This window comes from Alnus glutinosa, chromosome 5, assembly GCF_958979055.1.
Source record: "Alnus glutinosa chromosome 5, dhAlnGlut1.1, whole genome shotgun sequence".
Taxonomy (NCBI): domain Eukaryota; kingdom Viridiplantae; phylum Streptophyta; class Magnoliopsida; order Fagales; family Betulaceae; genus Alnus; species Alnus glutinosa.
In genome coordinates, this window is record NC_084890.1 from 32083522 (window position 1) to 32226093 (window position 142572).

The 142572-nt window shown below is 36.1% G+C and overlaps 12 protein-coding genes, 2 long non-coding RNA genes and 6 other non-coding genes across 30 annotated transcripts in view; 14 read left to right on the top strand and 6 right to left on the bottom strand.

Annotated features, from left to right (window-relative positions):
* Nucleotides 1-5585: 5585 nt before the first annotated feature.
* LOC133868690 (UDP-glycosyltransferase 43-like) lies at nt 5586-7212 on the bottom strand. Its single transcript, XM_062305665.1, has one exon. The coding sequence runs from the start codon at nt 7105-7107 to the stop codon at nt 5668-5670; it is 1440 nt and encodes a 479-aa protein (XP_062161649.1). The 5' UTR covers nt 7108-7212; the 3' UTR covers nt 5586-5667.
* Nucleotides 7213-12697: 5485 nt separating this feature from the next.
* Nucleotides 12698-13539, top strand: LOC133867835 (uncharacterized). The gene is made up of 2 exons (XR_009900206.1): nt 12698-12988; nt 13081-13539. It is a non-coding gene; the product is annotated as an uncharacterized LOC133867835 (long non-coding RNA).
* A 1616-nt stretch (nt 13540-15155) lies between these two features.
* LOC133869093 (protein UNUSUAL FLORAL ORGANS) lies at nt 15156-17313 on the top strand. The gene has a single exon (XM_062306063.1). It carries the CDS (start codon nt 15838-15840, stop codon nt 17164-17166), a length of 1329 nt encoding a protein of 442 aa, XP_062162047.1. The 5' UTR covers nt 15156-15837; the 3' UTR covers nt 17167-17313.
* A 5895-nt stretch (nt 17314-23208) lies between these two features.
* LOC133868520 (GTP-binding protein ERG) lies at nt 23209-32484 on the bottom strand. The gene is made up of 8 exons (XM_062305434.1): nt 31854-32484; nt 30334-30423; nt 28270-28415; nt 25442-25600; nt 25265-25331; nt 24360-24467; nt 24100-24239; nt 23209-23675 (listed from the first exon to the last, which is right to left on the bottom strand). The coding sequence occupies exons 1-8, from the start codon at nt 32355-32357 to the stop codon at nt 23591-23593; spliced, it is 1299 nt and encodes a 432-aa protein (XP_062161418.1). The 5' UTR covers nt 32358-32484; the 3' UTR covers nt 23209-23590.
* A 2280-nt stretch (nt 32485-34764) lies between these two features.
* On the bottom strand, nt 34765-43927 carry LOC133868448 (protein SUPPRESSOR OF FRI 4). The gene is made up of 7 exons (XM_062305348.1): nt 43573-43927; nt 42016-42116; nt 38188-38311; nt 37553-37977; nt 36026-36180; nt 35892-35945; nt 34765-35215 (listed from the first exon to the last, which is right to left on the bottom strand). The coding sequence occupies exons 1-7, from the start codon at nt 43764-43766 to the stop codon at nt 35144-35146; spliced, it is 1125 nt and encodes a 374-aa protein (XP_062161332.1). The 5' UTR covers nt 43767-43927; the 3' UTR covers nt 34765-35143.
* A 3745-nt stretch (nt 43928-47672) lies between these two features.
* Nucleotides 47673-53897, top strand: LOC133869729 (phosphatidylinositol N-acetylglucosaminyltransferase subunit C). 3 transcript variants are annotated; one of them, XM_062306806.1, is made up of 5 exons: nt 47673-47797; nt 47893-48012; nt 50548-50670; nt 51465-51585; nt 52758-53897. In XM_062306806.1, the coding sequence occupies exon 5, from the start codon at nt 52951-52953 to the stop codon at nt 53860-53862; it is 912 nt and encodes a 303-aa protein (XP_062162790.1). In that variant the 5' UTR covers nt 47673-47797; nt 47893-48012; nt 50548-50670; nt 51465-51585; nt 52758-52950; the 3' UTR covers nt 53863-53897. The 3 variants fall into 3 exon arrangements, with proteins under 3 accessions (XP_062162790.1, XP_062162791.1, XP_062162789.1); XM_062306807.1 differs by lacking the exon at nt 50548-50670; XM_062306805.1 differs by lacking the exons at nt 50548-50670; nt 51465-51585.
* Nucleotides 48271-48364, top strand: LOC133870003 (small nucleolar RNA snoR69Y). Its single transcript, XR_009900623.1, has one exon. It is a non-coding gene; the product is annotated as a small nucleolar RNA snoR69Y (small nucleolar RNA).
* On the top strand, nt 48953-49044 carry LOC133870000 (small nucleolar RNA snoR69Y). Its single transcript, XR_009900621.1, has one exon. It is a non-coding gene; the product is annotated as a small nucleolar RNA snoR69Y (small nucleolar RNA).
* On the top strand, nt 49611-49704 carry LOC133869999 (small nucleolar RNA snoR69Y). Its single transcript, XR_009900620.1, has one exon. It is a non-coding gene; the product is annotated as a small nucleolar RNA snoR69Y (small nucleolar RNA).
* On the top strand, nt 50266-50359 carry LOC133870002 (small nucleolar RNA snoR69Y). The gene has a single exon (XR_009900622.1). It is a non-coding gene; the product is annotated as a small nucleolar RNA snoR69Y (small nucleolar RNA).
* Nucleotides 51203-51294, top strand: LOC133870005 (small nucleolar RNA snoR69Y). Its single transcript, XR_009900625.1, has one exon. It is a non-coding gene; the product is annotated as a small nucleolar RNA snoR69Y (small nucleolar RNA).
* Nucleotides 51855-51948, top strand: LOC133870004 (small nucleolar RNA snoR69Y). The gene has a single exon (XR_009900624.1). It is a non-coding gene; the product is annotated as a small nucleolar RNA snoR69Y (small nucleolar RNA).
* A 5655-nt stretch (nt 53898-59552) lies between the features above and the next one.
* On the bottom strand, nt 59553-62516 carry LOC133869799 (uncharacterized). Its single transcript, XR_009900543.1, has 3 exons — nt 62337-62516; nt 61936-62029; nt 59553-59900 (listed from the first exon to the last, which is right to left on the bottom strand). It is a non-coding gene; the product is annotated as an uncharacterized LOC133869799 (long non-coding RNA).
* A 26602-nt stretch (nt 62517-89118) lies between these two features.
* LOC133869272 (uncharacterized) lies at nt 89119-90936 on the top strand. Its single transcript, XM_062306226.1, has 5 exons — nt 89119-89271; nt 89412-89498; nt 89655-89780; nt 89927-90085; nt 90526-90936. The coding sequence occupies exons 1-5, from the start codon at nt 89119-89121 to the stop codon at nt 90934-90936; spliced, it is 936 nt and encodes a 311-aa protein (XP_062162210.1).
* A 2980-nt stretch (nt 90937-93916) lies between these two features.
* Nucleotides 93917-97217, top strand: LOC133869631 (uncharacterized). Of its 2 annotated transcripts, none has more exons than XM_062306679.1 (3): nt 93917-94129; nt 94437-94546; nt 96744-97217. In XM_062306679.1, the coding sequence occupies exons 2-3, from the start codon at nt 94450-94452 to the stop codon at nt 96962-96964; spliced, it is 318 nt and encodes a 105-aa protein (XP_062162663.1). In that variant the 5' UTR covers nt 93917-94129; nt 94437-94449; the 3' UTR covers nt 96965-97217. The 2 variants fall into 2 exon arrangements, with proteins under 2 accessions (XP_062162663.1, XP_062162665.1); XM_062306681.1 differs by having other exon boundaries at nt 94444-94546.
* A 3772-nt stretch (nt 97218-100989) lies between these two features.
* Nucleotides 100990-106215, top strand: LOC133869431 (uncharacterized). Its single transcript, XM_062306422.1, has 10 exons — nt 100990-101227; nt 101328-101384; nt 101487-101549; nt 101632-101700; nt 101870-101962; nt 104110-104214; nt 104286-104363; nt 104758-104886; nt 105620-105725; nt 106002-106215. Exons 1-10 carry the CDS (start codon nt 101129-101131, stop codon nt 106190-106192), a joined length of 990 nt encoding a protein of 329 aa, XP_062162406.1. The 5' UTR covers nt 100990-101128; the 3' UTR covers nt 106193-106215.
* A 5544-nt stretch (nt 106216-111759) lies between these two features.
* On the top strand, nt 111760-113729 carry LOC133869354 (cationic amino acid transporter 5). The gene has a single exon (XM_062306332.1). It carries the CDS (start codon nt 111814-111816, stop codon nt 113659-113661), a length of 1848 nt encoding a protein of 615 aa, XP_062162316.1. The 5' UTR covers nt 111760-111813; the 3' UTR covers nt 113662-113729.
* A 152-nt stretch (nt 113730-113881) lies between these two features.
* Nucleotides 113882-120470, bottom strand: LOC133869353 (pentatricopeptide repeat-containing protein At4g20090). 8 transcript variants are annotated; one of them, XR_009900422.1, is made up of 5 exons: nt 120130-120470; nt 117636-117769; nt 116873-116913; nt 115488-115571; nt 113882-114390 (listed from the first exon to the last, which is right to left on the bottom strand). XR_009900422.1 is itself a non-coding variant. In XM_062306329.1 (3 exons), exon 1 carries the CDS (start codon nt 119929-119931, stop codon nt 117964-117966), a length of 1968 nt encoding a protein of 655 aa, XP_062162313.1. In that variant the 5' UTR covers nt 119932-120470; the 3' UTR covers nt 113882-114390; nt 116873-116913; nt 117956-117963. The 8 variants fall into 8 exon arrangements, 3 of the variants coding, with proteins under 3 accessions (XP_062162313.1, XP_062162315.1, XP_062162312.1); XR_009900419.1 differs by lacking the exon at nt 117636-117769 and adding an exon at nt 115300-115384 and having other exon boundaries at nt 117956-120470; XR_009900420.1 differs by having other exon boundaries at nt 117956-120470.
* Nucleotides 120471-130024: 9554 nt separating this feature from the next.
* Nucleotides 130025-135085, bottom strand: LOC133869803 (uncharacterized). Its single transcript, XM_062306872.1, has 8 exons — nt 134876-135085; nt 133431-133580; nt 132690-132866; nt 132065-132153; nt 131916-131980; nt 131641-131743; nt 130441-130551; nt 130025-130354 (listed from the first exon to the last, which is right to left on the bottom strand). Exons 1-8 carry the CDS (start codon nt 134961-134963, stop codon nt 130229-130231), a joined length of 909 nt encoding a protein of 302 aa, XP_062162856.1. The 5' UTR covers nt 134964-135085; the 3' UTR covers nt 130025-130228.
* A 5292-nt stretch (nt 135086-140377) lies between these two features.
* LOC133868731 (pentatricopeptide repeat-containing protein At3g57430, chloroplastic) overlaps nt 140378-142572 on the top strand; it is a 2858-nt gene continuing 663 nt past the window's right edge. The window contains exon 1 of the mRNA XM_062305713.1: nt 140378-142572. This exon is cut by the window's right edge and continues 663 nt beyond it. Coding sequence (XP_062161697.1) covers nt 140489-142572 — 2084 coding nt within the window. The 5' untranslated portion in view covers nt 140378-140488.

Below are 142572 nucleotides of genomic sequence, written 5' to 3' on the forward strand. Positions count from 1 at the left end.
AGATCTTACTCGCTGGCGCGTGTGCTTCACGAGCCAACGTGTAGATAGCCGTCCACCACTGTGCGAGCTCCACTTCCGCCGATGCTGCTACTGTTTCGTTTTATTTCTGTTGTTTTCCCACACTTTTGTGGGTGTTTTCTATAATTTTGTTTGTGTTTTGTTGGTTTTGTAATGTGGTTTGAGTTATAATCTCCAAGTTCCTTTGAAAGCTGGTCTGTTAGTGGAGATTATTGTAGCTGGGTTTCGTTCTTCACCAACGGTTCCTCTCCGGTATTTGGCAATGGTTCTTCAGCAACAACCATCTCCCGATGGTTGTTGTTTTTACTAGTTGGGGCTCTTTGAGTCCTTTTTCCATTTAAAACTGTCTAGTGCGGCCCCAGGAAAGGCCTTGCTCGTTTATGATTTTTCTGGAATTAATTATCAATGATTACCATTGCCTACTGTTACCTGTTTGTGTTTGTTTTTTGTTGCCTTTTCAGTTGTGGTTCGGTTGAATTGTAGTTTGATCCCCTTCCCCTTTCCCATGTTTGAATAAAAAAAAAAAAAAAAAAGCATGGAAGTAGAGATAGAACTAATAGTTTAATTCTAAAGGAGTGGACTGTAGTGAATTATAATTCATTTTTCAAAGGTATCATCATAATAAAGTTAAAAAATAAATAAAAAACCCTAAATATGCCAATTTTGTGGGCAAAGCCCGCATCATACGATGTCCATCCCTACTTCCTTAATTATTGACCTTCTAGAAAGGCCACTAATCAAAGGTCACTATTGTTTAGTGACCTTTCAGACATCCTTATGCCTTAGGCGGTAAGTGTAGGGAAAGCAGTAGCCTATACAAACTCGGCAGCCTTGCCCTGTGATTGAGCTTATTTAAAATTTTGTGAGATAAAGTTTTGCGTGAGCCTGTACAAACTCATTGGTGGAAAAGGATTAGAGAAGAAATTTTGCTCGGAAGCCTTCACTAGCAGCTAACAGTGTAAATCTGGTTCGTGATTGAGAATTATCAAATAAAATATTGAGATTTATGTATGTGTGTGTGTGTTCTCATGCATTTTAGATTATACTAGCTCGTGTGTAGTATTACATTGGCTTATTGTTTCATCATATGAAATGCAGTGAAGAGTTGCAGGAATGCTATTGTGGTATGAGAACATATTTAAAGACTTTATCGACAAAAAAAAAATCTCTTGGAAGACAATTCTTTGGATGCGTTCAATGCAAAAAAGGCCCACATTGCAAGTATTTTGAATGGTTTGAACCACGCATTTGTGAATGCGGCGGCAAACTTGTACACGAAATGAAGGTGAGGATTAAGACTATGGAAGAAGAACTTCGTAAACAAGCAAAAAAATAGAAGTGATCAAATGTCATTTTGTTTGTGTCATGTGGATTATTTGTTGTACTTTTGTTTGCTTTTATGTATTCGTTTTATATTACGTTTGTTTATGTTGTAGTAGCAGATAAAATTGGTCATAATTGTAGATGAGCGTGAATGCTTTTTGTTCTATGTAATCAACAGTAATTTTATTTCTTGGACCTTAAGGATGTAGAATGTAGCATCTTCAAAATTGTTTCTTGTTTTGTTGTCCACATGAAGAACGATTTGTAATTGTAATCTCATTATTTGGATGCTTAATTAATTGAGCGAATTGTTATGTGAGTTTGTAATTCGATTGCAATAGTAGTTATTTGATGCATCTATTTTGTTTTAGCAAGTCATCGCCAAACTTTTAGGTAATGTTTTGAAGTTAAAAGTTGAGAGCAACTTTTGGAGGCTACCAAAAAGATCATACTTCTTTGAATCTACAAAGGTATATGACGAAAATTAATAACTCAACAAATTATGCATTTATTAAGAATTGTTGCAAAACAAACAATATGGAAAATAATCCAAACAGATCAAATTTCCATTTCTGATAAGGATTCAATTACAGCATAACCTCGTGTTACCTGAGTGTTAGGAAAGGAAAAAAAGGTTAAGAGCTAAAACAAATGAATGATACTAAAAGCCTATAACCCCTCGTGGGTCCTAATTTTTTTGCCAAACTCATAACTCGGGAAACCTTTTGTCCAACCAAACATGTGCTTCCCTGCAATCTTACTTCTTATACTTCTTAGTTGTTATACAAAAATCTAATGTTATTTACAAATTCAAAGTGCTTACATTTTTTGAGAAAGATCAAACTAGAATTACTCTGCCCAACATATACCCACAAAATATACCACATAAACCGCATTCAACTCCACATTATCTCCCAATACATCTTCCTTCGAGGTGAAGTCATTTTTTATGTTAAACATCTTGCGGATCTCCTCCGGCATCTTCTCCTTGACCATCTCTACTAGAGTCTAGCATGTCAAATCCTGAATGCTCTTGATGTTCAAATAGTTTGTAGCCTGAAAAATGCAACAATATTAGAACCACGATTGAACAACTACTCATTTTCAATCACTGGCAACTTCAAAGATCAATATAAACAATCAAGTAAATATCCAAGATGCACAACTAAGGACTATAAACAAATCTGCCAAAAGAAATGCTGACAGATTGAAAAAAATTATAAAAACAAAATACTCTTCTCAATAGGGAAAGTAAAACTTACACAAAGCAAGTACTTTATCCTAAAATAAACAAACTAAAAAACATTAGCAAGTACAAATTAAAGGACATTAACAAAGCAATTGGCACATTACACTTGGGTATCAAAAACCATGGCAACAAATTCGGGAAAACAAGACTAACCCACCCGCCAACCCTTCCAAAGACCACAAGAACCAGATTCAGCACCAAATCCAATTCATATTCACCTAAACTCAATCTTCCCATGGAACAACAACACCCACTATTAAAAATAGTAAGAAACATCCAAGTCAAACCAGCAGACTTGTAAGCTTATATGAGAATCTACATCCATAACAAACTCAATATCACCCTTCTTTAAAATTCAAACACTTTTCAATGTCACCCTTGTTTAAAAAACCATTCATACAATTATACAGTATAAGTAACAAAAGAATATGTAAATTACTTAGCAAGCAGAGAGGCTTCTTATCAAATTTGCAAATTTGGAGCTTTGAACACAAGTTTCACCAATCCCTAGAATTCCAAGCTAGGTGATTAGCACTAATGCAATTATGTTCACAAACAACTTTTCCAACCTATGTAAAAAACTCCTGAGTTATTAGTTCAATTCTCCAACCAGTACTCCAACTTGTAGACAAAATTCCTGATAAAGAATTTATTGAGATAATTGACTTTAAATCATCTTTTAAACTTTGACTTATTAGTTCTTTCATATCCCACCGAGCATATTACATAATGTGGGAGAGGTGAAAATTCACATATCTTACAAAATTATTATATGAAACAATCTTGTATCACCTATAGTCTAAAGATGAATAAAATAAATCAAATAAATAGATCTTGGGCAGTACATGGGATGAAAGGAGCATTGGATCCTATAGATGCAATATGACAGGGTTTGTCCAGAGTTTTCTACAACCAGGACTACCAACCGGGAATTTTAGTGAATGGATAAAAAATATTGAGAAAAGTCCAAACGAGCTTTACCGATAATAGAATTCCTTATTTATTAGAAAATATTATTAGAAAATACACAAATAGATTTCTTTTTATGACTGCTACTCTTTGTTATGGATAAAAAAGATGGAAGAGCTAACAACTTTTGATTCCTCACATCCCAACCATCATCTGATCAAATACAAGTTCAATTCAAGAATTCACTATTTTTAATACTCAAAAGCAGACCAAAATTCCATACTTTCAGAAAGAAGAACGACCAAAACTCAAAGAAAATAGGTAAAAGTAAAAACACACCTTCAAGATCATAATAACCAAATGGGTTTTCATTTTAAGGCTATTGCTTTGACGTGGGCTTCCAGTTTTTGATTAAAACGTGGCACACAGTAATTGATTGTTGAATTCTGTGAATACTCAAGCTTTTCCTCCAGCAATGGGAATTGCCCAACCGCAAATCCATGCCACATTCACTTATCAAAGAACAAGAAAATCAATACAACAGAAGAAGCATGAAAATTTCGAAAGCTGAGAGCTTTCACCAGGTGGTGAAAAAGGTTCCAGCTTTCACCTCTTTGCCTTGGATTTTCTCTGGAACCTCGGTCGTGCGTGGATCCCTGCGTTGCTTTTGTTTTTCTTAAATATATTTATATTGAAAAAAAATAGAGGAAGAAAAAACCTAAAACCCCTTGAGCATACTGCACCACGAACATAGCAAACATGGGCTTTCTGTATTCTAATTCTCTTTCCAGTTCATGCCCACGATAGAAACACTCAGATGCATCAATATAAGACAATCGCATTCAAACAATCAGATATTCAACCAATCACAGAAACAATACCCACCAAACCCAAAGATAATAGATTAGCTTAACCAATTCAGTAGATTCACATAATCCCCATCTCATAAAACAAAATTAAAACAAAATGGTTGAGACGACTGGGAGAAAGTGTGAGGAAGAGAGGACTCAACTAAACCTCAAATATTCACTTTTCAAAAGACTAACACACCAAAATAGAAAATCAATCTCAGACACATACACACAGACCTTCAATGGCTTCTCTGGTCGGCGGCGGCGGTGGTTGGCTGGGACTGCTCTTGATGGTATGGTGGTTGGGTCGTCGGATTCGTCAAGCCGAACCGGAGATGGAGAAACCACGGTGATTTTTGGCAGGAGATTCGGAGATGGAGCTGAACGTACCGGTGGCGGGCTCGCGTGGATTATTTCACGGTGGGGTTGAGGGAGGAGATGGAGAGAGGGAGGGAAAGATTTGGGGAAGAAAATGGCTCGGTTCTTTGGATTTCAACGTTGTTTTTCAATTTTATTATTATTTTTTTTTTAATTTTAAATGAGGGCTGACGTGGCGTGGTGCCACATCAGCAGTGATGGACGCATGCTAGACGGATAGAATTACTCAGGAATGAGTAATGCTATATATGTATTTATATACAACTTTATTTTTCTTATATATATATATTTAAATATGACACAGCTTTTAAAATTATTATCATATCAAAATTTAATAACGACTCATTCTAAACCCAAGCCGTGATTTGAATTTGCCCAAATATTATTTACCTTTGATCATCTTTGAACTCTTAATATGAATGTGCATGATATGGGTATAAAATGATGTTCTCATTAGGGTTGGCAATTTCTTATACGACTCGCTAATTTAACCTGAACACAATACAAAGTTATATGGTTATGGTTTAGGCTAAATGGGTTAACCCGTTTAGTGACACGTATATAAATGAGTTAACCCGTTAACAACCCGATTAGCTAAACGGTTGACCCGTCAACCCGTTTAGCTAATTAGGTCGACGGATCTTCAGGTTGACCTAAATCCGACACAATAGTTTGTTTTGTCAACCCTACTTCTCGTGCTATTTTCATCCCTTTTTTATTTATGCTTTGTTTATGTTGTCATTTTTCTTTTTCAAATCTTGGCTGCTAATTAACTAGGGATTAAGGCAAATAGCAAATGCTCAACGTTATATTTTTAAAAGGTAAATAAATAAAATAAAATAAATAAAGTGTGGGAGGGAGCAAAATTGCAAATTGCAACCAAATATATTTCATGAAAAGACAAGATGGGTCCCAACTTAGATTTACAAATAATTGCCGCTAATTAACTACCAATTCCTCAATCAGTGCTCCTAATGACCTATATGATGACCCATTTTCCATCACAGCCATCTTACTTTTCTTGCTCATTTCCTTCACCTTTTCCCTCACCTCATTTTCACCATCCATTAAACGCTTTATTCCTCTCTCAACCTCCTCTGCCAGCACCAAATCACCTCCCTCCTTATAATCCAACGAAATCTCAACCGCCAATCCCAATTCCTTCACCATCTCAAAGGCATTCATTTGTTGCTCCGCGTAAAGCGGCCACGTGGCAATCGGTATGCTGTGCCACAAGCTTTCCAAGATTGAATTCCACCCACAATGCGACACGAACCCTCCGATTGCCTTGTGGGCCAGGATTGTCACTTGCGGGACCAACCCGCAGACCAATCCAATCCCAGCCGTACGTTCCAAGAACCCATCCGGTAAAACCTCCTCGAGATTTGCATACTCACTCGGAAGATGTAATTGGGCCTTTGGTTTATCGCGCAAGGCCCACAGGAACCGAAGTCTGGCCCGTTCAAGCCCAAATGCTATCTCTCTCACTTGGGACCCACTGAGACTTCCCATACTACCAAAGCACAAAAACACCACCGATGATGGAGGCTGGTCATCTAGCCACCTCATAATATGCTCATGGTGGGCCTGGTCTGGATGCCATTGGGCCGGCCCAGCAAGGTCCAGAATCGGTCCAACAGGGTAAACCTGTGGCAATTGGCTTGTGGAGACGGAGTTAAGCGCGTAAGGCTCAAGCTCTATGAATGTGTTTACAATTATACCCTTCGTTTCTGCGTACCTGCGTGCATTTTGCAGAAACGAAGCGTACCCATCTCGCTTCAGGGCCGACGGAGGCAAAACGCTTGGAGGAACGGGATTCACAAACGCCGGGATGACTAACTGGGTTTCCAACTTGGCCAGGTCGGCGGTGAGTTGGATGCCTAAAACGGGAAGATGAAGCATGAAGCTGAGAAAAGCCGCCGGAGAAGCAAAGAAAAGGTAGCAAGCGAGGTTGAGCTCCTTGGCTACATCAATCATGGAAGTACAAAACATGTCAACGAATAACCCGGCGACTCGTCGAACGGGCGAGTCGGAGTGTGACTCGGTTGCCATGAGGTCGGTGATCGCGTGCTTTACGTGCGATCTGTGTTTTTCTATGAGACAGCACATGAAGCCGATGGAAGAATCGAAATGATCGGGTGAGGGCAGATCCTCCACAGCAGGGAGGTGGAGGAATCGGATGGTGTTGGCGGCGGGTGAGGCGGCGCGTGATTGGACGTAGGTGCTGACGAGGGGTCTTTGGGGCATGGTGATGATGAGTACGGTTGCAGAAAACCGACGGTCGTGATCGATGAGGCGCTGCGCAAACTCAACAACTGGGACGAGGTTTCCGAACCCTGGGGTTGAAATGAACACCACCTCATATTTTCTCGCTGCCATGGCTAGCTTTCTTTGAGCTTTTTTCTTTCTCTGTTTTTTTGGCTTATATGTTTATCAAGAAAAGGCACATGTGATGGACATGATCAGGTGGTCCGTATTGACATTATTTATAGAAATGGGAATCCATAAACAAACCCATGATGAAGACCAGACCACCTCGAATTTACTAATATATAGTATGGCGCCGTATGGACTCATTGTTTTGGCCTATATATATATATATATATATATGAATTAATGGCTCGCTGCTTTATCTTTTTCTGAAACGTGTGGACTTGGTTTTCTATCACTTTATAGTAATGGAATTTGACTGAAAAATACACACTTGCTCTCACCAACCGGCAACACACACATATATATGTAACAATAAAAATTAGTACTTATTAAATTAATCACATTATCTCAATTATTGAACAGTCATATAATCATATATGAATAATAAGAAATGCTATACATCACCCTATAATATAAGCATATGAATTTTGTTTTTGTTTTTATTTTTTTTTAATTAGTTAATTTATTTTTATTTTATAGATGAGTTAAAAACTACCATAGCATAACAAAACAAAAGATCGATTGAAGAAAGTTAGAGGAACTACACCAAAAATTAACAAAATAACACTATTTATACAGTAATTCATTCTACAATTTTGGAGAAAATCTTTAAGATAGGAGGAGGATACGCTATACAAGCGGTGCATTGTAGCGGCGTAGAGTAGAAAATTGTGAATTCCATAAATACCCCCCAAAAAGTTATTAATTAACTTCAAACTATCTGCAGAATAATCTACAAATTAAGGCTAAAAGATATAGATGGGTGGGGTTTGGCCATTGCCATTTCTTTTTTATATTATTTAATCCTTTATTTTTATTTTTTTTAATTTCTTTTCTTTTCCCTCCACATCGATTCCACGACGGAGTGGAAATTGTATTAGGGTTGAGCATAGATGACTGTTCAAAAGTGCTCTTATGCAGAACCGCATTCCCTTTCCCTGTGTATAGCATAGAAAAACAAAAATCCAGATAACCTTCTCTCTCTCTCTCTCTCTCTCTCTCTCTCTCTCTCTCTCTCTCTCTATATATATATATATATATATATATATAGTACACTTTTGCGGATTTTTTATATTATAGTACCCTTTTGCGGATTTTTTATTTTATTTTTCCTCTATTTCAGTTTAATTTTTAAGTTTTTATTTTTTACAATTAGCTCTTTTATGTTTTCATTTAGTTTTAAACAAGTCTTTTTTAGTTAACTTACTGTCCAATTAATTAACAGCATTTCACGTTAGATTAATCGATTAATGACACAGTGCTTTAGAGTTTAGAAGCATGCACTTTGCACGTACACACGAGCCATGGGCTTATTTTTTAATAGTTATAAACTGCTCTTATAATTCTATAAATGATAGTATTCTTCAAAAAATCAATTAATACAGTTTTTTTGCTTTTTTCCTCTTCTTCATTGTTGTAACACAATTTATTATTCAAATTAGTGTTCAAAATTTGCTATTTGTATCCTATTGATAAATTGCTATATTCCATTGATTTGCAAAACTTATTGTATAAGTATGAGACAATATTTATCTAAAGAAGAATATTCATATTTGCCTTATTGTCTATGAGTCCAGACATTCCCATACAGATTTTTATTCTACTTTCTTTAATTATGTAGTTCCTAGACTTTTATTTTATAACAAATAATGTTATAAATAGGACGTACATCCATCTCAAATTTAATGATGAGTTTAAAAGCCACATCACTTTTGAGAGATAAAAGAAAGACATGAGTCTTACTAGGGATATACATACAGGTAGATATTAACCACATGCATCCGCTATCCACATCTATTTGCTATCCGCACATGCGGATATGGATAACAAAAATTACTATCTGCGAGTGCAATTGCGGATAACGAGTTTGGCCCTTTATATATATATATTACACTAATGAATGTGTAATATTTATACAACTTATGTTTTTTATGTTATGAATTTATAATATTATTTTATTTATGTTGAATTTGTAATTTATGTTTTTTTTTATGTTTGCTGGCTTGATTGTTATGCTCATTGAATCATGGATAAAAAAAAATAAGGGTGTTTCTTGTTAGCATTGATTACCATGGATATTTTGAGGTCATATCCATCAGACCATCATTCCTATTTTTTTTTTTTAGGTTCTACATATTTTTTGTGTTGCATTATATTTTTAAAACAAGTCTAAAAAACTAAAACTCAGTCAAAATTATTTTTAAAAGAGTTTAAAATTGGCTCATTACCTATTTGCAGATAGCCGATAATTACTGCACTTGATAACTGCAATAATCGTGTTGATGCAGATAGTAAAAAAAAGTATGTGAATGTAGATACAAATATTTAAAAATAGTATCCGCATTTTGTGAATGTTGTAAATAATCGCGCGAATATCCACGTATACACCCTTAAGTCTTGTTTATAGCAATTACTCCATGCCTGTTACAATATTAATAGCATCTCTTTTCTTTCATTCTAAGTCTTGCTTGGCAATTTTGATTTTAATTTGTTCAAATAACATTCACGATTCAACATCTTTTAGAAATTAGTTAATTAATATATATATGAATGATCGTCAAGATGTATAAAATGATTTTCTCATGCTACTTTCATAGATTTATACTTAGTTCTTTGTTTAATCTATCATTTTAAAAAACACATGCGGTCGATCGTCATGCTTTACGTACATGCAAGCGTACTAATAGTTTAATGTAGTGCATTATTATTTATTTTTCAAAGGTGTCATCATTTAAAAAAAAAAAAAAACCTAAAGATGCCAATTTTGTGGGAAGAGCCTGCATCATATGATGTCCATCCCTACTTCCTTGATTATTGACCTTCTAAAATGGCCAATAATCAAAGGGACATCCTAAAAAACCACTAAAACTCAATCACAATAGTCATGTATTTTTGTAGTGTTATCCGAAAGATAATTGGAGTCCAATAATAAAAGCTAAAGTTTTTGATGGCATTCGAAATTACATCTTGTATGGCATGTTCTAAGAGCCATCCACGTGAGTATAATGTCATTGTTGCACTCCAACAATATTTTCTCAACGTAACTTTACCGCTACTCAAATCCATAACCCTGACTCTGATACCATTTGTAATGTTGGATCGAGCATTTGACCATTTCATTTAGAAAATCAATTGGTGTTTAATGAAGAAAGCACAAGCCTTTTATAGCATTCAAAATTAAACCCCACAAGGCATGTTCTAACTTCTAAGAATCATTCACGTGAGTAGAACGACACCGGTGCAACCCAACATATGATATTATATTAAAACAGGACTTTCAAATGCAGCTGAACTTGCAAATTGATACTATTCGGCGTATTCGCTCTCTTATTTTAGTGTCTATTTAGCTTTGATCGGTGTGTAATTAATAAGAATATACTTACAAATCAAAGAATGAGAAAACTTACGTACTCTTTTATATATCTATTATATTGTCTTATTATTATTAATTATAAAAGCCAACATGTTAGAGTGAGCCAATCGTATTAGTGAAAAGGCAAGCCATCTATATATGGCTCTATGAAAAACCTGAAGGTTACTTGACATTCCCCACCCACCCCCCAAATATTGAAATTATTCCAATGGCATACTATCCCCCACCCCTCCCTAAAAAAAAAAGTTTGATTATATACATATTCGAATCGAATTATTCCAATGACATGATAAACCTATATATGCTCAACGGACAATAGAGAATGACTGATTCCAGCACGGACGTACACATTTCTTGGAAATTAAAGAACTTTTTAAGACCACTTACACCAAAGTTGTTCTTGGAATTAATGCTTGAAGCCTTCCTTACACCAAGTTTTTTTGTGACCTTTTTCCCCTATTCTGTTGATTCATCTTCGACTTTTTTCTTTTATTCAGTGAAGAATTAACTCGAACCAACAAATAAGCGCAACATTCATGAAATTTAGCGAAAGCCAAATGATCGATCTATCCAAATAAATGGAGAATATTAGAGAAGGAGTGATAGGACAGTAAAAAAAAAATAAACAAATTAAAAGGAGACCCACGTTAAAATAGATAGAAAAAACAAAAACAAAATATCACATCGCTCTGAAAGTGAGAGTGAGAGAGAGAGAGAGAGAGGTTGCTTGTAGGAAACACTTCCCTAATATGATCGATTAAGCTTTTTCCGAATGTGGAGGTTTCTTGAAGGAAGACAAGGATTTCCCAATGTAAAGAGCACACTTTTTCCATTTTTGAAGGGTTAACTCTGAGACAAGTGATAAAGACTAAAAGCATTGACAAATACAAGACATGGCGATTGTTTCTGACTCAGATTTGCTTCCCTTAACAAAACTAAACTAAAGCCAATGGGCATGCAAAAAGAGAAAGAGAAAGGAGGAGTGAGTAGTCAGACATAGAAGTGCTAAGACAGGTTCTTTACAGGCAGTACTGAATTATAAAAGAATTGAATCTGAGAGTTCTGAATCTTCAAAAGCTTTTTGTAGTTCACGCCAAGCTGTGAAAAAAACCCATCAATGAGATTTCGGATTGGACGTGTGATCTGACAAACTGTGTGTGTCATATATATATACACACTGCTTTAGGAAATGATGCTTCAACTCTCAGCTCCCAACTCTCAACTCTCAACTCTCAGCTCCTAACTCTCAACTCCAATAATTATATCCCATAAAAAAAATATGAAATAATAATAAGAAGTTTAAGAACAATAACATTTATTGTTTAGAGTTTAGAAGGTTTGATATTCTATCATAGGAGGGTTAATTAAGTAACATTTGTTTAGAGTTTAATTAGATTGATCACAAAGTAAGCTTCTTTTGTAGTATATTATAACTTGTTAAGTGTTTTTATGTATATACTATATATATAGTATGTTAAGTTTGGTGAATTGTATTGCTTAGGAAAAAAATAATAATTCCATTCAAAGTCAATTATTGCACCGCTAATTTTACTAAATTGTGAGTTTCATAGTTTGGTTCTTTTGTCTTTTTCTTTTTTTTGAAAAATACACATACATTACCCGTATTGAACTATCACGCAATTTGTAATGTTCTCTCCAAATTATCGAAAAATTGTAATGTGCCCCGTTTGTCCTCACAAAAAGACAAAAATATCCTTATAAATTTGAGGAAAATTAAAATAACAATATTGAAAGTGCGAGTTGAGTATGGCCAACAAATAAAAATTCATTAGGATCAGTAACTCCATCAACATATTGCACACATTACAGATCTTATTGATCAAGACACTAGAGTTTGGAATTCGACTCTAGTACGAGAGTTGTTTGGAGAGGTCAATGCCAACATCACTTGCCAGATTCCTCTCGAATCGAATAATAGTTGTGGCAAGACAGATTTGGAGTGCCTCCATTAACGGGGAGTTAGTGCCAAGTGATTACCGCTTACAAATAGATAAGATAGCATTAGCAAAAGGGGAATGTTCAAGCAAGTGACAACATAGTTTGCTATAAAAGCATCTTTGGAAAATGCAAGTGCATCATGCTGTTAAGGTATTTATGTTGAGGGCTTGCATAAATGCATTATCGACCAAAGCAAATATGTTCAAAAGGAAAATCATGGAAGACCCTCTATGCCCATTATGTGGATTCGTGGTAGAGACTACATGACACATTTTGTGGGGTTGAGGAGCTGCCAAGGATGTATTGAGCATGTGTGGTAGGAAGATCCAAAAAAAAAAATGTATAGAGCATGAGGATTTTGTGATCATTGTAGAGACCCTCCAACAGGAATTGGAGCCTAACGACTTGGAGCTCATGGCAGTGATGGCACAGAACTTATGGCTACGTCGGAATGTTGTTGTCCATTGGGGACTTCTCAACCACGCTACCCTACTCGTAAGTAAAGCTTCAAACTCCCTCGCAGCTTTTCATAATGCTAATTCCCGACAGCAAACTAGGACAGAAAATGATCATAATATGAACCTCAGATGGCAAGGCCCTAGCTATGGGAGGGTTTGTGAAGGTCAATTGAGATGCAGTTGTGAATAAATGTAACCGGAAGATGGGTATTAATTGGGACCATAATTCGAGATTGTCAGGGTGAGGTATTTGCTTCTTTGTCTAGTTCCAATGATTATATTACTGACCCTGTTATTGGTAAAGCCACAGCTGCTTGGAGAGCCACTATATTTTGTAGTGAGTTGGGGCACCAACGAGTAGAGTAGGAAGGTGACGCTCTTCAAGTAGTGTAGACTTTGCGAAAAGAAGATAGTAATTGGAGCAAAAATAGCCATCCAACTGAGGAGGCTCGTGGGGTCTTAAGCTATCTCTAATAATGAAAAGTTACTCGTGTAAGAGAAATCATTAAGGGGCCGGCCCATCAATCTTGCAAATGAAGCGCTCTTTTTTAGCGATGAGCATATTTTCCTTGAAAAAGTTTTCTATTATATTGTTGATGAGCATTGTGCTTAATTTGTTTTCATTAATATATTATGCTCAACCACTTTTTTCTTTTTTTTTTTCAAAGAAAGAAAAAACGTATGTTTTTCCTTGGTAGCAAGTTATGAAAAAATCCTTAAAAAGTAATATATTACAAGTTGAAGAAAACAAGCGCCTAGAACAAGACATTCTCGTTGTGTAAAGAACATTATGTTTCTTAAAATAATAACCCTAAGGAATAAGGATACTCGGGAAACAAAATAGTGTTATTGAAATAGGTTATTTCTGTCGTTTTTTGTTTTTTGTTTATGATTATTTTTGTGTCCATCTATAAGATAGACTTTCTAGCTAGTCACAACGTTAACATTTATTTAAGTCAGGTTTAGAGGTTGACCAGTCACAATTCAATCAAGTCAACTTCATTGGTCATAAAAAGATACCGATCGAGTCCTGGCCTCAAGGCTCATAACTATTAACAGAGATCAGTTGAAATGAATGTTGCTTTCTATTCCTTTTTATTCTCTTCGATCTATAATTCCTACAGCTTCAGGCTTCTAACTTTTAGTCAACAATTTTTTATTTTCTTTATTTTTTTTTTGAAGTATTTTATTTGGACCAGCAGACTTTTTCTCATTTTTGGCTCGCCAAACTATTCACCAGACAACCACGAGATTTTTGATTTCATGCTAAACCTGTGATCTAATAATAATGGTTAAGTCATAAATTATTTTAAAATTTTAAGTCAGTAAAAAAAAATTATTTAATATACATTCTAATAATAATAGCTAACAGTGCACCACATACTTAATTATGAATTAGATATTTGTATGCTAGTATATTGATTAATTAAATAGGTGATAATTAATAGCATATATAAAATATTTAATTACATTCTATCACATGTTTACTTAATGACTAATATGGTTAGAAATCACATTTTTATTCTCGTCAACTATATAACCTTAGTTATAACATGGTTTTTACATTGACGCGTCTTCATTTCCTATATTACTACACGATTAATTGTTTCATTATCAATTGTACGTCTTGAATGCATCTTTCCAGTTAAAAAAATAAGGAATACATCTTTCTGAGATTGTTATCACCCAAGTTGTTATTCATAATATGATCTCCTATATATAAGACATTGGCTTGTTCACCAGGCACCACATTCGTTCTTCTTTTTTTTTTAAGCATCATTCACCACACCAGTGCATTCAATATCGATGAAAATGCATGCCATCTCAACCATTTCAGACAATCGAAAATATTATATACTTTAATATATATAGAGACACACACGGTTGGGCATATATTCTTGGGATCATATAGCATATAGCCACTTAGGAATCTTTTTCAAGGCATCAAAACAGACAAGCAGAACGCCCAAAGGGCTCCCATGATACGTTGTAAGGAATTAAGATATATATATATATATATATATATATATAATATGTCAATTGGGTAAGGAGAGTAAAAATATCTGCAGTGACAATTATTGGGAGGCGCAAAAAGATCCCAGGCATTGGCAGTATATGAACGCGTGCTGCCACTCCTTGAAGATAGACTTGAAGTTTTATATTTACACATCAATAATATTATATCTATACAGTTCATGGGGGGATTCTGAATTTGTTGTCCTTCCGCGCCTTAAGATGATCACCGCCTGACAGCAATGAAAAAATCTCCACTGTTTGCTTTTGTTCACGTTTGCATTAGATATTCTTCATGTTGCTTTGTTCCTTCAATTTGTGAGAGTTTGAGCTGGTGCATACAATTTGTGTCGTGTTAATGATCAGTGGAAGGACACTCGTATTGGCACTTTATCTCTCTCTGCTATCTGCTATCTGTCCTTCCTCGGCCTTGACATAACAACACTGAAATGATAGATGCATCAATCAGAATCACTGCCATTAATTTTATCATCACTGGAAGAAACATCACAAAAGAAACCAAAGAGAAATTAGAAAACTAGACCAACCCCTCTTATATAAACACTTGTCCGACCCCATCGAAGCAAAACCATCCAAGACCAACCAAACTTCATGTTCGATCTAGTTGTCTTTTATGACCATCTTCCTCTTCAACTTCTCTCTCCAACCCCACTAATGATGAGAAATCTTGTTTTTTTGTTTCTCAACGCGTTGCCTTCTTAAGACCCACCTGAGATTTCTATTTTTATGTTGCCTTCCCAAAGCCTTGAGCAAAACATTTCAGCCAGCCATGCGCGCGCCTTAATTTCTCTCTGGGTAAAACTCTACTTTTTTTTTTTTTTTTTTAATTGTTTCCACTGAAAAACAATACATATGGAAGCTTTTCACCCTTCTATGACCTTACCCTTTTCCTACACTTTCGCTACTACAATCACTGGAAGTGGAAGTAGTAGTACTAGTAACACTGCAAACACTATCACCACTCCATGGATGGACAGAAGGATATGGAGTAAACTCCCACAGAGGCTGCTCGATCGTGTGCTTGCTTTTCTTCCACCACCAGCCTTCTTCCGCGCACGTGCTGTATGCAAGAGATGGTATGCTCTCTTGTTTTCTGACACCTTTCTTGAAATATATCTCCAAATATCTCCTCGCCACAATTGGTTCCTATTCTTCAAGCACAAAACTCTCAAAAGCTACATATATAGGAACAGTAGTGGCGGTGGAGATCATGGTGACAATATTATTGCACCTTGTGAAGGATATCTCTTTGACCCTTATGATATCACATGGTACCGGCTTTCCTTTGCTTTGGTCCCCGCCGGTTTCTCTCCGGCTTCTTCCTCTGGTGGCTTGGTTTGCTGGGTTTCCGACGAGGCCGGTCCAAAAAGTATAATCCTATGCAACCCGGTTCTTGGCTCTCTAACTCAACTGCCTCCCACTCTAAGACCTCGGCTCTTTCCTTCTATTGGCTTGACTGTTAGCCCTTCGTCAATAGACGTCATTATCGCCGGCGATGACATGATTTCTCCTTACGCCGTCAAGAATCTGACGGCGGAGAACTTTCATATTGATGGGGGTGGGTTTTACTCAATATGGGGAACGACTTCTTCTCTCCCGAGGCTTTGTAGCCTTGAGTCAGGCAGAATGGTTTACGTGGGAGAAAAATTCTACTGCATGAACTACAGCCCGTTTAGCGTTTTAGCTCATGATGTCACAACAAATGCATGGTGCAAGATTCAAGCTCCCATGCGCAGATTTCTACGATCGCCAAGCTTGGTTGAGAGCAAGGGAAATCTTCTGTTAGTCGCGGCGGTCGAGAAAAGCAAGCTGAATGTTCCGAAGAGCTTCAGGCTTTGGAGCTTGCAAGCTTGCGGAACTACGTGGGTGGAAGTTGAAAGAATGCCGCAGCAACTGTATCTTCAGTTTGAGGAGCTGGAAGGTGGAAATGGGTTTGATTGTGTCGGGCATGGGGAGTTTGTTGTGATTATGATTCGAGGGTCGTCCGACAAGGCTTTGCTGTTGGATGTTTTTCGGAAAATTTGGCAGTGGATTCCTCCATGTCCGTACTCTCAAGGTGGCAGCGGCGATGGACGAGGTGGCGAGTTGCATGGTTTTGCTTATGAGCCTAGACTCGCTACGCCGGTCACCGGACTCCTGGACCAGCTGACCACCATCCCGTTTCAGCCTTTCAGTGGTTAATTAATTAGTAGTAGCTAGGCAAAGCAATGGTTGCTTGCATGCACTGTTTGTTGTAGGTGTAGTAAATGTATGAGGGAGTTCATTAATCTGCTTTTTGGATGTTTTAAGTGAATTAATCTACATGTTTAGTCTACTGTTATGTATTAATGCCCTCACTCTATTTATGTCTCTATCCATGCATGCTTGAATTTCAAGCTTGGTTGATAGTTTAACAAGAACTGGATCGGACTCACTGGAAGATTAATTTGCCAGTTCGTAAGTGAAAACGAGCCAAAATTATAAAGAAATAAGCTCTACGTAATCTTGATACGCATTTCTTTGTAAAAGATTTAATACTTCTAACATTTCTTAATAAGTAATACAAATGCATCTTTTATACATTTTTATACAATTAAATTTTAAATTTACTATTAAAATTTATGGGATGCAGTGTGAGTCGATCTCATAAATTAAATTGTGAATTTGAACATGATATGTACTTACATATGAGAGATATGTTAAAGATGTGTTAATTTATATAATTTTCATTTCTCCTTCTCAAGTATGCGTGCTTTTGCAATCATATTAATTTAAAAAATTTACAATGTATTCCAACAATTTTTTTTCTTTCAATTTCACACCTCTATTAAGATTTTACCTATTAAATTCTATTGGAGGAGAACTGAAAAAAAAAAAAAATAATAGAACATTGACACAGCCGTAGAACATTTAGTTTGGTTTTTGTTTTACATTTTTTTTTAAAACAAAATTAATTAAGAATAAATTTGTAATTTTATAAATTTACATAGTTATAAGAATCATGTTGATCGAATATAAAGGGCGTCTACATGGCACGCCCCTAATTAGTATTCAAGCCAAACACTTCAGTTATATTAAATGGGTTGAGATAAGGAATTGGGAAAATTAAAGTACAACACTTTTAATTTTGAGAAATACTAGAGGTACCAAATCTTTTACCAAGAGATGGGTACCAAGATGATGTGGAGCTTATTCGTTGGTATCTGTAGCATTTATTTTTATTAATTGTTTTGATTATCTCTAATGAATAAGCTCAACATCATCTTGGTACCCATTTCTTGGTAAAAAATTTGGTACCTCTAGCAGTTCTCTTTAATTTTTCCTGTCCTTTTAGACTGTGAATTTTGTAAATATTACTTCAATACTTTTTGGTAGCGTATTCCACCGCCAAGAAGAAGAGACTTCTTAAAGAATTACGTGAAACATTAATATTTGATCGCAGTGCAGATAAGGCACTGCTCTATTTCGCTATGCATGGCAATTTTATTTCTTACATGCAAAACATTTTATCTATTTACGGTTTGATTTAACCTTTTAAGATATATTTTTATAAATTTTACATATATACAAGGAACATTTTATCTATTTACGATTTGATTTAACCATAAATCTTAAAAATAATATTAAATTAAAAGAAAAAAAAAATGTTGAAATATCGAACATTTTTTCTAAAAACTTTTGTTAATTAGTTTCTGGACACTGGACAGTGTATAAATACTGTTCTTAGTTACAGTCAGACCAAACATCTCGCCCAACGTTAACTAAATCCAGTTTGGCAAAAATCCCAATTGTTCCGATATTCCTTTTGGGCTTTTCTTTTTGTGTTCGATCTGGGGAAGTGGGTTTGATCACATGCGTGTCAGAGCTAAATTTAGGGATCCCAACAGAGGCTTTAATTTACGGAGAAAAGTTGAAAACGATGAAGAATGGCTGCCGTAATATTGTACGGATCCCAACACACAGGCTAGACGTTCCAGCTTCAGGCCGCCTGTTGAGTTTGGCTCTTAGGCCCCTCAGGCCTCATGAATCATGATAACAACGCGTTATGGTATTAAAATTTGTTCCGATTGATTCCGCATAAAATGTTTTTGGCAAAATATTTTTGGTATTTTTTTTTTTTTTTTAATTTATGATTCGTGAGAACTAAAATAATAATTAACGAAAATCATTTTCAGTTTGATCGTAAACGTAAAAGCCTCTTTAATTATTGAAAACTGTTTTAAATAATTTTTTGAAATTAAACTCTTCATTTTTGCGGGCACGTTTATGGTAATCCGCTACTGTCGGTTATTGGAGTTTGTTAGTAGCCCGAATCTACCATTGAAGGTCCCCGAATTTTGATATCCGATCGCCGGATTCTGAAATCCAACCAGTTTTGCAGGAATCCAATAAAAATGACAGGATTTCGGCGAAAGTCGCTGGACTCCGGCCAAGCCAGATTCTTACGAAACTGGCCGGAATCCGGTGAAAGTGGCATGAATACTGCCGGCCAGTTATGGAATCTCGTCAACGATTATTTTTTGCAGTTGGTATTTTTTTGTACGAACCAAACGGCGGAAAATACTTTTCAGGAAAATCATTTTTTTTTTCTTCTGCAAAATGAGTTCGTTGAAATTATTTTACTACGAAAACATTTTACGTCCAAACAAACGGAGCATATATAAGAAAAAATATCTCATGAAAAGTTATTTTGGCTCTAGCTTATTTTAGGGTGTGAGTGATTTAATTAAATAAGGATAGTTGTAGTTATCTAACTAAGTCAATCTTTTAATTATTTACAGCATTATAGTGCATTAGTCATTTAGTATAAGGTTTCTATTATTAATTGTAGGAGTTTATTCCTTTCAAAAAAAAAATTGTAGGAGTTTATCTTAAAGTCTTTTAGTTTGATTCAGTTTGAATTATGTAATCATGTAGTCCCATATTCAAAGGGTGGTCAATTAATAAAGAGATAGGAAAAATTAATCTCAAGCATGGTGTTTGAAAATGTCTAGATTTTCTTAGAATCTAAAATGTCTAAGTTTCCTCAGAATCTAAGGTCTAGGTTCCCTCAGAATGGATTAGGATCCTCCATAATTTTAAAATTATGTGAATTTAGACTATTTTTACATCGAACGACGTGCAAAATGCTACATATTAAATATATGACATGTTACTGAGGCAACAAAAAAAATAATATTTCTAAAATGGTTTTTAAAGATACGTTTTTTCTTTACTAAACTAAAAGACAATTTTTTTAATAATTAAAAAAAAAAAAACTAAAAGACAGATTTTTGCTCAAAACTTATCTACAATATAAAGTGTAGGAACTTGATAAAAATATACTCAATTCTCATTATTAACATATCACATTTTTAATCGATAGCATTTTTCATGCCGTTTGATGTATGAAACAACCTATATTAACATAATTTGAGAATCTACAATTTTAAAGATAAGAACATCTTCACCACCGGATGTTTTAAAAACAAGATATGTTATTTACACGTCACCTTGGTGTAAATCAAGTAAACATCAAGACACATTAAGTGTAGGACCCATGTATGTGAGTCACACATATATGAAACACACATGCATGGGTCTCACACCCCATATGTCTAGGTGTATAGGCTTCGTTTGGTTCGTGGAATATCCATTATATTAGGAAAATGAATAGCTATTCCTAGGAATAGAAAATGGTGGAATGAAATGGTTATTCCTATTATTTTGTTTTGTAATAACTCACACATTTTAATTGGAATTCAAAAAAAAAAATTACTAAAAAAATCATACATTATAATATTATTTTTTTTTACAAAAAATCAAACTAAAACAAAAAAAACAAAATTGAAATAAACTGGTGGGTGACCGGCCACCCACCGTTGAATCGGAGGTTGCCGCAACCACACCTGAGTGGCCTTCGAGGGTGGCCGTGGCCACCCTCGATGGACTAGGGGGGTGGCCGACCACCCCTGATGAGAATCGAGGGTGGCCTGTGCCACCCCCAGTTGCTCCAGGGGTGGTCGCACCACCCCTGGCCCTCCATAGTGGCTGGCCGACCACACATTGGGGTGGTCAGCCAACCACTTTAAGGTTTAGTTTTTTTTTTTTCCTCTTTTATTTTTTAATTTTTATTAAAAAAAAAGATTTGAAATAAAATAAAAAATAAGTTTTTTTATTATTATTATTATTGGAAAATGTAGTATTTACCCCAATAGCTATTCAATAGGTATTCCTCTTCGTAAGGAAATATCTATTCTATGGAATAGACCCCCTACCAAATTAAAGAATAGTTATTCCTAAGAAATAATCATTCCATTTTAAGGGCCTATTCCACGAATTAAACTGGGCCTTAATGTACACCGATATGATATAAAAGAATCATTAGCCTTTTAAAACTTCTGCTGTATTTATTTAGTTCATACCGAGTAAAAAATTACATTTAATATCTTCTAGTTGTTGATCTTCTTGGTATCTATAACATTTTTTTTTTTTTATAAGTTACTTTTAGGAAAACACTTTTAACTTATGTATTATTTTTTAAGGAAAAGTACACATATCTCTCTCAAACTACCACTCAATTGTCAATGCACCATCCAAACTACTAATTGTGTCAATGTTCCTTCTCAAATTACAAAAAAAAATGTCAATATCCCTCCAAAGACTAACAAAAAGATAAAAATGACCATAAATTTTTTTTAAATAAGACAAAAATATCCTTATAAATTCGAAAAAATAAAAATAAAACTAAAAAACAAATAAAAATAAAAACTAAAAACATTATTTTTAAAAAACAAATTAAATAAAAAAAGGAAAAAAAATTAACGATTTTTTTTTTTTGAAAAAAAAAAACAAACGAAAAAATAACAGAAAATTATAAAAACAATTTTTTTAAAAAAAAAAAGAAAAAGAAAAAGAAAAACCAGTTTTTTTATTAAATTAAAAAAATATTTTTTTTAAAAAAAAACGAAAAAAATAACTGAATTAAAAAAAACATTTAAAAAAAAACAAAAGAAAAAAAAACTGAAAAAAAACCAGTTTTTAATTTTATCATTATTATTTTTTGTATAAATTTTTGTTATTTTATATTTTTTAATAATTTTTTTAGTTTTTTATTTTATTTTTAATAATTTTATGAGGGGTATTTTTGTCATTAAGGGGGACATCGACATTTTTTAGTAATTTAGGGAGGGACATTGACACAATTGGTAATTTGAGGAGGACATTAACAATATGATGGTAATTTGAGAAGGTTATGTGTACTTTTCCTTATTTTTTAAATTTTTTTCTCTTATTTATTTTATATTTTTGTCATAGTCATTTCTTTCTTGTGGTTTAAAAAGAAATAGAAAAATACTGGAAAATATTATTTATAGAAAATAGAAAATGAAAAAAAATAAAAAAAAAATCTGTTTTAAGTTTGCAATGAAAAAGTACTCGAGTAAAATAGAAAATTGTACTCTTTTATTAGCTAAAATGTATAACATTGCTGAAAATGCTCTGATGACTTCCCCAAATCAGATTGGCCTTTCTAAATTTGGATAAACCTCCTAAAATCTCACTCCAATGGCTTTCCTAAAGATTTCCTAAACTACCATTCAGCTACAGTACCACCCTATACTTCAATATTTCAAGTGGCACTCTAACTTACCCTATCACTTCTTTATTCACAAAAAAAAAAAAAAAAAAAAAAAAAAAAAAAAAAAATCACAGAAGGTTTTCTTTCTCTATCACAGCATTCCCAAAAATATATCCGCCACCGGCCTCTCACCACCTCTAAATGCACCCTTGGCTGCCCGCCACTCTCGACTGTTGCCTCGGCAGCGGCAGCCCTGCTACTCCTTAACCGATCTCATGCCTCCATAGCATATGTGGCCTGAAGTGCTCTTATGTAGTACAACAAAGACATAACTACCCATCACATGTCTTCTCCTGCTTAAGATTTCCAGCCAACAAGGAGCCTATAATATTTCTGTCTAATATTTGCATGGAATAGAATGAGAGACAAATTAAAGAAACCGATTTTGGCTTCGAAAGTAAGATCGGTTAAACTCTTTATATATACTTTTGTATTGTGTTCAAAACCATCATCGAAAAAGTTAAAAGACAAGCAAGTCTTCTTGATTCCAACGCTGACTCCATTCGAAAATACTTCAAAGTTGAAATGTTAAGCTTTCAGGATGTAGGAGATGTGTGGGATAACGAGTAGAAAAAACGACTTGGAACCCAAGATGTGGTTTCGACAACATAGAGCAGAGCAGAACATCAGAAGACATTATAATGGTGTATAAATTATAAATGAATGGACCTCATTAAGATTTCATATATTGGTACATTGATACAAAATGAAAGAGAACTATCAAAAGAGTGGACAATATATATTCTCAAAATTTTCCAAGATTAACAAACTAGAAGCAGAATGATCGATGGGAATAATTCTGGCGACGACGGTGTCTCCCGAGCCCACCTAAGCCCCAAACCCAGATCTCTTAAGAATCACTTTTTTGCCACTTTGAAGCTCAGCTCCGCGTCGCCTTTGAAAGGTTAATTATCGTACAAGTGCACCTAACAGGCCTTTTTATATACACTTCCAGATGGTACGCAGAGAAGGTGCATTCTTGACATTTGATACTACTTGTTAAACACATCATTTCAGTCTAACCTGGAGGATAAGATGTACTTCCCTCTTGAAGATGGACCTTAGCTCTTCATTAGCTTCAGTGCCTATTCTCCTGTGCAAGTAACAAGCTTGTGTTTCTAATTAGGATCGTGTAAAATAAAGATCTAAAACAGATGTTTATTGGTCAGCGCAGGAAGAGGAATAGAACTCTAAAGCAAAAGGGCTGAAGTGCCAAAACAAACAGGGTCTTCTTATAAGAACCTAAGACTAAGAGGATATATCTGGGGACCAATACGAGTAGGGCTGTAAATGAATCAAGCTGTTCATGAACAGCTTGAGCTCGGTTTGTTTAATGAATGAGTCGAGCTCGAACAAAAATTATTGCTCAAATATTAAACGAGTCATACTCAGATAAACTCGGATCGGTTTAAGTTCTTAAACTCAACTCGAATCATTAAGCTTGTTTAAAGCCCGTGTGTGTGTGTCTATATATAGATACACATACATATCTTGAAAACAGGAGTTTGGCAGATTACCCTATTTTGGAGCCATTCTTTCCCACGAGAATCTTGCGTTGGCTTTGCTTGTGGGTGATAAAGTGCTGCTCAATCCTTAGAGAACCATCTCGTAATTCCTTCCAGCCCATTAAACGATGGTCAATATTATATGGGATTTCCTGAAACGAGAAAAGAACAGTCTCATTATTTATGATAATTTCTGAAATAAGCAATATGGTCGTATTGGCATGAATACCATGGCCTTCAAGTAGATAAATGAATAAAATCCCAAGCTCTACCTGATGAACATGGTCCAATAGCCTTTCTCGGACAACTTCTAATGATATGTTCTTCATAACTTCTTCAGTCATAGTGAAAGGATCTTCATCCCATGGTCTTTTAACTGCCTAAGCATAAAAAGCCGTTGAAGAGTCAGAGGTAGGAGTGCAACTTGATTGAGTAAAGGGGAAAATTAAGCAGAAAGAGTAATGCTCTTTTCATCAGGTTTCTTTCGGAATCCATCCACAATGTATCACATCCACATTTCTTGTCACATAAAAATTTTGATTTTCAAAATCAAGGGTCAAGAGGATATATTGTGAATGGATTTTTAAAGAAGCCTCGTGACAAAACATTATTGATAGAAAATAAAAAATAAAAAAATGAAAGCATATTCATGCAAAGGAAATGGAACATGTTTTTTTTTTTTTTTTTTTAAAGTAATGCTATACACCACCCCCTCATCCCCCTAAAGCCTATGTGGTGTGGTCCCCCAAATTGATGCATGGAGATTGGTTTTTTGGTTTGGGGGACCACACCACATAGGTTTTAAGAGCATGGGATGTGGGGGTGATGTATAGCATTATTCTTTTTTCTTTTCTTTTTTCCAGCTTCAATAGAATATTGGGAAATTTTTCCAACCATAAATAAAAATAAATGCAATGATTTGGAATAGACTCCTAGAAAAATGGTGGACAATAAGAAAAGTTGTGAGATTTGATTTTTTGAGAGAGAAAAAAAAACCTCGAAATTGACGAATAAGTAGTAATTTATGACATGTAAAACAGGTTAGATAGTAGGATTGATCTGATTCAGATAACATTCTAAAAGACATCCAGCAATAAAATGAAGTCCAGAAATCTCTTACTACAGAAACGGTAAATTCAATTGGGAAAAATATTAAAATGGGGATAAAACTACATACCTGCTCCATCAAATATTTAGTAAGATCTTTCACGCCATAGCCCTTCAGTCCTGAAATCATGAAATGCCTACAAAATAAAATTAAAAAATATGCAATCAGAAGCTGTTCTAAGCACCACAGACAATTTTCAGAAAGGCCACAACCTAATCTTCCTTTTTTCACAAAAGAAACACTCACCTTTCATATCCGGGAAGGTCTTTGAATTGTTCAGCAACCTTTAATAGATCTTTCTTTTTCTCAACCAAATCAACCTTATTTATACATAAGATGCGTTTTTGTTTTGGGTGTGGTTGCGCTCCCATACGTTTAATCAATCTTGTCACCCTATTATCAGGCCTATATGTATGGAAGAATGAAAAGGTTCAAGTAGTGAAAGACTGAACTAGGATTATAAATAACCATGCATTCACGAGCATTTATTCACCAAAAGGAGCATAAAGAAATAAATAAAAAAATAAAAAAACAGCACCATACAGGGGATTATGAGTCATTTTGTGTTTGTAAAGTTTACACACAACTCAATCTCTTTAATAAATCAGATAACAAGGCGAGCCACCATTTTCTTCAATTACATGGAGTACTACAGATGATTTTCATAGTTAAGTTTAGTTGAAGAAAAAAAAAAGGCAGAAACATTCGTCGTTGGCTTCATTTTTTATAGGATTTTCTTGGTGACTTCCAATGCTCTCATCTCTTGGATGAGTGGGGGCATTAGCATACAAGAGACAGCTCATCAGCACTGCAACTTAAATGACACGCAGATTTTTTTTTTAATTATTTTTAATTATTTTTAATTATACTTTCATACTTTGCGAGCCTACAACTGGCTGTACATCCTACCATAGATACAATATATTAATAAGAAGACAACCAAGAAAACTCTTGAACTGACAAATGTTGATATTCGCTTACCAAACAGCTGATGCTCGTCTTATCCCTTACTGACAAATGTTTATAACAAATCATCTCTTTGTCGGCTCCTTACCCTGCTTAAGATTTTAAACTTGACATATACATACCCCTTGCTACAATTTCTAAGTACAAATTGTGTGTATACATCCTTTATACTTGGGCTTCTCCCCTTTATGTGTTTAAATATTATCTCATAAATCAAATGATTATTATTTACAAACAGTGTCCATGCAAAATCAGCAATAAAGCCAAAAGTTGCGATGCAATAGGATCTTAATTTTCAAGGGCTGATATAGAAAGCAATTAAAGTTTATCACTTTTGGTAAAGACTGTGATACTGGTACGAAGAATAAGCACAAAACACCCAAGACACTATAAAAGGCCTTGAGAGAGGCTTATTAAATCATTTTATTCTGGAAAACGCATGACTAAGGGTTTCAAAAGGTATATTTCTGTCATTCTTTTATTCTTCCATTTGGTGAATTTCTGAACTAAAACCATCGAGTCTCTTTTGCTCCTTATAGCAGATAATTGAGGAGAAAAAGAAAAAGCCTCGAGGAAGATTGAAAATCTAAGGTAACAAAGTCTAACAAGAAAATCAGTATACAGAAGTGGGAATTTTTTTGCCAAAATGAATGCTTAGCAGATGGAAGTTGGTGGAAATGTTACTGTCAAGTTAAATTGACCACAACTTAATGTTGAGTAATAATTTTATTAGATAGAGGATATGCCTCTGCATACAGGATGCATAAAAGAAGTTCAACTACAGAATCTAAAATTTAGAAAATCTTAAAATCTACGGAAGTTGGAGTAAATAGGGCAAAAAGGAGACCAAAAAGATGATGTCCGTGGAAGATATAACAAAAGATATAGTCTTCAGAGAGTAAATGGCAATATGGCCCTATATAAGGCTGAGAGGCATATAAATATCCATGTAACCAGCCCCAATTAATAAGGATTAAGGCAATTCAACTTCCAATATGATCAGCCCTTCACCCCTCGGAAATTCAAATACAGAAAATAAGGAGAGAATCAACCAAATCCAACTCTCAATCATGAAAAGCATGGATAAACATTAGATTCCAAGAACGTGTTCCCCAATCCTTACAGAGTATAAATAGGAATGCACCAAGTCTTCTTTATCTTCATCAATCACAAATAGATCAGGAAATATTTCCTTTAAAGTAGTTTCGTCACACCGATCATCATGCTAAAATTGTAGGCTTCTACCATCTCCCAACTCAAACTTGATATATCCTGAAAAGCATTTGCACCCCGCCCTAAAACACCTCCAAGCATCTTTGTCTTAAATTAAGAAATATCTTTTTTAGGGCAATGCACTCACACCACACATCATGCCACAAGTGCACACTTCTACCACCCCCTACCACAAAAATGATGGGTCTTGAAAAGCCTCCAATTCTTTTTTGGACTTTTTTGCTCTAAAATTTTAAATACTAACGTCTTGTGAGGATATAATTTACACCACTGTACTCATTCTTTTTTCTTTTCTTTTTTGATAAAAAATAAAGGTTCAGATAGAAACTTCTCTAAACAGTGACAAGATGAAATCGGTTGTGCACCAAGCAATGCCAACTTACCAGATTAAAAAGATTGTAATTATGTAATAAGAAGAGCAGACTATCTTTATAGCAGATTAGTATGAAGAGTAAACATTTAACACACACCACACATATATTCATGTAAACACATACATTAAATGTATGCAGATACACACATGCACACACACTAAAATGAAAACTAAGCTCCCTACAATGACGATGTTCTGGAATAATACAAAAAAAAAAGAAAAAAAAGAAAAAGAAAAAAAAAGGAGGTCTTTAATGGGAATCTATGCTGTATGAAAGTTTTTGCTTAATGGAAAATAGATGGCATATGCATCAAGGTGTCAAACTTCTGTTCAATTTTCTATGTATCGTAAGCCGTACATATTCAGTATGAACTAAATGAGAAAACACACCCATAAAGTAACTTTAAGATAATTTTCTTGGGGAAATAAAAAAGAGATTTAACATAAATAGCAAACAAAAAAGAAGGATAAGTCTACTTATGATCAAATGCTATACACTGACCTGGTAAGATGCCTATGGACATCAAAAATAACAATGAGCATATCGTAGAGACTAACAGAACTCCAAACACTTTCCACACGAACCTTCATATCCTTGTGAGGAAATCCACTTTTATTCAACATAATTCCTGGCGTATCAAAAAAACACTGCATAGGATGCAACAGAAATCAGTAAAATTATATTAGGGAAAAGTACACATATCCCCCTCAAACTATCATTCAATTGTCAATGTACCCCCCAAACTACCAATTGTGTCAATTGCCCCCCTCAAGCTACCAAAAAATGTCAATGTCCCCCAAATACCAACAAAAAGACAAAAATAACCCTAAAATTTTTTGAATAAGACAAAAATGTCCTTATAAATTCGAAAAAAAAACTAAAACTAAAATATTATTTTTTAAAAAACAAATTAAATAAAAAACGAAAAATAAAAAATGAAAAAACGAAAAAGAAAGTTTTTTTATTTTTTTTAAAAAAAAACAAACGAAAAAATAACTGAAAAATATAAAAACAATTTTTTTAAAAAAAAAACAAACGAAAAAGAAAAAGGAAAAACCAGTTTTTTTATTAAATTTAAAAAAAAGAATGATTTTTTTTTAAAAAAAAAAAAAAACCAAACGAAAAAATAACTGAAACTTAAAAAAATAATTTGTTTTAACAAAAAAAAAAACTGTTCTAATTTTTAATTTTTTTTTTGTATAAATTTTTGTTATTTTATATTTTTTAAAATATTTTTTTAGTTTTTATTTTATTTTAATAATTTTATGAAGGGTATTTTTGTCATTAGGGGGACATTGACAGTTTTTGGTAGTTTAGGGGGGGATATTGATACAATTGGTAGTTTGGGAGGGACATTGACAATGAAGTGGTAGTTTGAGGGGGTTATGTGTATTTTTCCCATTATATTATCAAACCGCACAGAAAAACAATTAGAATAATGACTGTGTGTGCAATTACAATAATGAATGTGTATTCCCAAAAGTTCTTTCTCACTAGAAAACTCAAAGACACTGTGAAAATATCATTCAAGCCATGTTGTAAACTTTGATTTTATGTGCTTTTGAATAGGAAGAAAAAAAGAAAGAAAGAAAATCAAAAGAAAAAAGATAGAAAACATTTCAAACAATAGAATGCCTCTGTCTTTGCTATAGAAAAAACATAATTTAAACCAGGAAATTTGTAATATTCCATTTTAACTGCAATGTATCCATTGTTATTTGCTTTGATATATTCAATACTCCCAAATAAAAAGGGGAATTGGTCTATGGTCTATTCATTCCAAAGAATATAATTAGGTATATTATTAAAATCACAGAAAAATGGAAGAAGAATATCTTTTCTCCATGCATAAAATTACAAGCATAAATCTGCCACAATTTTATGAGAAGAAATTCCCAAAGCTTTGGGCTAGGGCATCAATTTAACTGGAAAAGTATTTAAGCATAAATAAGAGATACAACATACGAAAGGAATATGATTTTCTTTTAATTAGATGAAATTTTTTGGCTTTAGATTTATTAACTAAATATTTTCTTATTTTACTTATAAAGTAAGGAGGTATAATTATCCATGTGTTCATGGGGCAAGACATGTATTCCTAGTATATTACCTTTTTTCTTTTTAAATATTTATGATAGTGTTTTACAAGATTTAAAGCTTTGGAATTGTGACATCAGTATATTTATCCCTTAAGATGGAATTTAACCTAAGTTCTAACAGAAAAGGTCTGAACAGATTTAAGTTTCACCAATTTAATCAGTCACACTAGAAGCAAATGCAAGAGGAATTATTCCTTGCACACAAATAATTTATCCTAAACTTTACAAACAAAAAGAAAATACAACCCATCATTATATTTTTTTATGCATCTGAAGCCCAATATTGGATGGAAAAAAATTTCAGGTAGAAAACTTAGAATATTTATTCAATAGTCAAGTAGGATGTAGATATTATCTGCATGTCATGGTAAAATGGACTATAAGTATTTAGTTTGCACATGGTACAATATAATTCATGTCTTGACACACAAAGAGAATAGGAAATATATCAAAACAAGAAACGTACAATTTGGGTGGTTTCTTTTGTCATCACTCCTAACACTTCGTGAGTAGTAGTGTTTGTCTTGCGGGAAACAGCAGCAACCTTTGTCCCAACCTATAAAATGTACTAAAGATATAATAGATCTGTATGTGGTCATCAGATAAACTGCTAGCAATGAAAGAAGCTGGCAAAAATCATAAATAATGCCAAACAGAATAAGATAATTGGAAAAACTGAAAAGGCAATAAAGAACATCATCCAGCCACCAAGGGAAGGCAATAAAATACATCATCCAGGTACCAAAACTTTGATAAACTAGGCACAACTGTCCTTGTAATTCATTAACGACACTCCATGTATCATACATAGTACTCTCAGACAAGATGAAAAAGAAAAGACAATACCAAGGTACTAAAAAGGTTGATGTTTTTCACAAGTTTTTAGCACTGACATACACTATAATATCCATACATTCATTATCTTATAAGTTTTTGAAAGCAGACATGAAAATAACATGACAGACACCAAATAGACAGCTCAAAATTTTGGAAATGAGCTAAATATCAAGAGAAGACTTGTTTAGACTCCTTTGAATGGCCAAACTATAATTCATCGGGTACAAGTTGAATTCACTGTCAAAACACTTCCGAAAGTTCAACTAATATAAGAAATGGCGTCTCAGAACATGTCTATATCACAACCATACTGATTCTAGAATACAAAAGAACAATTTTGACATACCCAAAATAATGTATAGACATCATTGAACACCAGCAAATACTGAATGACATTCCTTGCCAAAATTTCCATGTAACATCGTAAATAGAGGACACAAATAGTCCATTTGACAAATAAGACTTATTATCCACCTTGAGGTAAATTCAACATCCACGAATACCCATTTTGCAGAATATGAATGGATGGTACCCATCTCCTTCTCAAAATATTCAATAAAGTCAAATATTAAGGAACACCTACATTTCACAATCAACAATAAGACACCTCACTGAGTTGAAAAGCGTGACTTAACTTCCAGAGCTTGATTCTCGAGGCTACAAATATCTTACAAAACTCATTTTCCATTTGACCAATAGGGCTTATTTCCACTACGAGGTAAATTAAACATCCATGAATACCGATTTGCAGAATATGAATGAATGGTACCCATCTCCTTCTCAAAATATTCAATAAAGTCATTCATCACAAAAAAATATTCATATCAAAGAACACCTGCATCTCACAATCAACGACACCTCACTGAGTTCCAACCTCAATATCTTACCAAAAACTCATTTTCCCTTTAAATCATTTGGACATATCGAAAACTACTCTATACCAGATTACCGGCAATATAAGTAAATTACCATAGTCCCTATTTCACATCACCAATTCCATCCTACAAAAAGGCATAACAAATCATAATCCAACACATTCAAAAACTAAGCTATCACACAAATCTCAAAAAAAAAAAAAAAAAAAAAAAAAAAAACACAACAACAACAACAACCACATTCAAAAATTGAATCAATTGCCAGAAAACCAACCATAGAGTTAGTCAGCGCAGACTTCCCAGCATTTGGGACACCGATTATCCCGACTGACAATGACTTCTGGTCCTCCTCCTTTACCACCATATCCTCCTCCTCATCCTCATCATCATCCGCCGCCTCCAACGCCGCCTCGAGCAGCGCCTTAGCGAGCACTCTCCTCCTCCTCTCATCCTCTTCCTCCAAAATCTTCAATTTCCTTTTCTGGGTGTCTTCCCCAAAGATTAACTCATCAGCTTTTTGCCTGTATTTCTTATCCCAAGTGGGCTGCTGAGGGACTTGAGTGCTGGGTTCCGAACCAATGCTTGGTATTGTGTAATGGGTACTGTCAAACACCGAGTCCGAGGCATCTTCAGAGTCTGATAAGGTGGGGTTGTTTGTGGGTTCGTCTTCTTGAGGCTGCGCTGAGTAAAATCGATAAAGAAAGGGTGGGTAAAGTGGGGTTTTGTAGGGCTTTGGAGAGAGGATTGTGAGGGTTCTTAGAGCTCTCAAAGCTTTCATCTCTCAGCTTCTATTGACTCAACATAGAGAAGAGAGAAATGGGTTTCTTGGAACTGTTGAAGTGTATCCTCTGCGTTTTGCGGAGGCGTGTTGCAGAGCGCTGGGTTCTGGGTTCTGGGGTTTTAGGGGTTTTAAGGCCTTGTTTGTTCGTGTTTATTTTGAACATAAAAAGCTTCTTTTTCTTTTTCGTTTTTTTTTTTCCTTTCCTTTTTTCTTCCATCTAAAAAATAAATAAAAAAAATAAAAAAATAAAAAAAGAAAAAAAGAAGAAGAAGAAGAAGAAATCTTTTTTATGTAATTTATCCTATCTCTTTCTTTTCTTCTTTTCTTTTTTTAATTTTATCAACAACATTAGAAGTATTTGAGGGGGAGTTTGAGAAGAAAAATATAATAACAGCAAAGTTTATGGCATCAATTGGACCTTCCATACCATCAAGGCGGTAGTTGAGTTGGTAAAGTAATAGAGGATAGGGTTCAACTCCCCACCTCCTTTCTCCTAGTGGTTACGGGTTCGAACCCGTTTGCGGTAGTAATTCGCGAACCAGATGCTACTAAGAAGAGGCTTTACGAACTTATATTTTGGTGGGACAGTGGTGACAAATTCACCTTCCAATACAGTAGGTATAGCTCAAATCGAACATTCCATAGCGGATGGGAACTCCGATGATCACGCTCAATGGGAATAATTACACTAGTCGCCCCTTCCCGCCTTTTAATTAAGAAAAAAAAAAATAAAAAATTGGACCTTCCATGATTCTTTTTGTTCTTTTTGGTCTGGTTGAGACTACTATAATATATTGCACCATTATTTATGCTGACAATGAAATTACAAACCATCACATAATCATAACAAAATAAAATTGCAGAAAATGTTACCAAGCAATGCACAGAAAAGCATCACATGATGATGAAAATGAAATCACAAATCTTCAGTGAAATTGTATACAGAGCATAGCAAAAGCTTGGATAACAAGTAGGAAAAAATTGAACCATTGATCTCTGTGATATAAAAAATAATTGTAAAGTTTTTGTTGTAGGCGAAAATTACAAATTACCCTATAAAGTTGTTTTTCAACCACAAACTTAACAAAAACCATTAGGTTGCGACGTCAGTCCAATAAAAACACGACACGTGTCACTTTTAATAAAAAATATTAAAAATTAAAAAGTTCAAATTTTATTTTTTATTTTAAAAAAAAAAATTGAAAAAAATAAAGATTTTGGGGGTGGCTGTTGGTAGCCTGCGAGCCAACCCCAAAGGTGGTTGGCGCCACCTCCCCCATGGGCCACGAACCACCCCCAGATGTGGCGCCGGCCACCTCTGGGGTGGCTAGCGCACCACCCTTAGCCTCTGGGATGGCTGCGCAGCCACCCCTAGCCTACTCTAGGGTGGCGGCAAGTCACCCCAAATGGGATTGGAGGTGATGCACGGCTACCCTCGACCCATGGGAGAGGTGACGAGCCACTCCAAAAGTGGTGCTGGCTACCGAGCCACCAAACCCCCCCCCCCTCTTCTACAATTTTATTTTTTTAAACAAAAAATAATAATAATAAAATTTGAAGTTTTGAAGTTTTAGGTTTTTAATATATTAATTTTTTTTTTTGGGTTAAGAATGACACATGTCCCGTTTTTATTGAACTGGCGTGGCAACATGATGATTTTTGTTAAGTTTGTGGACAGAAAACGACTTCAATAAGTAATTTGTAGTTTTCGCCTACCACAATAACATTACAATTATTTTTTATACCACATGAAGTGATTTGTAATTTAGGTCAACCACATGGACCAATGGTGCAATTTTTCCTAATAAATATGGCCAAAAAAATGAAATCATCTTCATCAACAATCCTTTTTTCCAAAGTCAAATATGGGGAACATTTTTTATTTTTATTTAAATAAAAAAAAATTGTTGTTTTGAGGACATTCAAAATTAAATTTTAGCAAACATTAAAAGAAAAATATGAAAACTTTTGTTAGCATAACATATCAAACTTGACTATATATATAGGCCTATTTCAATAGCAGCCTATATATCAGCTTGGGATGAATTTCACAGAAGAAGATTTGCTTTAAGTTGCTTGAATGTTAAACTTGGAATGGAGTTTTAGGTTTCATTGAGGTTTGTATTTGTTGTCCAAAATTTGAAATGGAACACTAAAACAAATTCTTTTCATTTAATGTTAGGAAATTGTATTAAGAAATTACATCTTTTTTAAATCCATTTTAACTCATTCCTCACCGTCATGTGAGACACAGTAGAAAATTAACGAAGATCAAAGTAGAAAGAGGATGGAAACCCTACTCCAACCAAAAAACAATGCTAAGACCACACAGAAGATTGAATTTCTTCAACACAATAGATCCGACCATATTGAAGCTAGCTAGCAGAGAGAGAGAGAGAGAGAGTGAGTGAGAAGCCTATCTCTTCGTTGATACCAAAAGAAAAGGAAGCAGTAATTGTTTACAAAGATTCAATGATACAAATGTACCCGGAGGGAGCTTAATTAGATTCGATGTCAAGAGGGTTCAAGACTGTATCCTATTTGAAGAAAATTGAAGAGAGAAAAATAGAAGAAAAGAATGTTATTGTACTTCTCTGGAGACCCCTCATTTCATAATTAACAAAATTTACTGCTCCAACCTCTCTTGCAAATATATGTTGAGCAGCCAATTACAGGATACCCCGATAAACCAGTGAGAATGAAGACGACCAGGGCTGCGTCTTGTAGTTCAATGCATTGACAGAAATGTTCCAACAATTCACCGTGGGTGGCCTCCATTTGATCTAAAAGGCCATTCGACCAGCAAGCCTGCTTTCCGATATTCTTCTGTCTATGGCTGCATCAATTGAGCTCATCTGTAGCATAAAATCACAACAGGGATGATCAGAAAAGAACCCTCACTGTCAACCACTTGGACAAACCAGATGCATCATAAAGCTTGGTCCTAAGCAAGAGATACCAAACTTTGCAAAAGAAGCTGACCTGGCCAAGTCTGAATTCACTGTTCGATCATAAAATAAATTGTTCCACCCAAAACCCCACACTTCGGAATCAAGCATTGGGAGAATGAATAACAACAGGTAAATTCAAATTTTGAAAGAGAAAAAAAATACATACACATTGTTCTTAACTGACTATAAATGCTAGTTGAAGAATCCTGGAGTTGATTCCAGCAAGCTTGACAAAAGTGTAATTACTAATTAACAGCAAAAATAATGTAAGTACCTACTTGCATTTTTCGATGCCCACAAGGGTGGTGGCATTGCGTGCAAACCGAAGATGGCAGTTTACATGCGCATCAACCGAATGGGTGGGGAAGAAGAAAAATGGAACAATTAAACGGCTTAACATATTCTTGACCAAGTGTGTTGTTCTTTTGAAGAGGAAAAAATTGAAGATTCATACAGAAAATACCTCTCTAAATAGGAAAGAATGCGTAAAGAATTGAATCTGAAAACACGAAAAATAAAGCCTACCCATCGGGTTAGATGCGAAACCAACTCCATATATAAAAGAGGTAGTATAACTTACCTGGCTAGTTTCATCATGCACCTGATACTTTGTTAGGGACATTCTTCTTTCCTCCTGCAATAACCAGGTGTACTAATTTAGCAATGATAATAGTCAAAAGCATTCTTAATGGGCTTTTGAAGAAAACAACTAACCATCGACATCGCCTCATCATCCCAAACTAGATAGACCTCATTAGTGGCTGGCTGGGTGGCAGGAGCTTTGTTTGCAATTACTGGGGGTGGTCCAATTGAAGGACCACCAGTATTTGGACCAGATGCATAAGAATGCGAATTGATTAACGGCCCACCTAAAGTAAGTTCGAAAAAGACATAAAATTACAAACATTCACAAAATCGACATAATTATAAACTATAAGACACCAACTAGGAGTGAGATGTATTTTGGGCAAGTCCACACCAAAGCAGCCAAACACCTAATTATTATTATTATCAAAGTTTTAACTTCTTAAAATGGAATCCAATGAAATTACCCAGCCATCTTATAACCAAAACAAAACAAATTGAAGTAGCATTGATAACAATAAGCATGCCCAACTAATGCACAACAGCAGCAAAGCTACTCATATCGTAATAGTTGGTTGATTTCACATTTTAATAGGTGACGATTTTGTAGGGGCGCGCGTGCTTGCGCACGCACACACATACACACGCATATATATATATATATATATATATATAGAGAGAGAGAGAGAGTCAAGTTCATAATGAGAAAAAGGGATAACAGTATTTAGATAGATTTCTTGTAGATATAATTAAATAAGGGGGTACATTACACTAATAACAAAGGAGACGCCAATTTTTGACTCCTATGTATAGAGTTAAGCGTCCAAACTAAGAGATGCAAGAGCAATGCCAATTAGCCTACTGATATGAAGTAAAGATTGAAAAACTTAGGCTAGAAATGGTCAAGATTAAAAAAAAAAAAAATTCCTTGTGCATTGTTTGAACATGTGGATGAAACTCATCTGGTGTATTGCTTGTAAGGAGTTTGCTTCTAAATTTGCTAATACCTATTGACATGATAAAATGCATAGTAGATTCTCAAGGAGTACACAAGGGAAAATAAAAGAAAAGAAAAAGGAAAGTAGAGAAGCAAGGAATCCACTTATTTAACAAATCGGTTGAACATCAGACCAAAAGTGGAGCACTCCTATTTTCCAAAGTCCTAACGAAGCTATTGTAGTTCAATTCTATGTAAAAAACACATGGACCTCACACTGCCAATAGGTAAGCACACAATACATTATACATGCATACAATCCAGAGATTATTTATGTATGAAATCCTATAATCTGATAGCTTTAATGTTTCCAAAGTGAAAGAGAGAGTAGAGGATCTATTGAAAACTACTCACAAGAGATACAAGGTAACTGCTCAATTAAACATTATTGAGTACACACGTTTGTTTCCACCAATGAAAATTAACATCTAGCCATACCAATACAACTCAAACAACATGACTATATTATGACATAATTTCATGATTAATTGTTTATTTACATTTTATCTTAATCACAACTAACAATTTATTACAGTATTCTGAAATTTTTATAAAACACAATTCGAGACCTATTTCCAAAATCAACCACGATGAGAATCAATAGAAAACCAGAATTGAAAAAACAATTTAACAGAAATCAATTGTAACACATATCCAACCTGGAATGTTAGGTGCTTGGTAGTTACTTGTCACGGAAGCATTAGCACCTGAATGTGCATCAATTGAGCCTTTAAGTTCTGCAGGAGAGCTTGACATAATATTTGTTGAAAGCATAGGAGCAGAAAAGGGTGAACTTTGAGTAGGTATATTATTGTTCCCAACAACAGGGAACAATGGTTGTGATACAGGGGCAGAAGGGGTGGACACAGGCAATCCTGGAGGAGTTATCTGTGAAGGCTGTAGTGCAGATGATGTGGTTGACTGCAAAGGAGGCCTCACATTCTGCACAGGAAACAATGGTTGTTGGGCATAACCCAATGGGGGAGGAGGAGGAACTGAAACTGCTGGATGATGCGGGTACCAGGGCTGGGGACGAGGTGGAACTGACCAAGCAGCAGGAGGCACTGGCATTGCAGAACTGTAACTGTACCAAAGCCCCCCAAGAAAAAAAAAATTCAAAACGTGAGCTAATTATGTATGTGTTTATCACATATCTTGCAGCACAGAACAATATTTTTTGCTTTTTTCCTACAAACCAATATGAAAAATGAATATTTTGAGAATGCGGATCTACTTTCACTAGAGACCAAACGCAGCATAAATGTGTAGCAGAAAAATCTAATAGAAAACATACATTGGCTGAATTACTCCCAAAGTAGATTGAGGATATCCAATGCCCAATGATCCTGGCACAACACCACCAACAAGTGGGTTGGATGGGATATCCAATTTCGCTGCTTTTGATGCAGCCTCTTCTTCTGCAAAAAAAAATTAAGTATGAATGTCAGAAGGTAATCATAGTATATTACTGGATTTAACTTCCTAAATACATCTTCAAACTCACCACTAATGTGTAAAAAGAACCTCACTATTTGGAACATTTTACTACCAGATGTAATTTGACTAAAAGGGAAGATATACATGACATCCCATATTTTTTTTTTTAAAAAAAAATTGCATGTAAACGCAAGGGACAGGAGAAAGCCACACATATTAGGACACCCTAAGCCAATGCTGTTAGTAGCGTGTGTGCATACATCTTGTTGCTGGTGCTTTAGGCTTGTGTTGCTTGAGATTAACATCAACCCAAATACTAACTATCCAAAGCTGACTCCCACCTAAAGAACTTAGACCTGAACCATGTATCAACAAACCTGAAATTTTAATAACCAATCAAATGCACAAAGGAACCATTTCCTCTGAAACCACAACTTTTTTCTTGATAAATAATTAAAATATCATTAAAAGTGTAAGGCGCCTCAAGTACACAAGAAGTATACAAAAGGACCACCTAACTAGGAGGGGCAAAAGAACAAGAAAATCATAATAACTAATAACCAAAAGAGAAACAAAAGCAGCTGTCCAAAGATACAATGTGTTGAAAAATAGAAACTTAATCTGTTTTGTGGTATTCTCTCTTCAACCGCTTCGGGATGTCTTGGGTTATGCCTAGACGGATTATCGATTTGCTTGTGAGTTGGTAGTCCTCTGGAAGACCAAGGAGCCTGCGGTTTGGAAAATGGCACCTATTTGCCTCTTTTGGTGCATATGGAGGGAAAGAAACAATAGGAGTTTTGAGGACTTGGAAAGTACCTTGGAAGAGATCCTTTCCTCGTTCTATCTTTCTTTGTATTTTTGGACTTCAGCCTTTGTACGCCCTTTGTCTTTTTCTCTTCCCAACTTTCTGACTTGTTTTTCTCTTTCTACATAGGTGTTTTCCCTGTATACTCCTAGTGTACTAAGGTGCGCCTTACGCCTTGTTAATAAAATTATTCTCTTACTTATCAAAAAAAAAAACAAACTTAATCTCCTCCAAATTCCTCTCACGATCCTCAAAATTTCTATCATTCATTTCCCTCCAAAGATACCACAAAAGCACGAAGTCACCATTTTCCACACAGTAACACTTCCAAGTGTTGTCAACAGTCCACTAACAAGCATACAAATTCACTACTTGTCTAGGCATGACCCAAGACAACCCAAATCAACTGAAGAAAACATTCCAAATGGCACAAGCAACCTCACAATGAAGCAAAAGATGGCCCATAGACTCCCCATTCCTTTTACATAACAACACCAATTAACCACAATGACGTGTTGCTTTGGAAATAGTCAATTGTAAGGATCTTTCCTAGGGTCGCCAACCAACCAAAAGAGACCACCCTCAATGGAACCTAGTTCGCCAAACACTTCTCCAAGGGAAACGAACACAATCATGACAACCCAAGACATTGTAGAAGGATTTAACACCAAAAAAATCCTTTTTGAAAGGGATCCACCACAACTTGTCCTCCCCATCCCGTCTCACTCTCGCTAAATACAACACCATGGAGAACGAAGCAAATGCTTTCACCTCCCAATCATGAGCCGCTCTAGTAAAGCTCGCGTTTCACTAAGTGGCACCTCCAGAAAATTCCACGAGTCGCAACAGAAGCATCCCTTATGTAAGCAATACCAAATAAGATTGAAAAGGCTTCCTTAAGGGTCGTACCCCCACACCAAAGATCATGCTAAAATCTAACCTTGGATCCATCTCTCACCTCAAATCTAGTCTGAAACCACAACTGCAAACTATAGGGTCCCTTGGCTAGGGAGCAAATGAACTGATTCATAGTTTGTGAGTTGCAATTTCTTATTATTTTCCTGTCTTTTTATTGCGCATGTAGGTGTATACTGGGATAGGCTGCTACTAAAATAGAGAAGAAGGGAAGGAGATGAGGCTCCCATCAACCTTGTGTGCCACACCAATAGTTTAGCAAGTGCTTCTCTACCCCCATCCTCTTAAAAATTTCTGCACACCCACATGAATGGGTTCATGACTTGATAGTTGGAGTTCCCTTTGTCCCTTTCAAAACCCAACCTCCTTTCAAGCTGAGTGGTTGACCAAGACATTCTTTCTAATCTTTCAGCCCAATAAACTGATAGGTCATTCCAATTTAAATGTTATATATGACCTGGAACACCAAACTACGGGATGCCCCTTCTACATATATGGGGATGAGTTCTTCAGCTGGTAAACATACCACCTTTTACCCAAAAATACATTACTCAATCATTTATATTTGCATAACCTAGGACCAGACCGGACCTTTCAATACCCACACAAAACCACACATCTCAAGTAGGGTCAGCTCAGTTATTGAATTGCCCTAGACTAGATTTTAAGCTAAATGTAAACCACGTGTTATGCTCAGAAGCGATCCCTTCCTGCCTAATTTCAAACAAAATAAAGCGTCCCACAACCAAACCACAACAATAACAATTATCAAAGAAGTATTTTGAGAATATAAAAGAAAACTCAAACACACACACAGAACATTATGCTTCAGATGGAAAACCAAGCACCGTGAAAAATTGAGTGGACAGCAATAACGTTTACAAGTATGTCAAGCTAACAAGAGCTTTCTGCGAAAGAATTATTTGCAAATGGGCTACAGAGAACCAAGAAAAGATTTTGCAGCGCAGCAATCCCATGTAAATGCAAAACGAAGAATCAAAACTCATGCGATAAATATCAATGTCAACCATCATACAGAAGTTCCAAGATACAGAAACATCACAGGAGATATCAATTTAATCAACAAATACTGGAATTTACGTAAATAAATAATTACAGAAATTGTGAATAAAACAAGGAAATTCTAGAATTAACTTTTTCAGCTCTTAAATTACATTATAACGAATGCTTTAGCATCATAATCCTAAAAATTGTTGTATCTATGATAATTCACAATGTGTATAGTACATGCAAAAAGAAAAGAAAAAAAAAATGTTGATTATATATTGATAACATAATTCAATAACATTTCATTAATACATTCAATCATTCATGATTGGATATCATATTTAGATGTAAACCATTACTAATAGAAGTCAGTGATCTTATTAGATGAAGGCACTACCATATAGGCAATCCTAATTAAGAATAACCAAAATCAGAGCTATAGCCACCAAGTGCTATTCGCAACTATTTGAATGGGCTTTATTAAGGTATGAGATTATTTCCACTGGCTCTAACCTACCAAGGCGAACTTATCACACAAGCAAAGCCTGTTGCAAAACTATGCTAAAAGCAAGCAGCTAACAAAATGGGAAAGCTCCCCTACTATTATGCAGAGATAGGAGATTTAAGTACTAAACCCAATCCATTCAATTGGAGACATGAGCAATTCCTATTTTTGATAAGTGACTTGAGCAATCCTTATTACATATCAAATGATTGCCCTTGATTTTTCAATCCATGAATCAAGTTTGAAAACCCAAGTATTCCAAAGAAAAAGCTTAACATTTCATAGGCTTAATCAGCCAACAGCTAAGTTCCAAGTTTAAGAGTTGATGGTACAACATAAGAGGAAAAGATGGGAGAAAGAATAGGTTTCCCAATCACTATAATTATGATACAAAAATGTAGAAAGTAACAAGATAATAACATATTTTTCCACGTTTTTTGAAGAATCCTCACCTTCCTCTCCATAGTGAGCAGCCAAGACATCAGGTGGGATTCCTTGCATTCCATATATTTCAATATCTGTGGACTCTCTACCAGGTTTTGCATTGGGAACTCTGCAAAAACAACATTATCATCAGAAAAAGGATCAGTAGAATGCCAACATAATTGACCAGAGACAGCATAACAGTTTCAAAAGATAACTAAAATACCAATGTAATGTATCTTCATAGAAATACTCCAAACTTTACCGACAATAACATATAGTTGCCATCTCATGTTCTACTCCTCAATTCCGAGAAACACCCATTCACAACTCCCATAAGAGTTAATTTCTGAAGCAACCCATTGTCTTGGTTGTTTCATATTGACTTAATGTCACTTCCTTCCTCCTCTCCAATGTATGCCCCATATACATATTTGCACAAACAATTACGAAGCAGCCAATACCAGTGAACGTACAACCAACAATTAGCCATACAAAATATTCCTACTTTCCCAGATAATTAAATAACTTCCGACTGTACCCTTTTTTAATAAGTAATTGAAATATCATTAAAAGTGAATAGCACAACTCAGGTACACGGACAAACACCTAGGTAGAAGGAGAAAAAAAAAAAAAAAAACAAGAAATTTTTTTTTGATAAGTAATTTCAAAGTCATCAATAAAGCGCAGAGGAGCGCAATCCTAATACACATAAAGTATACAAGAGCGCCCCTAAACAAGGAGCTACAATTGCAACTGCCCAAACGTTTTTATTTTTATTTTTTTGATAAGTAGAGATTTATTTTATTAATAAGGCGTAAGGCGCCCCTTAGTATACTAGGAGTATACAGGGAAAACGCCGACCGTGATAAATAATAGAAAAGAAAAGACAAGAAAAATGACTCAAGCACCGCCAACATTCTCTCGCCGTCCTCAAAACTACTGTCACTTCTTTTTTTCTTTTTCTTTTTTTGATAAGTGACACTACTGTCGTTTCTTTCCCTCCAAAGACACCGTCTTCCACACAGCAGCACTCCTAGTGCTACCCTAGTCCTCCAACAAGCAAATAAGTAAGCTAGTCTACTAGGCATCACCCAAGACAGTTTAGTACCTAAACTCCACCATATCCCTAAAGCCAAAGTTCATTATACTGCACCCAAATCGAGTTACTTAATCATCTCACTAATCGAGTTATTAGCTGCAATTTTGACAAACGCAGCTTGAACGATTAGAGCCCTAATAACTCGCACAACCATTCTTTGAACGATGGCTTTTGTGTCCCCTTGTCGCTTAGTTTTGGCAATTTTCTTATTCGTTTTTTGCTTTCTGGTTAGGTGCTTTCTTACGCTTTTAATAAGACCAGTTTATTACTTATAAAAAAACTCGCACAACCAAAGAAAAAAAAAAAATCACAAAAATCAACTAATAAGGCAGTCCAACACCGATTCTGAGAGACCCAGAATCAATTAGAGCCCTAATTTTCTCGTTCAAGGCACTATTTGGCCATTCGGTTAAAACCCTTTCGAGAGCAGATCGTGTGTGAGTGTGTGTGTAATTAGGGTTTGGTAGGAAAGAAGGGAATTTACTTGGTGACGGACTCCTTGTGGACCTGGAGGACGTGGATGGCCATGCCGCCGGCGGTGGAGAGTTTCTTGTGACACACATGGCACTTGAAGTGCTTGGCCTTCTGGTGCTGCACCAGAATCTTCTCGTCCTCGAACTCCCTGTCGCAGTAGTAGCACCACACCTTCGACGACGCTCTCTTCTTCTTCTTTCCCATTTTGTTCCTTCCCTTCTCTTCTCTACTCTTCTCCTTCTCCGAATTCAATGATCGACGCGCCCTATTAGGGATTTAGGGTAGGTCTCTGAGTCCCTCTCTCTGCTATTGCCTCTTCGGCATGGACGAACAAAAACTAGTTGTATCTACAAAAAAGCAAGGGATTTATGGAGGGGATTTTATTTTATATGTTCTTTGTTTACTTTTTACGATTCCATCTCTGACCCGGAGAAGGATTTCTCGCTGGGTTTAATGGGTCCCAGTTTAGAGTACATGTATTAACATGATGCTGCCACGTTAGCATGTTCAGCCTTATTACATATAGATTTATTTATTTTTTTCCTTGATTAAATAATTTTTTTATTATTTTACTGTAGAGATACGATCTTCTGTACAATTCTTATACAATTTTAATAATTTTTTTTAAAAAAAAAAAAAATCATTTATGAAATATGTAGGACCTACATCGCTACATGTTAAAAAATAAATCCAATTATTAGTTTGAAAAAATATTATATAAAAGTTGTAAACATATCATATCTCTTCACTATATGTCTAAAAATATGTTGCATCGAGTTAGGACTATAATCGAATTGAGTCAAGCCAAGCTTTAAAATTTTAAGATTGGCTCGTTTATGAGTTGAACTCGAACTCAAGTCGAGCTATGAAATGTGTGTTCAAGTTTGGCTCGTTGAAAATTTCGACAAGCTAAACTCATTGAGAATGTCATTCGAGCCGAACCGTATACTCGGCAAGCTCAGCTCTATTAGAGCTCGAGTTAAGCTACTATATTTTTTAATGTGTGATCAAAGTTAAGTTTAAACCCAAGTTTGTGAACAACCTCTATACATTAATTTATAGCATAAATTTATAATATGTAACTTTATAAGACATATTATAAAATGTAGTACATAAGTATAGTCTATAAATAACAAATTAACAATAAGTTATTATATATAACTAGAGAGTATAAACTATGGTATATGCATAATGTGAGTAAGTAGTTTACGTCTAATATATTCTATATAACTAAATAACTATAATACAAGTATAATATATAACTATTGTTAACCATGTGTGATGTGATATATGTATATTTATATATAGAATAACATATAATTAATTATATTTACTTTGTATATGTTAATTAACTATATAAGTGTTAGTTTATGAACTAATTAGTTATTATGTTAACTAATACACACACATATAACATATATAACATATATTACTTAATTACTAATATACATGCTTAAATTTATATAACTAATTTTTAATAATAAATTAATATATATTTGTATATACATATTCAAGAGATATAAATGAGCTAACGAATCAGACTAACAAGTCGAGTGAGCGATCCAGTCGAGCTTTAAACGAGCTGAGCTCCCGAGCCCATATCGAGTTTTGTCAAGTGAGTCGAGTATGTATCACTTACTAATCAAGCGAATTTCTACAATAAAAAATGGGTTTCTACAGTATTGACCTCGAGTTTAAATCGGGTTAAACGAAGCGGATATCGAGTGAGCTATCGAACAGACTAGTTTATTTACAACCACGTGATCCGATTGTTGACAATAGTTATTTTTTTGGGTAAAGTCCACATACCATCCTCAAACTACGACTCAATTGACAATGATCCTCCAGACTTTCAATTAGGACAATGTCCCCCAAAACTACAAAAAATTGTCAATATTTCTCAAATAACGAAAATACCCTTTCATCAAATATTTTAAAAAAATAATTAAAAATAAAACTAAAACTAAAAATATAAAAAAATGCATAAATACATAAAAACTAATAAGGGGGTCAAATTTAAAAATTAAAAGAAAAATTTTAAAGTTTTTAATTTTTTTTTTCAAATTAAATTTTTTGTTTTTTCAATAAATTAAAATATTTAGTATAAAAAAAAATAAAATTTTCGTTTATTTTTTAAATAAAAAATTTTGGAATTTTTTTAATAAATAAATAAATATATTTTTTAATTTTTAGGGGTATTTTTGTTTTATTAAAAAAAATTATTAGGTTATTTTTGTATTTTTACTACCATTGAGAAGTACATTAACAATGTTTTGGTAGTTTATAATGACGAAATCGGTAACCAGAAAACCGGTTTGAAACGTGGTTGGTAATAATTAGTAACCGGCTACACCGGAACCGGTTTTAGCATTTATATATACCTTATTATAACCGGCAACCGGGTATATATATATATAATAAAACATTAAAATTACTAAATTAACCTTTGCCCTAGGTTTTACATCTCATTCTTTTTCTCGGACTAATCCTTTTTGGTCGGCTTCAAAATCCTGAAATATCTTTTATTCAATGATTTGTGGTGATAAGGTTTGCCAAGTGTGAAGGCCCTGCCTGCATATGAAAGTTCAGATTTGTTTAGTTTGGTGAAGTGGGTTTGTTCTCATCTATGTATTTATTCTATGTATAAGCTGGGATATATAAGATTTTGCTCAGAAATTGGGTTTTCATTAGCTACAGGGGCCAGAGTGGGGAAGGATTAGGCGGCAAGTACACTGTTGATAAGTAGTAGATCCGCCCAGGGTTAGTGAAGATCGGCTCTTGGGGCAGCCATTTCTCTGTTTGCACTTTGCATTGCCGTCGTTGACTCACTGCATTATTTACTTTATTTTCCTTTCATCTCCGCGGCGTAAAATAATTTATAGAAAATAATTTCGACATTTTACAATGTTTGGTAATGGTGAAAATAATGGTTAATAAAAATCATTTTCAGTTTGACTTTAAAAGCTTTTTTAATTTTTAAAAAACGATTTACAATTTTTAAACCCGTAAATCGTTTTAAAAAATTAAACTCTTCGTCTTTGCACGCTCGTTTGATATTTGATTGTCGGAATTCGACAATAGTTAGTTCTCGGAATGCAACTGGCGCCGGAATCTGACAACATTCGGTGCCGAAATTTGGCAACATCTGGTCACCGTTGCCGACTATGGTCAGAAGCTGGCCGGATCTGGCCAAAATGGCCAACCAGCTGGATCGGGCCAAAATGGTCGATATCTACGCAGATCTAGACGAATCCAGAGGAGTTCGGCCAGATCTGACTGGATCCCGCCAAACTTGTTCGTTAGAATCCGACAATGGCGACTTGCCGGATTCCACTGCCAGTTGCCGGACTCTAATTTTTGCCTTTCGTAATTTTTTCATACGAGCTAAACGCCATAAAATATTTTTGAGAAAATCATTTTTTCTGAAAATATTTTATGACATAAATCATCATAGCATCAGTTGAATCTGTTATGCAAGACTGCATGTGTTCTTCATTATTCTCTTCATAGTAAACTCATGGGTTTTTTTTTTTTTTCTTTAAAAATTTTAGTATCCGGTCCGAATAAGGTGTAGCCGGTTAAGCGCTAATTATTACAAAACCGGTTAATTAGCAACTCAGATTCCGATTTTAGCCAATAAACAGGAATGAACTCTAATTTTTACTCATTTTGTCATAACTAAAAGTTTGGATGAGATATTATCAATTAAAGGAAAAATCTTGGTGCAAAACAGGTTGTCACAACTTGTGCACAACCACTCACATGAGTTAGACCCATCTGAGTAGGTGAACCCCACCCGTATGTGTAAGTTGTGCAAGTATCATCTCCCTTAAATGGTAGTTTGAAATATACGTAAACCTTTTTTTTAAAAGAAAAAACTAAAAGTTTTGGTGAGTGTTACAAATTTGTTGATAAAAAAAAGAAGAAAAGAAGGAATTATTCTTTTTAATTCGAATGACAATCCGTTCAATGGGCTGAGCCCAATAAGCAGCAGCCCGACTCCGTTTGTAATGGTTTGGGGCCTTGGGCATCGGCCAATTGGTCCCGGAAAGGCCGAATAAAAAATAAAATAAAATAAAAAAGTAATCATTCCCGCATCCTGCTTGTCCTACAAAACCCTAAACCCTAAAAGGCATTACTCACACCGTCACACTTCCCCCTTGTCATCTTCATTTGCAGCAAAGCGGCTCTGCTCTACCAGGCCTCAGCGACTCAAGCTCTCATCCAACATGAAGGTTTCTCTCTCAACGCCTCTCTCTCTCTCTCTCTCTCTCTCTCTCTCTCTCATGCGCAGGCATCACTAACTGTGGCGTTCTTTGTGGTTTTGCAGTTCAACATCGCAGACCCGACTACGGGAAGCTAGAGATGCGATTCTTTTGGTCTGGGAGGAACTGGAAGTCAAATGAACCGAAAAGAAAAGACATAGAGAAGAGCTTTTCTGTAGCTGACGGTAGTTATGTTTGAGTTTGATTTATTATAATCTACTTTCTCAAAATATATAAACGTGGATGTATGTATATGATATCAAACAATGAAAGTTCTCTAACTGTATGTTTGTACCCATAATAAAAACTCCTTAAGTGTTTTATTATTTTTGATGTAATAATTCAATTATTATTATTATTATGATTATTATTATAATCACTGCTATTGTAGTGTCGTGTTGCTTGGTTACAATTTGGAGACTTAATTGTAATTTATTTGTGGGTATTTCTGAGATGATGATAAATTTCTAATCCCAGCTCTATGAGACCTTTTCAAGGTCTGGGAATGGAACAATGAACATTTATCTGATCAACAAACTATTTTATAGTATTTCTCAGTTCCTATTTTTCTAGGTTTATATGCTTTAATTAACTAAGTATAAAGTATTACGTTAGAGTCTACCCCTTTGGCCCTTTGCTCGAATGCTTATGGCATGTTTATCCAGATGCTTTTGACAAGTTCATCTTTAATTCTCTATCTTTTTGATTCCTGTAAAATTTATTTTTCTTGCTTTTCCTTAGCTGAAGTTTTAAAAGGGTGTCATTTGCATGTGCTGAGATGTGATTCTCTTGGTCTGGGAAGAACTGGAAGTCAAATGAACCAAAAAAGAAAGACTTAGAGGAGCTTTTCTGTAGCTGATGGTAGTTATGTTTGTATTCGATTTTGATTTATTATAATCTACATTCTCAAAATATATAAACGTGGATGTATGTATATGATATCAAACAATGAAAGTTCTCTAATTTTATGTTTGTACCTGTAATAAAAACTCCTTTAGTGTTTTGTTGTTTTTGATATAATAATTCAATTGTTATTATTATGATTATTATTATTATAATCACTGCTATTGTAGTGTCGTATTGCTGGTTTCAATTTGGAGACTTAATTGAATTTATTTATGTGTATTTCTGAGATGATGATAAATGTCTAATCCCAGCTCTATGAGACCTTTTCAAGGTCAGGGAATGGAACAATGAACAATTATCTGATCCATAAACAATTTTTATCGTGTTTCTAAGTTTCTATTTTTCTAGGTTTATATGTTTTAATTATCTAAGTATTACAGTTTAGTCTACCCCTTTGCTTGAATGCATATGCCATGTTTATCCAGATGCTTTTGACAAGTTCATCTTTAATTCTCTATCTTTTTGATTCTTGTAAAATTTCTTTTCTTGCTTTTCCTTGGCTGAAGTTTTAAAAGGGTATCATTTACATGTGCTGAGATGCAATTCTTTTGGTCTGGAAAAACTGGAAGTCAAATGGACCAAAAAATAAAGGACTTAGAGAGGAGCTTTTTTGTAGCTGATGGTAGTTATATCTGTGTTTGATTTGATTTATTATAATATACATTCTCAAAATATATAAACGTGAGTGTATGTCTATGATATCAAACAATGAAAGTTCTCTAATTGTATGTTTGTCTGTAATAAAAACTCCTTAAGCGTTTTATTGTTTTTGATATAATAATTCAATTGTTATTATTATTATTATTATAATCGCTGCTATTGTGGTGTTGTATTGCTTGGTTTCAATTTGGAGACTTAATTGTAATTTATTTGTGTGTATTTCTGAGATGATGATAAATGTCTAATCCCAGCTCTATGAGACCTTTTCAAGGTCAGGGAATGGAACAATAAACATGTATCTGATCCAATTTTTATCGTATTTCTCAGTTTCTATTTTTCGAGGTTTATATGTTTTAAATAACTAAGTATTACAGTTGAGTCTACCCCTTTGCTTGAATGCTTATGGCATGTTTATCCAGATGCTTTTGACAAGTTCATCTTTAATTCTCTATCTTTTTGATTCTTGTAAAATTTATTTTTCTTGCTTTTCCTTGGCTGAAGTTTTAAAAGTGTGTCATTTGCATGTGCTGAGATGCAATTCTTTTGGTCTGAAAAAAATTGGAAGTCAAATGGACCAAAAAAAAAAGGACTTAGAGAGGAGGTTTTTTGTAGCTGATGGTAGTTATATCTGTGTTTGAGTTTGATTTATTATAATATACATTCTCAAAATATATAAACGTGAGTGTATGTCTATGATATCAAACAATGAAAGTTCTCTAATTTATGTTTGTACCTGTAATAAAAACTCCTTAAGCGTTTTATTGTTTTTGATATAATAATTCAATTGTTATTATTATTATTATAATCGCTGCTATTGTGGTGTCGTATTGCTTGGTTTCAATTTGGAGACTTAATTGTAATTTATTTGTGTGTATTTCTGAGATGATGATAAATGTCTAATCCCAGCTCTATGAGACCTTTCCAAGGTCAGGGAATGGAACAATAAACATGTATCTGATCCACAAACAATTTTTATTGCATTTCTAAGTTTCTATTTTTCAAGGTTTGATATGTTTTAATTAACTAAGTATTACAGTTGAGTCTACCCCTTTGCTTGAATGCTTATGGCATGTTTATCCAGATGCTTTTGACAAGTTCATTTTTAATTCTCTATTTTTTTTTATTCTTGTAATCTTTTTCTTGCTTTTCCTTAGCTGAAGTTTTAAAAGGGTGTCATTTGCATGTGCTGAGATGCAATTCTTTTGGTTTGGGAAGAAAGTTGGAAGTCAAATGAACAAAAAAAAAGGACTTAGAGAGGAGCTTTTCTGTAGCTGATGGTAGTTATATTTGTGTTGGATTTTGATTTATTATAATATACTTTGGATTTTGTATATTGGGGGTTACTTTGTATCTTGGGTGTTTGATGGGGGTTTCTATTGTATCTTAGGTGTTTGTTGGGGGCTTCTTTTGTAATTTGGGTTTCATGTGGGTTTTGGGTGTTGTGGGTATGTAGTTTCTTGTGGGTTTTCTTGGGTTTTTCATGTGGGTTACTTGAGTTGCTCCTGTGTATATTTCTTGTGTACTTAGGGGTGCCTTACACTTTTTTAATGAAATTTTCTTACTTATCAAAAAAAAAAAAAAAAAAAAAATTCTCAAAATATATAAACGTGGATGTATGTATATGATATAAAACAATGGAAGTTCTCTAATTTTATGTTTGTACATGTAATAAAAACTCCTTAACTGTTTTATTGTTTTTGATATAATAATTCAATTGTTATTATTATGATTATTATTATTATAATCACTGCTATTGTAGTGTCGTATTGCTTGGTTTCAATTTGGAGACTTAATTGTAATTTATGTGTATTTCTGAGATGATGATAGATGTCTAATCCCAGCTCTATGAGACCTTTTCAAGGTCAGGGAATGGAACAATGAACATGTATCTGATCCATAAACAATTTTTATCGTATTTTTAAGTTTCTATTTTTCTAGGTTTATATGTTTTAACTAAGTATTACAGTTGAGTCTACCCCTTTGCTTGAATGCTTATGGCATGTTTATCCAGATGCTTTTGTCAAGTTCATCTTTAGTTCTTGTTAAATTTCTTTTTCTTGCTTTTCCTTAGCTGAAGTTTTAAAGGGGTGTCATTTGCATGTGCTGAGATGCAATTCTTTTGGTCTGGGAAGAACTGGAAGTCAAATGAACCAAAAAAGACTTAGAGAGGAGCTTTTTTGTAGCTGCTGATGGTAGTTATATTTGTGTTGGATTTTGATTTATTATAATATACTTTCTCAAAATATATAAATGTGAGTGTATGTCTATGATATCAAACAATGAAAGTTCTCTAATTGTATGTTTGTACCTGTAATAAAAACCCCTTAAGCTTTTTTTTTTATTGTTTTTGGTATAATAATTCAATTGTTATTATTATGATTATTATTATTATAATCAATGCTATTGAAGTGTTGTATTGCTTGGTTTCAATTTGGAGACTTAATTGTAATTTATTTGTGGGTATTTCTGAAATGATGATAAATGTCTAATCCCAGCTCTATGAGACCATTTCAAGGTCAGGGAATGAAACAATAAACATGTATCTGATCCACAAACTATTTTTATCGTGATTCTCAGTTTCTATTTTTCTAGGTTTATATGTTTTAATTAACCAAGTATTACAGTTGAGTCTATCCCTTTGCATGAATGCTTATGGCATGTTTATCCAGATGCTTTTGACAAGTTCACCTTAATTCTCTATCTTGTTGATTCTTGTAAAAATTATTTTTCGTGCTTTCCCTTAGCTGAAGTTTTAAAAGGGTGTCATTTGCATGTACTTCAAAACTTCTTTAGACAATTTTTTTTTTTTTTGAAAACATGACTGGTGGTTTGAGATGAATTTTAAAAAAAATTTGACTGTCAAGAAGAAACAAATTTTTGAAAATATGACCGTCAGGAAAAGACATTTAAAAAAATATGATTAATGAAAAGAAAGAATATTTAAATATAGTGAAGTGGATAGCTAAAATAGTGTGAAATGTATGATGTTTTGGAAAAGTGGGTAAAAAATGGAAAAGTCGGATTTTTTTATTTTAGATTTTGCTAAACTTTGGTTAGCCTAATGTGAATACTCTTACGAATTAGCAGTCATTTTACTTTTGGTATGATTTAATCATTAAATTATTTTAGATTCACTGTCATTAGTATTAGAGCGTATGACCCTAAGTTTGAATATTTTTTCACTCTTAACTCTATCTATCATTAATAAGGAGAGTTTGCATGCACATATAAAAAGGAATATTAACATATATATTTTTCTTTTACTTATCTTTGTGCTTTAGTTTCCAAGTAATGGTTTCTTGTTGACCTTCAATTATTAATGTTGTTCATGGTTATGGACCTGATTGCTTTTGTGCTTGTGCAGGTTTTCTTTTCATTTCATAATGAGCCCGACAGCAGTGAAACATTCCTTTTTGGAGATGTCTTTTCCTCTGTATACCCGCAGATTGCAAGACCACCATCCGTGAGAGCAGGATATATGTGATATAGGATGAATTATTCATTGCAGAGAACTTTGAACTTAAGGAGTTAGGTCTGCAATTGAGCATTAGATTGTAATGGATAATGACATTACTGAAAATCCATCTCCAACTCGACCCAAATGGAGAAAAGTGGCATATGGAGGGATGCAACCTGGATTTGATGATAATCACACTGGCGAATCATTCCTTGAAGATATGGTCATGAATGCCAATGTCGTAAAACGGGACATGCTAAAAGTGATGCTAGACTCGGTTTCCATCTCCGAGTATCTATGCATTGTTGCCCTTGTGGTTTTGGTTTGGACCTATACCCTCAGATCAAATCTTAATGAAACTTCTCTCTTGTATCTTGATGTGAGCCTTCTTGGATCAGGTTTTCTAGTTCTGCTTTTAACTGAAGAAATGCTTTCCCTAAATCTTCTATTGCATTATTTCCTTAACATTTCATTTTTCACAACTGGGTTATATGTTTTGGCTCCAGTCTACCAGACTCTGACAAGATCCATTAGCTCGGACTCCATTTCGGCGGTAACCGTTTCGCTTCTCGTACTACATCTATTCCTTCATGACTACTCAGGATCAACTGTAAGAGCTCCTGGTGCTCTGAAGAATCCAACCTTGACCAGTTTTATTTCTTTAAATGCTTCTATAGTAGCCTCGGTTTTCATGGCTTCTCGCCTTCCTTCGAGACTACATGTTTTTGCTATCATGTTATTCTCCTTGCAAGTCTTCCTTTTTGCTCCACTGGTCACTTACTGTATCAAGAAATACTCCTTCCGTTTGCACCTTTGCTTTTCTTTCAGTTTGATGGCTGTGACCTTGGCTTTTGTTTACACTCTGCACGGTTTACTTTTTGTGCTGCTGTTGGGTCTATTGGTTTTTGTGACTGTAGTATGTCCTTATTGCCTTATACGACTTCAAGAATACAAGTTTGAGATTAATGGCCCTTGGGATGAGGCTAAGCTTTGTTTTGATATAACAGATTGAGATCATTAATGTATGATGGAACCTTTTTTTTTTTTTTTTTTTTTTTTTTTTTTATTATCACTAATTGGAAATTTGATTCGAATAGTGACTATACTGATTTCTTTTCTTTATTTTAAGCTGTAAGCACATACATTGTTTTTTTGAGCCTTGCACTGTTCTATAAATGAGTGCTTGTATTCCCTCCTAAATGAAAGATTTTGAACTTCAATGATTTTCATTGATGTATAGAAGGGTATAAATAGAGGACTAGGTTACATGTAATCCTATCTAAAGTTTGAATTACAAACCTATCTAAAGTTTGAATTACAAAAACAGAATTCTAATCTATCTAAATTCAAATTCAAAAATACAGAATCCTATCTCTAGATGTTATCCATTAGTTAGAGATTATTTGAATGAGTCTTCAACTGAAGCTGGACGTGATAATGAATCTGGACATGATGACTCTGCACGTGAATGAGAGGAACTGGCAGAGATATCGTTTACAGCCCCCCGCAAGCTGATGGGGACGGAACAAACCATAAGCTTGTCACGGAGAAACTGAAATCTGGACGAACTCAGACCCTTAGTGAAGATGTCTGCAATTTGATCATGTGTGCTAATGTATTTGATGGAGATATCGCCATTGAGCACCTTCTCACGAATGAAGTGGTAGTCGACTTCGATGTGCTTAGTCCTAGCATGATAAACGGGGTTAGAAGCAAGTGCAAGAGCCCCAATATTATCACACCAAAGGCGTGGAGTATCAAATAACGGAATACCAAGATCCTTAAATAACATTCGCAACCAAAAGAGATCAGTGGTGGCAATGGCCATGGCACGATATTCAGCCTCTGTGCTAGAACGTGCAACCACAGATTGTTTCTTGGCAGTCCAAGAAATGAGAGATGATCCCAAAGCTATGCCAATTCCCGTTGTGGAGCGACGATCATCCGGATTACCCGCTCAGTCAGAGTCACAGAAAGATTGAAGTGTCAAGGGTCCTTTGGTGTACCATAAGCCGTGGTCAATAGTGCCTTTGAGATAACGTAGAACACGTTTTGCCGCTGTCCAATGGAGAGTAGATGGGTGATGCATGTGTTGACATAGCTGGTTGACAGAAAATGCAATATCTGGACGTGTTAAAGTACAATATTGTAAAGCCCCCACTGTTTGGCGATAGGTAGTAATGTTTGTTGGAGATAGAGGATCACCATCAGTAGTGGACATTTTGGAACCAGCAAGGCATGGAGAGGAATATGGCTTTGCACCCAACATATTGGACTTGGATAGAAGATCGGAAATATATTTTGATTGCCTTAGATGTAAGCCTTGAGAAGAACGGACAGCTTGTATTCCCAAAAAGTAATGCAAGTTGCCGAGATCCTTAAGTTTAAAAACCTGTTGAAGCTGAGTAATAATAGAGGCAATATGAGATGTAGATGTGCCAGTGAATAATATATCATCTACATAAATCAATAAGTAGAGATGCACATTTCCGCGATGAAGTATAAATAAGGAGCTATCAACCAAAGAAGATACAAATCCAAGCTCCAATAATGTCTGAGAAAGGCGTGTAAACCAAGCTCGCGGTGCTTGTTTAAGGCCATACAAAGATTTGTGCAACCTGCAAACATGAGAGGGAAATTGAGGATCAATGAATCCTTTAGGTTGTTCCATAAATACTTCTTCAAGCAAGTGACCGTGGAGAAAAGCATTTGAGACGTCTAGTTGACGAATATTCCAATTAAATTGCACAGCAAGGGCCAAGAGAACCCGGACTGTGGAAGGCTTCACCACGGGACTGAAAGTTTCTGTAAAGTCCACCCCACTTTCTTGATCAAAGCCCTTAGCAACCAACCTTGCTTTATAACGATCAATAGAGCCATCCTCATTCTCTTTGATCTTGTAAACCCATTTATTTCGGATGATATTGTGGTTTGAAGGTCGAGGACATAAGGACCAAGTCTGATTTGCAATAAGAGCATCGAATTCATCACCCATTGCAGCTCTCCATTCATGGGATTTGGCTGCCTCAGAGTAGCAAGTAGGTTCTGGTGGAAGAGAAACACTGGAAAGGGCACACAAAGGATGCTTGGTGGAATAGAATGAAGTGTAATTAGGAAAGGAACGAGTTTGCAAGTGACCTGTCTTAGAGCGGGTGAGCATGGAATGAGTGGAAATGGGAGCTAAAGAAGTGTCAGGAGATGGGGAAATAATTGGATCAGAGGATTCAACATGTTGGGAAGAATCTTGAGGAGAAGTATCCTGTGTAGAAGATGAAGAAATGATAGGAGAAGAAACCTAGAGAGCAGGAGACAAGTCATGTAAGGAAGTATCACTCGGTAGAGGTGAAGATGAGGCGTGTAGTGCTGGAGGTGTATCGGTGTTAACAGGCTGAATCTGGACTGAAGATGAAGATGGAATGTTAGAAAAAATAGGAAAAGAGACAGAAGATACCGAACCTGGAGTGGCAGGAGAGAGGACACCTTTTTCAGCAGGAAATCTGGATTCGTCAAATACTACATGCCTTGACACATAAACCTTGCGAGAGACCGGATCTAGACAGCGATACCCACGGTGATTATTGCTATAACCCAAGAAAATACATTGCTTACTCCTAAACATTAACTTATGAGTGGAGTATGGACGTAAAAGAGGAAAACAGGAACACCCAAAGGAACGAAACAGGGAGTAATCTGGACTTTTGTTAAAGAGTTTAAAGTAGGGAGAGACATTGTCAATTATTGGAGAAGGAAGACGATTTATGATAAAAACTGATGTAGCAAAAGCATCAACCCAAAATATGGAGGAGAGATGAGATTGTGCAAGTAATGATAATCCCATTTCCATAATATGACGATGTTTACGCTCAGCCACACCATTTTGTTGTGGTGTGTGAGGACAAGAAATGCGGTGAATTATGCCATGATTGACCAAAATTTTTTTAAATTGAGTTGACATATATTCCCCACCACCATCACATTGAAATTGTTTAATAGAACATGAGAATTGGTTTTCCACAAGAATTTTAAATTGCAGAAAAACAGAGAAAACATCGGATTATGATGAATGGGATACAACCAAGTGAACCTTGAAAAGTCATCAATAAATAAAACATAATAAGAACAACCTCCTAAAGACTTTGTAGAACATGACCAAACATCCGAATGGATGAGTTCTAAAGGACACATAGAGACTCGAGGAGAAGATTGAAATGGAAGTCGCTTGCTTTTGCCGAGTTGACAAGGTTCGCAAACACCATTCATTTGATTGACGCCACTGACTGGAAGAGAAAACTGCTGGAGAACTTGAGACACAACTGGCTGAGAAGCATGACCAAGGCGGGAATGCCACACAGCGGCAGACGTCTTGACACCTAAGAGAGCAGTCAAGGCATGCTGCTTATTGACGGAAAACGATTTCAACTGAATTGGGTAGAGACCTCCTTCACTCCGGTCTTCTAGGAGGGTGAGACCCGTGCGGTTGTCCTTAACAAAATAATGAGAACCATTGAGAATAAAGAAGCAAGCATTATCTTGACAAAATTGATTAATTGAGAGTAGGTTAGCATAAGCTTGAGGACAATGTAAGACTTTAGAGAGATGAAAAGAAGATTGAGGAGTGTGAAAAACCATAGAACCAGTGTTTTGAATTTTCAAACCTGCACCATTTCCCACTGCTACATCTTCAGAACCCAAATACGGCTGTTGTGAAGAGAGCTGCTCCAGATTTGCAGTAATGTGCTGATTTGCAGCACTGTCAGCATACCACGGGTCATTTGTAGTATCTGAATTGGAGGTGGCAACCATGGCAGACAGCTGGGCAGGAGGATGACGACCCTGAAAGGCATGATCCATCCTATGAAAACAATCCAATGCTTGATGATACAATTTCCCACAGATTTGGCATGGTGGTTTGTCCGATGCTGGAGTAGATGAAGCTGTTGGGCGAAACTTGGGTGAAGAAGTGGCAGATTTGGGACCATTCCACCGTTTTCCAGGAGGTTTGGACCTACGGTGTTGAGGAGGAACAACCGACTTGGAGGAGAACATGGCAAAATGGTGAGAATCAGCAGTGTTAGCAGCATTTTGGCTTTCCAACAGGAGCTCGTAAGAGAGCAATTCATCGTGGAATTCGATGAAGCTAAGTGACTTGTAACGAGAAGCCACCGAAAGAGAAGTAACAACTGGGTTGAAGGAGGGATGAAGTCCACCAACCACATAACCGATAAATGCATCATCAGTAACCGGTTGTCCAACAGCTTCAAGTTGAGCAGAAAATTGCTTGGCTGTTGCAAGATAATCAGTGCAAGACTTGGAACCTTGCTGAAGACTCTGAAGTTGGCGCTGAAGATGAGAAATCCGAGTCTTAGAATGAGAGGCAAACCGGCTGGAGAGGGAATCCCAGACTTCCTTAGCACTAGTGACACCAAAGGTAGTCGACAGCACTTTTTCCGATAGAGTTGCATTAATCCAAGAAAGAACAAATTGATCTTTCTTAGTCCAAAGACGAAAATTTGGACTGAGGGTAGCAGTATCTGTCCCTTGATCATCCAGAACGTACTTGGGAGGGCACGGCTCAGAACCATCCACGAAACCCATCAAGTCGTTTGTCTTTAAAATAGGAATCATTTGGTTGGACCAAGTGATGTAGTTGGGTCCTTCCAATTTGAAGGTCATAAGTTGGCCAATATTAGGTAGAATGAATGAAGAAGGAGAGTCGGCAGAGCTGGATGCCATGGATAACTGAGATAGTAAATGAGCGGAAGAAAACAGTGTGAAAAGATCGAGAGAAAAAAGCGTGAGCAATTATTGCTCTGATACCATGAAAGATTTTGAACTTCAATGATTTTCATTGATGTATAGAAGGGTATAAATAGAGGACTAGGTTACATGTAATCCTATCTAAAGTTTGAATTACAAACCTATCTAAAGTTTGAATTACAAAAACAGAATTCTAATCTATCTAAATTCAAATTCAAAAATACAGAATCCTATCTCTAGATGTTATCCATTAGTTAGAGATTATTTGAATGAGTCTTCAACTGAAGCTGGACGTGATAATGAATCTGGACATGATGACTCTGCACGTGAATGAGAGGAACTGGCAGAGATATCGTTTACACTAAAATCATCGATTGTAAAATAAGCTCTTTGGCTTTATAATAAAATTCTTCTTAGTGTTTTATTCTTTTTAGTTTCAAGGACTTTTGGTTGCAGTTAGTACATGACAAGTCTCAATTTGGGTCAATGTTAGGTTAACAAATAGTCCCTTGTTAGGCTTGCAAAAGCTTGCACAGCAAACTTCAGAGAAATCATCTTACGATGGTTACATGCAATTGATTGGGATCTCAGTTCTATTCAAATTTTTTTGATAAGACTTCTATCCAAAATTTTGAATTTCATATAAATTTCGACAGGGTAAGAAATAGGGTTGTAGGGTTTACTTACCTTAGAGAGAGAAAAGTCTCACATCCTAAGCACCTAGGGCAGGTGAGTCTCAAAAACAGAAATATAGGCAGCCAATAATAAGAATTTGGAATCTTTAACCGAATTGAGATTCATAGTAGTTTGTTGCACATTATAAGACAATTCATATAAGACTCACTTGTTCAAATAAATTTTAAGTTGTTTGATCGCCTACTCTGACATGTGCGTTTCATATCCACTCTCTTACATGTGCCACCAAAATTGAGCGAGAGAAGAAACTTATAATATTCGCAATATTATATAAAACATGAAAATTTCATCATGAGGAATCCTAACAATTATCTAGTCGCTCCTCATTTTCACTTCTTTTTGGTACATGAGAAAGGCTTGAGCTTAAACTAATCTTGTTTCTTTCCGGACTGAGAAGAATCCTCAGCTTGATTTGTGGACCGACTGACACTAGCTTCGGCTTCAGCAAGGAATGCAGGTTCCGGGCCTCCGGCTCATGTTTATCTGATGGTTCCTTCATCGCCATGTATATATAGAATGCAATAACCACGTTGACTGAGATGACAGCAAGGAAGCCACTCACCAGTGTCAAAGAATAGGGAGACAAGTGGGTTGAACCTGTTCAAGATAAGTAAATACTAATTGAGGTCATCTGATTGTAACGCCGAGAGAAGAAACTACATATATAACCTAATTGCATAGCCCCCTACAAAATCTTAGCACAGAATCCGATCAAGTTAAACCAAAGCACATTGAAAATTAATATGAAAATGAGATTTTGCTCTAAAACAAAAGGGAGGAAGCTTCATCCAAAGAAAACTCTAAAAGCTATGTTCGGAAGAAGAGCAGCCTTGTCTGGAAGAAAATTTGTTTTGTTCACTCGGTACAAACTCCAAACACCCAAAACATCCATAACTGCAAGGATTTTGAAATTTAGGATCCAGATTTGAGTCGAGTCCGCATAAGAGTTCAGCTGGCAATATCTTAGAGAAAGAGACTCTGGACAGCCTTTAAAAGTCACATAAATGGCTTGCATTGACGACTGTAACTAGCAATTTTCCTAGTGACCATAATATGAGATATTGGCTTGCTAAAACATTTGAAAAGTGGATTTGCCTTTTAGCTAAACTCAAGGGTCCAAATTCGGTGTTGGTTAGAAAATATTTCAGACTCTTTATTTTTTAGAAGAAAATGTCCATCCCACTAAAATACTTAAGAATAACATCATAATCTCACAATCCTTTTAAGGGTTTTGAGATCAATTACTGCTCTAGTTAATAGCCAATATCCTTTCATTATTCTCCTGAGTCTCTGCTGCATAATCTGACTTTAACACAAAAAAGAGAGACATAAACCTTATAATAATAAATCAAAACTGTGTTTTAGACAAAATAAGCCCTCCAGGTTATGGGAAAATGATTAATCAGCCCCTAAAGAATAAGAAGTGTTACATTCTAATAAGTAAAAAATGTCAAGAAAAGTGATCCAAAATAGAATGCGTACAAATAAAGAATCAAAATTTTGTATGACCGAAAGAATGCTCCCTCTCCTCTAACATTAAAAATAACCTAGATATTTATTGTTAAGCATTTAAATGTCCTTTGCCATTTCTTAAGTATATTTTTTGCTAGTACAAATGCACTTCTCATCTATATCAAGTGCTAATGATTTAAAGCTTAATGAGAAAAGACAAAAAATATGCTACACATAAACCATAACATGGAACATTAAGGCTGCAAAGCACATTTAATTTACTTAAAAACTACATTACCATAGAATTTTATTTGCATTGTTGATGATGGAGGAGAAACCCAATAAATTCCCGCAAATTTTAAAAGAAAAGGGTATACTAGCAACTACAGGTGAAAAGACGTTATCTCCCTCTCTCTCTCTTCTTTTTCTTTTTTCTATTTGATTAGAGACAAAACGGAGAGGTGCATAGCGTTTTGCATTTCTGCATTATTAATGGGTTTCTGTTTTCCTATTTTCTCTTGGCTGGGCTATACTTTGTAGCCAAGACATCTTTAAACTATGAAGTACTCATCATGCCCCGGATAAAATCTTATAATTCAACCTTCTTAGGAAACGAGAAGAAATTCTTTTGTCCTAGAAGCTCATACAGAATCAATAATGATTATGGGACAAGATCACATAAACCTAAATCCTCAATGTAACTACTTAAATTAAGTTAGCCCCAATATACGATTTCCAGCACCCATTTCTTCTAATTCCTGAACCTTGATTGACTCTATTGTGGCAGATACTTAGCAAAGCTTTTTGTTTTTTTTTTCCCAAACTATTTGAAGTTGAGAGGTCCTATGATAAATTGCTCACATTCCAAGACAGATTCAAGATATTTGCATACTCAATTTGATTATGTTTTCTTGTTAAATATATTGGCAAGCCAACAGCGCCATAAGTGCACTTGCCAATTATAGGGCATTTGTTGATTTATATTAACTAGGCTTCCCAGGCAAGTATCTTCAAAAACATGAAAAAAAAAAAATTCATTTCTGAAATGTAATGCTTTCACCCTAAAACATTCTATTATATAAAAGATAACAGATAACAGAAACCTATATATATTGTCATTAATTTAGCCACATTAGAAACAGAAATGTATGGTTTAGACATTAACACAAGATAATCTTACCAGGAAGCAAATTATGGTTAAAACCATACAAAATTGCAACAGGAGCAATCCAACGAAAAACTTCTTTATCACTCCACCCATTGTTGCCTGCTACCTAGAAAGAATAAATCACAAGCAATAATGTCACAGAGAATATCTGTAAACATGCATTGCTCAAAGGAACGAATAATGTTGTGTCCACTTGTATTGTTGAAACATGTACGTTAGTTGGAAACAAATGATTCAATTTTGCCAATAATTTGTTGGGCCTTCCTTAGTTTAATAACATTTCACATATTTTAATAACTCACCTTGTACAAACAATTAATCGAGCAGTTGGTGTGCACATTCTAAAAATTACTACTTTAGAGAAAAGCCAAATTTAAAGCACAGATGAGGAGAAGAAATAGAACCCAACTTACCGTATTCGACTATGGAAGATGGTCTGGGGAAGTGAGCGTGTTCGGCTATGGAAGAAAGGTTTATGATGAGAGAAAGATGTCGGCTTTGTGGCGTTGGGGATGGAGGGATTAGTATGCGGATCCTGCTGGACCTCTACGCTCCTACTGTGTAAAATAGGATATATTCTGTTAAAAAAAAAAAAAAAAAAAAGGCTCGGCTTTGGTCCGGTTGTTGTTTGCTGACAAAACTTATATTGATGGGTATTTTTTTTTTTTTTCCCTTGGATTAGCATAGTAAATTAATAAAAGTCTTTTCCTCTGCAGTTCTCATTCATCATGTATTATGTCATTAATGACATAATTATGTCATTTTCTCTAGCACAATTTTTTTTTTTTTCAATTGAATTGAATTGAATTTTTTAGTTTTTAAAAGAATGTGTATTATCGGAAAAAAGTTGCATTTTTGGCACACCTTGATAGTCTAGTAGGTCATTTTAGCACGCTTAAAAATTTATGGGAATAGTTGAAGGAGCTTTTTTATATTTTTTTCCTAGTATTTAATTTTATCTTTTAAGAGTTATCGTATTTTGTAATTCAATAATGAACTTGGCTCAAAGTCAGTCAAATTAGGATTAAAGTTATTTTTAAGAGTTGTATTATTTTATAATTCAATAACGAATTTGGCTCAAAAGTCGGTCTATTAGGGTTAAGGTTTCTGTCAGAATTATTTAAATGTCTTTTGCCTCATGTTGTTTTTTGGAAATGCAACTTCTCTTTTCTTTTGATGGTGAGACTTTACCAATACTAGTGAGACTTTAAATTAAAGTGAGAATTATTTTATTAAGGTGGTTTCCCTGTTACTGAATTTGGATTAAGGGAGAAGAAGAAAAAGGAATTGAATAAGGAAAGCTTTATTGGAAAATTAAGAAAACATAGAAATTAGGCATTCGAGGTGCCTGGCTTCCATGAACATTCGAGGTGTTCTTCCTCCTTACAGTCTAAGACTGAATTACAAGATGAATGTCCTCTCTCTCACCCTTCTCCCCATTTATACAAGATTCTCTCAATACCGTCCCTCCCACAATAGCCTCGCATCCTAACAGAATTTGGAAACCAAAACCAACTAACAGAATACTATTTACACCCCATACCCTCCACGTCATCACTGCATGAGCTGGTGCTGGACTACTCGTGACATTACCTTCCCCTTTTAAGCACCTTGCCCTCAAGGTGCTGATTGCATGAGAGGAATGTAATTCAGTTATGACATCTTTGCCCTTCCTTTGAAACAACAATTCTGCCCTTTCTAGTAAAACAACCCAACTGATCCTCAGTGCTGAATCCGGACTCCAGTTGGACCCATGATGCACTTTACTCCAGCCAAATGTTGCCATAAGATCTAGAATCCTCCATCCTTGTCCACGTTGCAGTAAGTCCCTATGCAGCTCGGCTTCTAGGTTCTTGGCATCTTCCTTCTTCACATCCTCTTTGACTGAGTCAGCCAACTCCCTCTGACATTCCAGCATTTCTCACTCAATCCTTGCCTCTGGAAGGATGCCCAGACTTGAGACCTTCTGAATTAAGTGGTTTTTGCAACTGACCTTTGCAACTTTTTCATCCCTTAGCATTTGCCGAGCAATGTTCAAAGCCCAAATTACAGCCCCCTGTACTAGCTCAAAATAGAGCTCAGTGTGCTCATCACGTGCAAAAACACCAGCTATACCAGTTCCAGCAAGAATTCCTCCAAATGTAGCCACCTCACTCTCTCCCTTGACACATAACAAGAGTGGCCAATTAAACCCATGTGGAAAAGTTGCTGTAAGGTGCAATAATTCCTCAACTGCAACGTAACAACTAGCTGAATTCCACGGCGGCTTCCAGGTTTGTCTACAGCTGGTTCCCGAGGCTCCAATCATGTTCTGACACCACCATTCCGCTTCTTCCAACTTCCCATCATTACACGTCCCGCTCAACCTTGAATTATAACTTCTAATCTCAGGAATAACATTCTTGATCTTTGTCATCCACCATATCTTCTCTTCATCCAAAATCCGATCATTGTTATAAAACCCATTGAAAAGTGTATTGAGTGTTACCGAATCAGACTCCAACCCATTCTTCTCCCACTCATCAAGCATTAAAAACGCAGTATCCAACGAACCCATTTCCCTAACTGAATTGACAACAATTTTATAAGAAATCCAAACCCCTTCTATTGACTCTTTTTGCGGTAGTCCCTGGAAAAACTTCTCATTTTTCTCGATTTTCCTGGCATTTACACAAGCCGCCATGAGGGCGTTGAAGGACTTAGATGTGCGTTTATAATTCAGCTGAGTCTTTCTTCGATCACCTTGTGGGCACGGTCAAGCATGCCCCTTTTTTGATACAGGGAGATAAGTAGGATCGCAATTCCTTCGGTGGAAATGCCTGGGTACTTCTTCTGGGCTTCGAGAACCTCTTCTATCATCATGGAGAATTTTTGGGCAGAAACGAGGAATCGAACCGAAGGCCCGTAGATGCCAAGTGAAGCGCTGAAGTGGTGGGACGCAGAAAATTCTGTGAACTTCTCGAATGTGGCATGGATAGAAGTCCCCACCCTCTGCTGCCACATGGATTTAAAATTCTCTCAGCACCACATGTATAATACTGTGGCCTGCCCTTTAAAACGACACCATATTTTAAACAAAACGCACACCTTCTTCCAGGCTCCATTCACCCTTGGATTACTAGGATTACTTGCTGCTAGCTGGTTTGCACAACTGGGACGAGCCGTTCCTTTGGTTCCACGATGCAGTTCTAGGTTCTTCTTGAAGGGTTCTATGGGTTCAATAGAAAGGCTGGATCTCCACCTCAGATGCGCCCTTCCCCACCCCTTGCTGGTTGGCCAACCACCGAACCGTGTCCAAGTCCTTGGCCAGTTCACTCGGTCCCTTGGATAACCGGTTTGCTATCCGGCATGGTGCCCCTTCATCGCCCAAGTGACGGACAAAAAGGACCGCCTCTCCTCGGAGGACCACCCATTCCTTCACACTTGCCACAGTAGCATTGACTCGCCTCAGTGGCGCTACCTCTCGACCTAGCCTTACTACGGCTGAAACCTCCACATACTCCGCCATCGTCGTCTCTCCCGACGCTACACGAGGAAAGCACCTCTAAGCCCTTGATCTTCTTTAAATAGCCACTGTGTTGGACAAAGAGGGTCTGGTGGTCCAGAGGAAGAATTGTAGATGACAACCCGCCATCGCCCACTTCTTCGCTAGCATCTACGTGCCTCGGTGGCTCGGTCTCCACGTTTTTCCATCGCCATTTGTGCTTCCTGACAACCCCATCGACTCCATCTTCATACGTATATTGAGACCCAAGGTGTTCTGGATACTGACTTGGAATTCGACAATCTAGCCCACTCCGCTTTGAGATTTGCTGCTTCTTGGAGGTTTCAAAAATTCGTGGAAGAGGAATTACGTCGAACAACTGGAAAGCGTAGGCAACATCAACCAGATTTGTTACTACATTTATGGAGTGTTTTGGATCTACAACCGGCTCTGTTGCTGGTTCTTTTGTGCGTTTTGCACCATCCACCGGAACTGCAAAAAGTGTGATTGAAGAGCCTGAACAAAATCTGCCTTCAGTGTGATTCCCTTCCTCGAGCTAGAACCATCAGGAGAGGACGATCCACCACCCGGAATCCTTTGATTAGGATTGCTGAAGTGTGGTTCAGCTCCTGGCCATTCTCCTGGTGGTCGAGCACGCTCATCCAATAGGGTCTGGAATTGCTGCGTAAGGAGAGCAAGCTTAGCTCGGATGTCGACGAACATCTGGCGGGTACTTGGCATCTCAGATCGAATTACCCTATCTTGAGAAGAGTCAACCATGGTTGCAATATAGTGGTTGCCACAGAACTGCCGAGAAGAATTTGGGGTTGAAAAAGGACAGGGAAGGAAAAAAATCAGTGGAAAGATGGCAGAATTGGAAGTGATGGATGAAGAATCGGAGGCTCTGATACCACTTGTAATAGGTGGTTTCCCTGTTACTGAATTTGGATTAAGGGAGAAGAAGAAAAAGGAATTGAATAAGGAAAGCTTTTCTAGAAAATTAAGAAAACATAAAAATTAGGCATTTGAGGTGCCTGGCCTCCATGAACATTCGAGGTGTTCTTCCTCCTTACAGTCTAAGACTGAATTACAAGATGAATGTCCTCTCTCTCACCATTCTCCCCATTTATACAAGATTCTCTCAATACCGTCCCTCCCACAATAGCCTCGCATCCTAACAGAATTTGGAAACCAAAACCAACTAACAGAATACTATTTACACCCCATACCCTCCACGTCATCACTGCATGAGCTGGCGTTGGGCTACTCGTGACAAATCGTAGGCGCTCCTTTAAGACCAATTAAGCCATAGCTTGATCAAGTCCCATCAGGACATCGGTGAAATTCATGGCGGTTAATACTAATCAAGCTTGTAATAGTAATTCTCCATTGTAGAGAGTCGAACCCACACCCTGATACGTGTCCAACATCTTTAGGGATTTCTTTGAGATTATTGAAACACCACCACATGTAGTAATTAATCGTTCTAATTAAAAGCATGATTTAGTTGTTATGGATCGTTGTCCTTAATTTTTAGTGGGAGAGAGAATTAGTTCATGAATTTTTTCTCTTTAAATTTAACTTTTGTTTGAAGAGCTAGCTCAGTAAGAATGCTCTAATATATAGACTTCAGATGTTGCTAACATGATAATTAAGCTGAGTCTTTTTCTGAAGCTGTATAAGGATTTTAGCCTATTTATGTAGGTGATTAATTATATACCTTGGAGTAGACCAGAAGCTAAATTACAATGTAATCAAAGATTGTATAAATAATTAATTGGGGTAATTACCTTTTTCCCCCATCAACTACCAGCCATTGTCAACATGCCCCCATGAACTGACACCTTGACCAAAAGAGAGCATCCAACTACCAACTTTACATGCTTTGCCCCCCTCCGTCAGGGAATCCCGTTAACTTGGACGAAATATTTCATTTTTGGGCGTTAATTTTGGTTTAAAGACCAAAATGCCCTCCAACAGTAATTAATAAAAAAATATTAAAATTAATATGTTTAAAAAAGTTGAGGGCATTTATGTCATTTTTAAATTTGAGTTAGGGTATTTAAGTCTTTTTACGAATTAAACTAATGGAAGGGGGCAAAGTATGTAAAGTTGGTAGTTGGATGCTTTCTTTTGGTCGAGGTGTCAGTTTATGGGGGCATGTTGACAATGGCTGGTAGTTGATGGGGGAAAAAAGGTAATTACGCCTAATTAATTTGATATGTCAATACTGATTAATCAAAGCATAATCAGCATTCATTCCTTATGTATGCTTTTTTTAGGTGTCTTCCTAGCAACGTACGTAATTAACACCAGAGAAGAAGTGAAGAGCGGGGCTTGTTATTGAAAGTCGCACTAATATATATTCTAACTCTAATTATAGATATGAAAATGTTTTACACTTTATCACACTACCAGATATGACATTACTTACAATTATTTGCAACGATGTCCAGCTAGTTGGTTGCTTAAGGCACAAGAATTGGTTCAGTGGATTAATTGTCCTTTAATTTATAAACCTTTTAACGCAACAATTCTGCAACTGTCAACTGACAACTTGGTCTTCTCGATGCTCTGTGGCTTATGCGAGTATACGTAGCTTCTTTTTCAGTCTCTATGGCTTGCGGTGACAGGAGGAAACTGGCCGGTATTACATTAGAGTCTACCCCTTTGCTTGATGAATGCTTATGGCATGTTTATATATATATCCAGATGCTTTTAACAAGTTCATCTTTAATTCTCTATCTTGTTGATTCTTGTAAACTTTGTTTTTCTTGCTTTTCCTTACCTGAAGTTTTAATTAAAAGGGAAGGTGATCGACAATCAGTTCTGACATGGTTGCACTACAAAAATTTATGACATTTGCCACGTGTCTACAGTAGAGGTTACTGTAGCCACGTGGTCAGATAACCACGTGTCTTGATGGAAACATGTCCAGATGTAGCGGGGAGACACGTAGACATGGACACATGTATTAAATACACGTGTAATAAATACACGTATCTACATGCACACGTGTATTTATTACACGTGTCCAGATGGCCGCGTGTAAGTAATCCACGCGGCCATATGGACACATGTAATTATGGGACGCGGCCATGTTGCCGCGTGTCTTAAATACACGTGGCTACAGTAAGCCACGTGTACTTATACACGTGTCTACATGGCCACTTGTTCCATATGCCACGTGGCCAACTGTAGTTTTTTTCAAAAATTTATTATTTTTTCCCCAATTTTTTTTTTCTTTAAAAAAAACAAATAATACTACTATATACATGCGTATAAATCCTTTGATTAGGGTGTAAAAAAAGTATACCACTATATACATGCATATATATACTATACATAGCTATATCACTTAATACTACTCGTTTTATACACAATGCATATTATGTGCTATATATAGTATATACACTTAATTATGGTTATGTTTTAAGATTATGTGCTACATATAGTATATATACTTAATTAGGGTTAGGTTTTAGGGTTTATGACTATATATAGTATATACACTTAATTTGAGTTATGTTTTAGGATTATGTGCTATATATAGAATATACACTTAATTAGGGTTTATGGTTTAGGATTATGTGCTATATATAGTATATACACTTAAGATGGGTTAGGTTTTAGAGTTTATGGCTATATACAGTATATACACTTAATTAGGGTTATGTTTTAGGGTTTATGGCTATATATAGTATATATAAACACTTAAATAGGGTTATGTTTTATGATTATGTGCTATATATATGTAAATAGGGTACTTAGGGTTTAAGAGTTTAGTTCCTTATATGCAATATACTTATAAGTAAACCCTAACCCTAAATAGGATTAGCGTTTACATTTATTGACGTACTACAAATAAAGTTTTATTTATTTTATACTTTATCAATTTAGTACTAATTTAAATATATATATATATACACACACACACACACATAATACATATTTACATACAAGTGTTAATATTATATTTTACTAATGGAACCCTAATCCTAGTTTAGTGCTATATGCATATTGTACAAAACTAAACCCTAATTTGGTGCTATTTATATACTATATATTTATATAGTAATAAACCCTAACTATATATGTAGCATCCTTGTATAAAGTAGAAATCTACAAATAAATACAAAACCTATAATTAATACTATATACATGTGTAATTCACGTAAGCTGTTTAAAAACTACATACATTCATAATGACTCGTATATACCTTAACCCTATTGTTTGTGCTATATATCGCATGCGTATATATATTTGCGAGCATGGTTTATGGCTATATATATTATATACACTTAGGGTTAGGTTTTAGGGCTATGTGCTATATGTAAATAATGTACTTCGAGTTTGGGGGTTTATTTCCTTATATTGTACATATAATATTTATATACCACCCTAACCTTATATTTGTGCTATATATATATATATAATTTTGTTCATTTTTGTGTATTATACTATACAGTTTGTGAAGTGGCTAAATACGAATATACTATATATACAGTATTCACGTAAAATTATTTATATATACAGTATATATACTTAGGGTTAGGGTTTAAGATTTAGTATTAGGGTTGGGGTTTAGGTTTTGTTTTACGGGTTAGTTTTAGGGTTAGGGTTTTGTTTTACGGGTTAGTTTTAGGGTTAGGGTTTGTTTTTAAGGGTTAGTTTTAGGGTTAAGGTTTAGTTTTATAAGGTCGTTTTTGGGTTATGGTTTAAACCCAAAAACATATATGTTATAGGGCTTAGGGTTTAGCACTATGTATAGTACATACACTTAGGGTCGGGTTAGAGTTTGTGTTTATACTTACAAAATATATATATATATATATATATATATTTTATTCTTTTCCAAAATACATTAAAAACAGAAAAAAAGAGAAAAATATCACAAATGGCAACGTGTAATAATGACACGTCTTGGATTGGCCACGTGGAATTATGCCACGTGGCCATAATTTTGCCAAGTGCGCTGCGCGGGACATTTCCCGCGCACCACCTGGCCATGTATTTAAAAAAAATAAAATTATTTAAAATAAAATTAATATTTTATTTTTAGAAAAATATAATTAATATATATATATATATATATATATATATATATATATATATATATATATATCCAGAGGAAGCTACCCATTTGATCGAGTACTCTCTCTCTCTCTCTCCTTCTCCGTCGCAGCACCACCGGTTGGCAACTCCACCACCGCGCGTCCGGCCTTCTCGCTGGTGTGGTTCCTCCACCATCCACGGTGTACTCTCTCTCTCTCTCTCTCTCTACCTCTCTTGATCGGCTTCTACCTCTCTCTCTCTCTCTCTCTCTCTCTCTCTCTCTCTCTCTCTCTCTCTATATATATATATATATATCTTTCTCTCTATCTCTCTGTCTCTCTCTCCAAACTCCGGCCTAAACCCACTTTCTCCGGTAAGTACCCTCTCTCTCTCTCTCTCTCTCTCTCTCTCTCTCTCTCTCTCTCTCTCTCTCTCTCGGTTTGTACATACAGTAATATATATGTTCTAACGTTTTAATTTTTAATTTTTTTCCTCATCCAAAAATCCAGGTAGACAGATTTTTCCACCACAAATTACATTGTAAGTAATTTTTACATTTTTGGAACTTATTCTGGTTTTTTTTTTTTTTTTTTGCTATAATGCATTTGTGTATATATTTTTTTGTTGATTTTTTCGCAATTAACAATGAAATATTTTTTTGCTTTTTCCATGCAATGCTACTGATTTTGTTGGGTTTGTATATATATTGTTGTAAATTTTCTGGGGTTTTGCTGCGATTGGTCATTATGCATTGGAAATATGCGTATTTGTGATAAATTTTACTCGGCTACGAATTTGTGTTGGTATTACCATTTTTGGCAATTTTAAAAAAAAAAACCAGAATAAACAAACTCGTCATCATTTTAACTTTAAAATAAAATTATCGTAACCAATAGTTTCAACCAAAATTAAAATCAATAATTATAATCATTTTTTTTATATAAAAAAACCAGAATAAATAAACTCGCTATCATTTTAAAAATGAAATAATTATTAAGTTAACCAATAATTTCAACCAAATTTTCAATCAATAATTATAATCAATTTCTTTAAAAAATGAGAATAAACAAACTCGCCATCATTTTCACTATTTAATAAAATGATCGTAACCAATCATTTCAACCAAAATTAAAATCAATAATTATAATAACAAATTTTAAACAAATTTGTCACCGTCTACCATTTACAATAATATAATTTATCAAACAATTTATAACAAAGTTCAAAACCCTAAATCGTAAACCCTAAACCAAAAACCTTAAACACTAAACAACCATAAACAACTAAAAAACCTAAACCCTAAACCAAAAACCCTAAACCCTAAAACCCTAAACACTAAACAACCATAAACAACTAAAAAACCTAAACCCTAAACCCTAAACCCTAAACCCTAAAACCCTAATCCCAAAACCCTAATCCCTAAACCCTAAACCCTAAACCAACCCTAAACCCTAAACCCTAAACCCTAAAATCCTAATCCTTAAACCCTAAACCAAAAACCCTAAACCCTAAACCCTAAACCCTAAACCCTAAACCCTAAAACCCTAAATCCTAAACCCTAAACCCTAAACCCTAAACCCTAAACCCTAAAACCCTAATCCCTAATCCCTAATCCCTAAACCCTAAACCCTAAAACCCTAATCCCTAAACCCTAAAACCCTAATCCCTAAACCCTAAACCCTAAACCCTAAACCTAAATCCTAAACCCTAAATAAACCCTAAAACCCTAAACCAAAAACCCTGAACCCTAAAACCCTAATCCCTAAATCCTAAACCAAAAACCCTAAACCCTAAACCCTAAACCCTAAACCGCAAACAACCCTAAACCAATTATTATAATCCCAAATTGGGTTTATGCCGTGAGGACTAAACCGAGCAACGTGTACGACGTTGGTCAGGGGGAAGGGAGTAATGATGCAGGTACAACCTATCACGAGTGCGTACCTCTCGTATTAGCCATTGCTGACCTACATGATATGAATGATGAATTCGAGCACGACAGACCCAACATTGATCTGATTGAAGCTCCTGTTTTTTTTTTTTTTTTTTTTTTTTTTTTTTTTTTTATGAAAGGACGAGATCACATGTCCAATAGTGATCCCGGCCTAAGTTTATTAGAAAAAGGCCTCACTTTCGGCGGAGGAAAACCATGAAACAACTTAAAGTCACAGGATTTACAAATAGAACATCCCATGAAAGACAAAACACAAACACAACACACATCACACAACTACACAGCTTACTTAATTCTTAAACAAGGTAATCCACATTTGTCTACCCGAAGAATCCCTTTTAGTTCCTTGGGGATATTACACGCAATATAATCATGCGTAATCCCCGCACTACCACGTTTACTGAGCCAGTCCGCAGCTTGGTTACCTTCTCTAAACACATGGTTGAACCGAGTATTCAGTCCACTAAGGAGAAGAACTATTTCCTCCCAAAAATCCTCCAAATACCAGACCCGACAACTACCTTTCTCAAGCCATGTCATAATCAGGAAAGAATCAAGTTCAATGACAATCTTACGCAAACCCATCGCCTTACATTTTCGCAATCCAATAAGAACCCCTAATAATTCTGCTTTATTATTAGAACCAATACCAATATACTCCGAGAAAGCAGTGATTAAATTACCTTCATGGTCTCTAATCAGACCCCCTGCACCTGAAACGCCCGGATTCGCCAAGCTACTGCCATCCGTATTTAACTTGAACCAACCCATCTCTGGCTTCTCCCAAGCAACTGCAATGAACTTACTTTTCGCAGGAGGAGCAGCCGGCAGATTTAGATCTTTAAGAATAACTTGATCACGATGATGCAAATTCCCAGTATCCCTGAGCCTCAAGCCAATCCAATAAATCCAGTATTTAACCTTCCTCCACAAAACATTAAAGCAATCCTTATGTCCCTCCATCCGAGCCGAGCATCTCCATATCCAAAGGTTCCAAATAATGACACAGGGAATCAAACCAATCAAATTACCAACCATAGAGGATTTTTTGGCTCTACGAAACCAAGCTTCAACAGTACTCAACCAAGACCTAGTAGCCACGTAAGGCATACCCAGGAAGCTAGAGCACATTTTCCAAAGCTCAGACGCAATTTTGCCACTGTATAGCACATGATCCAGGTCCTCATTGTTTCCCAGCGGACAGCATTCACATTTTGAGGCTATAGAGATGCCAATACGCCTTATCCGGGTGTCCACACTCAAGCTATTTGTCATTGCCTTCCACACAACAACTGAAAATTTCTTGGGGAGGGCAGAGTGCCAGATCCAGTTAGTCCATTGGTGCTTTGGAACCGAAAGACGAAGCCAGTCCCAAACACTTTTTGTAGAAAATCTCCCATCCCTACTACCAAGCCAAATTAACCGGTCCATGCCTGGTTTAGTTCCAGCAACCTTTGAGAAAATCTCAACAGCAACCTCTTGACCCACCAGCTGAGCAACCAAGTCCTTATCCCAACTCTGCTCAACCATGCAGTCTTTAATTTTTAATAAAGGCAAATCAGATATCGGAACTTTCTGACATATAGGACCCGACTCCATCCACTTATCCCGCCAGAAAGAGATATTCCCATCTTTGACACACCAAACAGACTTGTCAATAACCAGGGAAACAGAATTAAGAAGAATTTTCCAAAATCTAGAGCCTTTAGAGGAGTCCACAAGGGAAATATGTTGATTCTTCACATATTTAGCTTTAAAGAAACGCGACCACAAGGTATCCTCCGAGAGGAATTTCCAGGCAAATTTGGAGTGGAGGGAATTGTAGACATCCATAATATTTTTGATCCCCACACCACCTTCATCCACGGGCCGACAAACCGAATCCCAACTCACCCATTTCCTCTTAAGCCTTCCTTCCGACGAACCCCAGAAGAATGAACTAAAGAGTCTGTTGATCTTCCCGAGTATTTGCTTGGGCACAGGTAAGACAGATAATAAATGCACTGGCAAACTTGAAAGCACGTGCTTAATTAGAAGAACTCTGGCACCCGCAGAAAGACAACTCATCTTCCAACCCTCAATCTTTTTAGAAATTTTAACCAACAAATTATCAAAATACCGAGATTTAACCCTACCAGGGAAAATAGGAACCCCCAAATAGCGCGTCGGGAAATTCCCCATCGAAAACCCTGAAATACGAATCAGCTCCTGACGCCTAGAATCGGGAATACGGTTTGAGAAAAAAATAGAAGATTTCGAAGCATTGACCACTTGACCAGACCACTGGGCATAGATATCAAGAACTTCAAGAATGCTCCTCACATCTTTCTTACTACCAGTCGAAAAAATGACCATGTCATCCGCATAAAGCAAATGGGAGATTAAAGGACCTTTTCTGGGCTGTAAATAGTAACCAATAGATCCATCTTGAAATTTCATCCGCAACAATCTAGAAAACACCTCCTCTACCAAGATAAAGAGATAAGGGGATAAAGGATCCCCCTGGCGAAGACCCCTGCCAGCCTTAAAGAAACCTTTGGGGGTGCCATTCATCACCACAGAGAACCAAGAAGAAGAAACACAGTTGAAGATCAGCTTGCAAAACCCCAAGGAAAACCCAAACGCATTCATCACTTGCAATAAGAAATCCCAGTCTACTGTATCATAAGCCTTGGCCATATCAATTTTCATCATGATATTACCCCCCCGAATATGTTTGTTTATGCCTTGAACCAGTTCCTGAGTAAGACTAATGTTCTCAAAAATACTTCTGCCAGGCAAAAAGGCTCCTTGCTCATCAGAAACCAAACGACACAAAATAGCATATAAGCGATTCACAAGAAGCTTAGAACAAATTTTATACACAACCGAGCAGAGACTAATAGGCCTAAACTTATCAAAGGAGCTTGGGTCCGACACTTTCGGAATTAAAACAATAAAGGAAGCAGTGTAATACCTCGGAAGAGTCGTACCTGCAAAGAAGTCCTTGACCGCCTCGACCAAGTCTGTCTGGATAAAGTCCCAGCAATGTTGGAAAAAACCAGAAGTAAAACCATCTGGACCTGGGCTGCTATTTATCGGAATATCAAACAAGGCATCTTTAATTTCCTGTTTCGTAGGGCTGCGACATAAGGTCAGATTTTCCGTTTCCCTCACCTCTTCTTGGATAATATCTGATAAACTATGCACCGACTCCGAATCCCTGCGACTCAACAGATCAGCAAAATGAGCAACCGCTTCATTATGAATCTCTTCCGGGGTAGACAGCAATCTACCATCTGGGAGTTTCATCGAGTTTATAATATTCCTCTTCCTAGTCTGCAGAGCTGCAAAAAAGGAAGCATTCACCTCCCCATGGCCTATCCACGTATTTTTAACTTTTTGAGCAATTCTGGTTTCCTCACGCTTCATCCAAGCGTTTAATTCCGCTTGAGCCTCAAGCATCTCCGCTTCCACTTCTTGAGAATAGGTCTCTTGCAGTTGAGCTTCTTTTTGACCAACTTTTTCCTCAAGGCGTTTTAAGTGCATGGTAGTCCAACCGAAAACCTCTCGATTCCATATTCTAAGAGCATTTTTAACTTTTTTCAACTTATAGGCAAGTTTCCACAAACCAGTACCATCCACTTCCTCATTCCAAATGTTATGAACAAACTTCCCAAAACCATCATGCAACGTCCACATCTGTTGGAATCTAAAAATACTAGGGCCATACCTTTTATCCGACTTCTCCAATCGAAGGGACAACGGAGCATGGTCAGACGTTTTCCGAGGTAAATAATGCAGAGAAACCGACGACCATCTGTCCAAAAATCTAGTATTACACAACGCCCTATCCAACCGGGCCCAGCTCCGAGTCAAACCTCCGCGCCCATTGCACCAAGACAGATTGTTTCCAGAATAAGGCACGTCGATCAACCCCCCATTTTGAATAAAGGCGGAAAATTCTTCCATAGCCTTTGACAGACGCGGACATCCACCTCTTCGCTCCCCATCATGACGAATCGTATTAAAATCTCCAATGAGAATCCAAGGCATCTGTAAGCTTCCAAAAGACAGCAGACAATCCCAGAGCTGCCTTCTCTCCATATAATTACATTTAGCATAAACAGCAGAAATGAGCAGAGAAGAATTTAATAAAAAAGTAACCTGCTGATTTGACTCCTGAAGGATAGAAACCTGAACCTCCTCTTTCCAGAAAATCCACAATTTACCGCCTGAATCCCCATTGGAATAAGACATATCAAAATTCAGCATACCTTGCCAACGTGCAAGTTTACCATCTTGACGAAAGGGCTCCGCAATAATTAAGACCTTCGGGTTTAACATCTTAAGCATATCACGTAATCTAGTCTTCGAGGAGCCGAGACCTCGACAATTCCAAAACAGGAGGTTGTCTAACATAGAGTAAACCGTTCAGGCCTGCAAGGAGCCTGTGAGGAACTGCGAAGTTTCATTTTCGATCTCAGATTTGGTTTCAACATTTCAGTATCCGAAACACTATCTTTTTCTTTCTCAAAATGCGGCAACACCCCTACTCCCTCTGAGTCCGAAGCAGATCCTGAAACCCTCATCCCAGATTTGGTAACTTTTTCGACTCTCCTCCATCCCAGATTATCCTTGGCCAAATCCTCAACATTGTTATTTACTTTCGCCAATATGTCATTCTCCAGAGGGCCACTAGTAGATATAGGCACTAAGCCAGACCCTCCAGATTTGCTAGAATCCCCATCGATCGTAGCGACCATATTAGTGTTAACCTCCAAATCAGGTTCCGCAATGCTCAACTCCACACACCTCATCTCATTAGAATTTTTTCCATCTTTTTCCAATGACTCCATCAGGTCCTTGGACAGCCCTTCTTCACTACTAACTAGCCCTTCCTCCCCTCCAGTCGGGACAGTTTCTCCACTTTCCATGACAGCAACTTCCTTGTTTTCCTCCAAATATTTTTCTTTGCCAGTCAAATCTTTTCCCACAGTTTCCCCCAAAACCGGGGTTTTATTTCCCCCCAAGACGACCACCTTCTCTGATTCTTTGTTTTTCTGCGGTTTCCATACATGACCCATTTCCTTCTTTTTCCCTAATTCCTTCACCAACATCTTACAATTACCAATATTATGCCCTTGAATATTACATTTAGTGCAGAAAGCCGGAAGAGTTTCATAGATGATTACCTGACGCAAACTGGAAGGCTGGCGAGGCATCCCGATCCACACATGATGCACAGGTGATTGAGAGATGTCCATTAGAACACAGACCCTAGCTCCGTCGGTGCGTGTGGCACATTTGGTAGCATTATCCCTCCGAAGGAGCATTCCAACAGGAGCTATAATATTCCGCAGGTAAGATTCATGGTAGAAATTCGGAGCCAGACCCGGTAAGTTGATCCATACCGGAGCCATCACTGGTTCCACATCTTCAGAGAAGTCCACTGTCCACTGAAAATTGCGGTAATTCACCCCATCAATCTCGCTGCTTTCACGGGACATTGCCTTAAGAAAATCTTCCTCCAAAGCAAATCGAACAAATACATTTCTAGGCTTTCTCATCGCAGAGACCACCGGCCGAGAGACTAGGCCCCAACGCCCAAGAATGAAAGCCCGGATTCGATCTAGAGAGGGCCTTTGTTTCTGAAATTTCATCACCATAGCAAACCGAAAGGGGACCGCCGAATTCTCAATTTCTTCCCTGGAAAATTGTACGCAAGCCTCCCCATCCACAATCTGAGGAGCTCGAAATGGGATCACAACTTCAGGGATGGGCTGAGGCGTTGCCGACACCAAATCCGCGAAAGACCGAGCCTTCCCTGCCACCGTCGGAGGGCCCTTGGAGCCCCCGGCAGCCGCCATCTCCCCCTTGAGGCACGGCAGACACTTCCAGGAGGAAGAGCTACACACTGGAACCCACAGGGAGCTCAGGCTACTGGTCACGGACGGATCCCCTGGTTCCCCTGTTGAGCAGCAGAGAGATCCACCGGAGAATGCCGCAAATCGTCACAGAGTCGCCGGAAAACGAGACCCACGCTCCACAGGGGGCGACCCACTGGCGAACGGCCGGTCGGATCTGCAACGGGGCGACGGGATCTGCTATCTTTGGTTCAGATCGACTGTGAGGGGCAAGGTGGAGTTGTGGAGAAGCTCGGGTTGTTGGAGCCACGACTGGATCTGAGCCAGAGGGTCGAGTCCGAGCCCAGCGCCGGTGGGGCTTCCGGTGATGGGTGCAATTGAAGCTCCTGTTATACAATGATTGCTATATTCATTGTTGGTACAATTCACTTAAACTCAATATACTTTTTTAATTTGAAACATATAGTAAATAATAAATACGATCATTGTATAATTTGCATAAATCTTTGTGTATAATTTGCATGTTCATTAGTAATATATAAAATACAAATTTTAATTAATTTGTCTACATTTTTTCGCAGGTATCGATGGACCAGAGACCCCCTCCTTGTGCACATCGGGCACCACACCTACCCGTGCCCCCCACGACCATGCGCACAGCTCCGGCGCCATTATATATTGCGGCGTAGCCACACCACCCATATGCCGCTTATAGACCATTGCTGCCGGGTACGGTGGGCGTGACCACGTCAGATCACGGGCAGACCAGCACAGCTGGATATTCTTGTTCTCCATATTTGGTGCCGTCGACGTTCTCACAGATGGGGATCACCTCACCGGGTCATGTGACTCGATGATGGGTGCAAGAGGGTCATGATGCGATCAGCCCACATTGGGCTAATATCAGGTACTATCCGTACCCATTTACTGGACCTACGCCTTGCGGACCTAATAGTGAGACACAAGATAACAGGTTCCCACTGTCACAGCCGGGGGAGATGCAGATGTTGCTAACATAATAATTAAGCTGAGTCTTTTTTGGAACACGTAAGGATTTTACCCTATATATGTAGGTGATTAATTACCTTGGAGCAGACCAGAAGCTAAATTACAATACAATCAGAGATTGTATAAATAATTAATTTGGTATGTCAATACTAATTAATCAAAGCATGATCAGCATTCATTCCTTATGTATGCTTTTTTTGGGTGTCTTCCTAGCAACGTACGTAATTAACACCAGAGAAGAAGTGAAGAACAGGGCTTGTAATTGAAATTTGCACTAATATATATTCTAACTCTAATTATAGATATGAAGATGTTTTACACTTTATCACACTACCAGATATGACATTACTTACATTTATTTGCAACGATGTCCAGCTAGCTGGTTGCTTAAGGCACAAGGATTGGTTCAGTGGATTAATTGTCCTTTAATTTATAAACCATTTAACACAACAATTCTGCAACTGTCAATTGACAACCTGGCCTTCCCGGTGCTTTGTGGCTTATGCGAGTATACACAGCTTCTTTTTCAGCCTTTGTGGCGAGGAAACTGATATTACATTAGAGTCTACCCCTTTGCTTGATTAATATTGCTTATGACATGTTTATATATCCATATGCTTTTAACAAGTTCATCTTTAATTCTTTATCTTGTTGATTCTTGTAAAATTTGTTTTTCTTGCTTTTCCTTAATTACCTGAAGTTTTAATTAAAAGGGAAGGTGATCGACAATCAGTACTTCTGACATGGTTGTATAGGCCGGGGTTATAATCAACCTAAATAACGCTGTACCAGGAATCTAGGGGTGCCTAAGATAGAACCTAGTCGATCTGAAAAAACGTGACAATCAATTCTCTATTTATTAAGTACTGATCTATATATGCTTTCATATAAGAACATTTATTCTCTTAATCACATGAGGATAATATGCATGGACAGTACAGTTTTTCTAATTAATGCATGTTCCCATACAGTGGGTCCCTTCTGATCGAGTACATGTGGAACAACTAATGTTTAGGATCGATGTGGCATGCTGCATTGTAGTAACATGAATTCCAGGAGTTTATCCAATTTATCCCAATTATGAATTATGGCATGTTACATCATTTAATGTGCATGTGCTGCACTCGATCTTCTAACTAAACGCACTGAGGTGTCTCAGTATTTTCCTATTGTGCTTATTCAATTAATTAATGGCAATTATAATAAAAACCTTTGGGGGCGTTACGGCTGGGGAAAATATATTGGTCACTGATGGATGGGAAATTAGGGAAGTAAAAGACATGATGATAGAGCTGCTTAGTAAATGATTTGATGATAGAAAACGATCGGTAGGAACCACCTTATTTCCTTTTAACAGCCGTTAGCCTATAGGAGGTTCATATCAGCCTAGTGCCAATGAACCTATTGGCGTCTGTAGGTTGACACAAACATGCCTTCTGATATTTTGGGGCATGAGATGGGCCAACGGGTAGTGTTTGTAACCCGCTAAGGTTCGACCCAATTATCTAATTAAGATTTTTCTTGAACAAGGCAGGTCGTTGACAGTGTTTCTAAGCAGAAAACTGGACTCCCGGTTCACAAAATAACCAAACAATCAAAACAAGTCAGGAGCACTATAACAAAACCAATAATCAGAAAGTTAACACAAGAAGCAACCCTTTTTAAGGACTTGCTTTTGAGTTTGCTGTAGGTGGGAGTTCCTATATTTGTACGTACCCTTTGTAACAACCAGCTTATCCGAGCAAATTAAGGTCTCTCTCTCTCTCTCTCTCTCTCTTCATTTATGTTTGAGTGATAGAAGTAGTAGTGGTGACATGTATGGTGATCTGGTGGATGGTGTAGATAGCCGAGAATAAGAGAAACCAGCAGAACCTGAATGTGATGCCATAATGGGGAAACTAGGAGCTCATGTAGTCCCAGTCATTTGATTCTCGAACCTTGTTTCAAGTAGATGCATTACAACCCAATAATCACTACCCACGCCAAGACCAGATCCCACTTCAGTCAGTGTAAGAATCTCCCTCAATTAACATTTTCGATCATCCCTTCATAATCAATCACCATGCATGCATTTATATTGTTTTTCATGAAAACGAGGTACATTATGTTTGATTGATCAAATTTCTGTTCAAATTATTTGTACGTTCTGAGGGTTAAATTTAGTCAAATATTTTGAACTATAACACAGGAATTCAAAGAAATGCTTCTATAAACAATGGAAGCAATATTGGTTTTTTCCTATCTTTAATATTCCCTTGGATGAATTGAATCAAATGGGACCAATATTCTTATTTATATATTGTTTTAATGCTATACGAATAGGAAAATTAGAAAGAATATGTTGTTCCTGTCGTTAGGATAGAACAGGAGGTAGCCCTTTCATCAAAAGGGTACGTACCTCTTGAAAACCAGATATACATTGAAAACCAAGAAAGGAAATATTAGTCAACAATATATATATTAACATTTCCTGAATGTAGTTCATGAAAGCTTTAGGAAACGGCTCTAGTTATAAGTATGCATGATCGTGTTCCTGAAAGCATTTATATATATATATATATATATATATATATATATATATATATATATATATATATATATATATATATATACAGACTCTAACCGTCGCCGGCCATCTTTCTTGGGACACAGGAACAATGTTAGAAATCCAACCTTTCTCTAATCGCCTTAATCTTATGACCCATTTTAATTAAGACCATAGTCAAGCTAGTTTGATTTGGAAAAGAAGATCCCTGGTCATCATTTCTCGCAACAGGGCCTCGATCAGTAGACAAATCATTGAGCAAGTCATCTGATTCATAAATGGCATCATTTAGCTTTACGAGCCATTCTCCAACAGCATGGTTCCCAGGCTGCTGCTAGCCCCTCTGCATCTAGGAGCACAGCTTTGATTGTTGAAACCGTGTTCATGAGCAAGCTTGTTAAGCTCATCTTTGGCACCCCACATAAAGTTTGATCTCTTGGAAAGCCACGGAACCCAAACTCGCAATCATTCCCTCAACAATCTTGAAGAGAACCCCTTGTGCCATTTCTTAATAGGAATGATAGAAAACGCTCAGTACGTAGGAACGAACTGATTTCCTTTTAACAGCCGTCAGCCTATAGGAGGTTCATATCAGCCTAGTGCAAATGAACCTATTGGCATCTGTAGGTTGACACAAACAGGCCTTCTGATATTTTGGGGCATGAGATAGGCCAACGGGTAGTGTTTGTAACCCGCTAAGGTCTGACCCAATTGACTAATTAAGTTTTTTTTTGAAAAAGGTAGTCCGAGGACAGTGTTTCTAAGCATTGTTTGGATCGGACACTGTTTCTAAGTAGTGTATTTTCTATCTGGTTGTGCAGTTTTTTTTTTCAACGAAGAAAGCCTTCTCCTCCCCGACCATGAATCTCTCTCTGTTGATCGCGACTAGAGGGTTCAGTCAAGCAAGAATGAGGAAACTTTGACCTTGATTGAATATGCTACACCTGACAAAAGAGGTTGGTCATTCGGAAGGGTACTTATGTAAATATGCTACACCCTTTGTCAACTTCGAAACATCTACCCTCCGCTACTAGCATCTCTACAGACAAAGAGTCTGCTTCTCTCAATCTAGAATACGCTCTTTGAGAGAGGAAAGACCAGTTCATACTTAGCTGGTTCATTGCTACCTTAGCTAAAAAGGTAGTTCCCATCATCTACGGTATGACTACAGCAAGACAAGTGTGGAGTGCATTGGCAAATCGATATGTAAGTCCATCTTGATCCCGTATCAATCAACTACGGTGCCAATTGCAAATGTTGGGCTAAGGCACCAAAGGTTGTGCTGAATTTGTGCACACTGCCAAAATTCTGGCAGATCAACTGGCCATCATTGGAAAACCAGTTGGAGATGATGATCTCATCTCTTATATTGTGGCAGGATTAAAGCCACAATACAACTCATTTGTAACTTCCTTCTTGTTGCCACTCAATGGACTTCGAGTCCTTTCTCTCTCAGCTGCTGAGTTATGAGCACTTCTTGAGCACTAGAATCAAGATGCTGCTGTAGAAGCAACCAACTATGCTCTGTTTTCACTGAGATCAAGTTAGCACCCTGCCAAGCCAAAGTTTGGCTATCAACCATAATGCAAGCCACATAATTTCTCAAAGCATTCATACCCTAAAAGGGCGTGCTGCGTTATTTTTTTTTTCCCTTTTCTTTTATTTTAATAGAATGTTTAAGGACTTGCTTCTGAGCTGTAGGTGGGAGTTCCTGGGGAACTTCCTACGTACTCTTTATAGTAAAAAAACTATTTGCCTTGATATTTCCGATCGTGTTAAGCAAGTGAGTTATAAATAGCTAGGGCTGACATTTCTTATTTGCGTGTCGAGTTTGGGTCATGTCAATACATGAATATAAGACTATATACACAAATTTTAACCCGATCCATTTATTTAAACGGGTCAAATTTCATAACCCTAACCGTCTAATTTTGTATTGGGTTCATGTTGAGTTCGCGGCTCATGTCAAAAATTTCATACTAGTATGTTACGTGTCGAGTTGGGTCGTGTCGAAGTCTGAGTATGATTATATAAGTCAACCCTAACCAGACCAATTTAATTAAACATGTCAGAGTTCTCAATCGTAACCCTTTAATTTAATGTTGGGTTCATGTCGTATTAGCGAGTTGTGTCAAAAATTATCGGTCCTAATTATAACTGTCAAAGTAGTCTTAAAAATACAAAATCAATGGACAAACTCATTATTATCTCATACTCTGGTTGACCTTTTTTACGTGTGTTGATTATGAATAATTTATTACATATACTGTAATGAAGGAGCTGTTCAATAATTAAATCTGAAAACTTTTTAATTTCCACTAAAAGAAAGAATTTTATGACACGCCAATGCGAAAAAGAGAGACTTGGACTTCATCGGATACAGCTGGAAAACAATTGCAACTTGGAAGAGGGCATGCACTCTGCTTGATGATCTGTATACAATATTCTTATCCAGCTAGTGGTTCCTCCATCCAATAATAAAAAATTTCCCATAAGGGATAGCCAGCTATTTTCCACTTTAATTCCGTTTTTTTTTGTCGCCTTGATCAATAAAAGCTTCAATAATTTTCTTCTACGTACCACTTTATTTCTAATTTTCAATTTAATGCTATCGGTTTTCAAAGTGATATATCTCTACTTTTTCAATATATAATTCTTGAACTTTACCAAGCATTCGATGAATAAGACGAAGAGGCTATCAGATCATTAGGAACTGCATAGAAGGGGCTTAGATAGTGGGAACCGTAGGCACTCCTACATCCAATCGATTATGCCACAACTCGACCTAGCCCCATCAAGATATCAATGGATTCCAAGACGACATCTAATACTAACTAGGTTTATAGATTTTCTTTGCAGGAGTCGAAGCCTCACCTAGTACTTGTCCAACTATATGAAAATTTCCTAGAGGTTAGTGATCTTCCACCATGCACTGATTAAAACCCTTGCCCTCTTGATTACCACCAAATGGCTCCACTTAAATGGTCAATCGGCCTGATCATAGTAGCGGACTAGTTATGGTATAATAAAAAACCTATATATCAATCTCTATAAACATTGATGGCTTGATCAGACCAGTTATGGTATATTTACCAATGCTTGGTAAAGTTCAAGAATTATATATTGAAAAAGTAGAGATATATCACTTTGAAAACCAATAGCATTAAATTGAAAATTAGAAATAAGGTGGTACGTAGAAGAAAATTATTGAAGCTTTTATTGATCAAATTGACAAAAAGAAACAGAATTAAAGTGGAAAATAGCTAGCTATCCCTTATGGGAAATTTTTTATTATTGGATGGAGGAACAACTAGCTGGATAGGAATATCGTATACGGATCATCAAGCCGAGTGCATGCCCTCTTCCAAGTTGCATTTGTTTTCCAGCTGTATCCGATGAAGTCCAAGTCTCTCTTTTTCTCATTGGCGTGTCATAAAATTCTTTCTTTTAGTGGAAATTAAAAAGTTTTCAGATTTAATTATTGAACAGCCCCTTCATTACAGTCTATGTAATAAATTATCCATAATCAATCCACAGAAAAAAGGTCAACCAGAGTATGAGATAATAACGAGTTTGTCCATTGATTTTGTATTTTTAGGACTACTTTGACAGTTATAATTAGGACCGATAATTTTTGGCACAACTCGCTAATACGACATGAACCCAACATTAAATTAAAGGGTTAAGGTTGAAAAGTTTGACATGTTTAATTAAATTAGTAGGGTTAGGGTTGACTTATATAATCTTATACTCAGACTTCGACACGACCCGAACTCGACAAGCAACATAATAACAGGCAATTTTTGACATGACCCGTGAACCCGACATAAACCCAATACAAAATTAGAGGGTTAGGGTTATGAAATTTGACCCGTTTAATTAATTGGTTCGGGTTAAAATTTGTGTATATGGTCTTATATTCATGTATTGACACAACCCGAATTTGACACGCAAATAAGAAATGTCAGCCCTAGCTATTTATAACTCATTTGCTTAACACGATCGGAAATATCAAGGCAAAAAATTTTTTTACTGTAAAGAGTACGTAGGAAGTTCCTAGGAACTCCCACTTACAACTCAAAAGCAAGTCCTTAAACATTCTATTAAAAGAAAAGAAAAGGGAAAAAAAATAACGCAGCACGTACTTTTAGGGTATGAATGCTTTGAGAAATTATGTGGCTTGCGCTATGGTTGATAGCCAAACTTTGGCTTGGCAGGGTGCTAACTTGATCTCAGTGAAAACAGGGCATAGTTGGTTGCTTCTACAGCAGCATCTTGATTCTAGTGCTCGAGAAGTGCTCATAACTCAACAGCTGAGAGAGAAAGGACTCGAAGTCCATTGAGTGGCAAACAAGAAGGAAGTTACAAATGAGTTGTATTATGGCTTTAATCCTGCCACAATATAAGAGATGAGATCATCATCTCCAGCTGGTTTTCTAATGATGGCCAGTTGATCTACCAGAATTTTGGCAGTGGCCACAAATTCAGCACAACCTTTGGTGCCTTGGCCCAACATTTGCAATTGGCGCCGTAGTTGATTGATACGGGATCGAGATGGACTTATATATCGATTTGCCAAGCACTCCACACTTGTCTTGCTGTAGTCATACCATAGATGATGGGAACTACCTTTTCAGTTAGGTTAGCAATGAACCAGCTAAGTATGAACTGGTCTTTCCTCTCTCAAAGACCGTATTCTAGATTGAGAGAAGCAGACTCTGTCTGTAGAGCTGCTAGTAGCGGAGGGTAGACGTTTTGGAGGGCATGGCTCCGAGCCATCAGCAATGCCCCTCAAGCCATAGGTTTTCAGGATAGGTTGGAACAGAAATTTCCATGCTAGGTAGTTGTGATCATCTAGTTTTGTGGGAGCAAGGTGAGTGATGTTAGGCATAGAGAAGGTGGAGAGATTGGAGTTGATGGATTCTACCATTGAATTATGTTGGTGTGAACCTAAAGGCTTTGATACCATGAAAGTTTGAAGACAACTAGATGCTTTGGGTTGAATTTTCATTGCTGAGTATTTTGTACTCAGTTATATATTTCTAGAGAAGTTTATACAAGAGTGAAACCTAATGAGTAAAAGGCAGATTTATAGGAAAGTATAAGACTAGCTAAAGCTGTACACGGTGGGAACTAACAAAAGCTAAGTAGACTACAACTCCATGTTTCGTGCTTAGCGGCGGATCTTCCTTGAATCAAGGCTGTTGAACAGCTGCATATCTTCCTAAAAGTGAGGATGGTGACAGCCGTAGCTCACCTTGTTTAGGTGGCTGATTGAAGGCCTGCAGCTAACTTTGTTCTGCAGAGGATGAAGTGAAGCTTGCTGAGGTGGAGCTGGAGCTTGCTGATGTGGAGGTTGTTTCTCTAACACAAGCTCATACACATACATCTAAAGGCCAGACTTTTACTCACTAGCCTCCCTAATTTTCTTCCTAACTTCTACAAACACTCTCCCAAATTTCTTAGCAACTCTGTACTAAACCATGCATCGATAAAAAAACCACAACATATATATGCACCAATAGAGAACCTCTTACTGTAATTACCTCTGCTAAAGAGTAAAATGAGTTCTTGTCTAAGGACTTGAAGAGGCTGCCTCTTGTCTTGGTTCTATTAAATACTCGAGAAGTGCTTCAGCTTGTAAATGCAAAACAAACCATGTATCTGTAAAATGGCTTTCACATTAAGTTTTGTATTTGGGTAATTGAGTGTCGGATGGGAAGAAAAGTTTTTAACGGATTATGGAAACAATAGTTTGTGTAGTTTGTTTAATATATGGATTTGAATAAGATAATAGGAACTTGAGCGCAAGAGAGATTTTAATTGCTGGATGCTAGTGAGGAGATTAATTAGGAGAGAATTAAAGGAAGTAAATTGCTGAAAATGAAAAGGATGTTAAAGAGAGAGAGAGAGAGAGAGAGAGAGAGAGAGAGAGAGAGAGAGAGAGAGAGAGAGAGCTTAGTCGATCTCTTTTTCTTGCTTGAGATTATGAGTTGTATTTGGTTTCGGCCATGGAAAAATACCATTTTTTGCAAGTTCTCTCCTTAATGAACAATATTCATTTTTATTTGGGTTCACGTTCCCCTTAATGGCCAAACCTGATGTGATGTCGGCTTTCGATCAGTACTTGGGCTTTGAGCACTGCTAAATGAATTCCAATCGCTGGTGCGCCTATTTCTCTGATGGTGACTTGGGGATTGTACTTGGTAGCCCCATTCCCAACAGTTTAAGGCCTTCTTTGTGCAAATAACGACACCAAACCCATCGGGATGGGGCTTGTTCACCTGATACATCATACATATGCATCACAAGTGAAGCCTCCACAATGAAACTTTGCATAGATTTTTTTGAACCTCTTCTCTTAAGCATGTTCAAGGTCTTCTAAGAGCAAAATCCCAGCTCCATCTCATCCCAATCAATATCTCTAGCCTCCTAGAATTGTTTTCTTTCGGCATTAGGAGGCATGAAAAACCCTCATGATAGCCATATAGCGATAAATTCTTGATTTCAAAAGCAATACTCATTGGAAACTTATCTCACTTATGACAAGGACACCTTCAAGAGTGAAGTGATGAAGAAAAATTAGAAAAAAACAATAAATAAATAAATAAAAAGAGAGAGATAGAGAGACATAGAGGAAGCAAAAAAATCCGTCTTATTCATCCAATAGAAATGTAGGTTTTACAGATCCAATGGTTAATTTAGAAAAATATGTAAGAGAAATATACAAAAAATGTACCTATAAATATGTAACATGTCTCAATACCCTCAAAATTCCATAGAATATAAATTCATATGGACTTACATTTTTTTTTTTTGTCATTTAGAAATACTTGTGCTAGCAATCGTCATCCTTCTTAAATTCTGTTCATTTAATTAGAATAACTTTATAGATATACTAGAATCATCATGTCATTATTGTCATTATTATTTGGCTAATCGGAATGGAATAGGAACTTATTTCAACTTGTTAATCCTATGACTTCTGTAATTATTACAGCTTGTACGTTAAGGTTTGAAAATGTCCATGTTTTTACTCTTCCATTAATGTCATTATTATTGGAAAATCTTACAAATTTTGTAATTAATGCAATTTGTATATCAAGGCCCGTTGCACCATATCGATGTTTTGTGGATTATGATTCTCTATAATTATCTGTCTGAATTCTCTCAAATTCGAACAAATAATTATAGAGGATCATAATCCATATTTTACCTTCTTGCTTTGTAATGTCATTTCCTTACTGCTGGTCTTATATATATGGGTAACAAATTCAGTTTTGGCAAACCAATCTGTCAACCATGGCTTCAAGGGTGGACATAATAGTTTTCTTGTGTTTTCTCCATGCTTGCAACAATTTCGCCGAAGCCAACTGGGGATTATCTACAAAAGAAGAGTTGGAATTCAAGAAGCAACTTGTAAATCTTAAGAAGTCTGCAATTAAAAGCATTCAAGTATGATCTCTTGAAGTTACTCCTTTTAATTATTAAGTTTTTTTTTATAAGTTAATTTTTTATATATATGATGCAAATAATATTGAACTAATGATTGTTATGACTTTCTAATCTACAATTATTTAATTTGACAACTACAGACAGGAGATGGAGATATATACGACTGTATTGATTTCTACAAACAACCCGGCTTTAATCACCCTTTTTGGAAGAATATTACATTTGAGGTTGAAATATTACTAAAACCTTTTTTTTTTTTTTTTTTTTTTTTAACAATCCTATTAATTTCATACCGTTAGAATATACGAAAAATATATTATATTTTCAATATATTGTAACACATACCATTGATATTGTTCTAACATTTTAGAGTATTATTATAGATGAAACGTAAGTTGTTTGAAGAAGCAAGGACAACCAATTTGAATTCACTATTAAATACTGGGCTTAAAGGCATAGGGTGTCCTTATGGAACAGTTCCGATTAGGAGAGTCCGTAAAGATGACTTGGCAAGAACCAAAATGCTTTCAAAAATACATCCATCAAATTAATGTAGATGAAGAACCTGGACATCATGTAAGTTTTATTTTTTCTGCTCCAAAAAGGAAGGGTTTATTTTTTCACTAAATCTCACGTACATATTATGTTCATGCAGTATGCAATACTTCGAACAAAAGTTGATCCCAATAGAAAGCTTGATGGAATTGAATCATACTTTCGCTTCGTTAACCCAAGAGGAATTACTGGATCCCAGTATAGTGCATTTCGGATGACAGTTTCAAACGATCTTGACAGTATAAAAACAGGTTTTACGGTAATTCTCTGATGTAAAAAAATAGCTAATTTCCAGCAGATATGAATTTTTCCTATATCGATCCCAACAGACAAAGTAATAGACATAAGGTAAATTTCTTTTCAGGTAAATCCCTTATTGTTTAAAGACAACAAGACCCGGTTATTTACTCATGTCACGGTGGGTTTTAGTAGATAATTATGAAAGGATTTATATTATATTTAATTTTATTGATAGAAGAAAAGAACTTTATCAGATTAATGGAAGAACACAATGTTTTAATCAAGATTGTCCTGGATATGTACAAGTCAATTCTGAGATACCTCTAGGCTGGACCTTCCTTAATCCAGATGCAGAAGAACATGCCGTAAAATTGCGAATCAATAAGGTTAGAAAATTATGTGCTTATACTCGAATACTATATTTATTTTTTTACTCGGTTAATTCCCAATGGTACTTAGGAAATACGTGGCGGACCAAATTCAACAAAATTTCTTTGGACATTGTACTTCAATGACCAAAATTCCGTAGTTGGTTTTTGGCCCCCGACTCTATTTGGCAAATTAAGTGAGTTCGGCAATCAAGCTGACTGGGGAGGAGAAGTTTATAGTCCATTAGACCAACCTAGTCCCCCAATGGGCACCGGTATTCGTCCGCATTCGTGGTCTTGGAACACGAGATCTTCATCTGTTAGTTGGCGTATTGCTTGTGCATATAAGAAGGAAAAATTTCATTTTGTCAATCCAATCGATACGGAGTTGTATGCTTCTGATCCACATATATACATTATCGTAGATGCTGGATATTATAATGAAAAGAGTGGACGTCTGATTATATATGATGGTCCTGGTGGAATCAAAGGAGCTAATTGAGTTGTATTTTAAAATCCCATTTCCCTAATTAATAATGAGTTTTCTCAAATTTTTAATATTTCATGTCACCATATGTAGTTTGTTATATATTGTACCATCGTTCGATCTGTTCACATTCAAGTGGGTTGCATATGTGGGTTTATATATTAGGGAGCATGATCTTTCAGGGATAGAATCATTTTTGGTTTTTTTTTTTTTTTTTAAATTTTTTAACTACATCTTTATTGTTGTCTTAATTTCTCCTTTTTTAGCTGTTATCATTTATGATTTATTATTATTATTAAGAATAAGTTCACAAAAAGGTATCGAACTATAAAATTTACTGACCGGATAAGTAGCTGGGCAGCCTAATTTTTATTTAGTCAGGTAGGTCTTATAAGTAGTTTCTCACAATCACGTGCTCAAATTTTTTCAAATTCGGATAAATAATTATAAAAAATCCTAATCCGTAAAATATTAATATTGTCCAATTGGCCTTCTCGCTTAATATACAAATTGCATTGGCTACAAAATTTGTAGAATTTCCCAATAATAATGGAATTAATGGAATAGAAAAAACATGGACATTTTCAAACCTTAACGTACGAACTGTAATAATTACAGAAGTTATAGGATTAACAAGTTGGAATAAGATCCTATTCCGATTAGCCAAATAATAATGACAATAATGACACGATGATTCTAGTATATTTATAAAATTATTCTAATAAAATGAACAAAATTTAAGAAGGATGGCGATTAGCACAAGTGGATATGAATTAAGTCCATATGAATTTATATTCTGTGGAATTTTGAGGGTATTCTACTAAGCAGATATATTCAAATCTCAACCATTTTTTTAATCGGGGCATTTTGGACATTTTAACCAAAAAAAAAAAAATCAAATTAAAAGGAAAAAATTCTTGAAATATAGACATCGTAAATTTTTAAACTTCGAAAATATGATTGCAAAAGAGTCTATATGTACTTAGTGGGGTGTAATTAAAGTTTCTCCTAAATTATAATTAATAGGACTTGTTATAGGATTAGTCAATTTAATTGCATTTCTCAGCTTTTACCTGTGTTGCGAAACAACAATTTGTTGGGTTTCGGAGTAATTCTAGACATTATACTTATGTCCCTTTAAAAATGAAGTGGCTTTTAAAATTACCATTTGATTTATGATATATCACTATTAAATTTTGATTTTTGAAGCCACATCAATTTTGAAAGAACACAATAAGAATATGAGTATATCGTCTAGAATTACTCTAGGTTTCAGGATGGTGCAAAATTATGCCCAGCTCAATTTTTGCCTAATAAAGCAGGCAAGGCAAGGCCTCTATCGATCTTACTTCAGAGTACATCTTCAAGCAAAAGAAAGATCGGTATGTCTTGAGTTGGCTTAATGCCACTCTTCCTGAGAAGGTTCTCTCTACTACTTGTAAGTATGGTCGCTTTCTATTAAAAAAAAAGAAAAAAGAAAGTATGGTTGGCTTGGGCCATCATCTATATCGTTAGATATAATAACATTAAATTATGACCGTAAAATAGCTCCATCCAATTTCTAAGTATTGTAATGAAGAGATCTATTCCAAGAGGCAACTAGAAACTTAACTAGAACTAGGCTTTGTGTCTTTTTTTGTCCCTTCTGAACTATATAAATAACTCCAATTAATGTAAGGCTTTTTGATGACATAAATTGAATATTTCTATTTCTACACGTAAGAAAGAGAGCCCACTCCCTTTCTTGGCCATCCAACGTATAGAGAATATGCATGTAAGAAGATCAAAGGGTTTTCAGAGTGTTATTTGCAATTGTTTTGAACCATACACTGTTATTTATAAGAAAAACAAATGTAGTTTTAATCATCTTTTATTTTGTGGTTAATTTAATTCGTAGAGAAAATGATTTAACGATTCATGAATAAGTTTCTGCAAAATGTTTTTTTTTTTATTTTTATTTTTATTTTTATTTTTATTTTCTGAAAATCAATTTCATACATATATAAAAAAACATTTTATTTTTTAGAAATGTTTCATGTACATCCAAACGTGCGTTTATTCTCAAGTGCTTACTTTCTAATATAATGTAAACCATACTATATGGCAATATACCCTTATTTTGCATGTACATCCGCACTTTGCAAATAGAGAATTTTATGATCCACACCATGCGAAATCCGGCGATTACTGCACGTGTGGCTTTTCCTGATGGGTTGTTGATGAACTTGATGTTGTTGCCGCTAGGATTCTCTTACTGGCTAGGACCCCCTGGTTGTCTTACTCTTATATATATAGGTCTGAGGAGGCAGATATTCTGCCCCCGCCTACTCATATTTCACTATCTACCTCCATATGTGCAAATAGCAAATATGATATTTGCGTACCTGGAATTAGGGTCTAAAAATTCACTCGAAACCCATGCAGATGGGCGAATAGCAAATGCAGATTAGTTTTTAACCGCCCACTAAAATACCCCTATTGATAATAAAAATCATCAATGAACTTTTGACAGATTAATATGTATATTTGACATCAATGTGTTTCAATAAAGCCGTTTTGTTTTTTTACTTGAATTTTAGTCTCGAGCAGCTCCTGAGTAAGATAAATGATAAAAATCATTCTCCATCTCATCTTTTACCTATGTTGCATTGCTAATGATATTTGTACACATAATGTGTGTACATTACATTGTATACATGCTCATATTTAGTGTAAGACTTATGCATGTGAGACTTTATCGGTTCCACACGAAATGTGAGTATTGTTACACTATATAATGTGTGTACAAATACCACATCTCTTTTCGTATAGTGGATCGGTGAATCATGTGAATTCTACAAATTAAATGGTAAATTTACAAAATAATAATAATAATAATAATAATAATAATAATAATAATAATAATAGTAGGAGGTAGGATAAAAAATTATGTGTAAGATGCCTAATCCATGAAGGCACGAAGTAAAGTGGAATGGCAAAGATTTTTTTTTTTTTTTTTTTTTTTATGAATAGAATGGCAAAGATTTGAATAGAATTCCAGGAAAGCGGACATAACGTGCGGGAACACGCGAAAATAGTAGAGAAGATTATGTCAGCAAACAACAACCGGACCAAAGCCGAGTTCTTTCTCTCATCAGTGTCATCACAAACCTTTCTTCCATAGCCGAACACGCTCACTTCCCCAGACCATCTTCCATAGCCGAATACGGTAAGTTTGGTTCTATCTCGTCTCCTAATCTGTGCTTTAACTTCGACTTTTCTCTAAAGTTGTAATTTTTAGAATGTGCACACCAACTGTTCGATGAATCGTTTCTACAAGGTCAGTTACTAAAATATGGGAAATGTTATTAAACTAAGGAAGGCCCAACAAATTATTGGCAAATTTGAATCATTTGTTTCCAACTAACGGACATGTTTCAACAATACAAGGAGACACAACATTATTCGTTCCTTTGAGCAATGCATGTTTACAGATATTCTTTGTGACATTATTGCTTGTGATTTATTCTTTCTAGGTTGCAGGCAACGATGGGTGGAGTGATAAAGAAGTTTTTCGTTGCGTCAATGTTTATGTGGATTGCTCCTGTTGCAATTTTGTATGGTTTTAACCATAATTTGCTTCCTGGTAAGCCTATCTTGTGTTAATGTCTAAACCATACATTTTTGTTCTCTAATGTGGATAAATTAATGACAATGTATATATGTTTTTGTTCTCTGTTATATTTTCTCTCACAATCACCTGACCGAATTCTCTCAAATTTAGGCAAATAATTTGAGAGGAACCTAATCCCAAGAAAACATAATCAAATTGAGTATGCAAATATCTTGAATCTGCCTTGGAATGTGAGCAATTTATCATAGGCCCTCGACTTCAAATAGTTTGGGAAAAAACAAATAAACAAAAAGCTTTGCTTAGTATCTGCCACAATAGAGTCAATCAAGGTTCAGGAATTAGAAGAAATGGATGCTGGAAATCGTATATTGGGGCTAACTTAGTTGAAGTAGTTACATTGAGTTCATGATGATTCCGGTTGTGAGATCGTGGTTCTCCCACAGAGTTGTTAATTATTCTATTTGAGTAATGTTTCTCTATGTTAAAATTAGAGATCAATGGCAAAGAGAACTCCTAGCTGTTGAAGTTGATGTAGAACAAGCTTACCCCAAAACCATTTAATTTCATTGACTGGTATAGGTTTATATGATCTTGTCCCAGAATCATTATTGATTTTGTATGAGCTTCTATGACAAATTAATTTCTTCTCGTTTCTTAAGAAGGTTGAATTATAAGATTTTATCCAGGGCATGATGAGTGCTTCATAGTTTAAAGATGTCTTGGCTATAAAGTATAGCCCAGCCAAGAGAAAATAGGAAAACAGAAACCCTTTAATAATGCAAAAACGCAAAGCGCTATGCATCTCTCCATTTTCTCTCTAATGAAATAAAAATAGAAAAACAAGAGAGAGAGGGAGATAACGTCTTTTCACCTATAGTTGCTAGTATACCATGTTCTTATTAAATTTGTGGGAATTAATTGGGTTCTCCTCCATCATCGACAATGCAATCAAAATTCTATGGTAATGTAGTTTTTTAGTAAATTAAATGTGCTTTACAGCCTTAATGTTCCATGTTATGGTTTTTGTGTAGTATATATATATATATTGTCTTTTCTCGTTAAACTTTAAATCATTAGCATTTGATATAGATGAGAAGTGCATCTGTACTAGTAAAAAAATCTACTTAAGAAATGGTAAAGGACATATAAAGAATTAATAATAAATATTTAGGTTATTTTTAATGTTAGAGGAAAGGGAGCATTCTTTCAGTCATACAAAATTTTAGTTCTCCATTTGAACGCATTCTATTTTGGATCACTTTTCTTGACATTTTTTACTTATTAGAATGTAGCACATCTTATTCTTTTGGGGCTGATTAATCATTTTTCCATAACCTGGATGGCTTATTTTGTCTAAAACACACCGTTTTGATTTATTATTATAAAGTTTATGTCTCTCTTGTGTTAAAGTCAGGTTATGCAGCACACTCTCATCAGTAGAATAATGAAAGTGGATATGGGCTATTAACTAGAGCAGTAATTGATCTCAAAACCCTTAAATGATTGCGAGATTATGGTGTTATTCATAAGTATTTTATTGGGATGGACATTTTCTTATAAAAAATAAGTCTCAAATATTTTCTAACCAACACCTAATTTGGACCCTTGAGTTTAGCTAAAAGGCAAATCCACTTTTCCATGTAGTTACTCCAATGTTTTAGCAAGCCAATATCTCATATTATGGTCACTAGGAAAATTGCTAGTTACAGTCGTCAATGCAAGCCATTTATGTGACTTTTAAAGGCTGTCCTAGAGCCTCTTTCAGGCAAGTTGTAAATCTGTTCTTGTGACCTCTAAGATATTGCTAGCTGAACTCTTATGCCGACTCATCTCAAAAGTCAAATCTGGATCCTAAATTTCGAAAGCCTTGCAGTTATGGATGTTTTGGGTGTTTGGAGTTTGTACCGAGTGCAAAAAAAAAACAAATTTTCTTCCAGAAAAGGCTGCTCTTCTTCCGAACATAGCTTTTTTCTTCTTCCAATCATAGCTTTTAGAGTTTTGTTTGGATGAAGCTTCATCCCATTTCTTTTAGAGCAAAATGTCATTTTCATATTAATTTTCAATGTGCTTGGTGTAACTTGATCAGATTCTGTGTTAAGATTTTGTGGGGGGGGGGGTGGGCGGGCTATGCAATTAGGTTAGATATGTAGTTTCTTCTCTCGGCGTTACAATCAGATGACCTCAATTAGTATTTACTTATCTTGAACAGGTTCAACCCATTTGTCTCCCTATTCTTTGACACTGGTGAGTGGCTTCCTTGCTGTCATCTCAGTCAACGTGGTTATTGCGTTCTATATATACATGGCAATGAAGGAACCATCAGATAAACATGAGCCGGACCCTGCATTCCTTGCTGAAGCCGAAGCTAGTGTCAGTCGGTCCACAAATCAAGCTGAGGATTCTTCTCAGTCCGAAAAGAAACAAGATTAGTTTAAGCTCAAGCCTTTCTCATGTACCAAAAAGAAGTGAAAATGTGGAGTGACTAGATAATTGTTAAGATTCCTCGTGATGAAATTGTCATGTTTTATATTGCGAATGTTATTAGTTTCTTCTCTCTCTCAATTTTGGTGGCACATGTGAGAGAGTGGATATGAAACACACATGTCAGTGTAGGCGGTTAGACAACCTAATATTTATTTGAACAAGTGAGTCTTATATGAGTTGTCTTACAAGGTGCAACAAATTACTATGAATTTCAACCCGGATAAAGATTCCGAATTCCTATTATTGGTTGCCTAGATTTCTGTTTTTGAGACTCACCTGCCCTAGGTGCTTAGGATGTGAGACTTTTTTTCTCTCTAGGGTAGGTAAGCCCCACAACTCCACTTCTTACCCTGTCGAAATTTATATGAAATTCAAAATTTTGGATAGAACTGGTATCCCAATCCATTGTATGTAACCATCGTAAGGTGATTTCTCTGAAGTTTGTTGTGCAGGCTTTTGCAAGCCTTACAACAAACTGTTATATCAAAACAAAGCTTAGCCTCATCCCAAGGGCCATTAATCTCGAACTTGTATTCTTGAAGTCGTATAAGGCAATAAGGACATACTACAGCCACAAAAACCAATAGACCCAACAGCAGCACAAAAAGTAAACCGTGCAGAGTGTAAACAAAAGCCAAGGTCACAGCCATCAAACTGAAAGAAAAGCAAAGGTGCAAACGGAAGGAGTATTTCTTGATACAGTAAGTGACCAGTGGAGCAAAAATTTAAGAGTATTTTTGTTTTATTGAAAATATTGAAAGGGTATTTTAGTCTTTTTGATGAACTTGAAGGTACATTGACAATGTTTTAATAGTTTAAAAAGAACACTATCCTAATTAAAAGTTTGGAGGGGGTACATTATGAATTAAAGTGTACGTGGGCTTTTCGGTTTATTTAAACTTTAACATGTTTGGATAAAGTTGAAAATTTACCTTGGTATATTTGACCATAAATTTTATAGAATAGATGTTTGTTTTTTTATTATTGACAAGTTCCTTGTAAATGAAAACACATCTTTAATATTGCATTTCATTTTAATTAATATCAAAATGTTACCATAAGCTTTACACTAGTATATATAGTTCTTCTACAAGGTTCTACGGATAAAAGCTTTATTTACAAATAAAACCTCTAATTGATTTTCTAATAAAGCTTTATTTACAAATCCCGATGTGCATGTGTATAAGTAAAATTAGAATTGAATAAGTAATCTTTTTTTAATCATTAAATTAAGAGAAAATCGCATGACTTGTGAGAGTTTTGTTACAATCAAGTAAGTTCAAAATCAACCAAAAATATCTCCACTCAACTCACGCCACCGATGGATATTTGGCAAAATTTTCTTCATGTTTTAAAATTAATTACAAAAATCCCTTTAATTAATCGTGAGTTTGAAAATCACCTAGCTTAAACGCTTTTAAAATCACTATTGGTTCAAAATTTAATAGTGATCTATCACAAATTAAATGATAATTTTAAAAGTCACATCATTTTTTAATGGACACGAGGGAGACAATGCATTACTCGAGCTCCCAAACCTAGTAGTTATATAGGAATGGAACCAAGAGTTTTATTATGGCGGGACAAAAGTAAAATAAAAAATAAAAAATTTAGGGTGAGGAAATTAATATTTGAAGGTCTACCTCATAAAAAAATAAAATTGAGGAATGTTTTAAATTTTTGGATAATATAAATCTGCAAAGTAAGTTAATACTATGGATAGTGCTAAAACAACACTAGTTAAATTACATATCTCCCTCTCACGTGAAGTGAGACCCACCACATGTGGGCCCCATCATGTGGGGCTAATGGGGCTAGGCCAAGTTGTGGTTCGACCGATTGGATGTGGAAGGGTCTACGGTTCCCATGCATGGCCACTATCTAGGCTCCTTTTATGCGGTTCATAGTAGATTGGTGCTACTATAGTTTTTAAATAATCGATGTTTTTCAGAAAAGATTCGCTCTATGTACACCTTGGGCAGTTAGGGTTTTTTTCTCAAACCATTGTTGACTTCTCTCTCTTGACATACCTCTATTCTTCAATTCATATCTTTTGTTTGTCCTTTTTATTAGGGATGAAAACCCGGTCCCGGTTATTGGATTTTCAATAACCGGGACCGGATCCGGGTATATCAAATTGCAGCAACTATACAACATTGCACCATATCAAATTGAAACCTTCTTATCAAGAAGAGAGAGAGAGAGATTAATTATCAAGTATCTCTTTTTTCAAGTTGTGCAATGTTTTTCTTTGTCTCTTATGCAGTGAGTTAGAGCTTAAACCACAGGGAAAGCTTACCTTGATGATTGTGAAAGCAAGTGATTTGAAGAACATGGAAATGATTGGAAAATCTGATCCTTATGTTGTTCTGTATATTCGGCCACTATTCAAGGTCAAAACTAAGGTTGTTGAAAACAACCTCAATCCAGTTTGGGATCAAGCATTCGAGTTGATTGCAGAAGACAAGGAGACACAGTCTCTTGTACTTGAGGTTTTAATCCACTAACACCCCTTTTTTTCACTTCTGCTATGCTCTTCTGCCAGATCTCTGAATATGCTGCTTCTGCAAGAATCTACAATTTCTAGGATTCATATTTATAGTGCCTTAAGTGTTAGCTTATTTAGTGTTTGATTTTATTCCAAATTAAGTTGTGGGAAAGAGTACAAACTTAACTTACCGGTCAGGGGAGGGGGGTATTTTTTTTTTGTTAATAATTTACACCCGGTCCCGGGTTCCCGGTTTAACCGGGAATTTGGAAAACACGAAACCGGGACCGGGACCGGGTACCCCGGGTTCCGGTTTTTAAAAACCGGGTACCTACCCGGTTACCGGTTTTCCGGTCCCGGTTAGTGCCCGGATCCGGTTCCGGTCCGGTTATAACCGGCTCGGATTTACACCCCTACTTTTTATGTTGTCTATATCAATTTGAAATTTGTATAGAATCATAAGTAGGGTATAAAAGAGTAAAATTTGAGCCTGATTACAAATAAAGTTTTTAAATTTAGTTGAAATAAATTCTTTTAACCCGATCTATTAAATTAATATATACTTTTTAAAAAATTACACATGACTTGTTAATTTTATTAAAGATGCATGTAAAAGAATGTAGTACATCAATTTAGTTGATTGAACAGGATGGCAACCCAAAATTTTTTAAGAAGAAAACTTATTCTAATTTTTTTTTTTTTTTTTAAAAAAAAAAAAAAAAAGGGTGAAAAGAAAGCCACTCGTTTTCAAGTTTTTTTTTTTTTTTTTTTTTTTTTTTACTTGTGATTTTTCTTTTCTTCTCTTTTATGCTCTATTTGTTTGGGCGTAAAATATTTTTTGAAAAACATTTTTTGTATTTTCCGGTGTTTGGTACAATAAAAAATGATGGTCAATAAAAGTCATTTTCAGTTTGACTATAAAAGTTTCTTTAATTTTTGGAAAACGATTTACGGTTTTAAAAATCGTAAATCGTTTTTCAAATTTAAACTCTTCCTTCTTGCAGGTACGTTTGTGGAAATCTGCTACCGCTGGGCATTGAAGTTTGTTGGTAGCTCGAATCTACCATCGAAGGTTCCTAATCTCTAGATTCCGGCCCTGGCGACCGCCGTTGGATTCCAACAAAACAGGCTGGAATCCGGCCAGTGCCGAAATCTGGCACTGGTCTGCCAGAATCTGGCCAATATATTCGAATTTCTGCGAGTTGTCCGGAATCCAACACAAATGGTCATTAGTGATTTTTTCATACGAGCTAAACACCGAAAAATATTTTCAAGAAAATCGTTTTTTCTGAAAAATAATTTCATTGAAAATATTTTATGACAAAAAACATTTTAGGTCGAAATAAACGGAACATTAATTTTTGAGTCCGTAGAAAGGAGGAATTAAGTACCATTGCAGAAAGATCCATTCCTTTTCATATCCAATGAAATCATACCACGTAGTCAATTCAAAATGACTTGTATGACCTCCACGCCAAACTTGAGTCGAAATAAACCCGAATCTTCGTAGCCCTAATATAACGTGTAAATTCCAAAGGTTACTTTTCAAAAACAAGAGGAACTACTTCACTTTGCAGTTCAGCTGTTTGAAAAAAATCCTCTTCGGAATTGCTAGTGTCATTATGGACAAAGCTGAGCTTGAGAGCTTTCTGAACGTTCTTCCTCCTGTAGACTTTTGCTGTGTCTACGGCTCAGCTCTTCATCCAAACAATCATGACAAGGTTCTGCTTTGTTTTTGTCCTTATCAATCTTTTTCTTCTCAAATTCAAAATTTATTTATTTGTAATTTTTATTTGAATTAATGAATTTCTGTGGTTCTAGTCAACCATGGTAGATTACATTCTTGGTGTATCGGATCCTGAGCAATGGCATTCTCAGGTAAGTTCGAAATATGGATCCTTTTTACTCATTCGCATGTAGAGAATAAAGGTTGTTTGAATGTCTTATAGAATTTAGTTTTTCTGTTTTTCTACGACCCAGAATCTAAAAATGAACAAAAGACACTATGCCTCATGGATGGCGCACCTTGGCGGGGCGAGACTGGTAATGTTTTCTCTCTCTTTCTCTATCATGTTGGGTTTTGTTCTCATTGTCTCTGATATGATATATCGGTTCATTGTGTTAGATTACTCAAATTGCGGATGAAATCGGTGTTGGAGTACACTTCAACCCTTTTGTTAGTTGGAATGACAAGGTATTGGCCATTCAATCCTTGCAAACTCATGAGCTGTGTCTCTGACTGTGTGGGCACCTGCTCTGTATGTTAGAATTTTACGTGCATTAACATTTTATCCTATATCCTGGCATCGCATGCAATGTTCTCTGAGTGTCTTGTAATCGTCACATTTAAGCAAATGTAACAGATGCTCAAATATGGGGTTGTTCGGATGCATGACTTGGTTCAAGACATACTGAATTGGGAGAGATTCTACTTGAGTGGTCGTTTACAAAAACCGGTATGTCCTCCCTATGGCTTTTAGAAATCATTTATTTTTATGTGTCTTCATTTCTTTGCCTGGAAATAATACAACAAAACATCTATCTATGTCCAATAAGTCGTCAACTTTCTAATGAATGTTTTATAATGTTTCTGTATTTTGTATCCATCTCTTTTTTCAATCCGTCATTATATGCTATTTATGAGAACGTGTTGCAAAATGTGATACAAATTCATTCAGAAGAACCAAAAACAGAAATTAAAAGTTCAAACACTTGAAATTTCTTTTTCACTGATCATGCTTGCTCTTATTCATAAGTAGTTAATTAATTACTTAGTTGTTTATACTGCAATCCCTTTCAAGTACGAGAGAAATCCTTTAATAAACTAGAATATTTATACCATAGCTTAAAATAATTTTCCTCATCTAGAAGTGCTTGTTAACTTAACAATGTGCAGCATTGTTTGAGATTCGAAAGTTCTTGGGAAAGTCTTTGCTAAAGCTTAAATAGGCTGTGTCTTACTAAAAAAATCATCATAAGGCCAGAGAACTAGTTTTCCCCTTTAAAAATCACAAATACTATTCTTCATAGTAGTTCTAATAAAATTGAGGCAAAAAAAGTATTATGGACTAATAAGTAGATGGCAGATAATACATGTATGGTCTTGCCTGGGAAAGACTTAATGTTGTAAAACAAGTTACTACTTGAAATTATAGTTCCATGTAATGTCAGACTAGCTGTTGAAATTATTGATGTACTGATTTGTCATAAAGGGCCATAAACAATCATGGTTTTGGTGTTTCATCTATTTGATTAAACGTTTTTCAAAAATATATTATAAGAAACTTATGTGAATTTTTCTCCAAGGAGGTTTTTGAGACACACCAAAATATTGGGACCGTGTGGTTTTCTGTGCCTCCAACTTGATTTTGTTTTTAAAATTCACTTCATTATGATTTTTGGCAGCCACATAGAAGCCAAAATTGTATGTTCAATCACACCTGGTTGGCAGTTGTTAATTTTTGACAGTAACAAGTGGGGGGAATTGATTATGCCTCCAAATCTTTTGAATATTCCTAAACCATATCCAAGTTTTGCTTTAAATTTAAGTGCTTGTATTATAAAGTCATTGATGAAAGTCACTAACTTTAGTAACACTACTTGATACTTGTCAAGTTTTTTTTTTTTTGATAAGTAATTGCAATTTATTAAAAAGCGCAAAGGGGCGCAACCCAAGATACTTGTCAAGTTATTCTACCATCCCATAAGAAAAGGCAAGTGCCACCCCTCCCATAACCAGAATTAGTAGCTGATATTTTCCACATGCTTACTGTGCCTCCGGTGCCATTGCCACTGTGTGTTAGTTCCAACATGGTGCAATCCTGGCCACATGCCAGTAGGGCTCAAAACTTGATGATAATGATGTTAAATTAGGTTTCATTTGTGGATTAAACAGATTTTACATAGAAAACGAAAGAGAAAAATGCAAGAAAGCAAAATTTCATTTAGCTTGAAGTATATGAGCCAAAGTGTTCAAAACGTGTTAGGTTGCAGTAACTGCTGATATTAGAGGCAGGAAATGAAGTGAATGTTTGAAGTGCCTTCGGCTTTCATGGAATGTGGGCAACATCAGAGGCTATTGAGTTTTTTCCTCTTGCTTGATTGCCCCTTTAGGGGATCTTTTTCTTTTTCTTCAACCTCCCTCCTTTTCTTTCTCCAGTCATCTTTCTTTTTTCTGTTTTTGTTTTTGGTAGTTCAATAAATGTGGATACAGAAAAGTGAGTTACTGAATGGTTCTTTGTTGATGTTGTTTGGAGAAAAAAAAATCATTTTTTTCATAATTTCATACCCAACCATAATATGCTTCATAGTTGAGTAGCATCTGCATGTACAGACTTCCATTTAGATTCTGCATAAAGTACATCAATATATAGATGTTGACTAATTTAGTGTGTTATTTGATCATATTAGTAAGGGGACTCTTTCTTCTGCTGTTTACTTCCTGCAATGTCCCAGTTTCTCAAACTCTGCTTGCATTGCCTGTCTCAAACTTCCTCTGCATTGTGTTTACCTGATGCTCCTAATCTGTGATCACAATTGTGGTCATTGCCTCATTTTTTTTCTTTGTTATCGAAATGTCAAGGAAGTTTCAATTTTTTTACAGGTCCGTATACTTGTGGATAATCTGGATATAGAAAATGTAAACTCTTCTAATTTGAGGGCTGCAATCTCTGCTGCCCTCCTCCTTCTGCCACCAAAATTTACTGAGGTTTGCTTCGTTTTCAATTGTTGGCCTCTCTAGAACTTCTAGAATTCATAAGTAATTATATCTTCATGCAGGAAGATCTGTATGCCAAAATATGTAGCCTCTCATATATGGGTGATTTGCGTATGCTTTTTGCTGAGGACAGAAATAAGGTAATGGTTGACAGATCTCAAATAGATCTTCAGAGAGAAACTGCTTATAGCCTTTCATGGCATTAACATCTTTATGCTTGCTTGCTACTTTGCATCTATTGGATCTGCTGAAATTATATGCTGCTCTGATTTGGCTGCGATTAATTAATAATTGGCCAAACTTATGGACTATTTTTAGTGAATAATCATTTTGCTATGAGTTTATACAAGATATGCCTGTGGAAGACATATTATACATTTCTAACAGCTAGAACAGGAAGTTCCTTAAGTGCTGGTTTTTAACATCCACTTCATTACTTGTTTTTCCATTGTAACTGCTTATTGGATGTCTCTTATTAACAACATATTTCCTTTGTTCTTACAAAAGTTCAGTTCATTTATATAATGTTCCCAGGTGAAGAAGATTGTACAAGGGCAATTTGATTTATTCCAGTCCAGGTATAAGTCATTTCTTGAAGAGTATGAGGCTAAAGAGTTGTTGAGACTCACGTCATCTGGAAGTTGCCAAACAAATATTTCCCAGGTCTGCTTAGATCCTCAAGTTCTCATTTGAAAGATGATTCCATATACCATCTTTGATTTTTTATGTTATGTTCTAGAGATACCTCAACGTTCTAACCTCATTTGCTGCTTAATGAATCAAATATGTTTGGGGCCTTGAACTCAGGCATGAAATATAGTTGCAAGGTTTAGTATAAAAGTTTCTACTTCCTTTTCTAATGTTGACATCATCAAGCAAGCAATATTGATGTAAGAATTAGTTGTATAAGCGTTTGGACGCCCATTTACTATGACTACAAAATGCTGGCTTTTCTTTCTGCTCTTTCTGCAGTGCCTTTTCTACGGAAACTATGATACTTGCAGTGTTTTTAGTATTTTTGTGCCTTTCATCTGCGCATGAAACAGTTGAAATTCCAGCATAGAGTAAAAACTAGTTCCTTGTATGGAGTTTTCGGTCTTCATTAACTTCTTGATTGCATACTTGATGATTCATTACTCTAAGCTAGATACTAGTTTTGAGCTTCTGGAAAATGCTTAGTTTTTCAAAAGCTATGATATTTTATCTCAAGCCCAATGCCATTTTCCAAAAGTAAATATCTTGTTCTTTTTTGAATTCATTCATGGATAGGATTTCTTTTAGGAAAAGGTAGTAATAAAAAATTTCATGGAGAGAGCTATCAAACTGTGTCTGTTATAACATTCTCACTTCCAGAGTTGATCCCTAAGTTTAAATGCTTTTTTTCCTCTTAGAACAGGATTGTGGCTTATCAGTAGCTCGCCATCTTGTTAATAGTCTTCCACCAATGGTCAGAAGCCAAATGGGCATGAGGCTAGGAGAGAAGAAAAGGCTGAGTGACTCTGGTATGAGCTTCAACTCATCTTCAGCGGATTTTTAGTAAAGAGTGGTTTGTGAAGAAGCAAATAGATTCCATAGTTTCATCTCTACACATTACACACATCCCAACTTTGTGCACTCAATTTTAATGGGTAAAACATGATTTGCGTCATTCATTTTCAGACATCCATTTGGATGTTAGATGACAAGCAATGGTGTTACCGTGTTACACTAAATTAGACGATAGTTTCATAATTATGCCAAAGTTGAGTTGATAATAACTTCTTTTTGAACAATTGAAGGTCAAGTTATACATGAAGTTTTGATTGGCTCGAGAGAAGAGGCTGCAAAATGCATGCAGAAGGTTCTGAGGCAAAAGGTCATGGTTTCAAGTGCAAGGCAGGCCATCTCTGGGCTACTGACCGTTGGTGGTGTAAATTCTGTTAGATATCTCACTAACAAAATGTGCAAGGCTTGGAAATCCTTGAGATGAGACTTCACCTCTATTTTTTTTTTTAATAAAAAAAAGAATTCTTTAACACAGTTTTGAACCTTTTCTAGTTCTGGCAGGCTAAACCTTTGAGTTACACCTTAGCCTATTCCATTGTGGCTGGCCCCTGCACTTTATAATGGAGTTATGCTAAAGAATGTTGTTGTGGTCGCCGTCAGCATGAGATTGCACCCCAACAACTCCACATGGGCTTGCCTGGATGTGCTGTTCAACTTGTTTGCCAAAAAAGCAGTGCGTTTGTTAATTCACACCCAATTCACAACAGCTGACATTATGCATTTTAAGTAGTTTATCATGTTAGACACTTAAAAAAAAAACAAAAACTACTTAAAAACGCGTTACATCAGTCAATATAAAATAGATGTGATAAATGGGCATGAAAAATAACGTTACTCTTTCCTAAAAGAATCATGAGATTGAAGAAAAGGATAGTTCTGATTAGTCAAAAAGAAAGTTTGGTATGGATATGTATGTCTAATTTAATAAAGGTAGAATCATAGTGTAGTCATTGTCAAATTATATTTTCTTTATTTGTCCTTTGGAAACAAATTATTTGAGTGGGAACTGAGGCAGATATGATAACCCACCCTTGACTCCTTTTTTCCCCAAATGTGGCTCTTTTCCGTCAATATACCATGTAGCATTGAAATTGGAGGCTTGCCTGGATGCAGAGATAGGTAGGTATTCGTAAGCATATATATATATATATATATATTAAAGTACAGTAAGAGCATCTCTAGCGAGCTCTCAATTTCAAAATTTTCAGCAAAATTTGGTGAAAAATTCAAAAATATTCACTTCAACAAACTTTTTATAATTTCTCTATTTTGGCTCTTGTCAGAATTTCACTCCAAATTTGGCTCACAAATTTCATGATCTATTGAATATTTAATCATTTCTCTCTCCTCTCACTTCACTTTTTACTTTTCCTCTCTCTCTTCATTTGTTAGGAGTAGTTGCTTAAAACCAATAAAAAAAAATTAATATCTAGTTGAAATAGAGAAATATTTGGAGAGTTTGATATAGAAAGTTTGTTAAAAATAGTAAGTTTTTTTATCTAAAATTTGGAGAGCTTACTAGGAATGCTCTAATAGGAAAGAAACATAAAGCTAGGGAACAAAGAAGGTGGAGGGGAGTCTTTTCCAAAACATGGAGGAAAAGAACCAGATAAAAGGGAGAGGATGAGAATGCAACCAGAATGTAGTTTGGTTGCGGCATAATTTGCTTTGTCCTTTGGAAAGCTCCACCAGAAATTTTTAAGGGTGAAAAATATAACCTGTGACTCCTAATTAATGCGAGTGTGTGATCAACAGTGCAACAAAATATTAATACAGAATTTAAAGAAGACAAATATTTTGTTGACGAAGTGAAAACTCTAATCAAGAGAAAAACCACTCCGGGGCAGCCAAACTCAAGAAATTCACTATTCAGAAGACAAAACTAGTTACAAGGCAGTAATACTTACATAATCCGATGCAGTAGTCGTACCTTTAACTCTGACACGTACCTATATGTGAACATTTTTCAACCAGACTTCATGTTAGAATCTTCCTTGATTTTCGGAAATCACATTTCTTGATATTTGTGACACTGAACTTGTCATATTAGGCCATTTCCATATTGGAGAAAATATTCTGAATATCTCTGGAAAATTCTCTGAATTACGGTATTCCTGTTTCAGCCGTATCCTAATATGGTAGTGATTTTATCAACAGAATATAGCCAATAAACAAACAGAAGGCCTTATCCAATTTATGACAGAGACCATCTAGAAGCATGAAAGAGCTCATAGCATAGGATGGAATAGCAAAGGCTACTGCCTTTACCGTGATAGCTTTGTCTGCTTGAAACAATGTTTTAGATCTCCAACCTTCAATTTTATCTTGTATTTTGTCCAATATTTTGGAGAAAATTGCCATTTTAGACTTACCAAACAGGATAGGGAGACCAAGATGTTTAACTATTACAGGAGTGATGGTTTGAGGGAGAATAGTTCGGATCGTTGAGATTGTAGAAAATTTTGAGCTTGTTTGACAAACAATTCTCATTCTCCCTCTATTTTTTTCACTTCTCCCAAAATAGTCAAATAAAAAATACTCTTTTTTTTTTTTTTACTTTTTATATCACATCAATAATTTTTTATTATTATTCAAATAAAAAAAATTCTACAAAACAAAACTTTTTCACTTTTCTATAAAATAATTTCAAACTTTTTTATACCTTATATCACATCAATCACTTTTTATTACTATTCAAACAAATATTTCACAATTACAACTATTTGCCAAACGGATCCGGCTTCAACGCTGTAGTGAAAAGCTGCAGCATATCTACTGTTAAAATATGAGTGGCCCAGATTTTATTCAGACTTTTTTAATTAAAACTGTGTCGTTTAAGCTTCACAGCAAATCGTCTTTTTTCTTTTGTGACTTGTGTTCAAGTATTTTCAAAATTAATATGTATATATATTTATTTTGTGTCTTGAGAATGATTTAAAAGAAAGGTGTTAAAGAGCATTAAATGAAGATAGTCCCACATGGGAAAAAGAGAAACTGAAGTTGGCATTTATAAGGACCAACATACTTTAAGCATTTAAAGTAATGCTTGGGTGTATACTCTAACGTGTATACTCTAGTACAGTGCGAAGCACCGGACGCGCACGCGCGCGTGGTAGTGGGCTGTAGGGCGCTAGTGGCGCTTTGATGGCGCACTTTGCATCGGAGCTCGGAGCGATCTAATCATGACCTTTCGATTTTGGATGGTCCTGATCAATTGATCTAGTGGTTTAATCTAAACCATAGGATGCTTCTTAGGTAAATCCAGTGGTTGGATTTACTGGACAATCAAATAAATAAACTGTAAGGTCAAATCACATTTGATCTAATTAGTTGAGATTAATTAATAACGATCTAATAGTTATTATTAATCAATCATAGACAGTTATTTGATCTGATGGTCAGATTTAAGTGTCTGTTAAAACAGCAGTTTATGACTGTTACTTAAGAAGTTATGGACGGTTGGATTAGCAGTTATTTCAATATTATACAGAAGTAACTACTGTCCATTTATCAGAAAATATACATAAATAACTGATGTACAGTGTTTAATAAAAGAAATAATAAAATTTCTTTTATCTTCAATGCTTTTTTTGATACCTTCTGTATTTAAAATTAAAAAAAAAGTCTCTATCTGTCTCTTGCTATAATAGAAAAATCTGAAAGTGTTCGGGTTTAATTTTTCATTAGTGCAAAACGCAATTAAACAAATAGAGGATTCTGGGCTCCATTGTATCCTGGAGAAATATTTGTTGTAACCTTTTTGCATACCTTTCTGGTGGGGATAAATAATTTCTTAAGAAAAACGACTTTATAACGCGCCTTACGAGCATTTCGTTTTTCTGATTTCGTTTATCTTTTCTAACATCTTGACGCCGTTTGGGGCTACCACCGTATTCCCAGCCATGCGTACAGTGATAGGCATTGGGCGGTCCTTATCGTGTCTATCTTTTTCTTTATCTTTTTCCTTTTCTGTTTTAGTGTCTCACGGAGTCACATGTTTCCTTCTCTTATTAAGGAATATCAACAAATATTCTGATCAAGGAATATCATGTTTCCTTCATGAACACTTTTCTCCTAATAATAATAAATCTGAGCTTTGAACATCTTCAGGCATGAAAAAATTGACAAAAAAAATCCTCTAAAAAAAAACGATTTGCTGTGAAGCTCAAGCGACACAGTTTTAATTAAGAAAGTCTGAATAAAATCTGAGCCATTCATATTTTAACAGCAACTGTGCTGTAGTTTTTCACTACAACACTGAAGCCGGATCCTTGCCAAACAAGCTCTCTGCATTTGTTCTAAACAAAATATTAAACTTGTTGGCATCATCCGTTTGTCCCAACCAATAGCTGTATTTGTCTGGACAGCCCTACAAGGAAGATATTCTTATCGGAGAACTTGATGACTTTTTGGATCTGTATTCTTTTGAACAGGTGGAATCTTTGAATTTTGTTTGGTACATCTTCCAATGGAATCGTTATGTGGAGCCCGTGTTGACTCCACCCTCACCTATCTTGACTTAACAGCAAGCATGTGGGTGCATGCGGCAGATTTTTCTTCTCATGGATAAGGGTTGTATTTGCATGCGGATGGGAGGGGAGCCCATAACCAACCAGGCTGCCCATGTTAGCATTTTCCTTATGATTTCCTTTTTAGTAGTATTAGAAATTATATTTTTGCCTAGTAAACATATCATAATGCTGACGTGGTATTCTTAATTAATCTTTTGATCGGTTATTATTAAAATAAAAAATATATATATAAAAATCAATGATTTGTTAAGACTGCTATCTCAACATTATGAGATTGAATTAGTACAACTTCGAACAACTTTTTTTTGTCTACCGTCCACATAATTATTATTAACCATCATCATGTTAGGGCTTGCGCATATTGATTTTCCTAGTCTTCGTAAGTGATCCTTTCAAACTTGAAATCCCATTAAAAGGCTTTTTCTAGCTTCCTAATGTTAATGACGCTGCTTGTGGCTTTCTCTTTGAGTAATGCTATAAGGAATTAAGGAGGATTAGAGTTCTTTTTGTGTCATCCTAAATGTCATATGGCTTTCAAAATCACTATTGAATTTGAGATGATTATTGAATTTTGATCCAATAGTAATTTTAAAAGCTACATGACATTTAGGAAGACACAAGGAAAATTCTCTAAGTTTAAAAGTTAAGCACATCGTATAAATGTTCAAGATTAGGCAACTTCAATACTCCATGAGCCATGCCATAAATACTTTTGATGTTCCATTTTGTTGCAGCTTTGATCAATAGCGAAACCTGGATCTAACAAACTCAAGTCACACAATTACCACACCTTTTCTTTTTTTGAAAGATATGTCGTTTGATCCGTTTGTAGTATGGGATCTGGATTGGGTGCAATGAGTTGGTCGCATTACAGATAACTCATATGAGAGAGCAAATGGGTTCTCACCTGTTCGGACCGGTGCTCGGACTTGGACGCAATAACGGCCTGTATTACTTGCAATACAGGTAGCTTTAAGTAATACAAGCAGCTCACTACACTGATCCCATCACATGGCAAGGGTTGCAAACTAGCTGTATGATAAGGGCACGCCAATGCGGCCCCAACCTATCGCTTTTGTCACTTTTATAGAGCTCCAAGGATGTTAGATGGGGTAGCTCTTCTTAAACGCTAGACTGTTTGCGTTCAAAAACACCTCTAAGCACTCAAACAGCCCCGAGAAAGAGGCTCTGATACCTTAAATTACTTTACAACTAGGATATAAAAAATCTTTAACTCTTTGATAAAAAGAAGAAATTAGAACACAACCGTTGTAATCTTCACACCCACAAAAGAAGGGGGGGCCTTTCTATAAGTCCAATTACAGTTTTTTCAAAGATTCGCCATCTTGTCTGCCGTGCTTTGCAGAAAACAAGATCCTATTTTGTCAGCATTGTCAATTCCAAGTCAACCATTGTGCATGGGGCTTGCAACCTTAATTCATTATCAATTATTGAGGAAAATATCTGCAAAAAATTCATAATTCCACACAAATAAAATCACACCTGGTGGTTCATGAATGGTTATATAACAGCACCAGTCTTCCTATCTTTTTTCATCAGTGTCTTAAGTATTGGCAGAGAATACAAAGGGAAAACCAATAACATGGGTTCTGTGGGAGAATCGGGTGATGATGTCCAACCAAGAAAGTATTGGAGATGCAGCAAACAAGATTTCTTCCCAGAAGAATCCTTCCAAAACTGGGGCACATATCGATATGCGCTATCACAAACAGGGCTTCGGTTCAAGGATCGTCTCCTGCGCAGATCGAATGATGCCGAGGAGATTGGAGAGCTTCGTAAGCAGAGCGAGAACGATATGAAACGATGCCTGACATGGTGGGATCTCACCTGGTTTGGATTTGGCTCGGTCATTGGTGCTGGTATCTTTGTGCTCACTGGGCAAGAAATGCATGATCATGCTGGACCAGCCATTGTTTTGTCCTATGTTGCTTCCGGTGTTTCAGCAATGCTCTCAGTCTTCTGCTACACAGAATTTGCAGTAGAAGTCCCAGTTGCAGGAGGGTCATTTGCTTACTTAAGAATTGAATTAGGTGACTTTGCAGCTTTTGTAACAGCTGCAAACATACTTCTTGAGAGCATTGTCGGAACTGCAGCGGTTGCCAGAGCATGGACTTCTTACTTTACAAGTCTACTGAACCGCCCACGTGACTCATTACGCATCCACACAAACCTCGCCGAAGAGTTTAATCTCCTGGACCCAATAGCTGTCACAGTCCTGGCAATTGCCGCAACAATTGCAATGATCAGCACAAGGAAAACTTCATTATTCAACTGGATAGCATCTGCAATTAACACTATAGTAATTTTGTTTGTGATAATTGCAGGATTTGCTCACGCTGACACATCAAATTTGAAACCCTTTTTGCCTTATGGAGCTAAAGGAGTCTTTCAGGCTGCTGCAATTATCTACTTCGCTTATGGGGGATTTGATAACATTGCCACCATGGCTGAAGAAACCAAAAATCCATCAAGAGACATACCATTAGGATTGCTTGGATCAATGTCCATGATCACCGTGATATATTGCTTAATGGCACTTTCACTGGCTATGATGCAGAAGTATACAGACATAGATCGGCAGGCAGCATATTCGGTAGCATTTCAGAGTGTGGGCATGAAATGGGCAAAGTACCTGGTAGCTCTTGGTGCCCTAAAGGGAATGACCACTGTTCTTCTGGTAGGGGCACTAGGACAGGCACGATATGCTACTCATATTGCACGAGCCCACATGATTCCACCATGGTTTGCTCTTGTCCATCCAAAGACAGGAACCCCCATAAATGCTACACTCTTGATTACCATTTCAAGTGCCTGTATTGCTTTCTTCTCAAGCTTGGATGTCTTGGCAGGCCTGTTATCAGTGAGTACACTCTTTGTTTTTATGATGATGGCTGTTGCACTTCTTGTGAGGAGATACTATGTTACAGAAATCACCCCGCGAATTCACCTCCTGAAGTTAGTTATCTTCTTGTTGATCATCATTGCCTCCTCAATGGGAACTTCAGCTTACTGGGGACTAAATCCTGATGGTTGGCTTGGATACACTATCACGGTTCTTCTTTGGTTCATAGGGACTGCAGGAATTGCAATGTTCCTGCCACAACAGAGGACGCCAAAAGTTTGGGGGGTTCCACTTGTTCCTTGGCTTCCATCCTTGTCAATTGCAACAAATATCTTTCTCATGGGATCTTTGGGTTCTCAGTCATTTATTAGATTTGGAATCTGCAGCATTGTAATGCTAATATACTATGTATTCTTTGGTCTCCATGCAACTTACGACATGGCTCACCAGCAAGAAAAGCTGAAATCCCTGAATGATAATGACAAAACAGGGCCTTAAAATTACTGTACTCCTTTACCCTTCAGTCTGCCAATCCTTAATAAGATTTCCTTCCAACTTGTTATTTATTTATTTTTTTTTTATAAGTAAATTTAGTCTTATCGAAAGCGTAAGGTGACCCTAAGTACATCGGAAGTATACAAAATGAAACATCTAACTAGGAAGAAAAAAAATAAACAAGGAAATCGACAAAACTAAGCGACAGTAGGGACAAAAAAGCTACCGTCCAAAGAAACAAAGTATGAAAAAACGAAATTAAAATATCTTCCATGGAACTCTCCAAATCCTCAAAACATCTAAGATTTCTTTCTTTCCAAACACACTAAAAAATGCAAATTGGCACTATCTTCTACATCGCAGTACTCCTAAGCCTTCCAAAATTCCACCAACAGGCAAACAAGTCGATAACTCTTCTAGGCATAACCCAAGGCATACCAAATTAAATAAAAAGAGTATTCTACAGTAAAGATCTTGCCTCGGGTCACCGACCATGCAAAAAAAATCGCCCTCAAAGAAGCCTGAGTTAGCCACACACTCTTCCAAGGGAAGTGTCTACCTTCAGAGCAAGCCAAGAAGCTAAAGAAGAACCTTGACCTTGAACAGACCTTTCTTGGAAGATACCCACCAAAGCCTATCTACACAATCTCTACTCACAATAGCTGAGTGCAACACCTGGAAGAAGGAAGCAAAGACATCCACTTGTGTTTCATATTAGGATGCTCGAAGTGCCTGAAAATAGCAGTGATCTTAAGTCCAGAAAGAAATATTCTCAATGTTAAAATGAACAAACAAAGTATATCTACAGACTACATAGCACTGTACTAAAAGGAAAACACATTACTAATTGAAGAAATCACATGTAACACCATTGCCTGATCAATACAGGAACTAATGAATTAAAAGAAAAAGAAAAAGGAAAAAAAAATGTATCATATCCCTTTTTTCTGTACTGCGATAGAGGTTTCTCCCTAACAATCAAAAGAGGAATTTAAGCTAGAACCTTGTAACAGATAACCATTGAAGTTGCAAGAGCAATCAAAATTATCCATTAGGCATTAGCTACTAGTTCTGGTATGTTTAATTAAAAGACCAATAAAGACCAACATAACCAAGCAAGCAAAGGACCAGGCCAACAGTCAAAAGAAACTGTGAAAATGTAAGCCTTTTAGTTTCTATAATTATTTTGTGGCTCCTAAAGACCTTCAGAAGAATTACATGGCACCTTGACTTTCAATCTCAAAAAGTAGAAATCAAATAGCTTATCAGGGTCATACAAAAGTAATTATAATAGCATTTTTACCAAAGCAATTGCAATGATCTTGTTTCAGAGGTTAGCAAACACCCCATTTAGAGTCCTAAGCCAAAGGCTAACAAACCCACACCAATCAAGAAGCCCTTTTGGCCTGGTACGAATGGCAGCAGTGTTTTATTAGGTATAGTATCTTATCTTAGTTCAGAATTTGGCTGTCTGAATTTTCTTAAGGTTATTTTTGGTAATTTCAAGTTTCTAGATTCTAATGCCACAGATTTCATTTTATGAATAGGTGACACCAATTCAGTTATTAGGTAGAATAAGTGGCCTTCAAAATGGTTCACTAGACAAATTCTCCTCGAATCTTATAGTTTCTACAATGTTACCTCAAGAAGGCTTGAAACTTCAATTTAGAAGTAAAGCACTGATGGTATATTCCATAGAGTTAGTAACTATAATTGTATCACCATTCTGTCAAAAGATAAAACAAAAAGAATATGAACACAAAAACCTAAGATTCAAGCAAATCAATTACTATAATATGTTAAACCCAAGATAAGACAACTAGGATTACCTATTTTAGATGATTTAAGAACAATAATTGTCAGTTTCATTCCAAGCACTGTACTATTTACTCGTCTGATCATCTCTAGTAAAGCTGCACCAACATTGAACCAAGAAAGACTTCAGAAGATACGCTTTCTTTTTGATGAATGTAATTCTAGAGCAATCACTAAACCAAATATATAAGGAGCAAATATATCATTTATATAAAACAAAAACTTCTACAATGCTTGAGTACACATAGACTTTATCAACTAGCAAATGTTAATAATAAAACCCCATAGTCTGAATCATTCTAGCATGTCAAATATCGGGTTCACCTACTTTTAAACAGGTCTAGGCCCTCCAATTTGTTACAGCAAGTTACAGATTGTATCAAATTACGTTGTGTAACTATTCATGTACAAGTTATGAGCAATTAAAGACCTAAATTTTATACTAGTACTATACAGGGTTACAGTTTCATGGCTTTGAACATTTATATGAATACTCAAAAGTCTAGTTGTTTTATGTTTGCTCTTCAAATACAAAAACCTTAAGTTAGTAGACTGACATATGAAAAAAAAAAAAAAACTGTCAATAGCCTTTCTTCATCTGAAATTTTGAACAAAAGATAGAATTCCCATATTAAAAAAGGTTCCATCTATTTCAGGAGTTGAGATGTAAGTCCTAAATGTAAGAAGCCAAATAACTAAATCATTTTTTTAGGAAGCTATTATTAAAAATTTGGTAGAATTTTTCTTTTTTATATTTTTTATTTCTATAGAAATTTTTTGATAAGTAATAATCAGTCTTATTAAAAACGTAATGCGCCCCTAAGTATACTGGAAGTATATAAAAGGAAACACTTAACTAGAAAAAAAAAAACGAACAATAAAATTGACAAAACTAAACGACAGTGGGGGCACAAAAGCCACTATCTAAAGATACAAAGTATAAAAAAACGAAGCTAAAATATCCTCCAAGGACCTCTCCAAATCCTCGAAACACCTATTATTTCTTTCCTTCCATAAACACCAAAAACTATTACCAGCCAACACCAGAAACTATTACAGTTAACATTTCTATGACAGGATTTGGAGCTCATATCATATAAGGAATCCTTATACCAACTCAATAATCCATAGTACTAGCTGGCTCTATCATAATTTCCTGTGTGTATAAGACAATAAGGAGACGATTCGACTATGACTATGTCCAGATTCTCTTTTCACTGGAATAGCTCTGCCATCAAAATTTCAATTTCTTTCCAAATTTCATCATCATTATTATTATTATTATTGCTATATGATGTTATGCCAGATATGCTAGATCCATATTAGAAAAAGACTAATTCCTATGATTGCATAATCAGAAACAAACTACATGCGTCAGGTAAGCCGAGGAGAGTCCAACCTAAGATTTTTGGATCCTGTCATTGACTTGGCCAACTTTACCTGCACATAAGTAGTCGTGTGAGTTTTTGAATGCCCTAACAAGGAAGTATCACAATTGGCTTAGGATTTTATTAAAGCAGAACAATATGTTCAAAGGAAAAATTCTCCAGCAGATCCTTTCAGTGATGCAAGACAAACTTCAGGCACCATCTCTAGGAGTTCAAAATAATAACTTGATTCTCTTTTGAATAAAATATTCTTGACGTAATAAATATGAAGCAACAACAGAAAATACCTTCTGTTTAGAAAATAGATGATGTGATATAGCAGTTAATTTTCAATGACTTTCCAGTGTTTTTATCAATTAGGAAATCCAAAATATGTTTGGTGCAGATTACTTTTGTGACTCTTAAAATACGGCTGCAAAGCAAGTAGCATATTTCTCATCCAAACTCATTCTCTAAACCCTTGTCAACCATTTTTCATAGCATAATTAGAGACAAACTAGTCCCCAGCTAAAATTCTTGTCTATAATTTTGCTAGCCCTGTCCTTCTTGTTGAACAAAAGCACCACCCACTTAATCACTCAAGCTATTTCTTTGTTGGGGTGCATGTGTTGAAGAAAGCATTAAACTAATATTGTCCTTGCCCACTTTAAAGGAAAAGCATCTAATATCATTCATTAATGCAGAATTTATTAATTAACTAATTTGTTTTATGAGAGGAATTGATTCCAAACAGTCTTGGAAAGTAGCATGCATGTATCTATGTGAAGAATATACCTTCCTTGGATTATTGCTAGTCTCCTCTGAAACCTAGATCTTAAGACGCAGCGGTTCGAATTTCATATCCTTCACAATTTCCATATGGTTTGTGAAGTAAAGTCTCACAGCAAGAAGGCAAGTGGATTATGCAACTAAAAAACAAAAGCAAATGCAATTATGCAAATGATTAAAGATAACTTCAAAAGCATATGCAGCGTCATTCTTAAAGATAACTTCAAAACCATATTTTAGAAGTGGTTGTAGTCAATAGTCTAAGTCTAAGTTTAACTAAACTTTGAAGGGCAAGACAATAATAGAAAAATAAAAAAAAGACTTACTTAAGACATCAGCAGTATAGGCTGCTCCAACACTTGTCAATGGCAGCTTGAATTTTCTTAGGTTTGCAAAGCTCTTGAACAACTCTTGCCCAAGTAGAGGCTTTAGGAGGCAGAAACTTTTGCAACATCACTCCTACAATTCTGGAAGCACCCAAAATTCTCTGCCGCTTAAACAGCCGGACTGCAAGCTCATCTAAAAACTCCCTCCCATCTTGAGGTGGGTGTACCTTTTCTCTTAAAGTTCTCAAAAAAATATTGCATGTAACTAAGTCAGGATCACAACCCTGATCCAGCATACTGTTTAAAAGATCAATGGCATGGGAGATGTCACTCTGCTTGCACAAACCACTGAAAATTATGTTATAAGTGATTACATCTGGTTGAGATTCAGGCTCTTGACAAAGCATTTCATTGAAAAGTTTCAAACCCTGCTCTACCAAGCCCGCATTGCAAAGGCCATGAATCATTGAACTGTAAGCCACAACATCAGGTTTAAATCCCTTGCCCAACATCTGCTTCCACACCATCAAGGCATCCCTAAGCTTCCCATCCTCACATAAGCCATGAATAAGTACACTGTAACAAACCTCATTATGGGTACAGTTATTGTCTGCCATCTCTTTCCACACAAGAATTGCTTTATGGCTATCACCCGTTTTAAAGAAACCCTTCATTAAGGAGCTATAAGTGAAAGCATTGGGCACGCAACCCTCATTCACCATCTCAGACAGAACTTCTTTTGCTTCATCCAGCTTTCCTTCTCGGCACAGACCATCTATAAGAGCACTATAAACAACATTATTCGGTTTACATCCCCTTTCCATCATCTCCTTCCACAATTTCATTGCCTCTTCAGTCTTTCCCTCCCTAAAAAACCCGCTAACAAGCGCTGAATAAACATACTCATTTGCACAGTTCCCTCTCTCCTTCATAGAGATCAGCACATGAACCCCATCAACAGCTCTTCCTTGCTTGACAAGCCCATTGATGATTGTTCCATATGTGACATCGTTAGGCACACATTTACTCGATACCATTCGATCCAATAGACTCACTGCCTTCTCCAATTTGCCCTTGAGGCACAAACCATGGATGAGAGTGTTATAAGTCACTTCATTAGGAACACATCCTTTGAGAAACATATTATCAACGAGCTTTGAGGCACGTGCCAAGTCACCCTTCTTGCACATCGCGTTGATCAACACATTAAATGTTGTAGCACTCGGAAAACACCCTTCAATTTGCATCTCATCCAACAGTGAAACTGCCTCATCAATCCTATTCTCCCTGCACAACCCATCCATCAATGTACTATACGTGAACACATCGGGAATGCATTTCCTAACTGGCATTTCTCTAAACATCTCAACTGCTCTATTAACCAATCCCAACTTACACAAAGCCTTTATAACCAAATTGAAAGTAAGCACATTGGGTGAAATATTCGCATTCCCACTGCCCGTAATACGCGAATAAAACTCTAGTGCCCGAGAAAAACAACCTTCTTGTATAATTACATTAAGCACTGAGTTAAACGACTTCACAGTCCTCCTACATTGAAACTCACACAACATTCTATCAAACAATTCAACAGCTTTTTCGGGTAAATGCGCTTTCCCATAAGCTCGAAAAATAACAACAAAACTTTTCTCAATAAACCTTCGGTTTTCGCGTTTCATTCGATCTAAAACCTTCTCTAACGACCAAAAATCACCAGACTCGGCATAGTTCTCAATGAGTGAATAGAAAGTGGAATCACCCAACTGGTAAGAACCCAATTTGGGACTCGACTTGAAGATTTCATCAGGTATTGGGGGCTCAGTTTCAGAGGTTTTGTGTGATGGAACGGTGATACCTGAGAAGTGAGAGTGAAGCAGTGTAGGGAACTTACATGGGATTGAAGAGAGGTCCAGCTTGAGGACTCTCCTGATTGAGTTGCAGAGGAGCTCTGTGCGAAATGTTGAGCATTTTGGCATGGGTATTATTGGATTGAAGCTATAGGTATATATATATATATATATATACGGGAGCTTGATTTAGGTGAAAAGAAGCAATAATGGATGAAAATCGGAGATGGGTTTTGAGAGATTTGGAGAGAGCTCAACTTCTAAGAAGAAAACAGAGGGAAAGACTCGATCACACAAAATTTCTTGCTGAGACAACAAAAGAGGTACCTTCTTCCAAGTAGACGGGCTTGAACGGAGCTCCATATCTGGCGTTGCTTCCCAGTGGAGCGGCCATATCTGTGCCGGTTTGGCCAAAAACGGTGATTTTATGGGCTCGGGCTGATGATGCTTCACGGCTATGGGTGGCAGTTTTGTGGTGGTTCCAAGCAGTGATGGGTTGTGGGTCGGGGGTGGTTTTCCTGTGTTGGGCTGGAGCTTAGGCGGTGCGCTGGTTCTGTCCGTGCGTGGCGGGTGTTCTGGGTTGTGGAGCCGTGCGGCACTTCTGTAGAAAGACAGGTTCTGTTTGTGGGTAGTCTCTTGAAAGGGAAAACCAAAGAGGGTATTTTTTTTCGATTGGTCTTTTTATTTTTTTCATAAGATTCAAACTTCACTTTTACATCCCATCCGAATAGGAAGGGATCTCTTTTAAAATAGGGATTTAATTTTAGGAATAAATTATTCCTACAAAGATGAATAATTATTCATTTGAAAGAAAATACCTATTCTTGAGAGAATACAAAATCTTTTCCAAGAAAATCATATATTTCTTTATTTTATTGGCCACCCCCATGACACTAAGGGTGGCTGCACCACTCCTAGAGTTTGTTATGGGTAATCACCCATAGATTTAATGTGTTTGATTTTTATTTTTATTGTTTTTATAGATTTGAATTTAGAAAAGTAAGAAATCATATGGGTTTTTTTAGTAATTTTGGTTCAATTTCAATTGTAGTATATGTATTGTCACTAAACTAATGAACATGAATAACTATTCAATTCCACATTTCTTTATTCTCAATAATAACTATTATTTTTTCTATTGGAATATCTATTCCGCATACCAAAAGAGGCCTTAAGTTACGTTTGACATGCAAAATGATTATTCAATTAGAAAAATAAAATAATTTCTATTGGAAATGAAAAAAGGTGAAATAGAATAGCTTTGAAATAGCAATTTTCATGGTTCACGAGGGAATGGCTATTCAGAGTATTATAATATATATATATATACACACTTTAACACCAATGTAATTTTATTCTAACTCCAACCATTATAAATAAGTCTATTATTTTTTTTAATTGAATAGTCGCTTTGCATACCAAACATATCTTTAGTGTTTTATCATTCCTATTTAAAGTGTTGTTTTACAAAAGAGTTTAATGATGGAGTCGGAAAACCATTTAATTGGCAAGTAAGCATTTGACGAATCACCGAATAGAGAGTGACTAATCATCCAAAAAGCTCTAAGGTTGTACAGTCGCCCCTCAAGACGTAAAGAGTGCTGATGACCCTCAAACAGGGGCGGAGCCATTCAGGATCTAAAAAAATTAAAAATTTACCCTTAATTTTTTAATTTGGCCCCCCAAGTCCTAAGGCTTTCCAAAAAAAAAATTCGCCTTAAATTTTTTTAAGTTTTTAATTTTACCCCCTAATTTTTTTTTTCTTCAATTTGACCTCTCCAACCTCAAAATGCCTTGACCAAGCAATTAAGTTACCTCAAAAGAAATTTTGAGGTATAAGCCAACCTCTCAAATCTTGAGGAGTGGCCAAGCACTCTTAAAGGCTTTTTGAGGGTGGCCGGCCAACCTCTTTAAACTTGAGGGAGTGGCCAAATAGCCCTTAAGCTATGCTTGACAATTTAGGTTGGTGGGTCGGGTTTGTGTCGACCCGACGGGTTGGAATACAACCCGATTGTGATTATTATTATTATTTTTTTTAAGTTTTTAATTTTACCCCCTAATTTTTTTTTCTTCAATTTGACCTCTCCAACCTCAAAATGCCTTGACCAAGCAATTAAGTTACCTCAAAAGAATTTTTGAGGTATAAGCCAACCTCTCAAATCTTGAGGAGTGGCCAAGCACTCTTAAAGGCTTTTTGAGGGTGGCCGGCCAACCTCTTTAAACTTGAGGGAGTGGCCAAATAGCCCTTAAGCTATGCTTGGCAATTTAGGTTGGTGGGTCGGGTTCGTGTCGACCCGGCGGGTTGTAATACAACCCGATTGTGATTATTATTTTTTTTTTTTTAAAAATAAAAAATAATTCAAAAAAATGCCAAAAACAGGTTGTGGATCATAAATGGGTTGGTAGGTTGGAAAAAATTAATCGAGTCACAATTAGGTTGACCCCGATTATGACCCGAACCCGATTAGCCCAAACCCAAACCTTATATTTTCATGTCGTGTCGGTTTCGCGGGTCGTGTCAAAAATTGACAACCCTACCTTAAGCCTTGAAGGAGCAGGTGAAAAGAAAATAACATTCTTCGTTTCAACAAATATTCTTATTCTATACTTTATTTTATTTAAATATTATTTTTAATTTTTATTTATTTATTGAGGGAGACTGGGAGAGAGAGTGAGAAATGAGGGAGAGTGAAAAGATTAAGACCTCGTTTGGTTTGCGGAATGGCTATTCCATTAGGAAAATAAATAATTATTCCAAGGAATAGAAGGTGTGGCGGAATGGAATAGCTATTCCTAATCTTTAGTTTGGTAAGAATACATATATTTTAATTGGAATTCAATCAAAATTACTAAAAAAAAACCCTACATTTTTTTTTTAAAAAAAAATTAAAAAGAAAATCAAATTATTAAAAAAAAAAAAAAAAAACCCATTGGTGGCCGACCACCAAGAGCCGGGGGTGGCCGCAAGCACCCCCGAAGTGGTCTCAGGCCACCCCCAAAATACTTGTCAGGGGTAGCTGGCCACCCCCAAACGCCCTAGGGGTGGTTGCACCACCCCTGGAACGTCTCGGGGGTCCACCGCGAGGTGTTTCGGAGGTGGTGTGACCACCCCCGGCTCCATACAATGGGTGGCCGGGCAGCCAGTATAAGGGTTTGGTTTTTTGGGGTTTTTTTTTTTTTTTTTTTTTTTTTTTTTTTTTAAAAAATGATTTTTTCTGAAAAATATTGCCTTTACCCCAAGGAATAGTTATTCCTCTAATTTTTTAGAGGAATAAGTATTCCTCTTCGTAAAAGATATTCCAAGGAATAGACTTTTACCAAACAAAAGAATGACTATTCTATAGAAATAACCATTCAATTTTAAGGGTCTATTCCGCAAACCAAACGAGGCCTAAAATAATCCTTTAAGCGGCATAAATTTTACTTTGCCTATTATGTTCGAATGTGTAATTCTTCAAATCCTGACCGTTCCTTTTATAGTAAAAGTCTAAGATGGTTCCACGTCAATGCTCTACTATAAAACCATAAGCTCTTTCAACAGAGCTCCAAGTAACCTACCGCCGTGTTCAGCCACACTCCGAAGCTAAGGTAATTCCATGTTTCTCTCTCAAAGCCTTTGTTGGGTTTTGGTAATATTTGGAAATTACTGTCTAATTGTCCCAACTTTTTGTGTATCTGTGATTGTTTTATGTAATTTTGCTGTAATGGTTTTGGTACATTGTTTGGACACTGAGAAAATTGAGGAAATGAAGACGAATCAAAATTTTGATTTTTTTTTTTTTGAATTTTTTTTATTATTCTTCTGCTTACCATTTTCTAGATTGTACTTTCTCTTTCATCCCTACGTTTTCCAGCTACCAAATGGTATTTCTTTTCGTTTTATTTTGCTCTATGTTCCATGAAATTAATCTCCCAGTGCATGTTCCATTTACTGTTTAATTTTCAATGGTTGTATTACGATCTAAGTGTTCCACATTATTTACTGACAATCTTAACTATGAGTATATAAGCTTTTAAGCACCATTTTCTTGCAAGTCAGTTTTTAAGAGGAAGTTCTACCAAAGTTTGTATCATTTGATATAGAGCCAAACACCACATCTCATATTCGAGTCATGGAAGAGGCAACCTATGAGATAGAACTAAGGCTAATAATTTTTGACACGACCCGTGAATCCAAACAAACATAGCACAAAGTTATAGGGTTTAATCTTAGGTTAAACGGTTTCGGGTTATAAACTGGTTAACCCGTTTATTAACGTGTCAAACAGGCCAACCCGCGAGTTGACCTGTCAACCCGTATCTTTATAAAAAAGAAAGAAAGTAAAGGCTAAAACAAAACCTATGAGCCTGTTTGTTTGCCTGTTTTGTAAACAATTTTCTGTTTCCAAAACAGCAAAACATGTTTTTGCACGATAGATGACCGTTTGATTAGTTGTTTTTAAAACAAAAACAAGCAAAACAAAAACACCAAAAAACACGAAATTAGGAAACAACTCTAACCTGTTTCTAAAAACTATTACCTGCTACAGTGATAAAATAATGCGCAGAACGGTGTAAACCAGTTTTTCAACTTAAGTGCACAATGTTCGCTTGGGGGGGAGATCGCAGGTTCTATTCACCATGAGGCAATTTGTCTACCTTCTTCAACACCTTTGCATTCAATTTCTTCCTCTACAATATGCATTTATTCTTGAAACAGGGAGGAGCTCACCAATTTTCCTTTCGACAGAGAGTAACGTCTTTATTGCAGCCATGGCTGCGAGAAGAGCCGGAGCTGGAGGTCAAGTTACGCCTTATATAAATTCTCCCATCAATTTTCTGTATGTTGAATCATAACCGTCCTTAATTTTTGATGCGACCTGCGAATTAAAACGAACATAGCACAAAGTTACAGGGTTTAAGTTTAGGTTAAATAACTTCGGGTCATAAACTGGTTAACCCGTTTATTAACGTGTCAAACGGGCCAACCCGCAAGTTGACCCGTCAACCCATATCTTTATAAAAAAGAAAGAAAGTGAAGGCTAAAACAAAACCTAAATATTCTTAATCTCTCTTGTCTAACCCTAACCCGTCAACAAAAATGCAGCTGCTCACCCCCCCCCCCCCTCTCTCTCTCTCTCTCTCGTCTCCCTCTCTTTCTTGATCTTCTCAGATCCACGCCTTTCATCAATCCCACCAAGGTACTCTCTCTCTTGCACACAAATATTATATCAAACTTCTTATTTTTTTAATGATTTGGGCTGATTGGTCAAAGAGAAAAGTAGCGTGATTTTGTTTTATTTTGAAGAACTTCCGAATTTGTGTTGTTTATGTGATTTGTGTTGGAAATCTTAGGGTCTGGTTGATTGTTAAGAATATGTAAGAAAATAGTAACGTATTGATATGCATATTTAACCACAAGAAAGAAAAATGCAATCTTTCAAGTATTTGTTTTGTTTTGGGAGAGTATTTTGGGTCCTGCCTGATTTAACTTTTTCCTTTTCAATTAATGCACTTAGCTTCCAATATATGAGCGACTCCCAACATATATTTATCAAATTTACCTTATCAAAAAAAAAAAATATTTATCAAATGGTTTCTTTTTATGATTTGGATGAGAGAGACACCAACTCGCTACAAAAGCTTAATGTTATGGGTTTTAGGCTTAACAATATATATATTTTTGAAGCATAAAAATGATGTATTTGTCACCTTTAGGCAGTGAAGGGAAAATTCCATTAGAAAAAGGTGGATTATAATGATGGTGAAAATTTTGAAGTTAATATATACCAATGCCTATATATTAATTTGTAGTCTTTAATTCTCAATTTTCAGGTTTACTTCAAGTCCTTTGAGTCCATATAAAGCTTTCTAGTTGTTTTGAGCAGCTCATTTATTGTGTCCAAACATGAATCAGGTAAGTTTATCAGCCTTCCAAGCTGCTTTTGTGAGTTAGATTTTATGTACTGCCTAATTTGGAATGACGAACTAAGTTATTAACGATGATGTGTGTAGATGAGTAACGAAGTTCCTGTGGAAGATTTTGTTGGAGAATTTGACGATGATATGGTTGAATTTAGTACAACAAAAGATGTCTCTATTTGTATGGGGAGAGATAAAAAGGTCCAAAAGCATAGGACTTCAGAAGTTTGGAACTTTTTTGATCCCCTTCCTAGTATGGGTGATGACAAGGTATGGGCAAAATGCAGGTTATGTGGTACTACATACTTGGTTCCAATTGCAAATGGAACTGGAAATTTGAAGTGGCACATACAAACTTGCCCGAGGAGAGACACTTGTGATGTTGGGCAGGTGCTCATATCTGGAAATCAAGGATCTATGTTTGTAAGTGCCTCTAAATTTTGTCCTAGAAGATATAGAGAATTGTTGGTTGCTTCGGTTATTAAGCATGACTTGCCTTTTGAATATGTGGAGTATGATGGTGTAAGAGAAATGATGCAATGCTTGCGTAGTGATGTACCACTTATCTCTAGAAATATTGTTAAAGCTGATTTGATTAAGATGCATCTAAGGGAGAAACAAAGGGTTAAATCTATGTTGAACGTTTGTCCTGGGAGGATTTGTTTAACATCTGATTTGTGGACTTCTTTGACAACTGATGGGTATATGTGCCTCACAGCACATTTTATTGACAAAAATTGGGTTTTAACTAAAAAGGTGTTGAACTTTTCATTAATGCCCTCACCACATAATGATATATCTGTGGGTGAAAGGATGTATAATTTGTTACAAGAGTGGGGGATTGAGACCAAGGTTTTTTCTATAACATTGGATAATGCTTCTTCCAATGATGTTTTTGTTGGGTTATTAAAACATCAATTGAACATTAAGAAAGCCATTCTTTGTGAAGGTGAGTTCTTTCACCTTTGTTGTTGTGGCCATATTCTTAATGTGATAGTGCAAGATGGTTTGAAAGAGATTGATAGTGCTCTCCAAAAGATTCGTGATAGTGTGAAGTATGTTAGAGAATCACAATTGAGAAAACAAAATTTTCTTCAGGCTGTGAATCAAATGTCATTGGATAGTGAAAAGGGGTTAAGACAAGATGTGCCAACCAGATGGAATTCTACATATCTTATGCTTGAGACTGCTATTCATTATCAGCGTGCTTTTAGTTATTTAGAGATGATTGATTCAAACTATAAGCATTGCCCTACTGCACTTGAATGGAAAAAAGCGACTAATATATATTGTTTTTTGACTTCCTTTTACCATGCTGCATGTGAGTTTTCTGGTACTAAGTATCCCACAGCCAACCTATACTTTCCTGTGATTTTTGACATTTATGTAACCTTGAAGGAAGAAGTTGAGAGCGAAGATGAGTATAAAAGATCAATGGCAACTCAAATGCTCTCTAAATTTGAGAAATATTGGTCAAAATTCAGTGTAGTGTTGGCTATAGCAATTGTCTTGGATCCTCGATACAAGCTTCAACTTATAAATTTCTGTTATATGAAGCTTTATGGAGTTACTGATTCTAGAGAGTTTTTGCATGTTCGTGAGAAATTATTCTCTCTCTTTATGGAATATAGTGGTTCCTCTACAACTTCAAGCACCATAGCCATTGAAAAACATGATCCCCAAAAACATGGCAAGAAGCGTTCCAAATTGATGGAGGTAAATTATATGTTTATTTAGTGATTTGCATGATATTCTTAGTAACTTAGTATATATACTCATAACCACTTAGTAAATCATGCTTATATTCTCTCGTTTTCATGTAGGAATATTTCGCATTATGTCGGGATGATTATTCAAAAAGGAATCAATTAGAACTTTATTTGAATGAACCTCTGGTAGTGGATATGAATGAAGAATTTGACGTTCTTTCATTTTGGAAAGTAAATGAATTTCGCTATCCTAAAGTAGCTGCTATGGCTCGTGATATTTTGAGTATTCCTGTTTCTACTGTTGCTTCAGAATCCATTTTTCGTGTTGGTGGACATGTGATTGATCAATATAGGAGTTCACTCAAGCCTGATATTGTTGAGGCACTAGTTTGTACTAAAGATTGGTTATATGAAGAGCAAGGTAATATTAGTTATTTGCATATTTAATTTCTTCATTAACTGTATTATTTTTTTTACTACACTATCATAACACTAATTCCTCTTATCTTTTGATATAGAACACACACAAATGAAGTTGGATGAGCTAGAAGATATTCTGACAACATATATCAATTCCAGTGACATTCCAAATTCATGTGAAGCAAATTTTGTTAATATTTCTTAACATGTGCATATGTGTGGATGACTTATTTCTATATTGAAATATTATGGTAAATTGAAACAACCAAATGGAAGTCGATGACTTCTTTCTATGTAGAACTCTTTGTTGCTGCTTGTGGGTTTTGCCCTTGCTGGTTGGCTTTTTTTTTCTTTTTTGTGGAGGATTTTCTGTTTGATGCTATTGGCCTGCTGCTTTGGTTATGCATTCTGGTTGTAGCTTGTTGGGTGCTGAATTCTCTGTTTGTTGACTTTTCCTGGAAGACAGATCTCTATTTTATTCTGGAGGATGGGCAGATGATTTTGTTGATATGCTGACCTAGTGAATATCCTGTAAATTTTGTTTAATTTTAGTGTCAACATTTAGTAGAAACATTCATTCGTCTCAACTGTCATGTATGTCTCAAATCTGAGTCACATTGCTCGAACCCTCTTTTATTTTTGCTATATATATATATATATATGAATGTAGTTGTATAACTAGATAACATGTATGTGGGTAAGGTTTGCTTTGTGTTTCAAAGTTTAGTGGGCTTAATCAATGTAAATTTATTGAATTTAGAGCCTAGTTCCTGAGTTGTTTGTTGATTTTTATATTGTTCTTAAGGTAAGTTTTTTGGCTACTTATGGGAAGAATAGTTGATAAAATTTTGGAATGAATTGAACAAAGAAAGAAAGAAAGAAAAGGATCAAGTTTGTTAGCTAAACGGGTCGTGTTGGGTTACCCCATTAATTAGTGTGCGGCATTCAGATTTATTTGTTTTACTCGTTTAGCCAAACGGGTCATGTTCGGGTTGACACTAGCGGATTAATGGGTCAACTTGAACCAAACACATCAACTCGTTTTGCTAGCCCCAATAGAGTGAGTTGCCATAAATGTCAGCTGCATAGCGCGGTGGTATGTCACGATCGTTGTGCCCTTTATCATGTGTATGCCCGCAGGTAGAATGTCTATGACTCTTCCTCAACCTTGCTTTGATGTAAACAACATCGACCACTATCATGTTCATGGGTTCGGTTATGGCTATAAAGTAGTGATTACAAGGTGCTGAAAATCGTGTATACAGATTATGATAGTCGGGTATTTCCATATCGGGCAGAACTGTTTAAACTCCAAACAGGTGTTTGGGAGACTGAACGTACGACTCTCACTCTACTAAACCTAACAAAAATTTCAGGCAGGTTTTCATGCATGCTGCTAGCCATTGGGTTGAGTATAAAAAAGGATTTCGTGGGGTACTTCGACTCTCGAGAAATGGTGATCCTGTTGTTTCATGTGTGATGAGGAATTCTGAGTGACAAAGCTTCTGAATGTTCTAGCTAGTCTACCACAACCCTATTCTCTTGTGGTCTCTGATGGATTGTCATCTTTGATACAATATAACCCAAGAAGAAATGACCATTTGGATTACCATTTGGGTCAGCGATATTGGTTCAAGGGATTAGTGGGGGTTGAAGCAGTTTTTAGGGGGTATGCCGTAGTATTTGTTCTTTGTTTTTTTTTTTTTTTTTTCAATATATTATCAGCATGTCCAAATTTACTAAACGGCTAAACGCTAAGTAATAACTTAATTATAAATGTGTTGAGTGATCAATTAATTATCAGCATGTCCAAATGTAGTAAACACTAAGGATACGTACGCTTAGTATGTGGAATGGTTATTTCATTAGGAAAAACGAATAATCTTATTAAAAATAAAAAAATGTAGAATAAAATAGTATTGGTATTGGAGTATACATATACACTTTAACAGGAATAACTATTCTCATGACTAATGATGAAATGACTATTTCTTAACCCCTATGGACCATGAGAATGACTATTCTAAGGTTATTTTATTACACTTTCTTCAATTTCCAATAGAAGTTATTCCATTTTTTCTATTGGAATAGCCATTTCGTGTACCAAACATAACCTAAATAATACCTTAATGATATGATTGAGATGGTACAAGGGCTTATTGGCATTACATCTTAACAAGGTGAGATAGTGGTGGAATAAACGTGTGATTTTTAGCATTATTGCAAAATTATATATTACAATATAGGACAAAGGACATGACACTGCACTAGCAAGCTACCCATTTCTTATTCTATAATGATATACTACATAGTAGGTCTTATCATCTATAAAACATAAGAAATAAAGGCAGATATTCTGTCTAGAAGACAGAAAAAAGGTAGATATTCTAAAGAGTTCAAGCTGCTGCTTCATTGGCAGAGGAAACCTTTCTCTGGATATAAATGGGATCTCCCACTTTAAGGATCTTTCCCTTCCCTTCAGTAAGAGAGTCCTTCCAGACTAAATTTTGACCAAAGTAGACCTGCAGAACCATTTAACGTGTTATCTGTTAATCATTTGAAGGGAGGGAATAAAATTGTTTGGCACAGTTAAGGATTCAAGACTCACCTTTCCCTGCTGTTTCTGAGTTGGACGTAAGACTTTGTCTGACCGGATTTTCTTAAGAGTGTCATTCAGCTCAGGGCCTGCAATCCCAGTTTCTTGGTTGATTGTAGGGACCTAAAATATACAGAAGCTCTTTGTAAACATTGAAAGATATAACACAGTCAAGCAGGTGAAATACACACTCTAATTAGTGCTTTAAGAGGTTCAGACACAACTCCATCTATGGGAAGCCCATATGTAATAGTCAAATGGCTGCAAATAATATATCAGGACCCAAAGATACGGATATGTACACGTAGAAATTTTAGGGTGGTCAGATATTGGAACTTATAATTCTTGCATTTAACTGAGGAGGTAGTTAAAAAAGAACAATAAAATGTCAAGTTTTGCCGAATCAAGTGAATTAGATGATTTAGGGTGACTATAGTATCCACCAGCAGAGGATCTGCTAAACATGTTCAACCTGTTCAACTCTGGGGCTGGAGAAGGCACTCATGCTTCATCTTTGAGCTCAACTGCAAGCTGTAGTTTTTTAAATTTTATCTTCAATAATTCGTCTTACCAAGTGGCTGATAACATTTTCATTTCAAGTTACCCACCATAAAGTGAAGATATTTTGTACCTCACATTGGTATAATGAAAACACACACACACATGCGACAAATGAGATACATTTGTTAGAGTATCAGCAGCTAAGCCAACAACTCATCGAATGCTCAGACGGGAAGCTCATGTAGCTGGCAATCTGTTCCACTCCCAATTGAACACAAAGACTCACAAAGACTCTGTTTCTACTGATATAGCAGTTGCTGCAGATGTTAATACCAAGCAGGGAGATAAGACTAAGCAGGAGTTTTCAATATTTGATAATGAAGATGAAGGGAATATTCAAATGCTCATTGACAAAGGATCAGTCTCAGCTGTTAGCTAGGATAACATAGTATTTGTATTTGCTATGTTGTATCTGCTGTGTTATTTATCTTTAGTTTGAATTGTAATTATCTTTGGGTTTCAGTTGTACAAGTGCACATATACTCGAAGTTATCATTGTACAGTGACTGTCTATATATTGAATACAACGCAGTAGGAGAATTTATCCTGGCCAAATCAATTCCGCAATACTTTCTTTCAACATTAATACTCTTATGGAAAATAATTTGATTTTCATTAGAGAGGTAGAAAATGAAGAGTGATTGGTCTTACCTTACAGCGGGAGCATAGCTTGACACCCTGAAAAGTGAATTTGTTTATCTTGATCTCTGTCCACAAGTCTTCAGCAAATGGTTCACAACCATGAACCAGGATGCTGAAAAATGCAAACAAAAATTTTCATGAGACAAATCCGTTAACATTTTGGGCATGTTTAGTTATTAGTATTGGCTCTTATGGCAGTGACTGGTTCCACTACTAAACAGTGCAAAGTACATGGATTCTTATAGTTATAGATGAAATAAAGAGACATGATAAAGAGTGGATACTTGGGTCTGAAACGGTTAGCTGATATGGGCTCCTTGAGGAGCTTATTTAGTGCATCCATCGATCCCTGTAAAAGATATGTCGATATCAACCTTTAAGATTCTATCTAAAAGCAAGGAAAACTAAGCTTTCATTTCTCAACTGGACCAACCTGAGATAATAGCAAGTATGGATACATGTCAGAGAACAAGACACTGTGTCCAGGAGCATACCCAGGTTCTACAGGCCTAGTTTCTGAAGCTGCATTAGAAAATGATGGAATCCATGATTTAAAATAGAAATAAATATAAGAAATTTAAATAAGAAAGAAAGTCATCCCAGATGCTCAGAATGATTGGAAATCCTCTGCCGAGGCTTCCATGGAAAGAGTGTAAAGAAAAACATATAACAAAATAGAAGATGAAACAAAAAGAAGACAAATCTTGTAACTAATCATAGGGGAGTTGGCACAAATCAGAACAACATGCAGCCAAATCAGACATTAGTTGTTGTTGAGTTGGGAAATATGACTCTGAGCATAATGACATACATGTATGTATGTATTTGGCTCTTTTTTCCCTTTCCTCTTGATGGTATGTATGCATTTGTCTACCATCCGTACATGTGTGTATGTGTGTTACAATACCAAAACATGGGCCTGCCCATGCCCATTCATCCTTCAATTCATGAACATTTTATTTTCAATGCCCCCAACTAACTTAATTTGTGCCTTCACTGGTACCCTTAATTAGTGGGAACAATGTCCTCTTTTAAAATGCAAAAAGATCAAGCCCTACCGGTATTAAAACGAACTAGCCGGCAGGGCTTCCCAAGATAATTTGAAAACCATTGTGATGCTTCATCTCCTTCATCCAATGCAGAGCCAGACCATTCCCAGACTGAGACACCATCTGCTATTTCACGTGGTTTACTGAGAGCAACCTTTAGCACATTCATCCCAGGTGCTTTTAAGACTGAGACAAATAAGTGGTAAATTACAATGAAGAGCCATAGAGAAAAAAATAAAAAAGATACAGAAATTTAAATATTCAATTTGCAATGAATGGAGAAATATGTTGGACATATAAAATAATTGTTGAGAGAAATTTTAGAAGGCCTAAGCCACCTTTCAACATTAAGTCCAGAATACTGGGACCAACTAGCACAGGCCATTAAAATCACAACTCCATAATCGAGGTCATCATACCTACTAGCATAGGGCATGCAAATCATACTTCCTTTTGATCACAACATTAACATTAAAAAGAAAGAATTAAGGTTTCATCTCAAAATCAGCTAGTAAACTCTATATAAACAGTCTGGCCTAGAACACACATACATAGTGATCAGAGAAACTTACATCAATTTGATAATTTAACAGTTGACAATCAATATCTTTTTTTTTTTTTTGGTATGATAAGTGAAAAAAAATCAATGTAGGGCTTAGCCTGGTACCTGAGATGAGGCAACCACCATACCACCATAGTTTCAAAGAATTTTGTTCAGAAGACAACATAAATAAAGAACAAAGAATTTACCCATGTATGAGCTCTTGGTAGGTTCCCAACCCTCTGAAAAGGCCTCATTTGGCAACTCCACCTCAACCAAAGCAAGCTTTGGTTCAACTCTCTGAGTATATGCCCTCCCTTTGGCATTTACAACTATCCATTGCCGATCCCATCGAAATCCTGTAATATCAAGCGCCAAAAAAGAAAAAAAAAAAAGAAGTAGAAAAAAAAAGGGACAAAGCAATCAGGTCTAACTGATAAAAGTTTTATTTTTTTTATTTATTGTTTATTTTTATGAGTAACTTGGCTGTTTCTATAGTAGACTGCTGGTATTGTTGAGAATCTTTGGTTGTATATATTTCTTTGGCTGGTGGATTTTTTTTTTGGGTGTAATTGATGTAGTTGCTTTTATAGATACTGCTGTTTTGTGTTAGTGTGTTGTTTTCGTTGTTGGTTAATGAAATTTGTATTCCTCCAAAAAAAAAAATCTAAAGTAATTTTCAATAACAACTAATTGGGGTCTGCTAAATTAATCAATTTATACAAGGATACCATCACCTATTCAGTAGACCTATGATGTAATACAACAATCCAGACTCTAAAGAAAAAGAAGGGCTTAGGATTGGAACTCAAATGACAGGGTTACAAAATTTATATCTTTGAGACTCCTATCTTTCTGTTATCCATTTACTTTATTCAATGGCTTTGTGCCAACAGACTGTGGTTCTTAAATTGACCATTAAAATAGTTTCCCAGGTTCAGTTTCGGCTTGGTTCCTGAACGAAAAAGTTTGACAAATTTGGTCAAAAAAATTAGGCTATCTTAGATTGGTTCAAGCCTAAGCTTGTTCATCAGCCTTACTGATTCTGCTAACTAGCATGATTTTGCCGAAGCTTAATATCTCTTATCAAGAGAAAAACCTCATGAACTTACTATTACTTAGACTGTTCAACAGCATAACTATATAAAATTCGATGTGGCTTTAGCTCATCTTTTTTAGTTTTCTAACAAGAATCGCTTTCTATTTACTTCTATCCAAAATTTCAACTTTTTATTTTTTCAAATTCTGAAGATCCAAAATCTTTGTTTTGTTTTCCTCCGACCAATTGTACAATTATAAAATTTCCGTTGTGGAGTAACTGTTTTGAAGAACACTAAATAAAACGCAAATTTCAGTTAAACGGTCTCTGCAATCAAAAGGGTTTTCTGACCATGGAAAATTCAGCGAGTCAGTAACTTCACATTAAAAATTATAGATGATCGATCAAAATTTGAAATTGAGCACTCACTTTCAACTTGAAAAAGAAAAGCGATAAACCCCAGAAACTGATAAAGAGTGATACACACTAATGTTCAGGCTTAGAAAACTTCAAGAAAACAGAGAGAACAATCAAATGGGTCAAAGAAACAACGGTGGAAGAACATCAAATGGAACAAAAAAGAACAATTTGAAGAAGTGGATCATGTTGATTTACCAGTGGGAGTGATGGGTGCTTGAGAAACTGAAATTCCACGACATGACTTTATTGGGTATACGAAAATTGATGACACTTTGGCCGCCATTCTCTCTGAGTACTGAGTGTTCCTGTGTGTGTTTTGCTAATGATATATTTTACAGCCAAGTGCCAACTGCTGTACACTCGGACGTACTATATAGAGCCAGAGTGCCATACCAATCCACACTACAAAAGGGTTAAAAAAAAAAAAAAAAAAAAGAAGAAGAAAGAATCCAAAAAGACACAAATTAGCAAACGAAGAAACTTTTACAGAGGGAATTCTGTCCTTTTCTTCAAATGGGTAGGGGGACGGCTACTTTCCAAAGAAAAGCATAGGTGACAACCATATTTTCCTTCCCTTTTTCGTACGCATGTGTTCATTTATTCTTTTAGATAAGCTTACCGGTCCAACTAAGACATTGGCAATTTGTTTATTTTTCTTCTTCTTCTTTTTTTGTGAGAATGTTGACCTTTAATCATCATAAAAGGAGAAAAGATAACAATTGAACAAAATTCAAGTTTGAGTCTAAAGTCCCTATATCAAAATCATTAGATTTGACATCAAGATGATATAGATGATGTTATTTAACTTACTTTTATAGTTTATGTTGCGACAAAACTAATATTCTAGGATCACCAAAGAAAGTAGAAATATAGCACAATAGCAAATTACCGTAACACAAACTCAAGGACACCAAGATTTAAGTGGTTCGGCTTAACAAGCCTACATCTACTGGCGGAGACAATCCAGGAAAAATTCACTATTAAAAGGATGGAGTACAAAGTGCAATACAAAAAGAAGCGACTCAAATCCAAAAGCCCCAATGCATGTATGGCTTGGAACAATCTCCAAGACAGAGGTACAAACGTTTTGTGTATTGTGGGCAATTTTCATGTGGTTTTTTTATTTATTTGTTGCTCTATGTGGATGACATGCTTAGTGTTGCTAAAAGTATGTTTGAGGTTAAGAGATTAAAATCTTGAAATGCAAATCACACATTCACTACAGTTTATGGGGGAAGTACCTTTCATAGTCATTATCAAAGAATCAATCAGTTTCGAATATCGTGGCAAGAAATTCATCATAAAGTTGCTAGTTTTTATCAAATTGCTATAACTCCAGAAGTCAAAAACTTTCCTATCGCAATTACCACCACTGGATACCTCCTTTATTCTTGATCTATGAGTGGTTGCGAGCTAAATATTCTTGCTCCTTTACCTTCTCTTTTATGTAATCCATCAGCTAATGGACTTTGAAAAAAGAAGAGACTAGAATAAGGAAGAGAGACATAGAATTAAGGTAGTTCGGCTAATGATCTATATCTACACAGTAAGACGTTTTTTTGGCTACATCTTTCTTTTTCATTATTTGATGGAGAAATTTCACAAAAAGGGTATCAAACTAGCGCGTGTTTTCAATAAAGGGTACCGACGTAGCAAAATGTTCAATTGAGTGTATACATTTATCAAAACTATGCAATGTTGGGTATTCCGTCACATTTCGTTCTAAATCGATGACGGAACCCAAAAATCATGAATTTCACGTGATTTTTTAAGTAAAACTTCCGATTATGCCCCTCATTCCTTCGTTGGCGTTGTCCGCTTCGTCTGTAATTTTCTTGGCCTTGTTGGGAGCTAGACGAACCAAAGGACACCAAATCTCAGTGATTTACCGGAAGTCACAAATTTCACGATGGTGAGCATTATCCCTGGGTGCTCGGCCATGCATCCTCATCCCATATGCAAGCGCTTCGTGGTCGTCGCATCCGCCAAAGAAGGACACCTCACTGGTCGACGAGAATTCCGACCGAGCACTGGGCCCGACGGAAGACACGCTCATTCACCGCATGGAAAGAGCTTCCCAGAGACCATTTGGAGAACGTTAATTTTTTTTTTTTAACAGGCATGGACTCCTACTTGTTGCTACTGGCGTGGACGATCTCCATGCATGAAGTTGGTGCCCATGCAGAGCGTCAAGTCCGGCTCAGATTCTTGTTTCTTTGCGGCAAGTCTGGAGCATGGTTGATGCAGACGTTAAAGGAAAACTTGATCCTAAAAAATCCTTCCCAGATTCGGGTAAAACTGGTATTGGTGATTTTTACAATCTTCCCATCTCTCCTTTCAAAGCCTTGTAGGTGGTGACAAAGGGTGCATGAAGCAGTTAACAGAAAGAGAAGAAAAAAAAAATGAAAGGAAAGGAAAAAGAATGAAGCAAAAAATCCTCTGTTTTGGAACATAAAAACAGAGTTGAACAGAAACAATCCTCCTCCTTCCTTTGCTGCTTGGTGGAGTGAAAGAAATTAATATTAGGCTAGGAGAAAACATAGGATTTTTTGTTCCAGCTCTGTTTTTATGTTCCAAGATAGAGGATTATTTGCTTGGTTCTTTTTCCTTTCCTTTTAGTTTTTTTTTCCTTCTCTTTTTGTCAACTGCTTGATGGGCGTGTACAGCTTCATTTCCTTTTGTTTCTTCCGATACAAACCAGAAAACATGGCTGACGCAATTCTCTCAACCTTCCTCCAAGTGTTATTTGATAGAAGACGCGGAGGACAGGCAACTTACAGATCCTTGTGGGAAAGTGGCTTCATATGCTTAAAGATGCTATCTATGATGCAGAACATGTCTTAAGGCACTTCTATGTATAAGTAAATCAGTAAAGATGGTCTTTTGTTATCTTGTTCTCCTCTTCTTCTCTTCTCTGTCTTCTTTCTTCTCTTTGTATTTCTGTTTCTCCACCCAAATCACACCCCAAAAGAACCCATTTGTATTTTACAGAAGCAACCTTCTTCTTTGCTCCTTTTGCTCTCCGTATCGACGAATGTAGGCCTTGTAAGCTACAAATCCACCATAGAGCCATGCTCCTCCACCGTTCCACTTTCTCTCCGAGTTCTCTTTGATATACTCTCCAGGTCTTCCTTTTTAACTCTGTTAGCACTTGTTTTCTTCATTTGCGGTAGCTCAGCAGCTAGCCCATCTCGTATCAGTCAGCAGCTCCTCACAGTGTTGAGCAGCAATGTCACCAACAGGGTTGAGCAGCAGCAACAGCAATGGTTCCAATCTCCATCTCCATCTCCATACTCTGCAGCAAAATGACGCCCAGTCCGACACATCTTAGCCGTTCCCAGATTTCCTCAACCTTCTGCATCAAAGGGCGTGTTCTCCGGCGTTAAATCCACCGATCCGCGCCCTGCCGTCACCAGATTTTCTCACCAGAAACCACCCAGCTTCCTCTTCATTGTTTCCATGTTTTCCTCCATATTTTACTGCATGATTCATGGGATGTCGAGTTGGGAGGGCAGGTCGGTGAGTTCGTCGATGGTGGGGATTGGGGTGGAGGGGAGTGAGACAGAGATGGACCGGAGAGTTAGGAGGGCAGTTTGGGTAGTTTAGGTTGAAAAAAATGACAGCCCATCAAAGACTCATTTGTTTAGATGAGGGGCATAATGAGAAGTTTTGGTTAAAAAGTGACACATGATGGGTATTCCGTCAGGAGTTAACAGCTAAGCCCGACGGAATACTCGATATTGAACAGTTTTGATAAATGCATATACTCAATTGAATGCTTTGCTATATTTGTACCCTTAATTGAAAACGTGCGATAATTTGATACCCTTTTGTGAAGTTTTCTCTTATTTGATTGTATAGATTGACTCTATTTATCGAGGGGTTTTTTTTTTTTTTTTTTTTTTATTTTTTATGTCCATACAAGAAAGGGAATGTAAAATTCAAACTAATGATCTCCGCTTCATGAGGCGTGATCCTTAACCGATTGAGTTTCATAAAGGAACAATTGTAAAACTTTACATCATTTACTCAATAATGTTACATAGTTAATGCTATAGCGTTAATGAGAGCCATTATTGAGTAGATGTTAAACATTACAAATAGAATTCAAAACAACTATCGTACGTTGTCTTCGGATCGATGTCTCAATACTATGAGTGGTTGCAAGCTAAATATTCTTCCTCCTTATCTTTTCTTTTATGTAATCCATCAGCTAAAAGAAGAAAAAAGAATCAGGAAAGTGGGGTTGTTAACAAAAAGAATAGATGATATGGTTACTTTTATATAATGAAAATAGATCATTGGTAATTACACTTTACACCATGCACTAAAAATGAAAATAGATCTGCTCCATGCATGTTTGAGATACAGACGATCCAATACAAAAAAAAGTCATCTATGCTCACAAAAGAAGAAAAAAGAGTAGAAGTTATCCATGGTCCATTTCAAATGCTCCACTCAAGATGATATAGTAATAGTTTCTTACTGAGCAATTCATGTAACAACTTCTTCCCCTATAATAAGGACCGAATGTCCTCCTTCACTGCACAACTACTAGTCTTTCTTCTCACCGTGGCTTCTCTTCACAGACACTTTCTTACCTCCAAACTCAGCACCACCACCACCATTACCACTCTCTTCACAAACCCATGTGCATTCATACTCTCGGGCCTTCAAAACCATTTCAATCTTTTCCGGGAAGCCATTTTGGCATGCATCCAAAATGAAGATCAAAGATGGACATACTTTGGGCTGCTATAAATTGTTTCATCTCCAGGCAATCATAACCTATAGTGAAGGAGGATGACTGAATGAATCTCAACTATGTTTGCTTTGCTAATTGCTCCCTCCTCTCTCCAAAGAAAAGAAAAGCTTTTTACAAAGTCTACGAAAGATGCCATTTATGATCAAATATTTTTGCAGATGTTGATACAACTCGTCCATTGTGTGTACCTAGAAATGAAACAATTGACGATCTGTTACCCAAGTATCTAAATTCGGTATAAAAGGATCTCTGTCCCAATGTTTTCAATTTTAACAATTAAGTCTTAAGTTTTTCTCATTTTTCAAATAAGTCCATTTGTCAACTTATTGCTCAAGTTAATTAACAATATGTCATATCAGACCAATTAATTATTAACGTTATGTTACTTTCATTTGACGAGTCATGTGCATGCCAACTGTATGTGTCAAATGACACATACTTTTAATTAAAAAGACTAATGCAATAAACTATATTTTTATTTCATAACTATCCCACAATAATAATGTGACAGTCCTAACCAAACCTTGAATTAGTCTTTATTAAAAAATAAATAAATAAATCTAAATGTTAGTTAGAATTGTCAAATTAATTAGTATCGTGAGATAAAAATGTGGTATATAACATTATTCAGTTACAATTATACAATAAAGATTTTTTTTTTTGTAAAATCTTTATTTAAGGTATATTTGTAATTTAATGTAATTTTGTCACGTGGCACGCATAATTGGCTTATGATATATCAAACGAGAGTCACGTAATATTATTAATTGATTGATCTGACGTAACATATTGTTTGACGTATATCAAATTTCTACGGACTCGCTCCTCCAAAGCCCAAACAAATCATAATATTATAATAAAAATTGAGAGACTTTGATGTATTTTGTCACTTCAACTTTGCGATAAGTCTCAATTTTTCCCTCTCTCTCAGCTTGTGAAGTAGAATAGAGTATCTTTCTTATAGCCCATCTCCGCCAGCCAAAACTCAAAACTTGAGAAAATAAGAGTAGTCCAGGGCATCACAACTGTAATAACTTCCAGCTATGTCATGCTGCTACACCCAACCACTTTCTCCTCTCGCTCTGCCATTCTCTTCACGTGCATCGTCTTCCCTCCAAACCGATCACCGCCTACCCACAGCCCTTCAAAAACAGACTCGTTCTCAACCCCTCCCCACCACCACTCTCACCGCTTCCTCTGCAAAACCCTTGTCTCAGGACTCATGGGTCGAATCCCTTCGCTCCCAAGCGCGGTCCAATCTCTTCCAGGAAGCCATTATGACATACATCCAGATGTTGGCTCTCGCGGGTATTTCACCCGACAACTTCGCTTTCCCGGCTGTCCTCAAGGCCGTGGCGGGACTTCAGGACGTAAATCTTGGGAAACAGATTCATGCCCATGTTTTTAAATTTGGGTACGCCTTCTCTTCGGTCACCGTGGCTAATACCCTTGTTCATATGTATGGGAAATGTGGGAATATAGGGGACGTGTACAAGGTGTTTGACAGAATGACTGAGAGGGACCATGTTTCTTGGAATTCCATCATTGCTGCATTGTGTCGCTTTGAGGAGTGGGAGCTTGCTTTGGAGGCGTTTCGGTTAATGCTGTTTGAGAATGAGGCGCCTAGCTCGTTTACGTTGGTGAGTGGCGCGCTAGCTTGTTCAAATTTGCGTAGGCATGATGGTTTGCGGCTTGGTAAGCAATTGCATGCGTATAGTTTAAGAACAGGAATTTGGAAAACGTATACCAACAATGCTTTCATGGTTATGTATGCTAAATTAGGAAGGGTTGCTGACTCGCAAGCTTTATTTGAGTTATTTGAGGAACGTGATATGGTTTCATGGAACACCATGATAAGTTCCTTCTCTCAAAACGATCAGTTTTTAGAAGCATTATCATTTTTGCGTCTTATGGTTCTTGAAGGAACTAAACCGGATGGGGTCACCTTTGCAAGCGTACTTCCTGCCTGTTCTCATTTGGAGATGTTAGATAGAGGGAAGGAAATTCATGCTTATGCCTTGAAAACTACTAACTTACTCGAGAATTCTTTTGTGGGTAGTGCTTTGGTTGACATGTATTGCAACTGTCAACAAGTTGAAAGTGGTCGCCGAGTTTTTGATGGTATCTTAGAGCGGAGCATTGCACTTTTTAATGCTATGGTTACTGGTTATGCACAAAATGAGCATTACGAGAAGGCCTTGAACCTCTTCTTTCAAATGGTACTTGATGGAATTTGTCCAAACACCACCACAATGTCGAGTGTTTTGCCAGCTAGTGTGCGCTGTGAACTGTTCTCTGACACAGAAGGTATGCATGGGTATGTAATAAAGAGAGGTTTGTATAGGGATAGGTATATGCAGAATGCACTTATGGACATGTACTTCAGAATGGGAAAGATAGAAATCTCAGAATATATATTTAACGGCATGGAGGTCAGAGATATAGTATCTTGGAACACAATGATCACTGGTTATGTCATTTGTGGACGCCATAATGATGCACTTAACCTGCTACACGAGATGCAAATGATAGAAGAACAGAACAAAGACGATAATTGCGAGGAGAAGAACATGGTTCCCCTTAAGCCAAATTCAGTAACACTTATGACAGTTCTGCCGGGTTGTGCTTCCCTTGCTGCACTAGCAAAGGGGAAAGAGATCCATGGTTATGCCATCAGACATTTATTGGCATCAGATGTTGCAGTCGGTAGTGCACTAGTTGACATGTATGCAAAATGTGGCTGCTTGGACTTTTCTAGGAGAGTGTTTGATCGGATGCCCATCAAGAATGTAATCACCTGGAATGTTCTCATCATGGCTTATGGGATGCATGGGAGAGGGGAGGAAGCCTTTGAACTATTTAAGGATATGGTAGCAGAAGGAGACAAGAACGATGGTTTAAGGCCTAATCAAGTTACATTTATTGCAATTCTTGCAGCGTGTAGTCACTCCAGGATGGTAAATGAAGGCCTATACTTATTCCATAGAATGAAAGAGAACCACGGGGTTGAACCTGCACCAGACCACTATGCTTGTGTGGTGGACTTGCTTGGTCGAGCTGGTCAACTAGAAGAAGCATATGAACTTATCAATACCATGCCCCCTGAGTTTGACAAAACAGATGCGTG

What these genes read in the sequence shown, in the direction of transcription:
- LOC133869272 (XM_062306226.1), top strand. Translation starts at nt 89,119, where the DNA reads ATGGCTTCAAGGGTGGACATAATAGTTTTCTTGTGTTTTCTCCATGCT. An exon ending in GGAAGAATATTACATTTGAG is followed by an intron (nt 89,499 to 89,654) that starts GTTGAAATATTA and finishes GTATTATTATAG; the next exon opens with ATGAAACGTAAGTTGTTTGA. An exon ending in GAGTCCGTAAAGATGACTTG is followed by an intron (nt 89,781 to 89,926) that starts GCAAGAACCAAA and finishes ATGTTCATGCAG; the next exon opens with TATGCAATACTTCGAACAAA.
- LOC133869631 (XM_062306679.1), top strand. Translation starts at nt 94,450, where the DNA reads ATGGGTGGAGTGATAAAGAAGTTTTTCGTTGCGTCAATGTTTATGTGG. An exon ending in TAACCATAATTTGCTTCCTG is followed by an intron (nt 94,547 to 96,743) that starts GTAAGCCTATCT and finishes TATCTTGAACAG; the next exon opens with GTTCAACCCATTTGTCTCCC.
- LOC133869431 (XM_062306422.1), top strand. Translation starts at nt 101,129, where the DNA reads ATGGACAAAGCTGAGCTTGAGAGCTTTCTGAACGTTCTTCCTCCTGTA. An exon ending in CTGAGCAATGGCATTCTCAG is followed by an intron (nt 101,385 to 101,486) that starts GTAAGTTCGAAA and finishes TCTACGACCCAG; the next exon opens with AATCTAAAAATGAACAAAAG. An exon ending in GTGGTCGTTTACAAAAACCG is followed by an intron (nt 101,963 to 104,109) that starts GTATGTCCTCCC and finishes ATTTTTTTACAG; the next exon opens with GTCCGTATACTTGTGGATAA.
- LOC133868448 (XM_062305348.1), bottom strand. Translation starts at nt 43,766, where the DNA reads ATGGGAAAGAAGAAGAAGAGAGCGTCGTCGAAGGTGTGGTGCTACTAC. An exon ending in TGCTCACTATGGAGAGGAAG is followed by an intron (nt 38,312 to 42,015) that starts GTGAGGATTCTT and finishes TTTTTTTTGCAG; the next exon opens with AAGAAGAGGCTGCATCAAAA. An exon ending in TGCATGATGAAACTAGCCAG is followed by an intron (nt 35,216 to 35,891) that starts GTAAGTTATACT and finishes TTTATGCTACAG; the next exon opens with ATGAGCTCAATTGATGCAGC.
- LOC133869803 (XM_062306872.1), bottom strand. Translation starts at nt 134,963, where the DNA reads ATGGCGGCCAAAGTGTCATCAATTTTCGTATACCCAATAAAGTCATGT. An exon ending in CATACTTGCTATTATCTCAG is followed by an intron (nt 131,981 to 132,064) that starts GTTGGTCCAGTT and finishes TATCTTTTACAG; the next exon opens with GGATCGATGGATGCACTAAA. An exon ending in CTCAGAAACAGCAGGGAAAG is followed by an intron (nt 130,355 to 130,440) that starts GTGAGTCTTGAA and finishes ATGGTTCTGCAG; the next exon opens with GTCTACTTTGGTCAAAATTT.
- LOC133868690 (XM_062305665.1), bottom strand. Translation starts at nt 7,107, where the DNA reads ATGGCAGCGAGAAAATATGAGGTGGTGTTCATTTCAACCCCAGGGTTC.
- LOC133868520 (XM_062305434.1), bottom strand. Translation starts at nt 32,357, where the DNA reads ATGAAAGCTTTGAGAGCTCTAAGAACCCTCACAATCCTCTCTCCAAAG. An exon ending in CTAAATATTTGATGGAGCAG is followed by an intron (nt 24,468 to 25,264) that starts GTATGTAGTTTT and finishes TTTTATGCTTAG; the next exon opens with GCAGTTAAAAGACCATGGGA. An exon ending in AAGAATGGCTCCAAAATAGG is followed by an intron (nt 23,676 to 24,099) that starts GTAATCTGCCAA and finishes TTACTTGCACAG; the next exon opens with GAGAATAGGCACTGAAGCTA.
- LOC133869729 (XM_062306806.1), top strand. Translation starts at nt 52,951, where the DNA reads ATGGATAATGACATTACTGAAAATCCATCTCCAACTCGACCCAAATGG.
- LOC133869354 (XM_062306332.1), top strand. Translation starts at nt 111,814, where the DNA reads ATGAATGGTTATATAACAGCACCAGTCTTCCTATCTTTTTTCATCAGT.
- LOC133869093 (XM_062306063.1), top strand. Translation starts at nt 15,838, where the DNA reads ATGGAAGCTTTTCACCCTTCTATGACCTTACCCTTTTCCTACACTTTC.
- LOC133869353 (XM_062306331.1), bottom strand. Translation starts at nt 119,931, where the DNA reads ATGCCAAAATGCTCAACATTTCGCACAGAGCTCCTCTGCAACTCAATC.